Source organism: Bos javanicus, chromosome 10 (genome assembly GCF_032452875.1).
Source record: "Bos javanicus breed banteng chromosome 10, ARS-OSU_banteng_1.0, whole genome shotgun sequence".
NCBI classification, from domain to species: Eukaryota; Metazoa; Chordata; class Mammalia; order Artiodactyla; family Bovidae; genus Bos; species Bos javanicus.
Window position 1 is genome coordinate 69,123,169 of NC_083877.1, and position 116,777 is coordinate 69,239,945.

A 116,777-nucleotide genomic window follows, 5' to 3' on the forward strand; every position below is an offset into this window, starting at 1 on the left:
GCTTCATTTTCCTAGGTTTGCACAAATCAGGCCTGGGCCACACATCCCATCAGCCCCTGTGGTCTCTGCTTGTGCTGCTCTTCACATTCGGTCCTCAGTGGCCACTGGTGTCAAAGGTACATATGTGGACCCCACCCAAAGGTGTGCGGTCAGTCACCTCTCCGGCTACTTCCCTTTGACCTTGCTGACAGCCACGGTTATCCCAACAAGTAACCACACAGAGCAGTTTGCTCTCACGGCTTTGTCTTATCCACGTCTCTGAGATTCACTGATCCCTGTGTTTTTCCCCTGAAAGGGATTATTTATCCAATTCCAATTGGTCTGACGGAGAAGGCAATGGCACCCCACTCCAGTACTCTTGCCTGGAGGATCCCATGGACGGAGGAGCCTGGTGGGCTGCAGTCCATGGGGTCGCTAAGAGTCAGACACGACTGAGCGACTTCCCTTTCACTTTTCACTTTCATGCATTGGAGAAGGCAATGGCACCCCACTCCAGTGTTCTTGCCTGGAGGATCCAATGGACGGAGGAGCCTGGTGGGCTGCTGTCTCTGGGGTCGCAGAGTCGGACACGACTGAAGCGACTTAGCAGCCGCAGCAGCAATGGGTCTAAATGAGAATAATAAACTTGTAAACAAAGGATGGCCAGAAATACAACATGCCAGGGAACAAAAGACTATTTTGTTCCTAGTTGTGTGTTTTTCCAGAACTTTCTCCCTTCTCCCATGATTTTAAGTCAAAAGACAAAAGGCTATTTTTTAATATGAAAAAGATGTCCCTTGCATTGAAACTGCTGTTTCCCCAGAAAAGTCCTAGGAATAAATTAAAATAGAATTTAAATTTAAATAAATTAGAAATGTGCTGACCCTATATAGAAAACATCTATATAATATCACCAAAGCACATTAGAACAGATAGAAAAGCACACCATTTGCTTTAATTGGAAGAACTTAATAATCTAAAAATGCCAATTTCCCCCAAATTAATATACCAATGTAATGCAGTCTCAATTGGAATCTCAACAGACATGGCAGGCATGCACATTGTACATACAGTATCTCCTCTTATACACATATTCCATTGTCCCATCAAACTTCACTTAAAAAAAGTTAAGAGCAAAGATAAAATTATTAAGAATTTCAAGATGATGTGAATAGAACCTCAAACCTTCTGAGCCTGGGCCTTGCATAACTGCACAGATGGCACACATATAAACCTGACCCTGCCATATTTAAAAGAGAAACTCTTCCCTACCAACTCTTCTTTCTCTTTGTACTCTATTTTTCCCCCAAAGCACTTATCACCTTCTAATGTACAGTAGAATTTACTTATTAATTGTATTGATTGGTTTCTGCTGCTAGAAGCTCAACATCTGGGACTTTGTTCACTGATAAATCCCATGTACCTAGACCAATGCCTAGCACATAGGTGTTCAGTAAATATTGAATTGAGTGAATGAAAAATAAACCGTTGAGTGAAGATAGAGTCTTTATCCTAGGCTAGTAAGACTCTATGAAGTAGAGCTGTGTGGTGATTCATTACTGGAAATATGTCACGTTGACTTCTGAACATTGGGCATCCTTCCATGAAGACCAAAGGAGACACTAAGGCCTCTCCATTCACATCTCATATTGCTGCTCTTTTGCAGGTTTGTCAATTGGGTTAGAACCTTAAAATTAGTTCAAGTCATCTTTATTGACCATATTTAAACCTGCAGCAGGCTTTGGGTCTGGCCTAGCCAAACACTGGACATGAACTTGGGCAAACTCTGGGAGATAGGGAGGGATAGGGAGGCCTTGCATGCTGCAGTCCATGGGATCACAAACAGTCAGACATGACTTAGTGACTGAACAACAATTACCAACTGGCCTATGAATTCTTACTCACTGGCTCTAAATAGCAAAGGAAAGGCTCACTCCTTAAACTCTTCAGGGTGGTTCAGGTATTTTCATCCTCTGCCCATGTTCTGTTCAGGGTCACATCAATGCTTAACTTGCATATTTAAGGTGAAAAGTATAGATTTCTTTAAGAAAGAACAATAAGCTCTCGAACTACCTCCTCAGATACTACCTATCTAGTGTGAGAAGCTACCCCAGTCAAAACTCATGACATGACTACTAACAGAGTTGAGTGCTGAGCAGGATTCTTAGAATTTTTCACTTTTTCAATGTACTAGTTTTGTGACATGATATGGGCTTTGGGGGTTGCTGGATAGTTTGGGTTTCTGATAGTAGATAAATCCATTATATTCTGAGATGTACTCTATGTTTGGGGGAAATTATCCAGGGTAGTCTGTTACAAGAAAGTAACAGTTTTTCAGGTGATCTTGGAGAAACACATGAAGCCCTCAGAAGTCCAAATCCAGATGATATTATCTGAGCAGCTTATTTTCCAAGAAACGAAACACAGTGGTTAGGAATACATATACCAATGGCTGATTACCCATGTTCAATCCTGGTTCTACCTTCCCCTACCTGAGTGAATTTGCTTTGGGTTTCTCCACATCTCTTTTATCCATAAGATAATAATGACAATATTAGTATCTACCTCATGGAGCTTTTATGTAGACTTAAATTCACTAAAACAACATCTGGCATAAAGTAAATGTTCCATGAGCAGTAGCTATTATGAGGAGTTCTGTCTGGCAACCAGATACAGTGTTGCTGGTGCTGAGCACTTGAAGCACTGGAGAGATGCTTTCCTATATGTATATTTAGATAAGACTCTCAGTGTTCCTCTGTAGTGTTATTAAAATGAACCTACTTGGGCTTTGAGAAATCCACTCTACTGTGACTGACCATCTAGTCCCTCTGTCAATCATTTTAAAGCAGAAAAATGAATGGGCCTCGGACCAGGAGTGTGGGGGTAGGGCAGAGAGAGATTCTTTGAATCTGGATTTGGAGCCTGAAAGCTCTTGGGTTTTGTTGATGGGCGTTAAATTAGCCTCAACATCTGGGAGCCAGAGAGAAACTCCACAGGGTCCCTGATACTGAATTACGGGCACATGAACCTGAGAAAAATCACTGCCAATGGCAGAGTAAAATCACTTTTGGGGCTGTTCTTTGGTTACCCCCCAAGCATGCAGTGAAGCTTTATTAACCACTACAACCTTAGGTTTGAGGGAATTCAAGGTGTTGGATTTACATCTTCAAATTTTAGCACTTTTAAAAAATTGACCTTTTGCAATCCAAGTCAATAAAGCAAGGGTACACCACCTGTATATTTCTGGTTATATTACACTGTGTATTTCTGTAATGTCTGGGGTATTTGTAATGTGTATATATTACTTTATTAAAGAGGAAAGAGAAAAAATATTGTATATATATGCATGTGTTTTAATCCACTTACACAGGTGGATTGAATCCATCTACTGGTATTAGTAGATTAATCTACTACTAGATGTAGCAGATTAATCCATCTACTACTCTAGTAAGTCTTATCCTCTGAGGTCATATAAATTATTCAACAAACAGCACAAGCAAGGAGCTGTATAATATCCAGGAAGTTCTAGAAAATGTGCCTCTAGATTTTATATTATTTTTAATAGCACCATTAATGGCTATTAATATAAAACCAGAGTAGTTCTGTTTCAATTATTTAAGCAACCTCTTAAATAGAATGTAACTTAAATTCAGAAAAGTGTACGCTCTGTAAATGTACTTCTCTGTGAATTATTTAAAAAGTGAACACACTCATGTAACTGTGCCCTGGATCAAGAAATAAAACACTCTAGAACCTAAGCTCTTGAACTACCTCCTCAGATACTACCTATCCTTCCCCTCAAAGGAAACAGTGGAGTTGCTGGGTATGTACATTCAGTAGAACATAGCAAATAGCCACCCAAAGAGCAATACATCTGTTCCTACCAGAAACAAATACTAATCCCTCTTGCTTCGCATTTGCCAATACTTGGAATTCTCAAGTCCTCTTAATTCGTACCATTCTGGGGAATGCATTAATAGTACTTCAATGTGGTTTTAATTTACAATTTCCTGATAACCAATGAGGCTGAGTATCTTTTTATCTATCTGTTGGGCACTGAATATCCGACTTTCTAGACTGTGGTTCAAAATCTTTTGCCAATTTTTCTACTGAAATATCCTTAATGATTTATAGAAGTTTATTCCTGTTTTGGATACTAGTCTTTTTTCAATTATGTATACTTCAAATATTTTCCTTACTCTTAAGAGTTCCTAATTTAAATGTAATTAATTTAAATGTAATTTAAAGATAACATAGAGCTAATTCTTTTTGTTACCTGCAAAGATTTTTTTTCCTATACCATCACATAGATACTTGCCTGGTATCTTCTAGAAGATTTATTGTTTTATCTTTCATATTTGGGTACATAAATCACCAAGAATTCCTTTTTGTGTATGGTATTAAGCAGGGAAGAGGGATCAAAATTCATAAATATACTACTCCTCAGCACCAACTTCATCGTAAATGGAAGTATCCATGTATGTATCAGTCCAATCTATTTCTGTGCCCTTTATTCTGCTCTGCTGCTCTATTTTTCATCAATATCACACTGTCTTAACTACTGTAACTTTTAGTGCTGAAAGTTCTCTAAGTTTTTCTTCTCTAAGAAATTTTGGCTATTGTTGGACCTTTGTACTTTCATATGAATTTTGTTGTTCAGTCACTAGGTTGTGTCCAACTCTTTGTGAGTCCATGAACTGCAGCACACCAGGCTTCCCTGTCCTTCACTATCTCCCAGAATTTGCTCAAACCTAAGTCAATTGAATGGGTGATGTCATCCAACCATTTTATCCTCTGTCGCCCCTTCTCATGCCATCAATCTTTCCCAGCATCAGGGTCTTTTCCAATGAGTTAGCAGCTTGCATCAGATGGCCAAAATATTGGAGCTTCAGCTTCAGTTCTTCCAATGAATGTTCAGGGTTGATTTCCTTTAGGATTGATTGGTTTGATCTTCATGCTGTCCAAGGAACTCTCAAGAGTCTTTTCCAGCACCACAATTCGAAAGCATCAGTTCTTCAGTGCTTAGCCTTCTTTATAGTCTAACTCTCACATCCAAACATGACTACTGCAAAAATCATAGTTTTGACTATATTGACCTTTAGCAGCAAAGGTCTCTGCTTTTCTTTAAGGTGGTCCCATCTCTTCAAGAATGTTCCATAGTTTGCTGTGATTAGAGTCAGTCAATTTTTACAACAGATAAGCTGAAATTTTGATTAAGTCTACAGATCACTTTGTGGAGGACTGATTTATAATGCTGAGTCTCCTGAGCTATAAATATGGCTTTCCACCTCCTTTAAATTCTGTTTTATAATGCTATGCATAGAGGTCTTACATGTCTTTCACTAGTTTCATTCTAAGATATTTGATGTTTTTGTAATTTATTTTAAAATTGTTTTAAAATTTTTATCTTAAAATTGTTTATTGGTATAAAGAATAATTTCTGATCTGTAGTATACAGAGTTTGTAACCTTGCTAATTTCACTTATAACTTATTTGTAGACCTTCTATGTACATAATCACAATATTTGCAAATAATAAGTTTTATTTCTTCCTGCTTTTTTTCTTTTTTTGCATTATTGTGTTGGCTAGGATCTCCATTACAATATTAAATGTAAGCAGTGGTAGCAAGAATTTACTGATCTCAGGAAGACAGTTTCCATTCCTACCATTACTAACCAAGGAAGTCATCCGAGCCTGTTTCCTTCACAGCAAAGTCTTTAACGAAGTAACTATTTTTAATAGATATAGAATTAGTATTTGCTAATTTATATCAGCATAAAGTTTTTAAAAAGTTTTTGAAGCATAACCTTTATCTATTTTTTAAAGTTTATTGGCAAAGAGTTAGTAATATTAATCTTTGGTTTACTTTATATTATCTGCAGAATATGTACAGAACTAGAACTTCATTCTTCTTTCCTCAGATAAATTTGTGCTTTTTCACTTGTTCAATCTTGCAGAGGTTTATCAGTTTCATTAATCTTTACAAAACACCAGATTTTGTTTTTACTGATCCTCTCTTCTATATGTTTTAATATTTTGTTATTTTCTTTCCTTCTTTCCTATGTGTTTAATCTGATGCTTTATTCTAACTTTTTGAAATAGATTTAAATGTTCTCTTCTTCTCTAATATATTCACATTAAAGGCTTCAAATGTTTCTCTATGCACTGCTTTAGCTGCATCCCCCAAGTTTTGGTAAGTTGCATTTTTACCACTCAGTTCAAATATTTTTTAATTTCCAGTGTAATTTTTCTGACTCCTGAGTTATTCAGAAATTTTATTTTTTTCCAAATCAATTCATTTCTAACTTTATCCCACCAAAGTCACAGAACATACTCTGAATGTAACATTTTTGAAATTGTTAGGACATTATAGCCCTCAGTTCAGTTCAGTTCAGTTCAGTCACTCAGTTGTGTCCGACTCTTTGCGACCCCATGAACTGCAGCACACCAGGCCTCCCTGTCCATCACCAATTCCCGGAGTTCACTCAAACTCACGTCCATCGAGTCGGTGATGCCATCTCATCATGTCGTCCTCTTCTCCTCCTGCCCCCAATCCCTCCCAGCATCAGAGTCTTTTCCAATGAGTCAACTCTTCGCACGAGGTGGCCAAAGTATTGGAGTTTCAGCTTTAGCATCATTCCTTCCAAAGAAATCCCAGAACTGATCTCCTTTAGAATGGACTGGCTGGATCTCCTTGCAGTCCAAGGGACTCTCAAGAGTCTTCTCCAACACCACAGTTCAAAAGCATCAATTCTTTGGTGCTCAGCTTTCTTTACAGTCCAACTCTCACATCCATACATGACCACTGGAAAAACAATAGCCTTGACTAGATGGACCTCTGTTGGCAAACTAATGTTTTTACTTTTGAATATGCTACCTAGGTTGGTCATAACTTTCCTTCTAAGGAGTGTCTTTTAATTTCATGGCTGCAATCACCATCTGCAGTGATTTTGGAGCCCCCAAAAATAAAGTCTGACACTGTTTCCCATCTATTTCCCATGAAGTGATGGGACCAGATGCCATGATCTTAAGTTTTCTGAATATTGAGCTTTAAGCCAACATTTTCACTCTCCTCTTTCACTTTCATCAAGAGGCTTTTTAGTTCCTCTTCACTTTCTGCCATAAGGGTGGTGCCATCTGCTTATCTGAGGTTATTGATATTTCTCCCAGCAATCTTGATTCCAGCTTGTGCTTCTTCCAGCCCAGCGTTTCTCATGATTTACTCTGCATATAAGTTAAATAAGCAGGGTGACAATATGCAGCCTTGATGTACTCCTTTTCCTATTTGGAACCAGTCTGTTGTTCCATGTCCAGTTCTAACTGTTACTTCCTGACCTGCATATAGATAGGTTTCTCAAGAGGCAGGTCAGGTGGTCTGGTATTCCCATCTCTTTCAAAACTTTCCACAGTTTATTGTGATCCACAAGGCTTTGGCATAGTCAATAAAGCAGAAATAGATATTTTTCTGGAACTCTCTTGATTTTTCCATGATCCAGCTGATGTTGGCAATTTGATCTCTGGTTCCTCTGCCTTTTCTAAAACCAGCTTGAACATCTGGAAGTTCACGGTTCATGTACTGCTGAAGCTTGGCTTGGAGAATTTTGAGCATTACTTTACTAGCGTGTGAAGTGAGTGCAATTGTGCGGTAGTTTGAGCATTCTTTGGCATTGCCTTTCTTTGGGATTGGAATGAAAACTGACCTTTTCCAGTCCTGTGGCCACTGCTGAGTTTTCCAAATTTGCTGGCATACTGAGTGCAGCACTTTCACAGCATCATCTTTCAGGATTTGGAATAGCTCAACTGGAATTCCATCACCTCCACTAGCACTGTTCGTAGTGATGCTTTCTAAGGCCCACTTGACTTTACATTCCAGGATGTTTGGCTCTAGGTGAGTGATCACCCTAGCACAGTCAATTCTGTAAATTTCCATGTGCACTTAAAATGAATATGTATTCTGTAGTTATATGTGATTATCATTTACTTTATAATCAATCTCCTTTACAGAAAAATCAAAATATTAAAATCTACTTTAAAAACGCCTTTCTCTTTACTAATGAAAGTTAAATATGTATATTAAAATATTTACAAAATTACAAAATTTTAAAGTGGATCCATAATTTTCTTAGGTAGTAAAAGTAATCAATATTCTGTATATCTCTTCTGATCAAATCCATTAGTAATCACAATGAAAATAATTTTATTTCATTGTGTTAATAAAATTGCTAAAGCAGACATAAAGGCATCTCAAGGGACTTTCTAAGCAGTCCAGTGGTTAAGACTTCACCTTGCAATGCTGAGGGGTGTGGGTTTGGTCCCTGGACAGGGAGCTAAGATCTTACATGTCTCATGGCCAAAAAACCAAAACATTAAACAGAAACAATATTGTAAAAAATTTAGTCAGGACTTTAAAAATGATCATCAAAAAAAAAATAAATAAACTTTAAAAAAGAAAGGCATCTGTAGTATAAGAATGACAATGTGTGTTTTTTTTAATCAAATTCAGAAATAAATTACTTCTAGAAGATTTTGCTAATCCTTTGGTTAACTAGTAGCCTGCTTCAGACAACTCAGTTATGTAAAATTTCCAAAAGATCCAAAATTATACCTTCAAAATGTGTCTAAAATCCATCAAATACAATTAATTTGTAATATATCCATAATTTGTATTCATGCTTTGCACACTGTTTCTAAGGAGTATTGTTAACCTTATTGAGATAAACATGCATCTTTGGGATTACAGTTAAATATGATGGCTGAGAACTGTTACAGATCTGCAGTGTCTTCCCAGAAGACACTTGATATCCCCCAGGTTAAAGATTAAAATTCTGGTTCAGAATTAGGAAGTCGGTCCTGAATATTCATTGGAAGGACTGATGCTAAAGCTGAAACTTCAATATTTTGGCCACCTGATGCAAAGAACTGACTCATTGGAAAAGAACCTGATGCTGGTAAAGATTGAAGGCAGGAGGAGAAGGGGACGACAAAGGATGAGATGGTTGGACGGCATCACCGACTCGACAGACGTGAGTTTGAGTAGGCTCCAGGGGTTGGTGATGGACATGGAAGCCTGGCATGCTGCAGTCCATGGGGTCACAAAGAGTCGGACATGACTGAGCAACTGAACCGAACTTACAGTTCAACTATAGGAAGTCATACTTCCCAACTTAAATTTTCTAGGACTGGTGTCATTTCAGTCTACCCATTATATCCATATACTGAAATGCTATAAAGCTTTTTTTAAAAAAACAAAAATACAACAACTATACATTTATCAAATAAAATATTATTCAAATTTCAAAATCATTCGTGTTTCAAAGCCATAAAAAAATAGATGTTTTTCTTTTGCCACAATAATTTCTAGTATTTTTGAAAAAATGATTAAAAAAGTGTACTTTTGCTAATGTATATAATGTAAGTCAGTAATGTTAATCTTCAACAAGTTATTTAAGAATCTTGGAATCATTTTGATTCCTTCTTCCTTGCCCTCCATATTCAATAATCAATAATATATGTCCCCCTGGTTTAATCTTCCAACTGTTTCCTGAATCCACCACTTCCTCTGCATTCCTGTTCTACTCCCCTAGTTCAGGCCTTCACCATCCAGATTAAGGCAGTAGCCTAGCTTCAGCTCTCTTTTGCCCCTTCAATCATGTTACATATTCCTATCAGCCATCTTTTCAGAGTGTTCATGTTCTTCACCTACTTAATCATTAATGGTTGGTTCTTTATTATTTTTATGTAAAGCCTACACAATTTGCATAGCACTTAAGATTCTTAAGAAACTAACCTTGATCCAAATATTCCAGCTTTACTTGCTTTTTTGATAGACCACGTACCCTAAGATCTGCTCACAGTGAATACACCAGGGACTCATGCACCACACTTTTGCAAGTATGAGTCACCTCTACATGGAATGCCCTCTACCTGTTTCATTTTCTGAAATACTGTCTTTTAAAAGCCTAGCTGAAATCTAACCTTCCTTTGTGAAATCTTTTTGGAGGTAGAGGTAATAGAACAAAGTGGTTAAAGCACTGGCTCTGGCAACCCATGGTTATAGTTTGAATTTTGACTCTGTTACTTTTAAGAAATGTAACTTCAGTCAAGTTAGCTATCTTCACTATGCCTCATTTACTTCATTTGTAAAATGGGGGTAACAACAGTACTTAGCCCCCATTGTATTTAAGTGCAGTAACAAATGTATTATTAGTAAGGTGTCTCACATATAATAGTGACTCACTCAGTTGAGTCTGACTCTTTGTGACCCCAAGGACTGTAGACCGCCAGATCCTCTGTCCATGGAATTCTCCAGACCAGAATATTGGAATGGGTAGCCATTTCCTTCTGCAGGGGATCTTTCCAACCCAGGGATCCAACTCAGGTCTCCTGGATTACAGGCAGATTCTCTACCGTCTGAGCCACCAAGGGAAGTCAGCCTGACACATAATAGGTGTTTAATAAAAGGCATTCTGTTAAGCACTTATAGTGATGTCAGAAATAAATTAGCTTAAGACGTCATGTCTTAACCCAAATAAGGATATCTGAGAGTATCTTACAGTACTACCAGCTTGCAGTGACCATATACCACTTTGATTAAGAGCTAAGGCTTTTAAATCAGCCCAACGACAGATGTGCATCGTGACTTTGTCACTATGTGACCTTGTGCAAATGTTACAAAGTGCAGAGAAAAGACACTTGTGATTGTTTTTCATCATCTCTTCTGTCAGCTTTTTAAAGGTATTTCTAGTCCTATGTGGGATCATCTCATTCACTTATTTTTCATCTAACAAACATTTATTGAAATGCTGTCTTTTGTTCAGTACAGTATTAGAAGTTAGGGATATTAAGTAAAAAGATACTACCCTCAAAAGTCTAGCCTACTGAGAAAGTTAAAGTATGCAGCTAATAATAAGCCAGTAATAAGTGTTAATAATGGGAGCATGAAACTAAGTGCTGTAGAAGCCCACAGCAAGCTGTTATTACATTTGTTAGCTGGTGGGGATGGTACGTAATTAAAACTATTAAAGTTGCCTTTTATTAAACACCTGTAATAGGTTACAAGTGTCTTTTCTCCACACTTTATAACACTTGCACAAGGTCACACAATTAGTGACAAGGTCACAATGCACATCTGCCATTGGGCTGATTTAAGCCTTAGCTCTTAATCAAAGTGGTATATGGTCACTGCAAGTGGTAGTATTGTAGGAGGATCTAGTTCTCAGATATCATCTGGGTTCAGACATGACTTCTTAAGCTAATCTATTTCTGATATCACTATAGGTTCTTAACAGTATGCCTACATTTGGAATTACAGAATTTTAGCTTGCTATAGCAGTGATCACAGAGCACTAACAAGGAAACTGAGGGCTGAACAATTTGCCCCGATATAGACTATTTCAAATGAAATTTAACATGTATTAAATCCAGTCTAGATACAGACTTTCTCATATAAAATTGATCTTACTTAAATGTATTTTTATCAGCCTACACAATAATTTTATGATTATTTTCTTTTGAATTTTATTAGTAAAAATATCCTATTGGTATTTAGTCCTTAATGGTCAGATTTCCATTCTCAGAATTGGTTTCACTGATGTACTTTATCATTAATTAACAACTACTCACAATAGCAAGGACATGTATTATAGAAAAACATATGACATGATTTCAGTTCAATTCCTTCGAAATAAATACAAGTCTCATGTTTTTGGCATAAACACTTTACCCTTCTCAATTCAGTGTTACTAATTTGATCACTACAATAAAAGACAACACACCAAAAATTTGTTGTTTCTGAATAAAGCGATTATGAGTAATTTTTATTTAGAATTTTTAAATCTTTACATGTTTTCTGTAATAACTGTTTTCATCCCCCCTACCTGGTTCTACGGCTAAAGCCTCAGAGGCTGAGTGAAGTGAGGAAGCCCCCCTCTTGCATGGGGGAGAAAACACAACATGGGTACTGGAGCTCAAATGAGGTAAAAAGGGTATCACATAGGAGAGTGTATGTGTATGTAAATTTAAAACATACATGTATATACACACACAAAGCCCCACAGCACCATCCACTGAAGAGTGGTGGCACAGACATCTCAATTATAAGCATATCTCATGTACAAACTGTAGTTTCTAAATACCAATTTCCACTAAAAAGATGAAGAAACAGCTGATTCAAACTATAGGGCAGGCAAATACAAGATGAGTTTGGAGAAAGCTGTGTGCCCAATGTAAGAAAGCACTTAAAAAATGATGACAACATGTCTAAAGGACATAGGAGCCAACTTGAAGGGGATCCCATTAACCAAATGTGAGACAATTTGAGATTCAAAATAAGCAACAGGTTATAATCCTTTGACCAGAAAACCATTAATTCAAACTGAAATTTTGATTAGGAGCAGGCTATATACATAGTTTCAAACTACCTTCTCACAAAATTATTACAAAGGGAAAAAGTAACTTTATAGTAGAGAACCCTGATAGGTAGCAACGTAAGCAAGTGATTAAAATGAGTATTATCAGAAATGGTGCACTGAAATTGTGCACTACCTTATAGGCTGCAATGAGAACACAGACTTGCTTTTGTAATATCCCTGCCAAAAAAGCACAACTGGAATCGATTCACGAGGAAATAAATTCAAATTTAGGAACATTTTACATAACTGGCTTATAATCTACAAAAGTGTCAAGGGTAGCAAAAGTCAAGGAAAGACTAAGAAACCATTCCAGAGTGAAAGAAAGTAGAGATACTACAACCTAAAACACCACGTGATTTTAAAGTGGATCCTTATAAATCATTATTGGGACATTCAGTGAAACTCGAAAGGGGTCTCAGGATTAGATGGGAGTAATATATCAGTGTTAATTTCCTGATTTTGATAATTGTATTATGACTATATAGGAGAATTTCTTCTTGTTGGAAATACAAAAGTATTACAGGGTAATGGGGCATCATGACAGTAACTTACTCTCAAAGTGGAAAATTTTTATTTGTACAATATTTAAAACCTTTCTGTAAGTCAGAGATTGTTTCAAAAATTTTTTTTACTTAAAAACCAAAAAACTAATCAATAGATTCCTATTAAAGAGTTGATAAAGGAATTCTATGAGATATGTAGCCCTATAAAACAATTTTAATTATGATGAACTCTTCTGTCCAGCTCCTGGGTCCACTGTGAACATACATGTTCTTCAAAACTGTTTTAGTTTTATGTCATTAATTCACTCAGATAATTCTTTTCACACAGGATTTTCAGAATCTTAAAGACACACACATACTCACACCCTCTTCCTGTTAGGATAGTGACATGTTCATAGGTGCTGTGAGAGAGAGAAGCTAGGTGAGCTCTATTTTTTAATGGAACAAAATGTTTGTATTACTATAAAAATAACTCCTCCCCCTTGTGGCAAAAACTGAAAATACATTCTACTGAAGAATCCTAATATAGAGGCACTTAGTATTATTCCTTATAAAGTATTTTCACATATTTTTATGTGAATCCTCTAAATAGCACACAGCATTTGCAAACAATATACTTAAGAGGTAGTGTCACAGTTTTCTTTAGTTCAGCACTGCCCAGATTCTACCTGGATAATTAAAGCAAAAAGCTGAAGGTTTGATAGATTGCCACACAAAATGCCAGAGTTCAAACAAACCAAATTTTTATCCACAGTATAAAGATTAAAATAACACGTAGGTAAAAAGGGGTGGCCCCATTCCAAGGCACCTGTCTATTTAAGATTACAAGGGAATCAAGAAGGCTTCCTACCTCTCAAAATTTAAAAAATCTGAAAGTCCACCACTGAAGATTAATTCCTTGGAGTTGGTTCCATCCAATCTTCAGAGTTAGTTTATTAACGTGAGGATGCTCTGGGAAAAAGACATTTTCCTTCATTTAATATTGCCAATGGTGAAAACAAAAGGAGGTAACTCATCTGAGCTATAAATGAAATTTAACTTATTCCAGATTCTTATCCCTATTCTTAACTTGCTATACTTCTTCCTATTAAGTGACCAGTCACTGATAATTCTATGTTTTATTGACCTTCCAGTGACTATAAAGTAATTTAAGTGGTTTTTGAAAGTAAACTTAATTACAGTTTTAGACTTTTAAATTAAAAGTAGCTCAGTTGGATACTGTCTCTTCAACACAGTAATATAAATATTAGTATCTCAGCTAAAATGAATTATTGACAATTTTAATACATGTTGCACAGTACATATTAATATAGAAAAATACATGTTATCAGCAGCATAATGTTGACCATGTTCTAATCCATTCCACCTGCTCAAATATTAGTGAAAATAATTATATATTTGTAATGCATCACTGCTGTCTAGCACAAATCTATGCCTTCTGAATAAATGACTTTCCTCTGAGCTTGTTTGCTGTTTGAAGTATGACTGTGATATATTCATATTTCAATTGGCTTCGTATGTACGGTGAGGCAGATAGCAACCTTCTAAACCACTTAGGAAATGAGCAAGTATGGTTAATTACTTGTCTCTCCCCCACAAAAGTGTTATTAATTATAAGAACTGAAGTTTAGCATTACCTCCCAGATAACAATGTTCAAGTATACAGAGAAAAAAGTGTTCGTCGCTTAGTCATGTCTGACTCTTTGAGACCCCATCGACTGCTACCTGTCAGGGCCCTCTGTCCTTGGGATTCTCTAGGCAAGAATACTGGAGTAAGTTGCCATTTCCTTCTCCAGGGGATCTTTCTAAACCAGGGATCAAACCCAGGTCTTCTACATTACAGGCAGTTTCTTCACTGTCTGAGCCACCAGGGTAAGCCCAAAAATATAGTGAAAGTGCCAATCACTCAATCAAGTCTGACTCTTTGCAACCCCATGGACTACACAGTCCATGTAATTCTCCAGGCCAGAATACTGGAGTGGGTAACCTTTCCCTTCTCCAGGGGATATTCTCAACCCAGGGATCGAACCCAGGTCTCCTGCATTGCAGGCAGATTCTTTACCAGATGAGCCACAAGGGAAGCCCCAAAAGTGTACAGGGCCTCGTTTAAAAATATCAGTCTTTTTAAGCCCAGGGTTACCAACCTAGCTGCTTCAAATCACCAATTAAAATTCTTATTTTCTAATGTGTCAGATTTCTCTTCTACATACACTTGAGGGTTGTTTCTCCCATTAAATTAGAAAAGAGAAAGACGGATCAGTAGTGAGAATAAAAGTTAAGAGTTAAGGCAATTTTAAAAAGATTAAATATGCAATATTTGATTACATGAAAATGATAGCCTATTGCTAATACACTGCTAGTACATTTTTCTCTTATGTTTTCACTCTAGCATTAGCTATTTTAAGACTACCAGTGCACTAAATGATCAACAGAACTGGCAAACTTACGACATTAAAATAGTTTGTTTCTGAAGGCAGAAATACTGATTTCTTCATATCTTTAAAGGTGGAATTGTCGTTCACCCCTGTTACAAAATATGGCACAAAATATCTGAATTCTATTGCAAAAATTATAACTCAAGTAGCACTATGATTATACAAAATAATACTAAAGAACTTTTTGAAGAAAAGATTTCTAGTAGGCACAAACTTAATATTCAATTAAATTGCATGACCACTTATAAAATTTTAAAACCAAATTTTAAAAGTATGACCACACAATGGACACATTAAAAACAAGTCTCACAGTAAATTAGTTATTAGCTCTGTATCTCAATTTCATAATCTAAACACTATAATGAGAACCAAATATTGGATGAAAGGAAAGATTAAGCAAAACTAATGAGCCCATCAAACTAAAGGACCCAGGGTCGCATAGAGTCAGACACGACTGAAGTGACTCAGCAGTAGCAAGGAGAAAAGTGTACAGAACACAAAGAGCGAGAATGATTCGGGTTTCAATCTGAGCCTTTTACTTAGCTACAGACCTTGAGCAGATCTACTTAAAACTTTCTGGGGAATGGGTAACTTCAAATGGAGATAACAGTACTCTGCTCTTAGGGCTGCTTTGAAACCAAATGAAATAACGTATGCAAAGGGCTTAGCACAATGCACAGGACTTGAGTCAATAAATATAGCTATAATTACCTTTATTATGCATCAAAATTTTTTAAAGGCTGTTTTTAGTTTATGTAGAATTACTTAAAGTAACAATATGGACTGGTTCTTTTCCTCCAAAGTACACAATGTATTTCAGGACAGACTTTCTCAAGCAAAGAGAAGTACCAGAGAACTGAATACAGCTAAACTAATTGGATGAAAACACACAATGCTTTGTATGTCAAATTCTCCACTAGAAATTATGCTTCTAGAAAACATCTCACACTTCTGAGTCAAAGGGCAAATAAGAGTAATACACAGAATATCTCTGCATTAAAAAAAAAAAAAGCATTTCAAACTCCAAGATGTGAGTTTTTGAAGTCACTAACAAATCACACACCCAGGAAACCTGACTCTCACATGCAGTTCAAGCATGCCTTAGGAAATATATAAACATGACCACCTTAACAGGTTTTCTGGCATTTCAGGAACAAAAATCTCTTTATCTTGCTAGATGTAAATACTCATCATCATAGATGAGCAAAAGGCATTTTAAGGAAGCAGCAAATTCTCCACTTTGAATCTATCTACTGGGTGATAATTAAATTATTTTATGATGTGAAATATTTCAAGTGAAAGAGAAAAGAGATAGTCTAAACTATACCATAAATTAACTTACTTAGAAGCTCTCTTTAAAAGAAGAAAGGTGCTAGGGATTTGCAACAATGGTGGTACTCAAAATGAGGCTACTAATAATTGTCTTAGAATAGCCAGATAGCCAACTGTCTAAGGATGCATCCAGCCATTATGTAATAATTCCTCATAAGAAGTATTCATCTACTTTGGTTAGCTGTCATTTTCAATATCACCTGCATTCTGTATTTCACTTTCTGTATCATTTTATGAAAACATAATACACGCAAGCTTTTTCTTGAGTGTTTCTGCATATTCTAAAAATGCAGTGTTTAAGAGCATATTTTTAACTTCAAAATATTATATAAACATTGCATGTTAGCTCATGTGAAACTGGAAAATTATGAAGATTCTCCTTATTCAAATGCTGGCTAAAGTTACTAATGTACAAAGCTCCTTTATCACTACCTAAAATTTTACCATATGCATATGAAGACATTTTACTTATCTATCATCTCTTTTGAGTCATATATATTTGGGGCAAAATTTCATACTGTCCACTAATATGAAAACTACTTTAAAAATCAAATATAACAAATCCAAAGAATGCACACTGTTTTATACAATCAATTTTTTTCTTAGAGAAATTTTTTGTTCCTAATTTTGATTATATAGTCAAGTATTTTTCTGCTTAAAAAGGAAATGAGAAAACCAATGCCATGAAAAATAAGGAACATCTTAAAAATTCAATAAAAAATAATTTATAAAATTCAGTATGATGTCTTCAAAATGTAAAAATGGAGTGAAATAAAAAAACAACTACAGGGAATTTGTTTATTGAGCAATAATGTTAACACTTCTAAATTAAGTATTCACTTATGAGTTTTCTTTGTTAGTGTCCTGTCAATGGTCATAATGGAAAATACTGCACAGAACTCAAATATAAAAATAAAAATTAACAAAAGAGCTAAGCAACAAATATATGCTTTACATTTAAAAAATTAATCCAAACGAAATAATTTGAAACACTTCTCTGATGTGGAAGTCTTATAATGTTCTCTCATGTTTTATTTGATATTTTTTCCCTTTTTTTTAAAAACAAATTGACACTGTACAAAGAGTTCAAATGGCCAGTAAAACTACTGCTTTAAAACTGTTGGCTTTAAGTAACAGAGGTATAATCTGAATTCACATCAGAGCTTTCTAAAATGGCAACAGTACAGCACATGACTTTCTCTAACATCCAAACCTGTTCTGGCTTTCCTTTGGCTAAGGAATAGAAAACTAGACAGCCTTCCAAAGCTGCCACAATTTCCTAAAATGCTTTGATAAATGTTGGCATACTTTATTTCTCTTGCTTACCTTGATAACACTGGGCTAAACAGAAAATGAGGAAAATTCAGTTAAAAGTAACTTAAACAGTAGCTAGCTCACTCTGGACCTGGAAGTTTCAGTAAAGTTGAACATTCAGAAACATATTCTTAAATGTAGTTTTCCAAAATTAGGCCAAAAAGCCTATATTAGAGGAAAAAGAAAAGCCAAAAATGAGTCAAACATTGAAGTTTATCTGTTCCTGGAAGACTATGAATAATACAATGGAAGCTGAAACACTACATACAGCTAAGAACGCATTCTTGCAGAGAAAGTTTATAGTTAACAATTTTTTAAAATTTCCACTTGATATTTAAAATTTTATAAGTGATGTATTATGTCACCATATTAAGCCAATTCAATTAACTACACTCAGTAGGAATCACTTCAGAAATGCCTTGAAAAAGATAATGACAGACACTATATATTTAAAAACTACTAGTCCTTACAAAGTTCATCTCTGGACTAGAATATAATGCTGACTATCAATTTCCAATTCCTCTTAGAATAGAAGACTACCTGCATGTTTAGCCATTCCATCTTATTTCAGTTTAGCATAAGGATAAAAATCTTAAAGGATTGCATTGCTGCTAAACACTGCCAATAATTCTCATATGCACCATTTAGTCTATACCTCACTTTTTTACTTCCCTTATAATATTAAAATAATGAATAAATATGGTCCTTTAGTTAACTCCCTCTACTTTATCTTAAGTGAAATATAAAATAAGGTAGCTTTATTAATTTCTTGCTAGCACTGGCTTAAATCCTGTTTACCAAATAAGAAACTGTAAACTTTTATTTTTCCTTTTACCCAGAAAGCAGATGTATTTCGATCCACCACTAATACCTACATAAAATGTATTTCATTTTAGTTTTATTTATAACATTTTTTTTGGAATAGTATTACTGTTGTACCTCAGAAAAAATTCAATGAACCAACTACAGAAATTATGCCCAATTTTCAACCTTTGAAATAGGTAAAAAGTTCTCCAGGAAAACTTAAAAATAATCTGATTAACAATTACCAGTGCTGAAAAGGTCATTGAAAATTGATAAATAATAAATGAGTCTTGCTGTATTTTACCCAACATTAGTGCAAAACAGGAAGCTGAAATTTCCCAATGGACTATGTTAAAGAACATGAACTAGAATACTGGTAACAATCTCATTTACCTTCTGACATCAACATTTTCCAGGATGAAAACAATGACATACAGCTTTACAGAGTTTGAAATTTATATAAGTTCAGAAATGGAAGTAAAACTTAAGGAAAAAGCAAAATATTCTTAGTATTGTCCAAATTTCAAATAAAACCTCAAGGGTAAGTATGGCTGCTGTTTTTCCAAACAGTCATTTTTCAATAAAATGTTGGCTGTGTCATAAGAAACCTTCTGTGCTTTCTATCAACCAAGGCTTGCTGGAGTACAACACATTTCCCTTGTAAATTCAACCTCAGCTGAAATGTCGAGCAAGGCGGGCAGATCTATAGTCAGCACGAAGTTGTACGAAGGAGTGAAGAATGTTCTTGTCCAGATTAGCAAGTTGTTCTCCTGAGCAGACTTGCTTTAAATTATCTGGGTTTACTACCAGAAGATTGCAAAGTGCATGCAGAGTATCAAAAAGCTGTAATACCAGAGGAATCTGAATTGAGGTAAGAGAAGGAAAAAAATATTTCTAGTTTTATAATCAGTTTGTAAATTCTTCTCACTTATGTACTATCAGGACTTAACTAATGTTAAAGAGTTCAATGTTAGAATTTTTAAAAGCTACCGAAGTGTTAAAAAACTCAAATATTTCAGACATTATATAAACTCAACATAATCTTTTTGAAAAGATTCATACTGTGCCTATTTACTCAAATAGTAATAATCATTTATACTTTTGTAAAGCAGAACTAATTATCATTAATTTACAGCTTTTTTAAATAATTTAAACATTGGGTGGACTAATTTCAGAGAGATATACATGAAGAAAGAACATATTTTCTTGATATATGATATACAGCATTAGTTATGGGCATTAATAAGGTCATCTGGACTATGGAACTAAAATACAGCATTTTCTAAAAGCTCAAAGCAAAAATGTGTTAATACTGACTGGAATAATACTTTTTCACTTAGGAAATATCAGATCTGTCTCGTTACAGTATCGACAAAAGTTATAAACTTTCCGCTAATGATTATGTCAGTATACATTTTTATGATCTGACTTATGTTCTTGAACTTATTTACAAGTTTGATATTTGTGAATACATACCTTGAAGTCTTTGGCACACTTCCTATACTCAGCTACATCACAAATTGCTAACATGCCACCCATACAGCTATAGGAATATTGTTGAAGATGCTCAAAAATAAGTCGATGAAAACGTACTCCAAGTTCCATCAAAACTGTATCCACATTCTTCCCATCCATGGAATTTTTAATCTTCTCCACTTGTTTTCTTACGTAAGCACAGACTTTAACACAGGCCTGTAAAATTTTTTCTACACTTATTACACAGAAATATGTATCAGCTTAGCTAAGGAGAAAATACATATAATTTCTCATTAATCTCTAAGAATTAAAAAAAAAAACACTTGGAGCATAATAAGATACATCAATGAAATGTTAATAAGAGTACAAATAAGGCAGATATTCTTACTAGCATATTAAATCATTTTACTCACATTAGTATACTGAATCAAAACATTGTTTTCATCTTCTGGCTTAAAATCTGTTTTCTTTTGTTCTGCAGCCAAGATATGCTTCATTTGTCCAATCATACAATTTAATGTCCTAGAGAATTGAGAATACCATGTATTTGATCCATTTAATTTACTTTAATTTATATTATTTATTCTAAATTAAATTTAAATTATTTAATTTCATGTCACCATAAAACTATTTTACTATTGGTATACTTCAGATTTTAAAACAAGTAAATTCTAGATCTTGATAGCAAAGAAATCTTAGTTTTATTAGCTTCCTGCTCAAAACACAGGGCAAAGATTCATTTGTCCATTACTTTATTTAAAGAAATCTTAAAGATCTTAGAAGACTGTCACTAATTCATTTCCTTCACAAGTATATTTGGAGAATGCTTAGGAAGGGAGTAAGATAGAACAACTTATAAGGAATGGCCAAAGTTTGGAAGAACAGGTGAGAAGAACCCAAGTTTCACAGTCTAAGGATAAGCAGGAGGCTGAGTAAGTGGTACTGAAGGCCCAGTTGAGAAATGAAGTATGAGTTTGTAATGCAACGAACAATGTCTGAGTTTTGTGACATTTTCCAACAGCAATAAGCCATCCAGTTATCAGAATAACAGAATCTGCATTAATCCAGAGTTTAGGATCTGTAAGATAGTTATGATCAAAGGAAATAAATTTTAGGGTAATTATGAGGGAGTAATTAAAGATACAGAACAAGCAATCTAAGCATTAACAGTGAATAAAACAAAGCTGGGAAAGGACAGATTGGCAAGAATAAACAAAGCTGTAAAGGATAGATTGGCAAAAGGCAAAGATATTTAGAGCTAGAGTTCCTATAAGTAACTTATATTCGTTTATGTCTTCTTGAATGGAAGAGAAAAGACAATTACAGGAAGTAAAAATATGCCCAAACCTGGTAGCATGGGCTTTAGAATTTGAGTTCCAGTTCTACCAGCATTAACTGTATGATCTCTAGCAAACTACTTCATTTCTTTAAGCCTTCACTTCCTCATCTGTAAAATGGAAATGGTATTTCTTACTTAAATGAAATTATACAAGTAAAGATCCTTGTACTGTGCCAGTGAAAGAAAGTGAAAGTAATAATCACCCAGTCGTGTCCAACTCTTTGCAAACCATGGACTGCAGCTCTCCAGGCTCCTAGTCCATAGGATTTCTCAGGCAAGTATACTGGAGTGGTTTGCCATTTCCTTCTCCAGGGGATCTTCCTAAACCAGGGACCAAACCTGGGTTTCCTGCATTGCAGGCTAATGAAATTATACAGGTAAAGATCCTTGTATTGTGCCAAGCATATAGCAAATGCCTGATAAATGCTTGATAAATAGATGACTATCATCAGCAACATATGTCCACTATCATCTCAAAAGACAGAATCCACCACTCCATATTATGAACAGGTAATTAACTAAAATAAACATCAAAAAAATTTTCAAATGTACAGTTTTCACTCAATGGAAGTTACTTTTAAAAACTGGTATATTAATTCAATGCATTTCAGATATAAGCCTGAAATCTTCTGGCTTACATACTATTTTTAAGGAGTCTGGAGAGAGGAAGAGGAAGAGGGAAAGGGAAGGGAGGGAGGCAGGGAGAGATGGGGAGAGAGAGGGAGGATGGGGACAGAGAGAGACAGTGTCTACAGCAGCATTTACAAAAAAAAAAAAAAAAGATTTTCAAATTGAATTGGTCTAAAGTTAATCTAAACCTGCTGACTTCCATAAATAATAAATCTGGAATCCAATAAAATGACATTATTAGGATGAAATAAATATGTAAAAATAAAATCAAACATTATAGCAGGATAGTGGAATTCAAATAGACTTTTTTCTTGTCTGAAAATATTTTTCATGTTGTTATAATGGTGTTTTTACAAATAAAAGCAAGAGAAGTAGTAAAACTAAAAACTTGCCTATCAATGCCAGTATCCAATTTCATCTCCATCTGTTCAATTATTTCTTTTTTTTTCTGAAGGCATTCAGATAATTTAGGAGAAGAGCTATTGAATGTTTAAAGGGGGAATAAAAATCATATTAGTAACCTTAGAATTCTAAAAGTTTTCACAATTCCTGCTTATTGTTACATACCTAGACACACATACACACACTTAATTTTAATTTGCTTCCAAATCCAAGCAGCATATGAACAGTAATTATTTAGTATTCACTACACTCAATTCATTACAATAGTCATGATAGGAAAAATTTATCATTTAAAACAGGAGGATTTAGATTTATTATTTTCATCTCTGAGGAGCTATCCCTTTAGAATATAAACATGATTTTGGAATTATTTGGTTTCCTTTTTAATTACATTTCTGGTGTACTAGTAAGAAAAATAACAGGCTCTTGAAACTATAGTAAATTACATTAATTAAAATTTGTAGACTAACACTCAATCCAGTTGTATTTAGCTTTCCTATATTAAAAACCAACCCCATGAATCGCAGCACACCAGACCTCCCTGTCCATCACCAACTCCCGGAGTTCACTCAAACTCACGTCCATTGAGTCAGTGATGCCATCCAGCCATTTCATCCTCTGTCATCCCCTTCTCCTCTTGCCCCCAATCCCTCCCAGCATCAGAGTCTTTTCCAATGAGTCAACTCTTCGCATGAGGTAGCCAAAGTATTGGAGTTTCAGCTTTAGCATCATTCCTTTCAAAGAACACCCAGGACTGATGTCCTTTAGAATGGACTGGTTGGGTCTCCTTGCAGTCCAAGGGACTCTCAAGAGTCTTCTTCAACACCACAGTTCAAAAGCACCAATTCTTTGGCGCTCAGCTTTCTTCACAGTCCAACTCTCACATCCAAACATGACCACTGGAAAAACCATAGCCTAGTGACTAGATGGACCTCTGTTGGCAAAGTAATGTCTCTGCTTTTGAATATGCTATCTAGGTTGGTCATAACTTTCCTTCCAAGGAGTAAGCGTCTTTTAATTTCATGGTTGCAATCACCATCTGCAGTGATTTTGGAGCCCCAAAAAATAATGTCTGACACTGCTTCCACTGTTTCCCCATCTATTTCCCATGAAGTGATGGGACCGGATGCCATAATCTTCGTTTTCTGAATATTGAGCTTTAAGCCAGCTTTTTCACTCTCCACTTACACTTTCATCAAGAGGCTCTTTAGCTCCTCTTCACTTTCTGCCATAAGGGTGGTGTCATCTGCTTATCTGAGGTTATTGATATTTCTCCTGGCAATCTTGATTCCAGCTTGTGCTTCATCCAGTCCAGCGTTTCTCATGATGTACTCTGCATATAAGTTAAATAAGCAGGGTGACAACATACAGCCTTGATGTACTCCTTTTCCTATTTGGAACCAGTCTGTTGTTCCATGTCCAGTTCTAACTGTTGCTTCCTGACCTGCATACAGATTTCTCAAGAGGCAGGTCAGGTGGTCTGGTATTCCCATCTCTTTCAGAATTTTCCAGTTTATTGTGATCCACACAGTCAAAGGCTTTGGCATAGTCAATAAAGCAGAAATAGAGTTTTTCTGGAACTCTCTTGCTTTTTTGATGATCCAGCAGATGTTGGCATTAGACCTCGTTAAAAAGTAAATTTCCTTTCAAAATGTGATTCAGAGATCACAAGTAATCTTTATCTTTGAGATCAATTCTAGACTAATAATTACTTGGTATATCAATGTTTATAAAAAATGTCTAGAATTTTATCTTTTATATGAATATTTTTCCTCTTATGACAGTACTACACATACAATTTTATAAAGCATGCTCACATACACACTACTTCACATAATTCTCATATGCTTCAAAAGTTCACATAAATTGACAGGAAGATATAAACCAAATCTTATTTAATATCTCATCAAAACTTGTCCTACTGATGGCATAAAATTGTTACTGCACGTCTTCATTATAACAAGTGGGAACAAGCTAGAAGTCACCTTTCATACAGATTTAGGTTTATGACACAGTGTTTTCAAATAAAACAAAATTAATACCACAGAAGGAAGAGAATACAGAAGGCAAGGAAGAGTTTATGTTACTTTTTAAAATTTTTCTTTAAACTTCACATCTTTGAGATAGATATTATTATTTCCATACAAATTACCACACTACATTATTTGCAAATGGTAAATGTTAAATACTTGATGTCAAATTTCTGCTGTCAGAGATGAAGGGGAGGAAAGAAGCAGGTTACAAATGCTTACATACACCCTGAGGGCAACTAGGTTGCTTATTTCACACCCTCCTGCCCTGTTTGATGTTTCAGTGAACAGATATTACCTTTAAAATTTAACATAAAGTAGAATATTATAGTATTCTTTGAAATACCAATGAAAATCAGACAATTTGACTAACCTTATTAGTGGCATAAGGTGATCATTAAACTGCTTGTCAAAAAGATGAAAAATAGTATTGGCCTGGTGCACAACATCCAAAAAATAGAGATTTGCATTCTTAGAATCTGAAGAAGGAATTCCTAAAGTTGGAAGGCATGTATATGTTAGAATCATATTAAAGAAATTCATCTAGGCAACAGAAAAAAGAATGTGGATAACATGCATAAAAAAGAACTGCTGTTTCAATAAGTCAGCAATAATTTTTGTGGACAAAAAATAAAATTAAGCTCGTTAATACCAAAGTTTTAATGCCAAATTTTCACCATATACTCAAGTCTTCATTGTTTGCTGAGATAAATCAAAGACTAAACTTGTAAGTGAATCATCTTGGACTATACCTTCTCCTTCCCCACCTTCTTGTGCCTAAAGATTCACATGAACCATGAACACACTTCTATTAATACCATTTTTCTTATAACCAGGCCTCATTGTTGGAGAAGGAAATGGCAACCCACTCCAGTATTCTTGCCTGGAGAATCCCAGGGATGGGGGAGCCTGGTGGGCTACCGTCTATGGGGTCGCACAGAGTCGGACACGACTGAAGTGACTTAGCAGCAGGCCTCATTACCTCTGATAACAGGTAAAATAATTTTCTTATTAGTTCAAATTTCCTAATCTTTTATGCTGTATCTTGTGGCCAGAGTAAGGTACTTAACATATTTCACTATGTTCTCTATCTATCATTTCCTCAAAAATATTCAAAGACTCCTCACTGTCAACAAAATAAATTCCTGATTTTCACCATTGTATTCAAGCCACTTCACATTCTGACCGCAAAACAAACAGCTGACCTCTTCAGATTTCAGTTTCCTCTTTTGCAAAAGAGTAATAGTTAAATTCCAAGGTGCCTACTAACCATAGACATTTATGTTCCTAGCTAAAATTAAAAGGCATAAAGGACCAGGAGAAATATTGAGAGAAAATGAGAATTAAAAGTTTAATACCTAGAGTTCTTTACAGAAGGATGATTTTTTTCCCCAAAGTTTTAAAACAATGTTTTTATTTTCCCACAAATGACAAAATCACAACTGGCAAGAAAACTAAAGTCTCCAACACAAACTTACAAGAGAAAAAAGTAGTCAATATACCCGTATGTATTAAATACTAATCCCAGCTATTAATGAAAGACATGATAAGGCAATAGTTATGTATGTCTTTAAATTACTAAATTATTAAAGTTCTTATAGAAAATTCAGTGAGGGTAGAAAAATGGGTATAAGCATATACACCAGTAACAGTATAGATTAGTGGGGAAAAAAATCCTTAGGAAAACAGTTTGTTTATATGCACCGAAATTTTTAAAATTTGCAATACACTTTGATCCGGTAATTTTAGTTCCAGAATTTTATCCAGAGAAAATAATTCAAAAGAAAGAAAACACGGTAAGTTCTACAGAGTTCACTACAGCCGCATAGAAAATGCATAGGAACAGAAGGCATATTCTCATCCTACCAGAAAATTTCCTAATCCCTTCCAAATTATGAATACTGCTATTAAAATGAAGATGCTAGGCTTCCATACAAAAGAACAAATCCTTCATACCATATGGAATCAAATTTGTTACTTTTTTATTATCTTCATTAATCTTCATATCTTTGAGGGAGATATTATCTCAATATAAATGACCACATTAGGTTATTTGCAAACTGCAAATGTTAAATACTTGATGTCAAGTTTCTGCTATAAGGGGGAAGGGGAGGCAAGCAGGCTACAAACGTTTATGCACATCCTGAGAGCAACTAGGTTAAAATAATAATAATAATAAAGCAGGGGAGGGGGAATATAAACCACAAGGTTATTGGATTATAGGTAATTTTGCTTCAACCTTAGAAACTTTAAAGAAAGATGTTACACACAAACATTTTTGAGCATGTGCTATGTGCTTTCTAGTAGCTTCAGTTCAATTTAATTCAGTTGCCCAGTCATGTCCAACTCTTTGTGACCCCATGGACTGCAGCACACCAGGATTCCCTGTCCATCACGAACTCCCGGAGCTTGCTCAAACTCATGTCCATCAAGTTGGTGTTGCCATCCAACCATCTCATCCTGTCATCCCCTTCTCCTCCTGGCTTCAATCCTTCCCACCATCAAGGACATTTTCAATGAGTCAGTTCTTTGCATCTGGTGGTCAAGTATTGGAGCTTCAGCTACAGCATCGTCCTTCCAATGAATACTCAGAACTGATTTTCTTTAGGATTGACTGGTTGGATCTCCTTGCAGTCCAAGGGACCCTCAAGAGTCTTCTCCAACACCACGGTTCAAAAGCATCAATTCTTCGGCGCTCAGCTTTCTTTATAGTCCAACTCTCACCTTCATACATGACTACTGAAAAAACCATAGTTTTGACTAGATGGCTCTTTGTCGGTAAAGCAATGTCTCTGCTTTTTAATATGCTGTCTAGGTTGGTCATAGCTTTTCTTCCAAGGAACAAGTGTCCTTTAATTTCATAGCTGCAGTCACCATCTGCAGTGATTTTGGAGCCCAAGAAAATAAAGTCTGTCACTGTTTTCATTGTTTCCCTATCTATGACCCATGAAGTGATGGGACCGGATGCCATGATCTTGGTTTTTTGAATGTTGAGTTTTAAGCCAGCTTTTTCACTCTTTCACTTTCATCATGAGGCTCTTTAGTTTCTCTTCGTTTTCTGCCATAAAGGTGGTGTCATCTGTATATCTGAGGTTATTGATATTTCTCTTTGCAATCTTGATTTCAGCTTCTGTTTCATCCAGCCCGTCATTTCGCATAATGTACTCTGTATGTAAGTTAAATAAGCAAGGTGACAACATACAGCCTTGACACACTCCTTTCCCAATTTTGAACCAGTCCACTGTTCCATGTTCAGTTCTAACTGTTGCTTCTTGACCTGCATACAGATTCCTCAGGAGGCAGGTAAGGTGGTCCTGTATTCCGACTTAAGAATTTTCCAGTTTGTTGTGGAACAAACACAGTCAAAGGCTTTAATGTAGTCAATGAAGCAGAAGTAGATGTTTTTCTGGAATTCTCTTGCTTTTTCTATGATCCAACAGATGTTGGCAATTTGATCTCTGGTTCCTCTGCCTTTTCTAAATCCAGCTTGTACACCTGGAATTTCTTGGTTCACGTACTGCTAATGCCTCCCTTGGAGAATTTTTTAGCATTACTTTGCTAGCGTGTGAGATGAGTGCAATTGTGTAGTAGTTTACATTCTTTGGCATTGCCTTTCTTTGGGATTGGGATGAAAACTGACCTGAATTTTCAAAAATTGCTGAATTTTCCAAATTTGCTGCCATATTGAGTACAGCACTTTATCAGCATCATCTTTTAGGATCTGAACTAGCTCAGCTGGAATTCCATTACCTCCACTAGCTTTCTAGGTGCTAGACTATAATGCAATTAAGACAAATAAGATTCCTAACCACGAGAACTTACATGCTATTCTCTCTGCTTAACATACTCTTTCTCCAAATATTCAATTTATTCCTTCGCTTCATTCAGCTGATTCATGTCTCCTCAGAGGCCTTCTTTGACCATCCTTTTTAAAAAAGCCCTCTTCCCCCTGAATTCCCCATTCTACCTCCCATTACTATTCTCTATTTCTTACTCAATTTTATTTTTATTCACTGTACTTACTAGTCATTTGTCAATCTTTTCCATAAGAATGTAAGTTCATAAGAATAAGCACTTAAGTATATGTTCAATGAGTGAGGCGAATACCAATGCATGAAAATTTTATTGTAACAAGTGCTATGAAAAAAGTTAATTCAATGATGAAATAATGAGTAACTAGGCTGGGAGAAGTGGGTCACTTTAGCTAGGTCCATCACCAAAAGACTCTCTAAAAATGTGGTACCTTAGTTAAGATCAGAAGCCTGAAAAGCCAGACATGAAAAGAGCTGAAGAAAAAGAAATGGGGGTTGGGAGGGGGGGACACCAAGTGCAAAGAACCTGAGTGAGGAAAAAGAATAAAGGCCAGAGTGGCTGGGGTAGTGAAGGGAAATGCAGATGAGATGAGGATGAATATATAAGAGGAGGCCAGATCAAAACTATGCTTTTGTAAAGAGTTTGTTGCTGTTTTCCCCCTAAGTGTAATAGGAAACCACTAAAATGTCTTAAACAAAAAAAATTTAAGACCCTTAAATTTATACCATGACTGTTACATGGAGTCAGTTATTTGGAAAGGTAAGAACATACAGAGAGATCAGTTAGGAGCAGATGGAGATCATGATGTTTAAATCAGTTGGTATCAATGGAGATGGAGAAAAGTAGGAGAATTTGAGTTATGTTTGACAGTATATAGACAGGATTTGCTGACAGACTGGTTTTCAGGTTTGATGAAAAGAACAATTATGGCAACTCCTGGGTTTGGGGCTTCAGTAAATAGTAAATAGCAATGCCTTTTAAAGACATGAGAAATCATGGGAAAGGAAGAAGTTTAGATGGAAGATAAAGAGTTTCATTTTGAATACATTAAATTTGAGATGTACACAGAACAGATGAGAGAAGTCAAGGAGGCAACTGAACTAATGGGACTAGAATTTAGGGAAGAGGTCATTATTATCTTATTAATATCAGTAAACTCAAAAGGCCAAAAACAAAAGAAAAAATTTCATATGAATCTATTCCTTTCCAGGCTTACTGATAAGGCTTATTTTCCTTTCCAAACTTTACATTACTCAACTGTCTCAAGCAGAATTGCTATCATTTCCATTTCTGCCCCCTTGGCATTTAATAACTTACAGCATTGTATTACAGTCTGCCACACACTGCTGTGACTTATATAGTTTATCCTGCCCTGCTCAATGTAAGCAACATGAGAACTGTGTCTTTGTATAGCTTTTAGCATCTGACAAATCCTTGCACTACAGGAAGTTCAAAAAGCATTTTGCTGCATTGACTGAGATGAATATATATAAAATAACAGTATGCATACAGTTTAACCAAACAGGATCAAAGGAATTTAAGATGAAGTATAATATAAATAAATTTTCTTACCAGCAAGTCCTGTTTCCAAGGCATAATCAATATGTTCAATACATAAAAATTCCACAAGAATGGTAAAAATTCTAAAGGCATTCCTTGGTAAATCAGAAGGATCAGAGAGCTTTAAAAAGAAAAACCAAATACATCAATCCTCAGGTTTACCTTTAAAAAAAAAAAGGCAACTTTTTTTTTTTTTTTAAAGCAATCTACTTTGTATAAGATATAGTGCTCTGGTGTCAAATGGTAACTTAAATCTCTTCCACCCACCCAAAACGCCTTTCTTATATACATATAGTTACAGTGCTCCATATTTGTCTACAATTCTCCCAGCTTAAATAAGATTACTGTTTTCTGACCTGGATTGCAATCCATGTTAACCGTGACAGGAAAGAAAGAAAAGGAGAGAGAACCAATAGAAAAGAAAATCTAAGGTACACATTAAAGCCAAGTATGTTTTAAAGAAATACACACTAACATAACATACACATAAGTACATATAATAAAGTACACTCAACTGCCATGTAAAATGCCTTTCTTAATGTCATAGTAAAAGAAGTCTGAGAGTCACCTATTGAATAAAAGCTATTCTGGTAAAACTCAGAACCAGAAAGGATTCTTCATTTTATTGGAGGGTGGGGACAGGAAAATCAATAACAGACACTATAAAATAGGTCAGGTTCAATCCCACCTTCCTCACTTCCCATTGAGTGAACCCTTGAGATGTTATTTAACCCCACCAAATCTCAATTTCTTCATCTGTAAGGTAGGAATAGTACTAATGGTACTTATATCCTAGCCTTGAGATGAAAATAAAGTATGAAAATACATGTAAGATATTTTGAGCTTAGTGTCTGGCACATAAGTTCACAACAATAAATGTTCATTTTGATGTTGATGTTGCTGCTGATTAACTACTTAGTAAAAGAATCATTAGTAGTTATGCTGAGAAAATTAAATCCCTCTTAAAATGTTGGAAAATAACCTCTCAACTTCTTGTAACTGCTGCCTACATTATTAATCAATTGATTGTTGCCTATTTGTTGTCTCTATTCACGCTCCCTCTGAGAGTAATGCTTGTTATCTGATATATACAGCTGGGTGTTTAAAAGTGCATAACCCACTTTAAATTCTCTAAATCTCTACTGCTTATAGTTATGAGTTTGGTATTACTTGATTCCCTTGTTGGTCTTAATACTACCCCAACTTTTACCCTTCTCTACCACAACTCTCACCTCCCTTCTTTGTTCAATGCTTTACAAATGTCTTTAGCAAGCCATTTTCCACATTCCTCCTCTCTACATCCATATATTCACGCATAATTGAAAGAAGAAGTAGACTGAAAAAGTTGTAAGGATATACAAGACAAAAATAACTGTTAACCAATTGGACCTAAATGACATTCATAGAACATGCTATCCAACATTAGGATATACATTTTCTTTAGGTATTCAGAAAACATTTACCAAGATGGATCATATTCTGGGCTAAAAAACAAGTCTCAATAAATTTAAAATGGATTCACATCACACAAAATACATCCTCTATCCACAACAGAATCAAACTGAAATCATTAACAGAAGATATCTAAAAAATCCTCTAATATCTGGAAATGATATAACATACTTCTAAGCCACTCTTCAGTCAACAGAAATCAAAAAGGAAATTTAAAAGTATTTTGAACTGAATGAAAATAAACACAACAAATAAAAATTTATTGTATGAAGCTAAAGCAGTATCTTAAAGAGAAAGTTAGAAGATTAAATCCTTATATCAGAAAATAAGAAGGGTCTCTAATCACTGATCTCACCTTCCACCTTAAAAACTAGATAAAGAAGATCAAATGAAGCCCAGGTAAGCAGAAGGAAAAGAAATAATAAAGAGTGGACATCCATGAAATACAAAACAGGAAAATCAATGATACCAAAGCTGATTCCCCAGGGAAACTAATAAACTGATAAACCTATATCACACACACAAGACACAAATCATCAAAAATGAATAGGTGACATCACTATAGATTCAACAGGTTTTAAAAAGATAATAAGCTACTATATATGTAATAAACAAGAAAGTCATAGTGTAAAGTACAGCAAACTATATTCAATACCTTATAATGACCTATAATGAAAAAGAATACACATATTATATATAATATATACATAATTGGATCACTTTGCTATACACCAGAAATTAACACAAAACTTTAAACAATTTTTTTCAATTAAAAAACACATACACACACACAAAAATCAACTGAACATTAAAAAAAAGGATAAGACAATAACATGAACAACTTAATCCCCCAAAATTCAACAATCTGTGTGAAATATACAAATCTTAAAGGACACAAACTACCAAAGCTCACTTTAAAAGAAATAGGTAACTAAAATAGTTCCATATCTACTAAAGAAGTTGAATTTGTAGCTAAAAATACTCACAAATTTAAAAACTACAGGCACAAAAGACTTCACTAAGTTCTACCAAATATTTAAGGAAGATATAACACTAATTTTACACAAACTCTTCTAGAAAATTAAAGAGGAAGGAATATTTCCAACTCATTCTATGAGGCCAACATTACCTTGATACCAAAGCTACAAAGACATTATGAGAAAAAAATATGTATAAATCAATATCCTTTGTGAACACAAACACAAAAACAGAAACAAAAGTTTAGTAAACCTAATCCAACAATACATAAATAGGACAATACATGATGACCAAGGGGAGTTTATTAAAAGAATGCAAGGTTAACATTTGGAAATGTATCAACGTAATTCACATTAACAGAATAACAACAACAAAAAAGCATTTGACAAAGCCTAATATCCATCCCTATAAAAACACCTAGAAAATTATGAATAAAAGAATTTCCTTAATCTGATAAAGAGCATCTATGAAAAACAAATGGGTCCTAATCAAACAGGGTTTCTCTGGTGGCTAAGTGGTAAAGACTCCGCCTGCAATGCAAGAGACTCAGGTTCCATCTCTGGTCAGGAAGATCCCCTGGAGTAGGAAATGGCAACCCACTCCAGTATTCTTGCGGAGGAGCCTGGTAGGCTACAGTTCGTGGAACTGCAAAGAATCGGACCCAACTAAGCACACGCACACACATATATGTATACGAGTGTATGTATATGTATGTGTGTGTGTATGGAACTAGAGGTTATCATACTAAGTGAAGTAAGTCAGATAAAGACAAACATCACACAATATAGCTTATTTGCAGAATCTAAAAGAAAAAGAAGACACAAATGAACTTATTTTCAAAACAGAAAGAGACTCACAGACACAGAAAACAAACATATGGTTACCAAAGGGAAAAAGGGGATGGGGAGGGATAAATTGTGAGGCTGGGATTAACATATACACACAACTATGTATAAAACAGACAACCAACAATGACCTACTATATAGCACAGGGAACTATACTCAATATTGTATAACAATCTATAAAGGAAAATATATATACACACACATATATATACACACATAAATATACGTATAGCTGAACTGCTATGCTGTACACCTAAAACTTAGGCTTCTCTGGTGGCTCAGTCAGTCAAGTCTGCCTGCAGTGCAGGGGACCTGGGTTCAATTCCTAGGTTGGGAAGATACCCGAGAAGGTAATGGCTAGCCACTCCAGTATTTGTGCCTGGAAAATCCCATGGACAGAGGAGTCTGGTGGACGACAGTCCATGGGGTTACAAAGAGTCAGATGTGACAGAGCTACTAACACACACACACACACGCGCACACACATTCTTAAACTTACATGATATTATAAATCAACTATATTTCAATAAAAAATTATTTAAAAAAGGAAAACCTACAGTTGGAATCATATTAATGATAAAAGACAATACTTTGAGAATAATGCAAGGTGTATGCTCTTGCCATTTATATTCAGCATTATAGTAGAAGCTCTGACCAGTGCAACAAAGCAAGAGAACAAAGCAGGCATCTATATTGAAAAGAATAAGTTAAAACTGACTTTATTGGCAGAAAACATAATACTCTATACAGAAAATCCTATTGAATCTACAAGAAACATTATTAGAATAAGTGAGTTAGGTCAGGTTGAAGGTATAAAATCAACATATAAAAATCAACTGTATCTGAAAACTCAGTTTTGCTAAAATGTCACTTCTCCATAAATAGAACTATAGATTCAAAGTAACTTCAGTCAAAATACCAAACTTCTTTCCCCCCAGAAACTGACAAATTGATCATGTGAATTATATGAAAATGCCTCCTATGGAAATGTTAGAGGATTTTCACTACCTGATGCAAGATTTATAGTTATAGTGATCAAAAATGTGTAGTATTAAATTCTCAGAAGAAAACACAGGCAGCATGCTCTTTGACATAAGTCTTAGCGATATTTTTCCAATCTGTCTCCTAAAGCAAGAGAAGAGAAACAAAAGCAAAAATAAAATGGCACACAATCAAACTTAAAAGCTTAGCACAGCAAAGGAAACCATCAGCAAAACAAAAAGGCAACACACTGAATGGGAAAAGATATTTGCAAATGATATGCAAGGTAAGAGGTTATTAATATCCAGAAATATTAAAAAGTCATATAATTCAATATTTTTTTTAAAAACTGATTAAAACTTGGGCAGAGAATCTGAATAGACATTTTTCCAAAGGTGACACACAGATGGCCAGCAGGCAGATGAAAAGATCCTCAACATCATTAATCATCAGAGAAATGCAAATCAAACACACACCTCATACAGAATGGCTGTCAAGTCTACAAACAACAAGTGTTGGCAAGGATGTGGAGAAAAGGGAACCCTAGTAAAATGTTAGTAGGAACGTAAATTGGTATAGCCACTATGAAAAACAGTATGGAGGTTCCTCAAACAACTGACAGTAGAATTATCATAAGATCCAACAATTCCACACCTGGGTACACAGCAAAAAACAAAAACACTAACCCAAAAAGATACATTCATCCCAATGTTCACAGCAGCATTATTTACAATTTCCAAGATAGGGAAGCAACCTAAGTGCCATTACCAGATGAATGGATAAGAATATGTGGTAATATATACAGAATGGAATACTACTCAGCCATAAAAAATTGAAATTTTGCCATTTACAGCAACATGGAAGGACCTGCACAGCACTATGCTAAGTGAAATAAATCAGAGGAATAGTGTATGATATCACATATGTGGAATCTAAAAAATACAACAAACTAGTGAATTTAACAAAGAAGAAGCAGACTCATAGAGACAAAGAACAAACTAGTGGTTACCACTGTAGGGGGATATATGGATATGGTGTAGGAGACACAAACTATTGGGCATAAGACAGGCTCAAGGTATTGTACGACGTGGAGAATATAGCCAATATTTTGTAGTAACTGTAAATAGAGAGTAACCTTTCAAAATCATATAAAAATTAAAAAAAAAAATTTTTTTAAAGAAAGAAAACTTAAAGGAAACAAATACAATAAAAGAAAATATAAAAGGAAATCTTTGTGACCTTAGGTTAGGCAAGGATTCCTTATATATGATATCAAAAATACCTCCCATAACAGAAAAGTGTCAAAATTAATAACTTCTATTCTTTGAAATACTGTTTAGATATGAAAAAGACAAACCACAGACTGAAAAAAAAAATCTGCACATTAGGTATTTGATAAATGAGTTTTTCCCTGGTGGCTCAGACAGTAAAGCGTCTGCCTGCAGTGCAGGAGACCCAGGTTCGATCCCTGGATTGGGAAGATCCCCTGAAGAAGGCAATGGCAACCCACTCCAGTACTCTTGCCTGGAAAATTCCATGGATGGAGGAGCCTGGTAGGCTACAGTCCATTGGGTTGCAAAGAGTTGGACACGACTGAGCAACTTCACTTTAAATTTTTTAAAAAAATGAGTCTTAACTACATATACAACTGTCAAGAAATAAGAACCCAATTTTTAAAAATGTTACTAAGGAGAAATGAAAGCATATGTCTGCATAAAGATACATAATGAATGTTCAAAGCAGCTTCATTTTTAACCAAACACTGGAGCCAATCTAAACTGCCATCAATAGGTAAGTGGATAAGCAAAACAGTGAAGAATCTGCCTTTAATGCAGGAGACCACGGTTCAATCCCTGGGTCGAGAAGATCCCCGAGTGAAGAAAACAGCTACCCACTCTAGTATTCTTGCCTGGAGAATTCCATGGATGGAGAAGCCCATGGGTCACAAAGAGTCAGACATGACTGAGCAACTAACACTTTCACTTCTTTTCCATGCAATAAAATACTATTCAGCAATAAAAGAACGTACTAATACACACAACATGAATGAATTTCAAAACATTTATGCTGGGTTAAAGAATCCAGAAACACATGTATATACTACATTATAATCCCATTTATTAAAAATTCTAGAAAATTAATCAACTTCTTGAAAAATCCTATTTAGTTTTCAAGACTCAGTCCTGAATCTTGACAACTTCTTTTTGACAACTAATCTACAGTGAAGGAGGTCACGGTTGACTGAGGACAGAAACAAGGGAGGAGAAAAGGAGAATTTACAAGTAGAAAAGGAAACTTTGGGGGTGATGATCTGTTCATTACTTTGATTGCACTATAGCTTCATAAATGTACACATAATTTACCAAAGTTACCAAACTGTATAGTTCAAATACATGCAGTCTACTGAATGTCAATTATATCTCGACATTACTAAGCTTTTTAAAAAAGAAAAATACACCCAATCTTCTCATTACACTGCCCTGTTTTATATCCTTTAATATTTCCATCAACATCTACCAGGGTCAAGGCCAAATTTCTAAGTATGGTATAGAAAGAATTTTTGTCTACATTTTCAAATTCCCGTCTCATTATTCTCCCCATATCCTTTTACAGTTCAAGCATTTCATGCTGCATGATTGTTCTCTGTATATGTCTTTGTGCATGTAATATTCTCTTTTCCTGAAACCGCCTGCCAGAATCTTGAAGATTCTCCCCATATCCTTTTACAGTTCAAGCATTTCATGCTGCATGATTGTTCTCTGTATATGTCTTTGTGCATGTAATATTCTCTTTTCCTGAAACCGCCTGCCAGAATCTTGAAGATACCCTATTTATCTTTCAAGACCCAGACCTCAAATGTCTTCTCCTTTTTGAAATCTTCCCTGAAAAATACTCGTCCTTAATTCCTTAACCAGTCAGAGCCAGCTGCTTCCTCTTTAAGTCTCAACAGTGTGTATCTGTTGTTGTGCTGTTCAGTCACCCAGTCCTGTTCAACTCTGCAACCCCATGGACTGCAGCACGCCAGGCCTCCCTGTCCCTCACCATCTCCAGTTTGCCCAAGTTCATGTCCATCACATCGGTGATGCCATCCAGCCATTTCATCCTCTGATGCTCTCTTTTCCTTCTGCCCTCAATCTTTTCCAGTAACAGGGACTTTTCCAATGAGTCAGCTGTTCACATCAGATGACCAAAATACTGGAGCTTTAGCTTTAGCATCAGTCTTTCCAAAGAGTATTCGGGGTTGATTTCCTTTAAGATTGACTGGTTTGATCTCTTTGCTGTCCAAGGTATTCTCAGGAGTCTTCTCCAGCACCACAGTTCGAAGGCATAAATTCTTGGTGCTCTGCCTTCTTTACAGTCCAGCTCTCCCAACGGTACATGACCAATGGGAAGACCACAGCCTTGACTTTACGGACCTTTGTCAGGAGAGTATATACTGTCTAGGTCTGTTCACAGCTTTCCTGCCAAGAAGCAATTGTCTTCTGATTTCATGGCTACAGTCACCATCCGCAGTGATTTTAGAGCCCAAGAAGAGGAAATCTGTCACTATATACATAGTGTATATCTACTTGCACTAATTCTTTATATATCTACCTCTTTTCTCACTATTCAAAAGTAATGTGTATGTTTTGTACTTATAACCTTAATGCCTAACATGTCAGGTGGTACAAAGTAAACAGAAAATAATGTTTTGTTAGATCAGACTGCAATGAATTAAACTGATTTTCAATTTTGTCTTTATCCAGACAGAAGGTTGTGATTTAGATCTAGTTACTGAGTGTGACTCAAGAGCTTCCCAGGTGGTGCTAGTGGTAAAGAACTTGCCTGCCAATGCCGGAGATACAAGAGACCTAGCTTCAATCCCTGGGTTGGAAAGATCCCCTGGAGAAGGGCATGGCAACCCACTCCAGTATTCTTGCCTAGAGAATCCCTTGGACAGAGGAGACTGGTGGGCTACACCCCACAGGGTTGCACAGAGTTGGACATGACTAAAGTGACTAAGCACACACTGTGACTCAAAACAATAAATATGTTGACAGCTTCAGGTTTGATGATCTGATGGTATAGAAATATTTTAACATATTTCCAGTATTCAGAAGAGTAGAGCTATTACTGTATCAAATACAGCCATCACATACCCTGAGGTGTCATATCTTAACATTTTCCAAATGTACTTCCGATTTTCTTCTTCTGTGGTGGCAGGGGCAGTCCAACATTATAAAGTGCCTTACGTATTCCTCCCAAGACAACCACTACTCTCAAACTGTTTATCACACCCATGTTGTGCATGCTCCTGAACAAACTATTTTTACTTTTTAGAACTTTATATTGTGGTATAATACATATATCTTTCCCCATCGTGCTCTTTCCACTAAACATTATATTTTTGAGATTTACTCATGCTGACACATGTAACTCTAGTTTAGTCATTTAAATTGGTATATTAGCTTTCCAGTATATGAACAATGTCACTTTATCAATTCTTTCTACAGCACACTTAGTTTGGTTCTAATTTTTCACCATGACAAACAATGTAGCTTATGATGTTAGACATGTCCTGTGAACTTACAAATTCTTTAATTAACAAATTACTCTCCAAAGTATACCGATTATTACTTCCATTGGCAGTGTATAAGAACTTCTATTGCTCCATATCCTTACCAAGAGTATCAACAAAATTTTTGCCAACCTATTGATAATTAGTATTTTCCCTGTCTTAAGTTTCATTTCCCACCACTGAGACTAAATATCTTATTGATAACTCACATTTTCTGTATTTATGCATAGCCTTTGACTTGTTTTCTATCGATTTATATTTATATTTAGTCTATACTGATCCATCAATATAAATATATAGACCACATACATCATACAAATAAAAAATTATGACTACCTCAACTCTCAATTTCATACTTAAGAAATATGTAGTTCAGCTTCTTCCTCTGTAAAACAGAGATAACAACCTCACAGAAATGTTACAATGACTAAATGAGTTAATGCATACTTAAAGTGCTTGGAATAGTGCCTGGAACATAGTATGTGCTATACAATTACTAACAAGTATTATTTGTTTTATAAATCTTCTGCTAGTAAAACTGGTTAAAGCCTTCTTTTCACACCCTGGCTTAATTGTTTACTTTGTTGAAGTGTGTTTGTTGAAGGCAATCTAAATTTTTAATGGAGTCAGTTTTTCCTTTCCTTTGATATCTGTTCTTAAAACATCTTTCTCTCCCTAATGCTGTATTTCTTTATGATATGGTTCTAACCCTCACTTTCATATTTTGATTTAATATCTCACTGAAGAAAATTTGGAATCTTCGTTTAAAATCATATTAAAATATACTTCTAAACAATTTAAAAATAATTCTGTTCCCTAAACAAAAATCCTACTTTTTTATTACGATAAACAGGTGTTCATAACCATCTTAGTATAAACAAGCAAAACTTAAAATACATAGCTATATATAAATTAAATACATGTACAATTCTTACCCTATGACATCTTTCAAAGGCTTGTTTGGTTTCTTGCAAAAGATTAACCACCACTTCCTGGGACAGGAAAGTCTCTCCATGAGTATCAATACTCGGCCCCAGTGGTAAGTTAGTGCGTTGTCTAATTCTCTCTTTCAGATCTTGAATACTAGTGCATAATAGAAACAAATGAAAAAAGAAAACTAATATACATAGATTTCAATGTCAAGTACTCTCAAACTTAGTATACATGAACTAATAAAAAGAAAAATGGACCAATAGCAGGAGACCTAAAACTTCTAATTTCAATAAGTAATTCTGTAAAGTGAAGCAAGCATTAATCTCTAAATAGAAGACTATCATATGAAAAGTGAGTAGATTTGCAGTTATTATCTCTAAAGTCTCTTTTAGGTCTACAATTCTGACTCAATATTTAGCTCTATAATTCTGACTCATTAGCCAAAAACTTCTTGTTTAGTTTCCTTAGGAAGTAGGCTTTTCGAAGTAAGCTAATGTTTCAGATAATTAAATGGCCCTGCTTAAAACAAACTTTAAAATTTTAAAGCTTTTTAAATATACTACTTAAGCATATTGTACACTTCTTTATTACTATTAAACATAATTTAGCTTTTCTAAATGACTGAGGGTTATTAAGAACATTTATTATAGTTATAGAAGGCTAGATTACTTTTGTTCCTGTTTATAGAATATATAGCTCCAGATTGTGAACTTTAAAAAAAAATTCTTATGGTTGTTTTTTAGCTTTTCTCTTTTACTTTCTGCCTTTCAGATGTCACTTCTTATTCCTAGTTATAATCTCTCCATGATCATTATTTAATATATAACAAGCTGGGAAATAAGAAGCTGATTTAGCTATGAATATTATATGAACCATCAACTCTGATGGTTCACAAAAGTCATTTTGATTCATCCTAGAATCAACTAAATTCCAGATAGGTAAGATCTAGATTACTGAGCTGCCAACGAATTCTTATAGCAAATCATTTTATTTTCTCCTAGGATACGAGTAAATTCAAGTTTTAATGTATTAAACAAGTTCATGCCCAAGTCATTTAAAAAGCTCAGGGTATCAATTTGCAGGGGTTTTTATTCTTTTTAACCACACCTGCAACAGCAGCAATAAAACAATTTACTTCCTAATAGCCTGGAATAATTAACTCAGTCTGAAAAAAGGAAAGGGGGGAGGATGGGAGGAACTCTTTATGGCACTGGTATTCTGTTTTACATTTTAATAATGTTAAAATATTTCAACATGTGGCTAAAAAGATAGGATTTGATGAATGGTATAAAAAAACTGATAATTCTTCAAAGAAAATTCTAATGACTATCAATATTTCACAAGTTGCCCAAATATAAAAATGTTTTTAATATCTTTAGTTTTAACTATAACATTTAACAAAAACACTTACCCTCCTGTGCCAATGGATCTCTTTTGATGGTTTTTTGAATCATAATAGCGCTGTAGGATCATAGCACTTCTGCTTTTCAAATAGCCAGTCTCTATTTCAATGTAGCTCTCCAAATAGGAAATGAAAATGGACTTGATAAGCTTAGACAAGAAAGTCTGTTTATCAGTGCCTAAGTTAAACTCCATCAACTTGCTGGAAAGATTTGTGGTTCTTTTCATGGAAAAGAGGGGGAAAAGATAAATGTATATTTTAGGTATGGTAATAATATTAAAAAATACATATTTTTACAATGTGACTTTTGAAAAACTTACATTAAACCACCATTTCTTAAACCCTGGGAAATTACTTAGAATGGAGAGAGCAATTGCATAAGGTTATATAAATATATTAAGTAGAATGTATATTACAAATATCATGGTTTTGAAAACTGCCATAAACTCCTAGAGATAACTCAACAAGAGGAAACTGAGGCAACCAACCAGTCTAGAAATGGCAACAATGCCAGAATGGCTTCAAGTATGCCATTCATGACATGGTACCAAGTCAAAATACTTCCTCTGTTCATTCTCTTCTCTGGACTTGCCTCTAATTTTCTGTTTCTCACTGCTGAAGATAGACTCACAACAGTGCTGCTGTTGAAACAGACTTCCTGATTATAGCTACTTTCGAAAACCCTCTTCTCAAAATGACAATGAAGAAAAGCAACAGGACTGGAAAAAAACTCCACATGAAGCTTCTACACAGTGTAACATTGCCATTTACAAAAGACAAGACAAATTTTCACATCAGACTTAAGTCTGAAACCATCATTGGTTAAGAATTTGTTACTCCTTTTCTCAACTTCTAAAGCGTTAATGAAAATAAATGTAATTATTACTCATTCTTAAAAAAATTAAACAATAATGAACTAGTTTACAATTAAGATCAAAAACATAATTCTCAGGTCTTAGTTTAAACAAGACTTAGTCATAGTCAGGTCTTAGTTTATACTTCATTAAAGTATATTAACATAAAGCGTAATATCTAATAGTTAACATGCTAAGAAAGATACTCATACAATACTAGTCTATACAGCCAAGTATTTAATGCTAAAAGCTACATTGCTATCTGACAAACTGTTATTCAAAAACACCTGAATATTTCCCAATTTTCTATTTGAAGAAAAGTAAAGGTGAGATATTACTATTTTCTAATAATTAAAAATATACCTTGTGTATAAATCATAGAGACTTTTGAGATACTGCTCTGCATCAGACTTCCAACATTCTTGTAACTGGTCTTTCACAAAGCTCTAAAAAGACAAGTCAACATTCTGTTAATTAAATAAATATTAAATTATATAGTCAACATTTTTTTCCTCTAGAATTACTCCATTTTCTTGATCTGTTCTGACTTAAAATCCAGCGGCAAAGGCAATGCATAGGAAATAGACCAATATAAAAAAAATTAAAAAACAGGTTTTTAGTTTACTGCTTCTCATATTTACTTGTACATTTATATCAGTGTTGGGACTAAACATTAAGAATCTCAAATATCTTGTCTTTTGAAAAAAATACCAAAAAACAACACTTTAAGCTATATCAATATGGTCAATTCTTTAAAGTAGCATTTCCCAAACTGTAAATAACACTACTGTCCTTTGAGACACTAAGAGACATTACTATAAAATTGGGAAAGGCAGTACATTACATTTCCACTTCTAGAGGATCACAATATATATTAGTACCTCTAAAGGATATTAAAAGTTGTGTTTTTAAAACAATATTTATTTAACACTGCTGAATCTATTGGTAAACAGTTTAGGAAATGTTGCCTTAAAGTACAGAGCTATGGAAGTAAAGGCTGTAAATGAAACATTCAGAGTTTTTTCTTTTCATGTCAGTGCCATATGACAAAAAATTCTACAGATCTTGTAATTCTTGTTCAAATTTACTTTACTAAGGTAAAATAAGGTAAGCAATGTCAATGCTAAGTATCATTCTTAGCATTTCAAAATGCTATCGATTGGTCAAGGTGAGAGCCCAGTGAATATTAAAATCTGAGGCTAATCTTTCACACCTGTTAACACTACTACTGATACACATGTAATTTCAAACACATGCTCTAATGACTGTGAGTGGCACCTTTTAACACTTTGTTTTAAAGCTCAACACTGTCACTCCTTTCCCCTATACTTAATAAGTGAATTGCTGTTCCTAAGGATATTACACAAATAAACTCAATTTTTAAAAACTTTTAAAACAGAGGGAAAAAAACACATACAGTCTTAAGAACTACTTAGTCACTGTTTAAAATTACCTGTAGTTTGATTTCAAATACATTTTGAATAAGTTTAGCCAGTACTGTTTCTGGATTACTAAAGATATCTCCAACTTGTTTGTTTACCCGTTGACAGAGTATTGCTGCATCTTCAAATATATCGTTTCTCAAGTAAGCACCCTAAAGAGCAGAGGAATTTTATATAATGAATATATAATTTAAAATGCTTTTTAAAACACAAACTAGCATAAAATAAAATCAAATGAAGTGTACTGTTATGTTACCTCCTGGCACTGCTTTATATAAACATCAACACAATGAGAATAACCCTAAGAAGAAGAGAGAAATACACATCACTTTTTTGGTTAAGTTATAACAACAATAACAACGTCAATAAAAGAGGTATTATATATAATAAAGCTATCTCTATGCCTCAATAAATGGTCAGCAGTAACAGCTACTCTCTGGTTTCTGTATTCCAGTGGACACTTAAGGTCAAGCCTTCTTGCTTTTGAATTATTTCATAAAATGTTTGACTAAAAAAAATAATAAACAGCCAGAAGGGAGACAATTTTCTACATCAAACTATATAAAAATTCAGTGATAGTTTTATTATTAATAGTATTAATATTAATTAATAATAAGTATTAATAGTACTGAATATAAGATCTTTAAGACCTAGGATTTAGTATCATTTCTGGAGAAACATAAAAAATATACATTCAAATTATTCCAAACAATGAAAATTAACACTGTGATACACTAAAACAACAGGGCAAAATCACAGACCGTAAAACACCCTGGTGGTTCAGTGGTAAAAATGTGCCTGCCAATGCAGGAGACACGGGTTCAATCCCTGGGTGGGGAAGATCCTCCAGAGAAAGAAACAGCAACCCACTCTAATATTATTGGCCTGGGAAATTCCATGGATAGAGGAGTCTGGCGGGTTACAGTCCATGGGGTCACAAAGAATCACAACTTAGTGACAAAACAACAACATACAGAATTCACATTATCTCTACATTCTTTAAGACTAATCTGCACTTTAAATTTTTTCTATGTACCTTAAAATGAAGTAAAACAGCTGCTACTTCTCTCATTCTGGAGATTTCACCTCTTCTTTGAGCACCAGTAAACTCCTGAATCAACTGGCATTCTAAATCATGGTATTTACCTAAAAATAGAAAGTCATTCAGCTACAATGAGACAAAGTACACAGGTTATTTGTAAGTATATGGTTTCTTTATAAATATAATGACTATGAACCTAGCTTTCTTTTAAAAGAATTGTGAAAACCATTAGATTATAGGTAGTAGACCAAAACTCTTATTATAATATACTAAGGTATATAAATCTATATTTTCAACACACACACAAAATCTTCCCAATTGGCAAAATACATCAGCTCCTATAGTCTGACTTCCATTTACGACTATGGGAAAAACCTGGATGTCATTTCTGAAAGCAAGAGATAGGAAAAGTCTTAAACCTGACTTTAGAGAAAGAATAAAGAGAACTATCAAACTCTTTACTAGAGTTCAAGTATCTTTACCATGAACAAAGGCAGATTCAATACCAGATTATAAGACAACATGTGGTATTTGATTCACTACATTCTTGGGGCTATTACGGTACACTTTTGGCAAAACAGATGATTTTTGAACTTCAGCGAGTTCCTGAATAGTGACTTAGAGCCTAGAAATATAGTGACTATTAAAGAAATCTGGAATGATCTGCCTAAAATACAATCTAAAGAACAAGTTTCAGGCTACCATGTACGGAGTTAAATAGGTACTAAAATGGTCATATGAGCTTTTTTTTAAAAAAAAAAAGAGAGAGACAGGTATGTATGGATACAAAAACAATGTCTAAGATATGCTGTTAAAAACACAAGGTATCAAGCTATTTGTATAGGATGCCACCAATTTTAAAATACATGGGGACCATATAAAAAAATTCTACATATTATATACATCATTTATGTTCTATGCTTATATCAAGATATCCATAGAGTACTATGGAAGAATACACAAGAAACAGATAATATTTAGTAGCTGTTTCAAGGAAGAGGAATCAAATTCACGGATTGGGTGGGAGGATGACATTGTTCCCACTCTCTTCCTTTACGATTTTCTTTCTTTTATAAAAGTAGTTTGATCACCTATCCAAAACAATTAAATAAATAGAACCCCACTTACTTGCAATTTTAGATTTAACTTCTGAAAATCTGAAAGACAGAAACCAATGATGAAGTTCATTATTTGTGACAAATGTACCATAGTAATGTAAGGTATTAATAAAAGGGAGAATGGGGATACATTGGAATTCTCCATACTAAATGTCTTCATAAAGGATAGGAGGGAGGGGAGGGAGGAAGGGAGGGAGAGGGAGGGTGTGGCCGAGGAAGGAGGCCAAAGACAAGGCCAGAGGGGAGAGAGTGCTGACAGGAAGCATACCATTTAACAAAGCTGAAACCGGGCAATTCAGATGAGTATCTTGTTCTCACTGAGGCAATTCACACAGAATAACCAAATCCCTTTTAAAGAGGGAGGAATTCTGAACCAGACATTAATTAACTGAGCCAGTCCTAACAACTGATTTATTGTCCCTACTCATATTCATTGGCATTTTAAATTCACTTGATATTTGTCTCTTTTCCCTTCTGTTGGGATTTTCTCATATGAAGTTTCATTACTGTCACTTAAAAGAAAATAAACAATAAGTATATATAAATGAAGCTGAAGCTGAAACTCCAGTACTTTGGCCACCTCATGCGAAGAGTTGACTCACTGGAAAAGACTGATGCTGGGAGGGATTGGGGGCAGGAGGAGAAGGGGACGACAGAGGATGAGATGGCTGGATGGCATCACTGACTCGATGGACGTGAGTTTGAATGAACTCCGGGAGTTGGTGATGGACAGAGAGGCCTGGCGTGCTGTGATTCATGGGGTTGCAAAGAGTTGGACACGACTGAGCGACTGAACTGAACTGATATATAAACGAGTTATTTTAAAACTGGAAAAATAAAATAGAAGCCATAAAAAGGACCCCATGTGTGTGCCTAGCATTCAACCTCTGCAAATTCAGAAACTAAAATATCAATTAAAATACACTAGAACTTTTTCAAATCATAAATATCAAAGGGGAATGCTGCTGCTGCTAAGTCATTTCAGTCGTGTCCGACTCTGTGTAACTCCATAGACGGCAGCCCACCAGGCTCCCCCGTCCCTGAGATTCTCCAGGCAAGAACACTGGAGTGGGTTGCCATTTCCTTCTCCAATTCAAGAAAGTGAAAAGTAAAAGTGAAGTCGCTCAGTCGTGTCCGACTCTTAGCGACCCCATGGACTGCAGCCTACCAGGCTCCTCCATCCATGGGATTTTCCAGGCAAGAGTACTGGAGTGGGGTGCCATTGCCTTCACCGAGGGGAATGCACAACATGGAAAATTAAGGCTGAAAGATCTCACATAATTAAAGTGATAGGTGAGGGGATGGCAAAAAAGATGCCAAAGATAGATAAAGAGGCTAATAATTCAAAGAACTATACAAAATTGATATGGGCTTCCCAGGTGGCTCAGTGGTAAAGAATCTGCCTGTCAAGCAGGAGACGTGGGTTTGAATGAACCCTGGGTTGGTAAAACCCCTGGAGATGAAAATGGTAACTCGCTCCAGTATTTGTGCCTGGGAAATCCCATGGACAGAGGAGCCTGGCAGGCTATAGTCCTCGGAGTCACAGAGAGTCAAACACAACTTAGCAACTGAGCACACAGACAACAAAATTGATATATCAAAGTTATGGTGGATCACAGAGTACAGAATACATTAGGTTATATTGATCTCTGTGAGAAAATTAAATTTGATTAGGATGTAAATTCAATTCTAAGGCTTGGGAGAGAGGTTAAAACAAAACTGTAAGAGAAGTATGTAACTGAGAAGTGGGAGAAGATGAGTATATACGTCTGATGTTTGTATGGGTGGGAGAAAATTATCATATACCCATTGTGAGCCATACATTTTATCCATTTAAGTAAATGGTTTAACTCTGAAATAAAAGCTTTTTTGTGGGTGACATTAAAAATCATTGCTTATAATGTTGGACAAGCATAAGAGTATCAATAATAGCTAAATGATTATTACTGCTAACTCTTTATGATGACACAAAGTTCAAAGTAAAATAAAATATATTTATGGGTAGGGAATATTGGGACATAATGGGCAAACTTTAAGTACAGTAATACATTTACATTCTACTTATACCCCAGGATCTTCAAGTACCACAAAAGGATACATTATCTGTTTTAAGAGAAGATATGTTTTTCCAGATATTTAAATGGGAGAACCACTATTAATAAAATTAGAGTCTGACATTCCATGGACTAAAGGAAACCATGAAAGAATTTTCTTCTCAGTGAAGCTTCTTTAAGATTGAAACCATTAATACCTGACTTAGCAATGGTCCTAAGGCCTGGCATCTAAAACAGGACTTTGTAACCTTAAGGTCCCTAGGAAGGAGCCTTCAGATAGGTTAAATGGTCTAAAACACCAAGAAATTGTATACAACAGTCTGTTTATCTGAACTTTTTAAAGGCAATTTCATAGCTTTCACCAGCTTTTCAGAGGTGTCCAACACTCCCAAAAGCTTAAGAACTCTCATCTAGAGGAAAAAGCAGCTCAAGAAACCATGTTTAATCTTTCTCTGCCCTTCTACACTGTTATCACAGTCCAAAAAAAAAAAGAAAATTCAAAATGTCACTTGTCAATTTCAAAATTCTCCATCAATTTTTTTTTCAAAAGAAAAAGGATTGAGATTATTTCAACATATATCATTAAATTTAGTTGCTAAGAGACCATATTTTTTCAATCAACTATTGCATACCGTATCTTTTAAAGGCAGTCCTCAGTAAGTTCTTGTTGAATTAATGAGTAACACAGGTAAAAGTACAATTTTATTCCATACATTACACACCATAAAGACAAATTAACTCTTGAGAAATAAACTTGCCTATCAAAAGGTAACTCTTGGGCGATTAGGTGCAACTTCTGAATGATGTCTGCTGCCTCCTTTATCTATTAAAAAATAAAAGCAATAATTAAAAAAAAAAAACCTTTATATGTATCAAAAAATAATTTTGTATTTAAAAATAGTAATATTCTCATATGTATGTCCACAGACTCTCACCCAAACAATTTTCTTTTAAAATACACAATAAAATCTTGTGAGCAACAGGAATACATCTGGGGTATCACCAATAATGAGTCATTGAAACATAAACATTTGTCATTATGGTATCGAAATCTTGTGATTTTATAATGCCACAATCCCTTCCCAATGAAACCTGCAGTTCAAATCTACTCTGAAAAAATTCAAATAATTGACTGCTGAAAGCGAGTTTAAGTATCTTGTGAGTTTATGAACAGAGAAACAAGATTTATGAAAATAATTCAGACCATACTGGTGCATATAGCCCACTTTAGGTGAAGAAAATAATAAAATGCTTGTCATTTAATGAACATATAAAGTTTTAAAAATTGTTAACATGAAGTCTTCTGAATAGAATATGACAAAAATGTTTGTACTTATTCAAACTGTGTAACTAAAGGATTTAGACAAGGAGTCTAAAATTTTTTAAATGTAGAAATTTGTGCTTATTCATATTAATGTATAGAGAGTTATATATGCTAACTTTTGAAAACAAATTTCAAATAAGCATTGAGTTTAATTTTGGCACACTTTTAGTAACTGATTTTATCATTCACTTTCTTTAACACTAAGAAAAAAAAAAGAAAAAAAGAAAGAGACTCCTATAAACGTTGACAGAAGAGCTGAGAACCTTCAAACAGAGCTTTCTAAGTGAGTACTCATGTGAAGTCTGGCAAACAACAGTGGGAAAAAAGAGCAAGGCCAAATGATACTGCTGATGCCAAACAAGAATGAATATAGACAGCATTTCTGCTTCAGCTACTTCTCTCCTAGTCAGCATGTCACTGCCATTTTCAGTTACCAGACGCTCAGTTTAATTCTGCTGCACAGGAGCATAAATTAACACTGCAAGGTCACTTTTCAACATGCCATTTAGTGGCACTAGCAAGGTCCACCATTTTCTCCTTACCAATACTCCCTTCAGAAGGAACCTGCCAGGTACATGCTTTATGTTTCCATCAGGAGTTTGTTCTTGTTAGGAGATGGAAGTCCCCATTATGCAGTGTTTGCAAACTTCACTTAATATAGGAAGAAGTACAGCAGAGTAAATAACATATGATTTTATCGAATTACCAAATTATTTTACAAAAACTATTTTCAGCGCAGTAGTTCTTAAAGTCATCTGTCAGTTAAAATACACTCTAGGCACAGAAGTTTTCAAAACCACAATCTAATAACCTGCTTACATCTGCTACTGATGTCAGCGTGAGGTGACAGACCACCCAAAGCTAACATGTTAAAGATAATCAGGGCCACCAGGCATTATCTACATGGAAAACATTAAGTCGTGATTCTAAAAAGAAAAACAACTAACATACTTTGTAAAGATGAAGCTAAAAGGGAATACATACTATGGACATAAAATTGTTTTTTTTCCCCGAGAAGAACATTAGAAGATTTTGAAAAGCAAAGATTAAAAAAAAAACAGCAAAAACGACTATGGAGCAGGAAGAAAAAGGACTAAGATGTGTTATCTTTTCCCATTCTAATTCCTTCCACAATCACACACTGACATGGGTGATTTTCCTTTTCTTTCCACTGGCAAGGTGGCTGGTACACAGTGCAGAAACTGAAACAGCCAGAAGTTTACCTAATAATTAGCAATCTAGTACCATATATGAGGTTCCTGAGTGTAGTTAACTGTGACAGCACCAGGCCAAAAATAATGACTCAACAGTAACCCAAAATCTATGGGAGACATGAGAGAAAAACAAGACAATTGTGAAAAGAGGACTAAAGTATAAGAAAAAAAGAAACAAGATGAAACAAAATGAGATATGGGAGAGAGTGACATAAAAGAAAGAAAATAAGAGGACTTAGCTTAAACGCTGTTAAGTCTGTACTTATTCCTCAAAAATTAGACAGCTAGTGACCAAGTGACGGAGCAGGCAATGGCACCCCATTCTAGTACTCTTGCCTGGAAAATCCCATGGACGGAGGAGCCTGGTAGGCTCCAGTCCATGGGGTCGCTAGAAGTCGGACATGACTGAGCGACTTCACTTTCACTTTTCACTTCCATGCATTGGAGAAGGAAATGGCAACCCACTCCAGTGTTCTTGCCTGGAGAATCTCATGGATAGAGCAGTCTGGTGGGCTACAGTCCATAGCAGAAGAGTAGGATACAACTGAGCATACACACACACAAACACACACACACGTAATCATTCAATTTTAAAATATTTACTTTTCTCTAGATTCTAAATGGCTGCCTTCAGCAGCATGAAATAAACAGACCAACTCGCACTGGGTAAAATATCTGCATTTTGTTTATAACAAAGCACAAATATACTTTACAATCCAACAGGTATAATCCAAGGTAACCCAAGGTATAAGACTTGAATTACATACAATTTTATATATATATATATATATAAAACAATTAAAAATATATATATATAAGTATTAATATATACTTGTATAATACATTAGAAATATGTATGTTTCATGTAGGAAACAAAACAAAAACATTCAAACAAAACAAAACTGTACCCTGAAAAACAGTTTGGTGTTCAAGCCCTATGTGTATGTGTGCGTGTGAGAATCACATGAATGTATAAAAGCTATATATTGCCAGCGTTTTACAAGAGTTTAGGTATGATTATGTTCTTGATATTAATCTTATCAGCTCTACTTTATATTATAAATATAATTCCTGGAACTCATTATTTAAAATACTGTCTTTCTATAGAGGAATTTTCTCTACACATATAAACATTTCTTTCAAAGATCTCTAAAAATTATAAACTCCATAAATCCACATATTTCCTACTCACAAAACAATGTGTTGCTTAATTCAAAGTGAACTTCAAAACAACTTAGCTTTTAACATTCCACTACCTGAGATATCCCGTAGAGTAAGCCTGGAAAATATTCTGGAAGACTGTATTCAACATATTAATAGACAATGTTATTACTATGTGCATATACTATCCATAAGAATGTCTATTTTTTCATGCACTCTTAATTTTTCCCCCCCTGAGGGGAAGAAAATGAGCTGAATAACCTTCTCCCAAGATTGTAGAGTAACCAATACCATACAACCTTAGACCAGGATTAAGTGACTAGTGCTATAAAAAAGATTAACATGAATAATTTGGATTTTTCAATTCTTTTTGATCCAAACTATGCTTTAATTTTTATAAAAGAACTTTATTCAAGTAACAAAAACTAGAAGCTCTGAATTTCTTTCACAGAAATATAGTTCAGTTTGTAAATGATTTAGGGTCATACCACCCCCTCACCCAGGGGAATATGACTATTAAATTCTTTTAATATTAAAAGTCAATTATGAAAAAGAAATACTTATTAACATAATTAAATATTTCTAAACCATACACATTTCATAAACAAAATACCAGGCAATCCAACTAAAAATTTGAATATAAATTTTGTTGGCAAGTGTATTTTTCAGAATAAAGACTTTTAATAAGTCAGCTACTCAGTGACTGGAAGTCTGACTCTGGAAAGCAGCAATTGTAGTTCATAATTAGAGCATTATTAGTAATGTTATTACATGCTTTTATCCTTCTGACAGTGCTCACCTTTTCAGAATTTGTAAAAACATCAGATTTCAGTTCTCCATCTAGAAACTCATTGAAGTATTTCATCAACTTCTGAGCCTCTACTGCCCGTTGTCTGGGTGTGTTTACCCCCTCCAACTGGTCTCCAAGGTGACAGACTTTGGTTGCTACATAGCTGATGTGCTCATCTAGTTCTTGGAAATGTTGGAAGGCAACCTAGGAGAAACATGCACAAGCATAAAATACAATCAGAGAACCCAGATTAACTATTAATACTATTGTTATTACCAAGGGAAATTTGCATTAGAAGTATTTTGAATCTATTACTTTAACTACTTAAAAATACATTATCTTACGTATTGTTTTATTTTATTAAATATTAATAAATATTTATTAATTTATTAATAAATGTTTATTAAATATTTTCTAACAGTTATACAGGCTTAAGTGAAGGAATCTAAACATATGAAAACTGAGTAGAAATCAGCTAGCTAATCCTTAATACTAAAGAACAAACAACCCCTACAAGGCAGCAATGCTAAACATGCTCTTCTAACTACACTTCTAACTAAAGGTCAATCAAGTTCCACATCAGGCTCAGGATGTGAAAGAGGTTCAGAGGTTCCTGATTAAGTCTAGGGCCTAAGAAGTAAGAATGGCTAAGAAGCTTGGCCTATGTACCCTAGAGTCACCCTAATGCTAATGGTCTAGTTTTTCTCCAAAATAGACTGAGGAAGAGTTCTGCATCTGCTTTTCCCAGTTACACTAGCATTCTCATTAGGGTATCTGCCTCACAACTTCTGTGAAACTTCCCAGACTAGGTTTCCTCTAGGGAAAAATGTGATCCAGGCAATAGTTGGTCTGGTGTTATTATTTCGCTTTATGATTAAATGAGAATGCAAATAAATACCTAAATATCCAAGCTAGTCATGACTCCCTAAAAATACAGGTCTGCTGAGGTATCATTCTTAAAAATTTGCATTGTTAAGAGAGGAAGCAAGGACCACACTGTACTGAATACCATCCCATCCTAAGAAGGGAGTACTCTAACCCCAAACCATCACTCAGTAGCAAACAAGTGCACCAAGAGTGCCTGGTAACAATTAATTAACATTTTATGACATGAGATGGGAGCAGTATAAAGAAACCTCAACAATTACTATTTGACTAGACTTTTTTAAAAAAAAACTTAAAACTGAAAGGATATAAACATATTAAAGTCTGTATATTCATTATTCAATTAACAGTTTACCTGATTGCTTTTCTGGAGTTCTTGTACCTTCCTGGCAAATTCCTTAGCTTCTTTCTGACACTGTTGCTCTAGTTTCTCTACTTTCCTTTGAATCCTTTCATCCATTATCTGGAGCTCCTGAATATGATTTACAAATTCTTCTAATAATCTAACAAAAGAAAATTAGAATATGTATCAATCCATCTATAATTGATCACTAGGAACTGATCAGTTCACTTATAATTGTAAATAAAGTATTAGTGAGCATTCCTTGAGTTAGGGATGAACATGTTAATTTTCTCTCTAGCATTATGTTAGGGATTATCTCTGATATAAATGAAAACCTCATAGGAAATCTCCAGATTAACCCCCAGAAATGAAACCAATTTTACAGAAATAGTCAAAAGGGTAAAATGTACTATATAAACATAATACTGTGTATTCGAGGTATGGTGAATTTTGTTCCCCCAATTTACAACAATACTTAAAACGGCATACTCAACATGTTTTATTTTAGAGGTATAACCAGTAATTTCTAATTTATTATTAATTGGAGAAAAGATTAAATTCTCATAATGCAATAAAATCCTTTCCCCCATGTCACTTAAAGTCCTTTTCTAAAATAAAAGAAACATAAAAGGAAAAAAAATAAAGCTCAAGCTTCTAATGCTTCTTCCTTTTATTGGCCAGTTGTTAACTCCCTTTTCATGAATATTGAAAGGAATTCCAACAGTCACCTCTGTTCCAGACACAAACTTGTACTAGATTGGGTCTATGAAAAAAAAATTTTACTTCACCTTTTAGGATCAAAAGCTTCAGGTCCCCCTCTAGAGCCTCCTCCTGGGGTTCTCCATACAAGACGTTCAATATACTCATCTGCCACAAAAGGCTCCTAGTTTACAAAATAAATGTTCTTTTAAAAGTTTCATACATAACTTACTACTACTTACAAAAATGAAATAGGTAATACTATGTGAGAACTGAAATTAAACTACTAATTAAATATATCTAATTATTAAAATATACAAGCTTCTTCTATTTAAAAAGTCTTCAATAAACAAATCATTTAATGAAAATTAGGGTATTAAAGAGTTTGATAAGCAGGAACAAACTAATGGAAAAGTGAGCAAAGAAAACAATTTATAGAAGAAATAAAAATGGCCAAGAAACATGAAACCTATAAAGCTTCACTAGAAATCAAATAAGGTCAAGTTATTACTTTTTGGGGGGCCTCACTGACAACGTTTTTTCTTTTTCCTTAATTACAGTATTTAAATACAATATTTCCTTAATTACAATATGCAATACAGGAGCAGGTAGGCTGAAATTCACACTCTCTTTATTGCTAAGTCACTTCAGTCGTGTCCGACTCTGTGTCCGACCCCATAGGCGGCAGCCCACCAGGCTCCCCGTCCCTGGGATTCTCCAAGGCAATAACACTGGAGTGGGCTCATTATTGTTACAAAAGTTAAAATGTACAATATTTTTAGAGGGCAATAAGCAACATTTTGGTAACATCAACAGGTCTACAAATGCTCACACCATTTAACCCAGTAATTCTACTTTTAAACTCTAAGGGAAAAAGTAGGTATGAATGCAAAATTTCTGTAATATGTATAATGCTGAAAAGTTACTTACAGAAATATCAACAGAATCATTATTGAAAAATTATACTCAATTTACAGGATAAAAAATTATGTTCCTATTAAAATCATGTTGTAAAAAAATTTAATGAAATGATAAAAAATGCTCACATATAATATCTAATATTAAAATAGCAAGACAAAATTTTCTAAACTTGATAGAAAAAAAGAATTAAAAAAAAATCAGAATAGAAGGCCCAATTAAGAAAATTATCATTCAAATGTTCACCATCAGCTGATAATGTGTTTTTTAAACATAATATTAACACATGAATTTACATAGTTTCCATATTACCCTATTTCATATAAACAGGTATCATATATATTGCCTCACACTTAGCATGTAACTTAAACTGATAGCATTTGTTGGTGATTTCAGTTTGAATTCTTGTATCTGTAAAACTTTCCATTCTTAATCATACTTTAAAAACATATTTTCATTGATGAACATTCACTGAATAATAAAATTTCCACTGCCAAGCAGTCTGTTAGGCTTTGGAATAAAAAGATGTATATAACACAAATGGCACCCTTCAGAAACTTACAACATGAACAGGGAAAAAGTATAAAGAATACAGTAATAGTACGTGACAAGTAAAATTTAAAATTTGTGCACAAACTTCAGTACTAACATTGCTGAGTGAGTTGTTAACTCAATAGGTAGTTGAGTGATGGAAAAAGGATATTTCTTAATTCAGCAAATGTTTAGTAAACAGCTACTCTTGTGTTGAGCACTGTCGCAGGCACTAAGAATACAGATGTGAATTCAATACACAAGTCTCTGCAAGTTCTCACAGAAATGATCTTCTACAAAGGATACAAACCTTAAACAGTAATTACAGAAATAACTAATCACAATTGTGATAAATGTGGGGGAAAGAAATTCCTGAATGCTCTAAAAACAGCAACAGAGATGCAGGGAAGATGGAAATGAAAGAAGACTGGTATAAAAAGTGAGTATTGCAACAGTCTTACTTTCTGAGAGCATGACACTTTAGCTGAGACCAGAGGAAAGAAGAAAAGTCAGCCAGAAAAAAAATGGAACAGTTTTCCAGACCATTAGGAAAAGAGAAGATAGAGCTTAACCCATTAAAGGAAAATGGACTAGATCACAAATACCACATACGGAAGGATGTAGAGAGAACTGACAGTTAAAACCCATAGATGATAACCTGTCTTTTTATCATCATCACATCACATTGGAATTTGAGAGAATGGCTTACCAGTCTGATATGTGAGGAGGACTGAGAGGATAAGCTTCAGTCAGAACAATAACCATCAGAAAAAGAGGAGAAACACCAACGAGAATAACGGCTCACATAATCATTTAACATTCACTGTGTGCAGTTAAGACCAGAGGTCCTATTTTATTCCCAGTTTATAATGAGGAAGCTGAGACTTAGAGAGGACACTTACTTGCCCAAGATAACGCAAGCTGTATACTGCAGAGTTGAGATTTAAATTGCTGTTTCCACTGCTTTGGGAAACTACAAATAGCTCCTTGTGCCTAAAGTTTAGGTGGTGAGAATAAGAGGTGAAGCTAAAAAGGTGAAAACTGCCACATGAAGGCACATGCACATCACTGATTCTGTCTTTTAACATTAAAATACAAGCCAATAATTTTATTGATAAATTGATAAACTGTCACATGCCTTGTATACATAAAATCCATGATCAACTTTCAAACTGTACATATTTTAAAAGAAAACCATAATTTTTATTAGTGTTAATATCAGTTATTGCTAAAAAATAAACATCAAGTAGCAAGAACACCGGAGAAGGCAATGGCACCCCACTCCAGTACTCTTGCCTGGAAAATCCCATGGACAGAGGAGCCTGGTAGGCTGCAGTCCATGAGGTCGCTAAGAGTCGGACACGACTGAGCGACTTCGCTTTCACTTTTCACTTTTATGCATTGGAGAAGGAAATGGCAACCCACTCCAGTGTTCTTGCCTGGAGAATCCCAGAGACAGACGAGCCTGGTAGGAGGCCATCTATGAGGTTGCACAGAGTCGGACACGACTGAAGCGACTTAGCAGCAGCAGCAGCAAGAATACATAACAATATAAATAGGTTTTTAAAAAATTTTAAAGACTCTTTTTAAAAGGTTCTTTCATAGTGGTCAAAATAACTGAAAAATAGCAGCCAGAGTAATACAGTTCTAGGAAATATAAACATACGATATGATCAAGGCATTAAAAGCAAACAAAACTGCTAGCTACTTTTAAAAAATTCAGTTCAAACTAGATTTTAAAATGGGCAGAAGAAATGAATAGCCATTTTCCCAAAGAAGACATATAGATGGCCAAAAGGCACATGAAAAGATGCTCAACATGGCTACTGCTACTGCTAAGTCACTTCAGTCGTGTCCGACTCCATGCGACCCCATAGACGGCAGCCCACCAAGCTCCCCCATCCCTGGGATTCTCCAGGCAAGAACACTGGAGTGGGTTGCCATTTCCTTCTCCAATGCGTGAAAGTGAAAAGTGAAAGTGAAGTCGCTCAGTCGTGTCTGACCCCCAGCGACCCCATGGACTGCAGCCTACCAGGCTCCTCCATCCATGGGATTTTCCAGGCAAGAGTACTGGAGTGGGTTGCCATTGCCTTCTCCTCTATCATCAAAAAGAACACAAGTAACAAATGATGGCCAGGATGTGGAGAAAGGGAACCCTTGTTACACTGTTGGTGGGAATAAAAATTGGTGCAGCCACTGTGGAAAACAGTATGGAGATTTCTCAAAAAAACAAAAAATAGAACTACCAAGTATGTTAGCTGTTCAGTCATGTCCTGACTTTGCAACCCCATGGACTGTAGCCCACCAGGCTCCTCTGTCCATGGAATTCTCCAGGCAAGAATAATGGAGTGGGTTGCCATTTCCTTCTCCACCAAGGGAACTTCCCGACCCAGGGATCGAACCCAAGTCTCCCTCACTGCAGGCAGATTCTTTACCATTTGAGCCACCAGGGAAGCCCAGGACTACCATATGACCCAGAAATTCCATACTTGGGTATATATCTGAAAAGACAGTAACAACAACAGCAATTTGTGAAGATACATGCACCTCAATGTTCATAGCAGCATTATTTACAATTGCCAAGATATGAAAGCAATATAAGTATCCATCAACAGGTGAATTGATAAAGAAGGTGCAGTATATAGATACAATGAAACACTACTCAGCACATAAGAAAGGATGAAATTTTGCCATTTGCAGCACACAGATGGACTTGAAGGGCATTATGCTGAAAGTGAAATATATCAGACAGAGAAAGACAAATACTGTACAAAATCATTTATAATGGGGAATCTAAAAAATACAACAAACTAGTGAATATAACAAAAAAGAAGCGGACTCACAGATATAGAGAACAAACTAGTGGTTACCAATGGTAGGGAAGAGGACAGTATCAGGGTGGGGTAATGGGAAGTACAAACTATTGGATGTAAGATATGTTACAAGGATGTATTATATAACATGGGGAATATGCCAATATTTTGGAATAACTGCAAATAAATAAATAAATTCAGTTTACCCAGGTGCTGACATGATTGATGATTAAATCATAAGGATGAGTTAGATATTCTGCAAAGTAAATATTCTGATCCTCTAAAATACAATTTACTCATTTAGCTGCTGCTGCTGCTGCTAAGTCACTTCAGTCCTGTCCGACTCTTCACGACCCCATAGGCGGCAGCCTACCAGACTCCTCCACCCATGGGATTCTCCAGGCAAGAACACTGGAGTGGGTTGCCATTGCCTTCTCCAATGCATGAAAGGGAAAAGGGAAAGTGAAGTCGCTCAGTCATGTCCGACTCTTAGCGACCCATGGACTGCAGCCTACCAGGCTCCTCCATCCATGGGATTTTCCAGGCAAGAGTACTGGAGTGGGGTGCCATTGCCTTCTCCAACTCTTAGCAAACATATTTATATAATCATACCTGAGTCTACCTCACTTGCGACAAAAGAGTTGACATGTTTAACAAATCTTAATTTACAAGCACAAATTGAGAAACAATGACTCAAAGGAATTTATGCTTAGAGCTACTCAGAACTTTAGAAAGTCTGACAAACACATGAAAGACTTCTAAATAAGACGGTAATGACCAATTTTTAAAAGTGTTTACTATGTGCCAAATATGTGCCTAGCACTTACAATCTTATTTAACACATACTTAACAAGTCTATGAGGTAGGTTCTATTAATATAGCCTAGTTTTATACCTGAGAAATTGTAATACGAGGGGGTATTTAATCCAAGGCCACATTGGTGAGGTATAATCCATGGGGTCATAAGATTTCGTTGGAGGTCTAGGTTCCAATGGACTCAAGAAATCATGATGTTAAGTAGATCCAGAAACTATTCATCATTAAGATGGAAGTAGTAACCCCAGAATCAAACAAGAACAGAGCCAGAAAGCAAACGCATAAGCAGGTAGCCCATGTTTTTCACTACTATTGCACTAGCATGCTTCCCTTAATTCATATGTATGGCCTTATGGGAATCACTTGAAACCAGATGACAGAGAAGGAAAAGCATGAGCTTAATTCATCAAGAGTTGGCTAAGCATGTTGGTGTCAAATAAAAATGAACAGCAGCTGCAATCACAACTTCCCTCAGCAGTGGCCTTGAAACTCGGTGACAAGAAAAATATCCTCCCAAAAGGCAATGACTGTTCATCCTCATGGGTGGTCAGAAAACTGACCTAGTTAGAATATACATGGACTCATGGATAGTGGCCAAGGACCTAGCTATCAGAGGAGAAAGACTGGAAGAAAGAGAACAGGGAAATCTGGGGTTGACACACATGAATGGACACATGAGACTGGGCATGAAGTATGAAGATCTTAGTATCACATGTTAACATCCACAAGGAGACATTTACTATGGAAGAAGAATAAATAACCAGGTAGACAAGATGACTCTGCCACTCATTCCACTTCTAATTTTCCTCCAGGGTAAGAACCCCAAATGGAGTGCTAGAAGAGCTACCTGTCTCCTCCCCCCACCAATGTATATGAAAACATGGAGCTTAGTGGCACAGGAGTGTTCTGCAGGGAACACAGATGTGTAGTCCAGATATTCCTTCAAGAAGGGTCTTGCTCTAGCTGCCAGCAGTGCTGCCAGCAGAGCATTCACCTGGCAGTATTTTCAGGGATCCTTCAGCTGCACAGAGCTCCTTCACTCAATGCCATACTTTTCCCAATGTTGTCTGTGTCTGCTCAGTTGCGTCCAACTCTTTGCGACCCCATGAACTGTCTCCTCTCTCCATGGAATTTCCCAGGCAAGAATACTGGGGCAGATTGTCATTTCCCACTCCAGGGGATCTTTCCGACAAAGGGATCAAACAAGGTCTCTTGCGTCTCCTGCACTGGCAAGCAGATTCTTTACCAATGCACCACCTGGGAAAGCCAATGTGGTCTCTATCTAATTACTAAGACAAGGATATAAAGGCCTGACCACTTGAGTAAAAATCAGGGCAACTCTGACAGGTAATTTTAGTTTCAGAACTTCCCATAGGAATCATCACCACTGTTGCTGGGTCAGCACTGTACTGCTATTTCTCCTAAGACCCAATTTTGCTTATCTACCCTGTCCTTTCACATATACTCACCCCAAGGGTACTTTCTAATAAATATTCTGCACACGGCTACTGCTGCTGCTGCTAAGTCGTTTCAGTCGTGTTTGACTCTGTGCGACCCCACAGACGGCAGCCCACCAGGCTCCCCCGTCCCTGGGATTCTCCAGGCAAGAACACTGGAGTGGGTTGCCATTGCCTTCTCCAATGCATGAAAGTGAAAAGTGAAAGGGAAGTCGCTCAGTCGTGTCTGACTCTTAGCGACCCCATGGACTGCAGCCCACCAGGCTCCTCCGTCCATGGGACTAAACTGTCTTAAAGTCAGCTTCTCTGAGAAAACCTACAACACTGTAGTAGTCTAGTCAAGAGATGCTAATGACTCAGATCAAAGTAGCAATGTAAGGGATACTGTCAAATCGCCAGGTTCATGACCTTTTAAAGGATCTGTTCATATCGATGTGAGAGTTGGACTGTAAAGAAAGCTGAGTGCCAAAGAACTGATGCTTTCAAACTGTGGTGTTGGAGAAGACTCTTGAGAGTTCCTTGGAATACAAGGAGATCAAACCAGTCTATCCTAAAGCAAATCAGTCCTGAATATTCATTGGAAGGACTGATTCTGAAGTTGAAACTCCAATACTTTGGCCACCTGATGTGAATAACTGACTCAATGGAAAAGACCCTGATGCTGGGAAAAATTGAAGGCAGGAGGAGAAGGGGACAACAGAGGATGAGATGGTTGGATGGCATCACTGACTCAATGGATATGAGTTTGAGCAACCTCCAGGAGTTGGTGATGGACAGGGAAGCCTGGCGTCCTGCAGTCCATGGGGTCGCAAAGAGTCAGACACAACTGAGCGACTGAACTGAACTGATACAGTGAGTGAACTGAATGCTGATAAACTGGATATGGCAAGAAATTTTAAAAGGGAATCATGATTGCAACCAGAACAACTGTATGAACAGTGAGTGGTACCATTTACTGAGACTGGGAAGGAGATGGAAAAGGGAGTGGGGAAACAAGAGCTCTATTCTGCATATTATATGCGGAAGATGCCAATCTGATATACATGTGAAAATGTAAAGCACATAGTCAGAAAAATAAGCTGTATGACAGGGAAGAAACTGGTGCTATATATAATTTTTAAAGTTATTTAAAACCTCAGAACTGGATTAGATCACCCAGGAAGAAGGGCATGCCAACATGTGGAAATAGGAAGAGGAAAGGAAACCATCAAGAGACAAAATAAGAGGGACCAGTAAAGGAGGAGGAACTACTAGGAGAGAACAGTATCCTGGAAGTGAAGTGCAGGTTTTATCTTGAGGCAATCAAATTATCACAAGAGTTAAAGATAAATCAGTTGCTGATTTTAAGAAAATGGAAGTTTTGAAAAAACAAAAAACAAAAAATCTTTTCTGCTTATAAAACTAAATAAATCCCAGTAACTTATTAATACTTAGCACTGCAAAGGCATTTACAATGAGAAAAAGATAGGCAAATTAACAAATTCTTCAAGACCTCTAAATGACCAATTCCTCCTGAGGATTCTCAAAGATACCTGTAAACAATTCCCCCCAAAATCTTCTACAATTTCATGAATCTAACAAAAGTATATCTTAATCTCTATTTTTCTATAGTAATTAAAAGCAAAATCAGCCAAAACGATCTAAGTATGTACTACAAAGATACTATCATGTTAAATTCAACTTTGCATGCATGCTCAGTCACTTAAATTGTGACTGATTCTTTGCCACCCCATACATTGTAGCTCGCTAGGCTCCTCTGTCCATGGGATTTCCCAGGCAAGAAAAAAGGAGTGGGTTGCCATTTCCTCTCCAAAGGACCTTCAGATCCAGGGATCAAACCAGCATCTCCTGCACTGGCAGGTAGGTTCTTTACCACTAAGCCACCAGGGAAGACAAACTTCACATAATTTATTAGTATGTTTATCTGTTAAACTGATTTCATATTCTTATAAGTTTCATATTCTTTATTACCAATTGTAATAAAAATATGGGGTTTGTAGTCATTTCTATTAAAAATTAAGACCTCAAGCCCTTGAACAGGAACATAAATCCCTAATTTAACACTTTCTCCTTGAGAAAATCCAACTAAACTTTCTCAAAAATATTCAATAAAATATGTTACAGTTCAGTTCAGTCGCTCAGTCGTGTCTGACTTTTTGCGACCCCATGAACCGCAGTACGCCAAGCCTCCCTGTCCATCACCAACTGCTGGAGTCTACCCAAACCCGTGTCCATTGTTACAGCCACCTACAAACTCAAAGAACCTATAATATTTTCACTTACCAAGGTAAAAAAAAAAAAAAAGGCTCAGAGGATTTCAGGAAGAAGTATTTCTGGGTCCTATTAAAGCAACTAACAAGTAGGTTCAGGTACTTCTGTAGAAAGTACTTTTCTTAAATTCACTATGTAACAGACCACTGTCAAACTAATCTTTAAAACACTATTCACTTTTAGTCAGAAACTTCCCCATGCAATTTCAAAACTATGATGTTCACGCTCTTAAATCTACCCTTTTAAGTTCTTATTTTACTGAAGCTAAGTCACTCTGTGTCCGACTCTATGCAACCCCATAGACGGCAGCCCACCAGGCTCCCCCGTCCTTGGGATTCTCCAGGCAAGAACACTGGAGTGGGTTGCCATTTCCTTATCCAGAACTACCTAACCTGATTTCTTTGCACCCCAAAATGAACAGGCACACTACCACGAGCCTACTCTCATCTTTCTCTTCAAACTCATGTTACGTCTGCTTCCTTACCTGTGACCAAGTTACTCAATCCACAAGGATACTTGTGGGAAAAGGATTTTTTCCCTAGATTATCTCAACTGATGTCTTCACTCTTAAACAATCCCCATGAAACTGATAGGGCTCCCCTGGTGGCCCACTTCATAAAGAATCTGCCTGCAATGCAGGAGACCAGGGTTCAATTCCTGGGTCAGGAAAATCCCCTGGAGAAGGAAATGGCAACTCACTCCAGTATTCTTGCCTGGAAACCCATGGACCGCAAGAGCCTGGCAGGGTACAGTCCATGGGGTTGCAAAGAGTGGGCTACAACTAAGCACACGTGCACACGAGGCTTAAAAATTCAAATCCCAACACAGAATAATATTTGATACCAGTAACACTTCCATTTTGTCATTTATTGCTTTATACTAACATCTGTGGGAGAAGGCAATGGCAACCCACTCGAGTACTCTTGCCTGGAAAATCCCATGGACAGAGGAGCCTGGTAGGATGCAGTCCAAGGGGTCGCTAAGAGTCGGACACGACTGAGCGACTTCACTTTCACTTTTCACTTTCAGGCATTGGAGAAGGAAATGGCAACCCACTCCAGTGTTCTTGCCTGGAGAATCCCAGGGACAGGGGAGCCCGGTGGGCTGCTGTCTGTGGGGTAGCACAGAGTCGGACACGACTGAAGTGACTTTAGCAGCAGAAGCAGTAACATCTGTAAGTTTCTCTCTTCTTACACTTAAATTGAAAGCAAGGGCAGGTTTTGTCATCTATTTCTCTTACTTTCCAGCTGTGGTCAACAGAATAACGTTGAGCACATCGCAGATGCACAATAATTCAAGATACTTGCTTGCCCATAGCTAAATCCACTGCTGAGGACCTTGAAAATCAAGATTTGCCCCTTATATCCAAGACCAAAAAAAGACAGGACCACCATGCTCCACTCTAGAAATAAAAAATAGGCATTCTAATGGTGCTGTAAATCCAAGACTCTACTAGAAACCAAACAGGAGCTTTATGCGATTCCAGCACTGGAACTCAATGAATTGTACCCACTTGGCTTCTCCTTTTAACCACATTTGATTTTATTTTCATGAGACTGTGTTTTGCGGTGGATTTAATTACATTTATTGAATACTAATTCTTTTGAAAAGCACTACAAATGTTTTGTTTCAGGCTAGCAAAATGGGATTCATCCTACCCAAGGAAATGCTAAAAGAAAGCACACACAAGACAACTAAGAGGCTAAGTGATAAGCGTGCCAGGAGAGCTTTTGTTCCAGCGGTCTTTGGTCCTGGTTCCTGACACAGTCCTCCCAAAACTCTTCTAATCTGCTGAGTGACAAAGTTGATGGGAGTGGTTTACACAGAACTCCTAAATCTCTTGGAATCTCCTGGGAGCACCTTTGGCTCTACTGAAGCAACTCTTGATGGGTTCCTGGATGGTGGCTGGTCACCAGAAAGACAGAGCATGATTAGAAGCCCAGAACTTTCAGCCTCATCCTCTATACTCTGTGAAGAGGAGAAGGGTTAGAGATTGAGTGAATAATTGATTCTCTACATGATGAAATCTCCATAAAAATCCCTAAAGTGTGGGGTAACCAGGGAAATTCCTGGTTGTGGAGCATATCACGTTGCTCGAAGGGTGGCACACCCAAGGAGAGAATGGCAGCGTGGTACTCCTCCATACTCTGCCTTATGCGCCTATTCCCTCTGGTTGTTCCTGAGCTTTTTAATAAACCAGTAATCTAGTCACTAAATTGTTCTCCTGAGTTCTGTGAGCCATTCTAGCAAACTACTGAACCCAAAGAGGAGGTCATGAGAACCTCCAATTTATGGCTGGCCAATCAGAAAGAGATGACAACACTGATATCCAGAGTAGGGTCATTTTTGTGAGATTGAGCCCTTAACTTCGAGCCCTTTGTGGGACTTAAGCTAACTCCAGGTAAACAGTATCAGAATTAGAGTGAATTGTAGAAAACCCAGTCAGTGTCTGTTGGAAAACTAAATTGTTGTGGGAAAAAAATCTCCATCCCCATACATCTGGTGTCAGAAGTAAAGCAATACTGAGAGTACTGGTAAAGTGTTGAGAGAAGAAATGTTTTTGTTTTTGTTTTTCTTTCACTCCCTCAACTAGATTTTTAACTCAAACCATCTTTTAATTTCAGTACCTGGAAGGATTTCTGGCCTAGGGTAGGTGAGGTAAGGAAAGCTAAATGTTTACTGAATGAATCCATTTTATACACATGATACTATAATCGATGGCCAAGTTCCATAAATATGTATTTAACAGCTAATATGACTCGATGGACATGAGTCTGAGTGAACTTCGGGAGTTGATGGACAGGGAGGCCTGGCGTGCTTCGATTCATGGGGTCGCAAAGAGTCCGGCACGACTGAGGGACTGATCTGATCTGATCTGATGGCTAAAACAAGTAGCATATCAACATCTTGAAAGTAAAGGAGTGGTCCTTACTTGTATATTTCATGTTCATTACTAACTAGTTAATTGAACAACAGAATCTTTTTGAATAAGTCTTCAGTCTGTGTAACTTATTTTGAAATCTAAGAGACATAAATATGTTTTTATACAAAGATGTTCTTCACTGTTCAAATTCTAATCTGGAAGTCAAAGAGTCATTGTCACCACAGTCCAATTACCTGACTTCAAGCACTATTGTTAATGCATCCACGTTTACAAAAAAGAAAAAAAAATCAAATTCTTAATTCTCAGTGATTAAAAACTCTTACCTTACATGCCACTCCTCATCTTCATGCATGCTATACTTCATGAACTAAGATGAACTCTTCCCTTGTTTTGGGGATCTACACTTGTATGGTCTGCTTTATTGGAATGTCCCTCCACCCAGTTTCACAAACTCAAATTTAATTTATCCTTTGTATTTCATTCAAATGCCACTTTCTAATCCTTTCCCACTTCTAGAGGTAATCTTCCTATCCTTTCCACTTATATAGCACTTTACCTAGACCCCTGACACCATTTATAACTTTATTTCAAAAGTATGTAGCTATGTATCTATCTTCTCTCCCCCTATTTAACATTAAGGGCAAGTTCTATTTATAATTCAACATTTTCCAATGTTCCATGGAATTCACAAAATTAATAGTAGAAAATAAAACATTCTCATGGTCAAAGAAGTTTGGGAAATGAACTTCTTAAAATCTTTAACATACCAAGGAATATTGTAAATCTATAATGAAATAAAGCATGCCCAGATCCAAAACTTTTTTGGGCTCTAAACCAGTTGTGTTTTTTCTTCACATCTCATAGGATGAATACGTCTATAGCAAATTCTTTGAGACATGAAGCCTCATTAACTTAGTAGGTACTCAACAGACTCTGCTTAACAAAGAATCCTCCTGTAAAGGTAACTTGCCCAAGCAGAAGAATGACAGGAGAGAAAAACAGCAAGTGAGAAGGGAGTACAGAGTTCTCAGCAGTGCAGTGAAAAGAGAATACTTATGACAACAGAGAAAAAATTTACTATCCCAGCCACTTTTTATATGTAGAAGACATAACACAAACCACATATGAACTCTTTTTAGAATGTCCATCCTGAGGTGATCATTTAGAAACACTGCAGACAGAACTTTTAAATCTTTTCTGTCAACTGAGGAAATATCGTGTAGTTCACTTTTGTTGTATGGAAGTGTTTATGTTAAAAAGGAAGTCTCACAGGATCAACAAGATTTTAAAAGAAACAGGGTTAACACTTAAGACATTTCACAGATGCAAAGCATAATTTTGCTTTAACTTCTTTTTCAGTGTGAAAAAATTAAGGCACAATCCAATTTATTGGTACATTAAAGCCAGGATGCATAAAAACTAAATATCCTTGACTACATCCTAACCTGTTTTCCATAGTTCTCCAGCTGTGACTAAGGAAGGAAAATAAGAGAAAAAAAGGCACTCCCTGACTTGTCCTACAAGCTATCTTCTAAAGGCAATAGCAACAGGAAATGGCAGTGATAGCTAAAGTTTGGTTCTTTTCTTTTTTCCTTCTCCCTGTAAAGCAAACAGACCAACTTTTCACTTGGCAGTGAAAACTTATTCAAGGGTAGAATCCACTGTAGGGCTGAAAAGATAAATACACTTATCATTCCTATTAACATTTAATTGTAACTATTAATGTAATACACTTTTAATTTTGATGAAGCAACAAGTTACACATGGTCAGCAAAGAGAAAGTCACATGTGTTAAGATCCACAAGCATGTTCAATCAAGGGCACTCTATAAACCCTGTGGACACAGGACTAGTTGTTTGTATTATCACTGTTAAGTATTACGTGCTCTCATAACTGATGTCATTGCATTAACTCAGACCCCAATTTAGTTTAACTACCTTAGTAAATGGCAAGACATGAGAAAGCAAAATAAACTACACGTATTTCTCTATTTCCTCTCCTTCCCCCATGCAGAACAGAAATCAAATACATTTTCAAGGAAGTATATGCGGACTCATATGATCAAACATTTAAAGAAAAAAAGACAACTGGGAATTCATAAGCCCAAAGGTTAATATCTTATGAATGGTATGACAAAGTTAACAGTTTTCTGTATATTAACAGCTGGCTGGTTCCCTATTTCATGAAAGATTTCAACTTCATAAATTAGTATCTGGCTCAGGAACACACAGTAAAAGCTTTTAGCAAGAAGGTCTCCCTGCTCCTGTCAATCAATAAACAAATGGCACAATTTTGGAGTTAGAGAAATTAATGCAATAAATATATGTCCCTACACTTAAATCTGAGGAAATATAATTAATATTTCCCAATTCTTTCTAATAATTATACTCCTTCACTCACAAATTACTATTTTATTACAATTTATTATAACAATAGCATACACTATTCCTCAACAAATGCATTATCTATCCAAAAGCTGACAGAATTCCAAAACATAGTTAAATTAACAGTAACAAATGAAAAGTTCCCAGTTGTTACAAAAGCTGTGGCATTCAAATTTTAAGCCAAAAAAAAAAAAAAAAAAAAAACACCACCCAAAATAACAAAACAAAGCCTGCTGAATCTTACACAGAAAAAAGAATCCAATTTTCACCTATGGAGAAATTATCTACTGTCAACTTATTGTCTTCTTAATTATTACCTACACTTTTGTTACTCAGTATGAAACATAAGCACACACAAAAAGGGTCCATCCTTCTCTCTCCTTCACATCTCAGCTTTCATTTCTTTCACAAAAGGAGATACCCTGTTGTTAGGTGGTCCAATTAAAATTTTCCTCTTCTATTATCTCAAGCATCACAGCTTCTCACACTGGATTCCCCTTAGCTCAGTTTTAAGTTTTAGAGACTGAAAACGGTCCAGGAAACACATTAGAATGTCAATGTCTCACGCGTTAAGGAGGGGGGTTATGTTACACTTCAACTCCTCAAGACCCGAACACAAATGTTAGTTTTAGTTTTGACTTTCTTCAGTGGGAAGGGTTTAGTAGGCCTCTATTGTCCTAAAAAGAGACTACAGCCTTCTCAAATGAAAGGGTAAACTGGTAAAGCGGCGCTTCCAACACTGGCTAACGGAGTCATTACTCGATCACGAGAAGCCCCCTGTCGTCCCAATCTCAAGGGCCGCCCCCCCCCCCGAATACCAGCGGGGATCCAGGCGAGAAGACGGAACTCGCCAGACCTGGGTCAGCCTCCTCTTTCCGCGCCCTAAGTCAGCCCGTCCCATCCCGAGCTCATCTTCCAAAGCCCAAACCCCGAGGCTCCCTTCCAGCCGACGCTGCTCTGCTAGGACTCCTGGCTCGCACCCCTGCCCACCTCCCGACCCGGGGCCCCAAGCTACCCCTCCCCCCTTTCACGCTCCGCCTGCGCCGACACCCGAGCCACCACCCCACTCCTTCGCCGTCGCACCTTCCTTCCGTCGGGCTGCTCTCGGGCAGCGGCGAACGCCCACTCCTCTGCCCGCAGCCCGGGCCTGCCACTCCCTGAAGAGCCGCGGGGACCCACCTCGAACAGCTCGGCCGTCGTGGCCATCCCGGCCGGCTGAGAGGCACGCCTCGCACTGGATGCCGTCTCCGCTTCACATGCTGCGCCTCAGCGGCGCGGTACACAGGTCCCCGCTCGGCTCGCCAGCTCCGGCTCCCGGCCGCTGCGGGCCGCCCCGCTCCCCACAGAGCCCAGGCGGGGCGGGAGAACGGCCATGAAGCGAAGCTGCAGACGCCTGTCAGCTGCCTCCCAGCGCCGCCCGCGCCGCTCCCATTGTCACCGCCTCGTACGCCGGAAATGGAGCTGCGCGCGCCCGGGTAGCTGTTGGGAGGGGCCGGCGAGGAGGCGAGCAGCGGGCGAACTGCAGAAAAGCTCCCCGCGCGAGCGAGTGAGGAATTATGATCCTTGCGGGCCACCGTCCCGGAAGTGGACTCGGGAGAAAGAAGGTAGTTGGGCTGATGGAGATAAGTTTATGAGGACTTAAAGTGGGGATTCACGGAACTTTTTGTGGCGTGCGTTGTCCCGGACAGACCAAAGGTTTTAGTCACTTCACCTGAAGGAGTTAGCTTCTCTGCTGAGCCCAATCTGTTTGCGGTGGAGCAGAAGGTGGCTCTGAAGACGCCTGAGAAAGCCAGTCTGCGCTCTGCCTCCGTGGCCACCTTAGTGATAAGCTGATGCCTTAGTGGCTTATCATGGCCCAGCGGGCAGTGTGGCTTATAAGCCACGAATCAGGAACTCCACTTTGTGGCATTGTCAAATTCTCCAGGTAAATGCAAATCTGTATCCTTAGGCGTGATGGATAGGATGGATGGATAGTGTAGCATAATTTTGTGATGCTGTGCATCCCTGGTCCAACACCTGGGCAAGTTACTTAACCCTTATAACACCTGTTATTAATAAGTGGAGACTGTGATAATTAAATGAGAAATGAGTTGATGCCTGGCACATTTTCTCCTGAATAAAGTGAAGTGAAAATAGCTCAGTCGTGTCCGAGTCTTTGCGAGCCCATGGACTGTAGCCCGCCAGGCCCCTCTGTCCATGGGATTCTCCAGGCAAGAATACTGGAGTGGGTAGCCCGTTCCCTTGTCCAGGGGATCTTCCCAACCCAGGGGTCAAACCCAGGTCTCCGTCTTGCGGGCGGATTCTTTACCAGCTGAGCTACCAGCTAAGCCCTACCATCTTACCAGCCTTACCACCTGCGTAAGATTGGTACCGAGGTGACAAAAGGAAAGGAAACTTTCTGAGCAGTAAATGTTTCAGATTTTTCTACTTTTGTTAATAAAAATCATGTAAGGACATTTTAATTCATTCTTCTGGAAAGTCCCTGCTGAGCAGTATCAGACTGTTACTTTCAGCTTCTTATGTTTAATTCCTAGAAATTCTGTTTACTTCTAAAGTTCCTAATTGTTGAAAATTGAAAAAATACCAAAAAAAAAATTAAACTGAATTACTTTTTAAAAATGGTGTGAGCCGATCTAGTGCCACTTATATAAAATTTGCCACGTTTTATCAAAATAACTCTGTGAAGAGAGTTACACATACAGTAACTCATTGTAAAGTATGGGCGGCAATTGAGTAACTTGTTTCACCTTTTATTCTTGTAAACATTCATTCTTCTCTGAGACAAGCTCTATAGTGAAGTATTCATAGCTAGCTCTGAATCTAGATTGAGGCTGATAAAGATGAGTGTATTTTAAGTGAAAAGTAGTAGGCAACGTGAATATGAATAATTCCCTTTCCTTCCTAAACAATTTCTGTTATTGGAGACATAGAGACTTGAAGTTTACCATTTTCTCAGGGACACTGGCTTACATTTGTTGTTGTAGTACCTCAGGAGGTTATTTATAATCTTTAATATGGTTCATCAGCCTTTTTGGTCCATCCTTCCCAGATACTCCTGCTTTAGTTATTTATATATTCCCCTTGGTATCTTTATTTCTGCCATTTGCCTACCTCATATGATTGGTGTTATGCTTTTGTGTGTTCATATATATATATTTTTTTAAATGATATAATTTAACAATACAGGTGTCATTCCCATTTCTTAACATTTGTCAGATTTCTCAGCATGTTTTTTTTTTTTTTTTTTTTGGCTGCACTGCATCTTCCTTGCTGTGTGGGCTTTCTTTAGTCACAGTGACTGGTAACTACTCTCTAGTTGTGGTGCGCGGGCTTCTCGTTCCGGTAGCTTCTCTTGTTACAGAGCATAGGCTTTAGTAGTTGTGGCTTGCAGGTTCTAGGGCACAGAAGTTGTGGCCCACGGGCTTACTCACTCCACCGCATATGGGATCTTCCCAGACCAGGAACTGAACCTGTGTCCCCTGCGTTGGCAGGCAGATTCTTAACCACTGGACCAGCAGGGAAGTCCTCTCTGCCCTATTTTTAAGAAATATCCAGGTTACTTTGTGTTCATCTCAAGCATCACTGTCCACCATTTCAGTGATGGAAATGGGATGATTTGGGAGAATGGCATTGAAATATGTATAATATCATATATGAAACGGGTCACCAGTCCAGGTTCGATGCACGATACTGGATGCTTGGGGCTGGTACGCTGGGAGGACCCAGAGGGATGGTATGGGGAGGGAGGAGGGAGGAGGGTTCAGGATGGGGAACACATGTATACCTGTGGCGGATTCATTTCGATATATGGCAAAACCAATACAATATTGTAAAGTTAAAAAATAAAATAAAGTTTAAAAAAAAAAGTGTTGAACATAAAAAAAAAAAAAATGTTCTAAACTGTCTAAATTGTAGCCACTGGCCACAGGTAGTTGTTGAATTTTTGAAATGTGGTTATTCTAACTAAGGAACTCAGTTTTTAATTTTGTTTCATTTTAAGTTTAAAAAGCCATGTAAGGCTGGCAGCTACTATACTGGATAGTGCAGATCTAGGCCATTGTTTCTACTTGCTCTGTAGTACTCCATGGTTTCCATCTGCCACATTTTACATATCCCCTTCTCCTGCTGCTGATCTCCCAAATTGCCTCCAACTCAGCTATCAAAACCATGCTGCAGTAAATAACCTCAAACAGTTACATGAGACATACCTATACTGGTTTTGACTACTACCAAATAATTAGCTCCTCAGAATACTTTGACCAGTCTACACTCTCACCATCACTCTCTTTTCTTTTCTAACACTTACTGCACTTTTTGCCAGTATTGGTGTAAAGAATATCTTACTTTCATTTGCATTTCTCTATGGTAGCAATGTGGAGAAGGCAGTGGCACCCCACTCCAGTACTCTTGCCTGGAAAATCCCATGGACGGAGGAGCCTGGTAGGCTGCAGTCCATGGGGTCGCTAGAGTCAGACAGACTGAGCGACTCTCACTTTCACTTTTCACTTTCATGCATTGGAGAAGGAAATGGCAACCCACTCCAGTGTTCTTGCCTGGAGAATCCCAGGGACGGGAAGCCTGGTGGGCTGCTGTCTATGGGGTCACACAGAGTCAGACACGACTGAAGCGACTTAGCAGCAGCAGCAGCAGCATGGTAGCAATGACGATAGTCCTTGGGCTTTCCTTTTCTGTGAATTGCCTATACATATTCTTTGTTTTTTCTTTGAGATTTGCTGGCTTTTTCCTGGTAACTTGTGGGAGTTTTTTGTGTAATCTTGATATTAGTCCTGTCATTTTTAGCTATTACAGACACTTGATCTTAACTTATTATCATTGTGAATGAACTTTTCATTACTTTGGTTAAACAGAAACCCTTAGTTTTGTTACATAGTAGTTAGCCCTTTAGGGGATTTGTTGTAGTCTTTCCCTACCCTTATTGCCCAAATATGTCTTTCTACATTATTTTCTCTTGACTTTGTCATTTTATTTATTATATTTAGGCCTTTAATCCATCTATATAGTCCATCTTTGGATGTGACATTAAGTAGGAATCTTATTTTGTTTTTCTCTGTACTATGGGCCAGTTTTTCTGAATCATCTTCCAAACAATATGTATTTTCTTCGTTGATTTGTGTGCTGTTTTGAGTTTTTTATGTCTTCCATTGGTTTGTCTCAGTTCTATTACTTTCTCTGTTCTTCTGCCAGCACCATACTGTTTTTATATCTGTGGCTTTGTAGCTTATTTTTATATCTTATAGAGATAAGATTTTTGTACTGCATACAATAACTAGTTTCTTGAAGAAGTTGTGCTTGTTTCAGAGTTTTTTCCCACCATTCTCAGAATATTTCAGAACAAAACTTAAGATACGTTTGGGTGGACTTTTCAGCATCTCTATGAAGGCAGCAAGTTCAGTTCAGATAATTCATCTGTCACTTGTTTATCTTGTATCACTGAACAAATTAATTAGGTTTTATTTTTTTCTGTTTTCTGACCTCTTGGGCCTAGAGTTAGAGTGAAACAGGTATGTGTATTATCCACATATTTGCCAAAGGATAAAGGCCATCACTTAAGATTTGAGAATCCAAATGATTTTTCCTCTAACTACTATTTTCCCCGCAACAAAACTTGATTTAGATTCTGGTTTAGAGATTTGCTGTCTGGATAGACAGTAACAGCACCAACTCAAGGCTAGCTTAGGTTGGTATTTTTCCCTATAGTTGTGGGGCCATTTAAAGTTCAAGTCCTACTTTACAAAAACCCTAGAATAAATCTGAAAAGACAGATTGAGTCATCCAACAAAGTATTTATTGAGCACATATTGAGGTATCATATAAGGACCCAGAGTCCCTTGGACTGCAAGGAGATCCAACCAGTCCATTCTGAAGGAGATCAGCCCTGGGATTTCTTTGGAAGGAATGATACTGAAGCTGAAACTCCAGTACTTTGGCCACCTCATGCGAAGAGTTGACTCATTAGAAAAACTCTGATGCTGGGAGGGATTGGGGGCAGGAGGAGAAGGGGACGACAGAGGATGAGATGGCTGGATGGCATCACTGTCTCGATGGACGTGAGTCTCAGTGAACTCCGGGAGTTGGTGATGGACAGGGAGGCCTGGTATGCTGCAGCTCATGGGGTCGCAAAGAGTCAGATACGACTGAGCGACTGATCTGATCTGATCTGATCTGATAAGGACCCAGGGGGCTTCCCAGGAAGCACTAGTGGTAAAAGAAACCACCTGCCAATGCAGGAGACCTGGGTTCAGTCCCTGGGTGGGTAAGATCCCCTGGAAGAGGGTATGGCAGTCCACTCCAGTATTCTTGCCTGGAGAATCCCATGGACAAAGGAACCTGGTGGCGGCAGTCGGTAGGGTCGCAAAGAGTCGGACACAACTGAAGCGATTTAGCACTACGCATAAGGTCCCAGATTGACTTATTTTTACAATTTCAGTCATGAAATTCTTGCACTTTGAATTTTAAGAGAACACTTAAGAGCTAAAATTACCCTTTCCTCAATCAAGATAGCACATCAAAATGTAAATGAATGAGGTTCACTAATACATGAATAACTTTAAATACATTCTCATTTTTCTTTTTTAAAATTATTTAAACAGCAATTTGTCTCAGTTCTGTTACTTTATCTGTTCTTATGCCAACAACATATTGTATTTATATCTGTGGCTTTGTAGCTTATTTTACTATCTTGAAGAGGTAAGGTTTTTATACTGTGTAGAATAATTAGTTTCTTGAAGAAGTTGTTCTTGTTTTCTTGTTTTCAGAGTTTTTTCCCACCATGCTCAGAATATTTCAAAACTTCAGATATGTTTGGGTGGACATTTCAACATCTCTATGAAGGCCATAAGCTGGATCCAGATAATTCATCTGTCACTTATTTATCCTATACTAATAAAATATTAGTAGTATTAGAGAATTAGTAGAAAAACATTTTGGCTAGGTGTGTTCTTGATCCTTGATCAGAATTGCCTGTATGTTCTTTAGCCATACCTTATTTTACAAATAAGAAAATAGACTTTGGGAAGTTAGGCAATTTATACAAAAGCTGTGCTGTGCTTAGTCTCTCAGTCATGTCCGACTCTGCAACCCCATGGACTGTAGCCTGCTTCTCTCTTCATGGGGATTCTCCAGGCAAGAACACGAGTGGGTTGCCATGCCTCCTCCAGGGGATCTTTCCAACTCAGAGATTTAACCAGGTCTCTCACATTGCAGCCAGAGTCTTTACCATCTAAGCCACCAAGGAAGCCCTATACAGAAACCAATAGCAAATAATTGATTTTGTTGTGGACTTTGGAGTGGAGAAATAAGGAATAGGGAAAGTACTTTTTTTTTTAATTAAGAAAATGTGATCTAACATTTTTGTAAATAAGCAAAAAGTATCTCCTGTTTCTCCCAAAAAGGGATGAATTAGTAACTTATTGTTCAGCATAGAGCTTGCAAACCATAAAAGGTTATTCTTATTTTATTCTTTTTGTTACCTCATAGTATCTTCCAAGGCCATATAGATAAACCACTATTACTGAAATGCCCTTACATATTTTTGTACAGCTTGGCAAGAAGACTCAGGGTACTAGTGAATTCCTAATGTGGAGGATTAAATTAAACCACTTTTTTCGATCCTGCTCTACTAAGATGGAATCAGAAAAAATATCCTGTGGTGGGGTGGGAAAAATTTATGAAGGGAATCAAAAGGTACAAACATGGCTATAAAATAAGTAAGTCATAGGGTTGTAATGTACAGCATGGTGACTATAGTTGAATTATACTGCATTGCATATTTGGAAGTTGCTAAGACAGAAAGTCTTAAAAGTTTTCATTATAAGAAAAAAATATGTGTAACTATATAAGGTGACAGATGTTAACTAGACTTACTGCAGTGATTATTTTGCAACATATACAAATATCAAATCATTATGTTGCTTCCCTGAAACTAATATAATATCATATGTAAATTATACCTCAATTGGAAAAAGAAGGACGGAGGAAGGAAAGATAAAGGGAAGGAAAAACAAGACAAGAAAATCTTCTTTGCAGTCTTATCTGTAACAACAGAAGTGATGTTTCTACCAATGGGAATCCAGATAGATTGTAGTTCCTTAACCCAAGGGAATACTATGCAGCTGTAGCTTCATGAATACTAACTTGGAAAAAAGTAAGTTTCACTGCAAAATGTATCATTGTTTTTTAAAAATGGCAGTGTGTTTATGTTTTAAACATACACATGCCTTGCTTACCAAGTGGGAATCTGAATAGCCAAGAGTCTAGGATTTTGAATTAGAAACAGATATCCTACCTATTTAAAAAGTGAACTAAATTCAATTTTTAAAAATAAAATAGCATTTATCATTTGAGATATATCAAGTACATAAGAGTTTAACATTAATATAATATTTTTTTATTGTGATTTTCATGTGTCAGCGTATGTATTTGTTTATTATTGTGTGTTTTGTTAATATTTTCCTTGTATTGGTTTTGGACTTCCAGTTTTTGCAGGAATTAATTATGTTTTTATTTCCATTGAGGCAGACGGTATCCAACTGTTGAAAAAAGAGCTAAAGTCTTCAATGGAGCAAGTTATGTGCCTGTTCCTGAAGATGGTCCCTTCCTGAAAGCACTGCTTTTTGAACTGAGATTGTTGGATGACGAGAAGGACTTTTTGGAGAGTCGTGATAGCTGCTCACACATCAATAAAACATCCATTTACGGGGTCCCAGTAGGAGGTGAAGAACTCTGGCCAGTTGTTGCTTTTCTGAAGAATGGCATGATATATGCTTGTGTTCCACTGGTTGAACAAACTTTATCCCCTCGTCCACCATTAATTAGCATTAGTGGAATTTCACAAGGCTTTGAACTTCTTTTTGGGGTTCAGGATTTTCTTTCCTCAGGTCAAAAAACTGACAGTGAGCTAAATACCAAATTGAGCCAGTTGTCTGACTTGCTTTTACAAACGTGTCCCTTTGGCACTTTGTTAGATGCCAACTTACAGAATTCATTGGACAGTATTAATTTTGCTTCTGTTACTCACCTACAAAAACAGCCAGCCTGGAAAACTGGAACATACAAAGGAAAACCACAAGTTTCTATTTCTATCACTGAAAAGGTAAACTCCATGCAATATGATAAACAGGAGATAGCAGATACATGGCAGGTCGTTGGAGTTGTCACTTGCAAGGTGAGATTTTCTCTGATACTTGTTTTATCATACCACTTAATATTTATGGAGAAAAGTAAATTTTGCTGACTTTATTTTACATCATAATGTGACATTCTTGATTCTTACCATAAACAACAGTCATTAGATATTATATTCAAGTGAAATTTTCTAATGTTATCTTTTTGCATTCTTTACTAAATATACTATCCATATGCAGTTGACCCTTGAACAGTATGAGATTGAACTGCATGGGTCCACTTATATACAGATTTTTTTCTTTGAATACGTACTACATTCAGTCCCATACTATCTGCGATTGGCTGAATGTACAGTTAAATCCAGAGATGCAGAACCTGGGATACAGACTGCTGACTGTAAAGTTATACATGGATTTTTGACTGCACAGAGGGTCAGCTGCATTGCTGTGTGATGAATTAACCTGTCATCACAACCAATAAACATCTACTATACTTGTAGTTTTTGTAGGTCAGGACTTTAGGGGCAACTTAGCTGGGAACTTCTAATGTGGATGTCTGTCACAGTCAGTATTTCAGCTGGGGCTGCAGTCACCTGAAGGTTTGAGTGGGACTGGAAGTTCTACTTGTGAGGTGACTCAGTCACATGGCTAGCAAGTTGGCCCTTATTGGTAGGAAACCTCAGTTCGTTTCCACATGGACGTCTCAACAGGCTGCTTAAGATTCTCACAACTTAGTGACTTCCCTTTGACCAAACAGACAATTGAGCAGGCAGCCAGCCAGCCACCTGAGGCACAAGTGAAAGCTATTCTTCTTATTACCTAGACTGAAAGGTCACGTAGCATCACCTCTACCACTTTCTGTTCACCAGAAGCAGATCACTTTGTCAGCCCACATTCAAGGGAAGTGGAATTAGGCTCCATCTTTTGAAACAGTAATATCAAAGAACTTGTGAAAATATTTTAAAGTCACTATACTTATTTTCCATTTTTTTTAGAGAGAGTGAAATTGATAAATCTTTGACTTAATATCTGAAATCATTTTCAGGGACTCATTTTATTTTTTTTAACCTTTTTATTTAAACAAGTCACTAGGTAAATATAGGGTTCTCTTGTTTAAGGTTAAGTAATAGGAAAAGACGATGAAAATAACAATACAGTTAGCACTGATAATTGCCACATTCAATAATGATCAAAAATAGAAACCCTCCAAAAAATGCATATACATGTATATTAATATTCTGAGGTGTCTTTCTGTTTTCTCCCTTTATTTTCTGCACTAATAAACTTTTTATATATCATATTAATGTTGAGTGAGTGAAAGTCACTCAGTTGTATCTGACTCTTTGCGACCCTATGGACTATACAGTCCATGAAATTTTCCAGGCCAGAATACTGGAGTGGGTAGCCTTTTCCTTCTCCAGGGTATCTTCCCAACCCAGGGAGTGAACCCAGGTCTCCTGCATTGCAAGCAGGTTCTTTACCAGCTGAATCACAAGGGAAGCCAAAGAATACTGGAGTGGGTAGCCTTTTCCTTCTCCAGTGGCTCTTCCCAACCCAGGAATCTAACCAGGGACTCCTGCATTGCAGGCAGATTCTCTACCAACTAACTGTCCGGGAAGCCCGTATTAATGTTGAGTAGCTATGTAAAAATCTAATAGATTAAAAGTAGATTTCAGGAACAGAGAATTAAAATGGTCCTGGCAGACAAATTGAGTCTTTATTTTTCTTTTTAACCTTGTGTGCAAGCAAAGTCATTTCAGTTGTGTCCAACTCTGACTCTTTGAGATCCTATGGACCGTAGCCCACCAGGCTCCTCTGTCCATGGGATTCTCCAAACAAGAATACTAGGATGGGTTTCCATGCCCTCTTTCAGGGGATCTTCCCGACCCAGGGATTGAACCTGTGTCTCTTACTTTCCCTGCATTGACAAATGAGTTCTTTACCACTAGCACCCATGTTGGAAGCCCCTTTTAACCTTAAAGTGATCTAAAAATGTATGTGTTTCCTTTACACTGTCTTCTATTATGGTCAAAAATACATTCCAGTTACTACTTTTAATGGAAATAATTACCGTAAATGTCTCCAACTTAAGGTGTTTGCAGATTATGTCATTCACACCTCTTAAAGTTGTTGAATGCACTTTTCTCTTAAGTTCTGTAAAATAAAAATAGGGAAATTCACTATGTGTTTTTTCATTCTGTGGTAATGAACAGGGAATATGTTATATATAATTTAATATTAATTCATATCATGGTATTTAAATAGGTCTTTGGTAGACTGACCCTAGTTTTTTGCTTCTGGGAATTTTGAACTGGCTTCTATTCTTGGTCTAATACAGATAGATGATCATGATGTTTAGTGTAGGAATGAAGGTTTGTTTACTCAAGTATAAGAGGAACTGAGAGAGTAAGTCTCTGATCCTCTGACAGTCACTAATGACTCTAGCCTAGAGACTAGGAAACACAGAGAAGCCAGAGTTAACAGAAAAGCAGCCACATCTGTGTTACAACCCCAAAGCAGGAGTTCATGGAAAAGTCTGAGAAAGTGCTGTGTCTGGCCACCAGTGCCTTAAAACAGAGCTCAGAGTGAGGTCTGTGAAGCTATCATATCTGGTTTCTATGACTTTCCTACTATAATGACTTCCCTTTCCCTTCTATCTCCTAAATCTCTCATGAGTACCTCTCACTAGCAAACTAACCCAGACCACATAGGGAAGAAGATCCTGGGCTTCTCTGCATAACAAAGGTAGGCCACGGAGGTGACAATACAGAATATAAGGCTTCACACAACACATGTAATGAATTGACTAAGAAGAAAAGAGCATTGTTGCTGGCGGGAATAGCACATACAAAAGCGTAGATATAAGATATGGTTTATTCAGGTAAATTCAAGAATCCAGTAAGTCTAGAGCATTACTTGTGGGGTAGAAAATGGTTAAAGAAATAGGTGGGAACCAAACAGCAAAGGCTTTAAAAGTAATATAAAACTGAGGGACAACTATTGAGAGGTTTTGGCATGGGTACAATAGAATTAGAATTATTTTATTAAGATAGCTCTGGCATTGATGGAGAATCTATTGATTAGAGGAAAGTGAGTCTAGATACACTTAGAGGGCTGTGACAGAAATATTTTTTGTAACAGGAATAGAGAAAAGTAGTTTTTTAAGGATTTTAAATGTAAGCAGAGCGTTCTAGGAAGGCTCTCCTGGTCTCTGGCTTGGGTTTCTGAGAGCCGTAATAGAATCATTATCCAGAACACAGAAAGCAATGAGAATAATTCCTTGAAAGAAAAGTGAGTTAAGCTGTGAAAAGTGCCTCAGATAAATTAAGAAAAGCCTCATCCAGAAGAAGACTTCTTCAAAGCTCTTGGTGATATCTGTTTGTGTTGCAGTGTGATCTAGAGGGAAGCATGCCAAATGTTACCATTAGCTTGAGTCTCCCTACCAATGGATCTCCACTTCAGGATATTCTGGTTCATCCTTGTGTGACATCTCTTGACTCTGCCATTCTGACCTCTAGTAGCATTGATGCAATGGATGATTCTGCATTTAGTGGACCGTACAAATTTCCGCTCACTCCACCGTTAGAGTCATTCAACTTATGCTACTACACTTCCCAGGTAAGCAACCTTGGAGAAGTTGGTACTTTGCTAATCTTTACATCTATGAATTGTGTTGTTAGGAAATCACCATACTTTTGGTCGAAACAAAACCTTTTCATGAGTTACTTACCAGAAGATTCAGATTGTTTCCCCTTAATCAGCTTTTTCATGACTAATTTAAGTGACTGCTGACCTGGGAGGGTGGGGGAGTGAAGATACAAGCAGAGCAGCAGGAACTGTGGGTGTGTGTCAGGGATCAGTATGGCTAGTGCATGTTCTGTGTTGTACGTCATAGAGAACCTGGAGGAGGAGAATCTGGACAAGCAAGAGGAGGAAGAAGAATGTATTACACACCTTTGTAAGGTACCTTTCTGGAAATGGAAAGAGATGGAAGAATCCCTGTCCTTAGAAGGACTGTAGCTCCATCATCTGTTGTCAGAATGACTTAGAGTAACCTAATAGTCATTAAAGACATACGTGTATATAATGACTATATTACTGCACAGCTCTTTCCTCAGTCACTATTGGCATTTTAGACCCATTAACTTGAGAATCATGTAGAAAATGTGTTTGTTTTGTTTCCAGGTCCCTGTTCCACCAATTTTGGGTTTTTATCAAGTGAAAGAGGAAGAAGTACAACTAAAAATAACAGTTAATTTAAAACTTCATGAAAGTGTGAAAAATAGTTTTGAATTCTGTGAAGCTCATATACCTTTTTACAACAGGTAGGAATAAAATTACATGATGCCATGATTTCTGCCTTCCTCAGTACATTGGCACTGCCCTATAATAAAGTTGTCTTGGTTTTTACCTTATTTTTAAGATCTAAAAATTTTGTGTTATTCAAATGTATGTTGATTCTGAACCAAAACAGTTGTAAAAATAATCTCTTTGTTTTTAAATGTCACCATTTTTCTGGTTAAATTTGCTAGTAAATTATAAGCTCCAGCCAGTATAGCTTCCTCGGGGATTATTTTTCTACTGGCTTTATTTCTAGCAATTTCTCTGCACTGTACCTATATTAATAAGTTAAGCCAATGATAAAACCTGGTGAATTAAGTCAATTATAAGATTTTTCCTTACCAGTTCTACTTTTAAATTTGTTCTACAGCATAGTTCTTTTCAAAGGCTACATACTATATAGTAAAAATCATAGTTTTAATGTTATGTAATTCATGTGCCTGTATTAATACATTCTGTATGACTTTGTGGTCATCTTTAGAATTAATAATGAAATGTGTAGCATCACCAAAAAGGTTTATTGTGTTTCCGTGTTTTTTGAGATATGATATTCATTATTTATTCTGCTCTATTCTGCAAACTTAAATGCAGGTCTGCTTTATGTTGTCTATTAAGTGACAGTAGCAAGATTTGACGTATATCTCTTCAAACTTAAATCTGTGATTTTTTGTTTCTATTATCTCCATTTTTTTTTTAAAGAGGTCCCATCACGCATGTGGAGTACAAAGCTAGTTTTGGCCAGCTTGAAGTATTTCGAGAGAAAAGCTTATTGGTCTGGATTATTGGTAAACTAGGTTTTGTTTTTTTTTCTTTCATTCATTTGCAGTAGAACCTATTTAATTAAAAATAGTTGATTGGTATATTTCTGTTTCTAGGACAGAAGTTTCCCAAATCAATGGAAATTAGTCTTTCTGGAACTATAACTTTTGGAGCCAAGAACCATGAAAAGCAGCCATTTGACCAGATTTGCATCGGAGGTACAGCATATTTAAAGGTAAATATATTTATATGGCTCACTACATTAGAGATCTTGCCTTTGTTTCTGAAATACATGTATCTAATTGATTTTTTTTCGGAGAAGGCAATGGCAACCCACTCCAGTACTCTTGCCTGGAAAATCCCATGGACGGAGGGGCCTGGTGAGCTGCAGTCCATGGGGTCGCTAGGAGTCGGACACGACTGAGTGACTTCACTTTCACTTTTCACTTTCATGCATTGGAGAAGGAAATGGCAACCCACTCCAGTGTTCTTGCCTGGAGAATCCCAGGGACTGGGGAGCCTGGTGGGCTGCCGTCTATGGGATCGCACAGAGTCAGACATGACTGAAGCGACTTAGCAGTAGCAGCAATTGATTTTTAATGTTTTGTAATCCTTTTGGGGGATAGAAATTCTTTTTGTCTAAGTCCTCTTCTAGATTTTAGTAAAATTCTATTTATTAGTCACTTTCTATTTCATGTAATACTTAAATATTTTAAGAGGAAAGAATTATATAAAATTTAGTACACTTCAATTTAACCTCTTTCTACTCAGCTCTTAAGATACCGCACTTGAGATTTGTATACAAAGAATATAAGATACAGTCTTTGTGCTCTATGGATTTTTCAGTAATGCTTGTCAGTAATTAATCAGGACTACCTGCTTTTGGACTTTCAAAAAAAGACTAAGCTCTTCCAACCAAAGTGGTCAAGGAAAGCTTTGTAGTAGTGATGAACTGTAAGGAAAACGCTGAGGCCCAGATAAGCATGAATATGAAGCCTTGAAGATGGAACTAACATTTGTATAGGTAAAGACATGGTTTAATCATGGGAATGAAGGCTAACTAGGCATATTTAGGAACCCGCGCTAGAAACAGTAGTTACACAGAAGGCTAGGTAAGTGATTTAGGTCTGGACTGTAGAGGGTTTGAATCTGGCTTTCACTGTTTGTTAGAAAATGTTATACTTTTTTTGAGTATGGGAGTGCTCCTTCAGAAAGTGGTACTTTATGAGGATCAGCCTGAAATGGATGTGAAGAAGATGAGAGAGGATAAAAGCTAGAGACAAAGAAACTTTTTTAGTATTTCAGATGAAAGTTGATAAATAAATGATGCTGAGCTAGTATAGTGTCACAGAAAGAGAAAAAAAGGGAAAAAAAAGAATAGAGCTGTGATAAGGGTAAATCCTTTAATCTCACTAATTAAGTAGAAAGATAAGAAATAGTTTTAAGTCAAAGATGGTGTCATTAAAAACAATTATGACTTAAACTAGGGGCTTCCCAAGTGGCTCAAAGGTAAAGGATCTGTCTGACTAGTGCAGGAGACACAAGAGACATGTGTTTGATCCCTGGGTCGAGAAGCACCCCTGGAAGAGGAAATGGCAACATACTCCAGTATTCTTGCCTGGGAAATCCCATGGACAAAGGAACCTGGCAGGCTACAGTCCATGAGGTCACAAAAGAGTCGGACACAACTGAGTGACTAAACAAAAACAAACCAGACTTGAAGCTCCCAGAAAGCAGAGACCATGTGAATCTCATGCATTATTTTATTCTGAGCATCTAGTTCAGTACCTCACACATAAATATTTGAAGAATGGATAAACGTACTTAGAAGAAAGCTCTATTTCTTAGAAGAAATACAGAGAAAGTTGAGAGGGAGTGGGCTTCATATCACATTGTTGCAGGTAATAGCAATTTATACCAAGGTGGGTGTCTAATAGGGGCTAAAAAATCTGAAGTTGATTCTTAAAAGAAAGCTCAGCTGTTCATAGGATCTAGGAGTTATCCACGGAAAAGAAATAGTTGAGGCAGTAGAAATGAATAAGGTCAGAAAAAGATAAGAGAAAATAGGAAGATTCAGGAGAATTAGTGAAGGAAAGTGAAAAGGTGATCAGAAAGGTAGCGGGAAAATCTAAATAGAATAGTATCAAAGAAGATAGACTGGAATCTATACATAAAAGTGACTAGGGGAAATAGTAGTGAAATCAGAAGTACACTGATGGTATTTCTTCTGTATTGACTTCAACTGTATCCACAAGGTTTGTTTCAATGATTATTTTAAAAATTCCCACTTCTGTATGTTTTTCAGAAAAAAGTGGGATGTTAACTATGTTATATGTTTTTTCAAAGGTAGGGACTATAACTTTTCTATTCATTTTCATCACCTAACCAGTTACAGTGTCATAGAAAGCATGTAATAGATATTTGTGTTCACTGAATAGATTTATTTTTTATAATATCTAGTTTTGTGGAAATCTGCCTTGTCATAACTTCCAGCATCCAGAATTTTGCCAAACAAGGAAGCCATAGCTCTTTACTGTTAGATAATTTAAGTGGCAATAGGGAAAAAAATTGCTGAGGAGACCTGAAAATTACATCTCTGCATGTGATCAGTTAGTTTGACAATCAAAAGAAGAAAGACAGGAAATGAGAGAAATATTCAGGAAAAGAAGAAGAAAGAAAAAAGTATAGAAAAACTATCAGGCTATTGCAAATTCAAAAGCTTTTAGCAGCAAAGATGAGGAGAATCACAACAAAAGGAGGCTGGTCTGTGATAGACCTTTCGTAGTTTATGTGGCTATGACTATGCCTTCAGCGAAGGTACTAATGGCCCTCTCTGTTATAGCACAATATATTAACTGGCATTTATACTAATGACACTACATGATCAATTAAATTCAGGAATTTACATTCATTCATTACATTCATTGATTACATTTTAGAAAAGTTCTACATAAGTTAAATCTTAGTTTTCTGAAAAATTAAGTAGAGCATTTTATTCCCTCCAAAACCAGATAAACTGGTGTTCCCTTTTTAGTAATTACATGCTTGTGTTTTGCTAAAAGGTGTGTAAAAGTATTATGGTCTGAACTATATCACAATCACCTAGTCTTAGAGACAGAAGAGAACGTACAGAACAGCAGACCGCAGGGAGGGGCCAGCAACATCTGTAATCAGTCAGCTCTGAGCACAAATGTCCGTTCTACTACCTGTTTCCACCTCTGAACCTCGGTTCCCTTGTTTGCAGAATACAGATAACTTGCCGTGTAGATTAGACTGTACATTAGTGACGGGCCTGGTATGTGTTAAGCACTTTGTAACGGCAGCCTTACAAAGAAATGACTCTAATGCTAAAGGGAAAGATTAGTGCATATGTGTCCATGTGTACACTTGTGTACACATGCACACATTAACAATATTATTTGTGATTTTTGTGAATTGTGTGAAATAAATTCCTAAAATTGTGTCAAGGGAAAAAAATGTGACCATCATTTTTACCAAATAATCACCTTAACTTGGTACATTTCTCTTCTGGTTCTAGCTTCATTTTAGGATCTTAGATTACACACTCACTGGATGTTATGTGGATCAGCATTCAGTTCAAGTTTTTGCATCAGGAAAACCAAAAATAAGTACATGTAAGTTGCACAGCTTCAAGCCAACTTGAGGGAATTAAAATGGTGTTATGTTATTATTAACTAAGATAAAATTAAAATGTGAAAGAAAAAGATAAAATAATCCCAATTTATAAGAATTCTGGCCTAATCCATCCTGTGTTAATCGGTTATGTACATTGCCCTCTGCCTTCTCCTATTTATAAAGTGGTCTGAATGAGCAAGGATTGACATAGAGGTGGGCTCTAGTCTAAAGTTGAATTTGCTTTGCTCAGTTTATAATATACTCTTTGACTCTTCGGCAAGTTAGTGAACTTCTTCAAGTTATAATTTCCTCATGTATAAATTGGAATTAGTAGTAGTATTTATTTCAGGATTGTTATGAGATGTAAATAAAATTTATTTATATTGATCAAGCACTCAACATAATATTTAGCATGTAGCATGGATTCAATAAATGTTAAGTGTGAATATTAAAATTTAAAATATTTTTAGCCAGTGCCACAGTCAGTGACCATTACTTAGTACCCTGCTTTACCAAAAGGAGACCAATAGAAAGTTTCCTGCCTTTAGTGAGTTTGTTAGTGTTTCATATATATATGTATGTGTTTCATATGTATACAGTGTTTTATGTATATAAACACATATGTGAAAATATAGGTAGAGGAAACAGCAATTTAATTAAAATTATTGAATTAAAACTTTAATTCGGATCAAATACAGACATATGGCATAAAACAAACAAGTAGTTAGAATGAGGGTAGAGTTAGCTGAACATAAGTAGAAACCTTTTTGCCTCATATGTTAAGAATAAAACTATCATATTTAGATACTGCTAAGTCACTTCAGTCGTGTCCGACTCTGTGCGACCCCATAGACGGCAGCCCACCAAGCTCCCCTGTCCCTGGGATTCTCCAGGCAAGAACACTGGAGTGGTTTGCCATTTCCTTCTCCGATGCATGAAAGTGAAAAGTGAAAGTGAAGTCACTCAGTCGTGTCCAACTCCTAGGGACCCCATGGACTGCAGCCTACCAGGCTCCTCCATCCATGGGATTTTCCGGGCAAGAGTCCTGGAGTGGGGTGCCATTGCCTTCTCCAATATTTAGATAAGTATATCTAAATCATCAGGGCTTCTCTGGTGATTCAGTGGTAAATAGTCTACCTGCCAATGCAGGAGATGCGGGTTCAATCCCTGGGTTCAAATGATAGTCTGGAGAAGGGAATGGCATCCCACTCTAGTATTCTTGTCTGGAAAACCACATGGACAGAGGAACCTGGCGGGCTACAGTCCATGGGGTCACAAAGAGTTGGACCCAACTTAGCAGCTGAAAAACAACAATCTTAAACTAAGGGTTAGGGTCCTTAAAGTAGGAAAGATAGGACAAGATTTGTAATTTGAAAGTTTCAAAAGATTATAGAACTCAGAACTACTGAATTCTAGGAAATTACTTTTGAATGGCAGTAATAGATTCTATGAGGTATAACCAGAATAAGCCATATTCTTTACTGCCATAGGTTTTCCCTATGCTTTCTCCTATATCATTTTTTTTTTAAGAAATTCATACATATGAAAGAATCTTCATAATGCTTTTTAAAAAACTTTTTATGAAGGCACAGTATAGTTGTTAGCTTGGACAAACCAGAAGTATTGTATAAATGTAAATAGATGAGTGTTTCTGTGGGAAATATGTTGTCTCTCTAGATAAAATCTAAAATATTGTAAGTATATTGTTAATATTACTAAACATTGTAGTAATTTTCAGAGAGCATAATACAGAATGGAATGTTTCAGTAATATACCTGCTTCTTAATATATGAATGAAAGAGGTCATTTTAAATGGATAATTATAACCAATCTCTTATTTCCTTCTTCTTTTAGTTTCAAAATATAGCTATCACTTTGTGCAACTATGTGGAAAACTTTATTTTGCCATCATCTTGACAAGAAAATCTATATTCATAATATACAACTTAGTTCTGATAATAGTTTAATAATGGTAATGATGGCAATTTAAATAATAATAACTAATCTTTATTGCTTACTATGTGCCAGGCACAGTTCTGAATACAGGCTGACTCATTAAATCCTTAGAATGCCCTATGTAAGTGTTATCTCCATTTGATAGATGAGGATGCTGATGGAACAGAGAGATTAGGATCACATAGCTAGTAAGTGGCGGAACTGGAACTCAAATCCAAGCAGTCGGTCATTGGAGCCTGACCACCTAACCAATATGCTGTTGCCTCTCAGTGTTACTAGATTCTCAAACTGAAGTAACAGTGAAAAAAGGCAACAAGGTAATGATCGTTGTTGTTGTTCGGTCACCCAGTTGTATCCAACTCTTTGTGACCCCATGGACAGCAGCATGCCAGTATTATACACCTATCCTTTTCATTATGAAGAAGATGCATGAAGAGGTATTGTAGAAAAGGCAGGATTGGATAAATAGAGATGTATGGAATAAGAATTTACATGTGTCTAGCTCCAAACGAGCATTATCTCAGTTTTATGTGTCAAAAAACTTTAATTCAGAGTTGTCATTTGTTCAAAACTATTAAAACAGAAACCTTAAATCTGATTAGAACTATAAGAAACCACTAAAGCAACCTTTTTAAAACATTACTAGAAAGTTGAGTATGTATTTCTATCTATGAAACTTTGAATGCATAAAGAATAGCAAGAATAGAATCAGAACTGTGATGAAGAGGTGACAGAAGGGAAACCAATGAACATATTTTTAATGTTTTTGTAGCTGAAGTAATGGTCTATGAGAAACAGAATTTAGGGAAGATGTGAGAAAAAAATTAGCAGGTTTAGCATGAAGGATATTGGCATAAATTTGGCATATATAGGCTAAAAGATGGATTATTCATGTATTTAATAAACCCATACTTTTAAAGTGGTAGAAGTTATAATAATGCCTTGATGAAAATTGAATTGAAATGACTGTCTCAAAGAATTTCCTCCCTTGAAATAATTGTGTTCCAAAATTTTAAATACCATGACTTTGCTTTCTCATTGAATTTTTGTTAATATAATCTTATCTTTTTTTTTTAGACCGGAAGCTAATTTCTTCTGACTATTACATCTGGAATTCCAAAGCTCCTGCTCCAGTAACATATGGATCATTATTACTGTAATTGTCTCATGTTTAAATGGGATTTATACACTAGTAACAATTTAAATCATAGTCTTTTATTTTTAATGTATATACACATAACCTGTAATTGAAAATCATTTATTTAATGATAAAATATTCTTGTTCAATGTTTTTAGTTTGATTTAGTTTGAAAGAACATTTTAAAAACTAATGTATCCAGTTTTTTTACCCTTGATTTTACTTAAGTATGATTCAGAACATAAAATCTAGTGATTGACTTTCAGCTTATTTTAGACTAGTCTTGACTTTCCTTGCTATACATGCTTCTTCCTGCCACGTGTGTCTTCCTGTGGCAGACATGGCTAATCAATCACAGCCATCTTTCTCCATTGGGATTCCTGGATTTGGAATCAGGCTCCTTCACAATCCAGAGCTGCAGGCTGCCACTCCCAATGGATTGTAGATGACATGTAAAATAAAACTATTTGCTCTTGCAAACCTGAGTACTAAGTGCTAGTACAATGCTTTGTTACAGAATACCAGAGACCAATTAGAAACAACTGTAAATCTCTTGAGAAAATAGCCAGTGAAAATGAAGGAAAATCGTTTAAATAGTAACATGTTTTTTAATAAGAACTATCCTACTGACTAATAAAGAATCTGCATAATTCTATTTACAGTGCTTATCTCTGTTCTAGAGTTACTTTTCAAGCAAACTTATTAAGCTGCAACAGTAACATTTTGTTTAGGATGTCAGTAAACACATTAAGAGGGGTGGGATACCTTCTGAAGATGAGCATAGTATTTTGTGATTACTGAATATCTGCAGCCAAATTTGTAAAGATAAATTTAGATATAGTATTGGTTTTTTTCTGTTTTATTATAATTCATTAATGGATGCATTCAGGTTAAAATTCAAAAGCTATTTTATGGGTGTAGAGTATCACTTAATCTTATTTCAGTTTCATGTAGCACATTTTCTTTACATTTGTCACTCTTGTTTCCTTATTGGCATGCTCTGGGTTTCTTTAGGAGCCATCCAGTCATACTCTATTCTCTACCTATTTTTACAATTCTATATCACATTCTGTTTTCATAGTAGCTCATTGTCAAGTTGGACTTTAAAGGAAAGATGAAATGCAAGAAAAGATGAAATCTCAAGTTCCTCAAAACTTATTCCATGTCAAGTTTCTTTTTACAGAAAAGTTATAAAAAATATGCATCACAAATTAATATTCAGTTAAATTGTATCTTGGTTTCTTTTTTATGAGTCTCTTAAAGAAAAGCTTAGAAAAAGCGGCGAACTTCGTGAAAGAAAGCTATGATACTTTGAAATGAGATTGCATATTAATTTGGGATTTTAAATATGATTTTTAAAATTAAGGTCAGTCCTACTCATTATAAATTCCTTTTCTGCAAAGCATTATGGCATAATGTTCTATGTTCAGAATTATCCCAAGTAATGAAAATGGAGTAAATTCCAGACCAGGACTTTAGCTTGTTATTCTAGGCTCATCACAGATAATCAGTAGTAAAAAAACTTTCCTTTTGAAAGAAGAAATCATTCTCCTTAAGTTTTTTTTACTCTCTTAAACTCAAGAGAAGTTTAACATTTCACTTATATTAATGGAGCTATTTGTACATCTTGATTGTATAAATATTTATCCAAGTACACTAAAACAGGGAAGAGGCATTTCTCTAGTGAGTGGGCTGGGATTCCATATAATAAACCCCTAGGTAAGCAGTCAGAAAAACCAGTGAATCTTTGCTCTGACATTTCTAGAAACCTGAGGAAAATCTAAGAAGTACTGGAGAAGTATAGGGACGATGGGGAACCTGATGCCATCTGTTGCCATTCCATTCTAACATACCGCTACAGAACTTAAACTAACTCATGTTTTCATCCTGTTGAGATCAGCTGGGCACACTGTGATGCTTTTGATTTTGTCTAGAAACCTGTCACTTCAGGATAATTTCTGAAGACAAAGTCTGTTTCCCGTTTGGTAGGTGACCTGTTTAATGTTTTCTCTGTGTCTGGGAACTCCTTAGTGTAATTAGCGACCTTTGAACTCCACAACTAATCCTGAGCTATTTTGTATTCCTTACTCATCTTTAAGGCTGGACCTTTCTTTTCTTCAGAGTCCGCTGCCACAATTAAAGAAGAAACAGCTGCATTTCAAAGGGATTCCGATTCCAGAAGCTTAATCGTGATTGACATGTTCTTATTCTAAGCTATAAGACACTCTTAAGAGTCCTTTCTTGGGTTAAAACTTCAATCATTTTCTAAAAAATTATCCCACTATGGATTTTATTCATTTTCTTTGATAACTATTCTTTGCATTTTTTAACTTGAAAGATGCTGTGCATTTGCACTGAATATGAGCACCTACTTCCAGTTAAAGATTTGGATGGTGTCAGACCTACTCCAGAGGCAGAATTGCTAAATTCCCTTTTAGTGCCAAAATATGATTATGAAATCTGATGTCTATCATATGGGTGATTATTCTTCAGTAGACCCAAAATGTACAAAAAGTGTTAAATTTCTGAAAATGTATTCCGGAAAAGATAGTTCATGATTTTGATAAAACTCTTTATTTCTTTATTTTTTATAAACAGTATTTTTTAAACTTTTTAAAGTCAGCAGCACCCTTACAGTGTCAGTCCCCTTACAGTGGTGGGCAATTTTTACCTTTTACTTTTTAAATACTTAATTCAAATGTCAGGTTTGAAGAAAATAACCTGTCAGGAATTCTTAAATTATTTGTTTAAAAAAATTTTAATAAAACAGTCTTATAAAATTAATTTATTCACACTAACAGTATTTCTAGTGAGTTTAAACTAGTTTTATACATCATATGGTTTAAGGTGTTTCAAAGCACAATTTTATACATAGAACAACTGCTAGTATTTTTCTTCTAGTTTTTATTGTAGTATTTCAGAGTTCTTTATAGACATTCATGGACTCTGCACCACCCCTGGGAGGTAGGTAGGTCGAGTTATCATCCAGAGTCTCTGCTGGGACCGCTGCCACAGCACAATGGTTGTTTCTAAGACAAAGGTCAGAAAAGGGATGTTAATAAACAGTCCTCAGGTTTAAGGGACTTTTTTAGGATTACATCTTAAATTCCAACAAATCAGATTTAGGAGTTACTGAAAGTGAAATTGATCCATCCCTCATCCAAACTTTGCAATACTTTCCTGTTCTGACATCATTTAGATAGTTAGCTGTATTATCAGATTAGAAACCATTGTACCAGCCTGCTGAAAGGAAAAGGAGGCAAAAAGCTAAACATGGGATGAATTCTGAACCTTTTAACCTGGCTGAAGTACGTTGGTCCCTGTTATGCAAATACCTTCAATCCTCTGCTAAGTTCAGTGGAAATAATTTTCTTGAATGACAGGTTTATTCAGCAAGGATTCAGTTGGTGATTAATCCCCCTTTGATCTAGGGTATTTCACTTAACTACCAGTTACCTCGTTCTGACAAAGTGCAACTGAGATTAGGGAGATCACTAGAACACTACCAGGGTGTGCATTTATTCTCCATAACCTTTTAAAGCAAGGGCCAAGAATGCAATTTATTTTCAGTATTTGAAGATGTAAAAGTCCTGCCTGCTAAGTTAGAAAGTCAATTGAATACCAAATGAAGTTTATTTCTTACGTAATAGAACAAACGTTTCTTTTTACTTTGCCCAACAATGATTTTAGGAAACTTAGGCTTTGAAGTAACAAAGACTACATTCTAAGTATATCTTCTAGTTTTGTTTCATATACTAGAGTGTATATATATTGGCCCTGAGATAACCCAAAAATCAAAGCTGCAGCTTAGGCTGAGAGAAATGCTTCTATTTTATGAAACTGCACAGTTTCTCCCCATCCGCCCCCATTAAAAACTGTCATGGAATGTGGTAAATCCAACTGGGGAAAACACGTCACAATATACAATTACTCATCTTAAGACTTCTGATTTCAGAGCTTTATTTAACTTTGTCCTTTCTTGAGGAAAAAGATTATTATGTTCCCATCATGAATCAGATCTTTTTCATTAAGATACCATTACAAAAATACTTCAAACTCATTATTTTAAATTTATCAAAATAACTATTTTCCACAGTATTATTTACTATTTTACTAATTTTTCTGCCTTTTTCTTGCTTAACTGGGTACCCTTCTTCCGTAACTCTAATCTTTGAAATATTCTGTGAAAATGTGTACAATATTTGAAGCATAAACTTGTAAGATGTTTCATGCTAGATTTCTCAAGGAATTCACTTTGTAAAACTATTATCAATATCGGTGTCAATGTTTACCTTGCCAGATGTCAAATTTGGAGATTTATTTCTCGAGTATATTTTGAGAACCTTAAAAGTAGAAACACTGATGTGTAACAAAATTTGTTTTTAAATAGTAAATTCTTAATGACTAGTGTTATTACTATAGACAAAGCTTTTTTAAATGCTTTATAGTTGTTCATTATTCTAGTATCAATTTGTAGGTTATATATTTGGATAATTTTCTTATACATCTTTTTGGCTCAGACTTTTATGATCCAATTTCTTTTTTTTTTTTTTTTTTATTTTAATTGGAAGCTAATTACTTTACACTGTTGTAGTGGTTTTGCCATACATTGACATGAATCAGCCATGGGTGTACATGTGTTCCCCATCCTGAACCCCCTTCCCACCTCCCTCCCTATCCCATCCCTCAGGGTCATCCCAGTGCACCAGCCCTGAGCACCCTGTCTCATGCATCGAACCTGGACTGGCAATCTGTTTCACATATGATAATATACATGTTTTAATGATATTCTCTCAAATATAAGCAATATTGAAATGCTCTTTTCTATTTAAAATGAAAAATGTACCCAAAGACTGAATAAGGTGATAGATAGAATCAGAAAATTGAAACTATATATCAGACAAGGGTGATCCAATTTCTAAATAGAAACAGTGACTCAAATAAGGGCATATCTAACTTATGTTGGTGCCAAATGAGCATCTCTAATTTGAATTTAATAACTAAACTTTTGGAATATCTTTTAATAGCAAGTTACTTAATCATGGTAAAACTGAGGATCATAAAAAATATAAGATAGAAGGTGGGATCCCTGACCATGTTGCTAAGAAACTACAATAGTATTTTTAATAATTATACAGTAAATTTTTAGTTAACATTGTAGTATATTTTGAAATATGCTATCAGAAAAAAAAAATAAAACATAGATGTTTATGTGCATGTGTTTATATAATTATATGTTAGTGTGTCCAACTTGGGAGGTTTCCCTATGAAATATTTCATTAACATGTCAGGAAGAAGAATATTCGAAGTCAGATATTCAAATATCTTGATCTAACCACACTTAGTAGTAATGAAGAGAAGCAGAAAATGAGTATTGCCAAAGAAACTCGTGAGGTTACTTTTATAAAATGGTTAAAACTAGTATGAGTTGAAAGTTTCTCAACCATTATTATCAACAGCTGTTTTATGGATATGATAACATTATTGTCTATATATAGCTTGGAGCAGTGGAATGCCTTATCTGTATTACTAGTTTACTGCTTTGAAAGCAGATTATTCTGAGGTCCAGATTGACTTTTCTCAGGCCTTGGCCAATCTGTGTAATTGATGGCAGTATAGTGTTTAATATTTGATGCACAGCATTTATAGATGGACAGATGCTCTGGAATGGAAACCACCTGCTAAATTGTTTTTCCGGTAGGACATGTGAAAATTTGTATATCTTAATATTCCATTAAACATTTAAAATGAAGCTATGTTTTGTTTAAATGTCTTCTTTTTAAATGATGGTTTCTGGAGGAAAAAAACATTGTTTAGTTAACACACTACTAATAAATAAAAATGAAAACTCTTAAATTTTTTAGTTTTTCTTTGAAGGGACTTGAGTGCCCTCTACAGGTTATAGAGATAACCAATGACTGTAATTAAAAAAAAAAAAAAAAAAAAAAAGCTCCAACCAGTTTTACTAAAGGAAAACTGTTGATTTACTTTTCACCAATTTGTTCCAGTCTTCTAATGATATCAGAATCACCTAGAAAATAAAGCACAATAATTTTTCAATTCATTTAATGGTAACTGCTAATCATCAAAACTAGCAATGGTTATCTTCAAAAGCTATCACACTAGCTGTGCTGCCATTTCTCAATGTTGATCAGATACCTAGAGTCACAGACACTTCTCATACAAGATGCAACATATAAATTGGACTTGGTTTATCACCAGCATTTATAAAACGAGACCTAGGTAAAGAACTAGATCTGGGGACACATGCACGGTCCTAACATAGTGAACATTTGGCCTGCCCTAATTATCGCAAAATCAGAACAGTGAGAATATTTGCAGTGACTGTATTTTTAAACTCTGTGGTTTTTCCCTCTTAGAAGCAAAGCCTATGTGATCTATTTTATTCATATTGTTAACTTTGTTAATTTGCCAGTGATTGAAGTAAGGGGTTTTTTTTGCCAGTTTTATAGTTCAGTGTGAAGAATATAATGTTAATACCATTGAATTTCCAAATCACTTAGCTGGCTTTTTTTTTTTTTTTGGTGGAACTCTTTAAATGTTAGAACTATAGTAATACACTTTCTCTTATAGAAAGCAGATTGGGGAAATATTCAGCTATTTTGAAATTTATTGAAAATGTGGAGAAAAACTTGATTATTTCCAGTTACATTTTTAGAATATTATACATTGAAATAAATAAACCTTTTTGAATATACATCATGTAAATTTATTAAATTACGTGAGTTTTATTTCTTAATCTTGTTGGTGAGTGGTGATTGTGTTCAAGCTCAAAACATAAGGCCAAGTTAGAATTTCTTGATTTAAAAAAAGTTACGATTGAACAGATAATGCTTTGGTATTATTGTTGCATAGATCTACTAACTAGAAAGAGTATTTTTACTTAAAATGCAAAGATTTCATATCTGAGTCACTCATTTCAAAGTACACATACTTTCTCAACAAGTGTAACAGATTTATTTCAAAAGGATATAGGAATTCATTTTTTATATGAAACTATAGGACTGGAGCACTGGTGGCACTTCTGATTCACTTAAAACTGCCAGGGAAACTAAATATGATGAGAACTAGAGGAATGACTGGATCAAGTTAACAGAAATAGATCCTTTTGCAAGCCACATAATGATCCTGATCATCAACCTTGAAAAGTAAATTAGAACAAGCAAATTGCTGTTGAAAAATTCTTTCAGCACTGTGCTGTTGCTACTCAGCTAGTCATGGTTCAGCCAGAGGCAAGGAAAAAATGCACTCGGTTTTACATTAACAAAGGAAACATTATTAAAGTGAATGTTTACATTCTGTTTATTGAAGTGTTCAAAGAATGTTTGTTGCATCTTCAAGCAACCTGCTGTTCTCTATTACAGTGCATGAGTGATAATAAAAATGAGTCACTTGTACATTTTAGAAAAATAAGTAACATTTAACTGAAGTGTTCCTGACCCATCTTACTTCAAAATACTCAAGTATCAAAAAAAAAATATCGATACTTTCTCTTTTAAAGATTTTTTTGTCACTAGGAAAAGTATCCTATTTAAAAAAAAAAATCATTCACTGGAATACGAATACACATTCAAATTATTTCCAAATGCTTTACGTAACTTTCCTCCCAGACTCTGCAATGCATGAGACATAATAAAATAACAAATAAAAACAGTTATGAAATTACTTAAGTGAGTCTGTTACTGGATATATATGTATTGGAGAAATAGCTTGATAATTGTAAGAGCTTTTTTGAACTACCTCATAAAGACTAAGTTGAGAATTAAACAAGACATCAGTGAAAAGCAGGAATGCCAATCTCACATTAAAAAAGTTAGTATTATATGTATTGGTAAAATTGAGGAAAGCAATAATTAAAAATTCAAAATTTTAGCTTTCATTTATGGGAAATGAACAATGTGAATCACTTTTAGAAGTAGAAGTGTAGTATTTAATAGGGATCTAAGTACCATATTTTACTTGGTATCTTAGCAGATGTTATGGAATACAATTCAGTATTCTGTAGTCTGATGGATTGACTAATTTTTGAGGAACAATTTTCTTAGATTCACCAAGATAACAAGTTGTCAGTCTTCTGTATTTCAGCCTAAAAATCTTTCTGTTATACTTAGCAAAGATTATTAACATATGCTATAGGCTCTTGAGAACCTCTTTGCCAGATATTTTATTATTTACCATTTTCTATGGTATTTGCAGAACAGCATATATTTTTTAAAGTCTAGAAATGATTAAAATTACTTGAGTTAAACTGGATATTTTATATTTAAAATATCCTAAATATTTAAAATATTCTACGGAACTTCAATCTTTGACCATAATCTTAAAAAAAAAAAAAGTTTTGGATCTAAAATAAAGCAAATGTCAAGCTCCTAACTCTGCTTTTGCTAAAGAAATCACCAGGAGAAGTGGTTAGTAAATGCTTTCAGTTTCCTAACTGGTAGCAGCAAGAGGACTTTTTAATATAAGTTGGCTTCAGGCCCATAATGAACATATTTCCCTTAAAATAGTCATATAATTTAATGTCAAATTTAATAAACATTTAATTTTATAATTTAATGTTAAAGGCCTAAACAACACCAAAAAAAGTTGCTGAGTAGGCTTCCCTGTTAGTCTAGTGGTTAAGAATCCTGCCAGTGCAGGGGACACAAATGCAATCTGTGGTCTGGGAAAATCCCACATACTGTGGAGCAACTAAGCTCATGAGCCACAGCTATTGAGCCCGCACGCCCTATTACTCCGAATCTACGAGAGTAACCACTGCAACTAGAGTAGCCCCTGCTCACCACAACTAGAGAAAGCCCATGCACAGCAACAAAGACCTAGCACAGCCAAAAGTAAAATAAATTAAAAAAAAAAAACTACCAAGTAATCCAGTTGAAATTGAGACATTAGTCAAGGAAAATGCATAATTAATATTAAACTTTTACTGTGCTCCTGTTATATGCCACTCCAGAACTAGACAGACAACAACTAGTACCTGATTTTGAATGGTACATGATAACTCCTGCAATTTAGCACTGTAATATGGAAGACTATACATTGTACATTGAAATTAAAAGACGCTTACTCCTTGGGAGAAAAGTTATGACCAACCTAGATAGCATATTGAAAAGCAGAGATGTTACTTTGCCAACAAAGGTCCGTCTAGTCAAGGCTATGGTTTTTCCAGTGGTCATGTATGGATGTGAGAGTTGGACTGTGAAGAAGGCTGAGCATCGAAGAATTGATGCTTTTGAACTGTGGTGTTGGAGAAGACTCTTGAGAGTCCCTTGGACTGCAAGGAGGTCCAATGAGTCCATTCTGAAGGAGATCAGCCCTGGGATTTCTTTGGAAGGAATGATGCTAAAGCTGAAACTCCAGTACTTTGGCCACCTCATGCAAAGAGTTGACTCATTGGAAAAGACTCTGATGCTGGGAGGGATTGGGGGCAGGAGGAGAAGGGGGCGACAGAGGATGAGATGGCTGGATGGCATCACTGACTCGATGGACGTGAGTCTGAGTGAACTCCGGGAGTTGGTGATAGACAGGGAGGCCTGGCGTGCTGTGATTCATGGGGTCGCAAAGAGTCGGACACGACTGAGCGACTGAACTGATTGATACATTGTACGGAAATTATTCAAAGAGGTGGGATGGTTGAAGTTCACCAGGCATACAAAGGAAAGAAGGGCATCCCAGGGACAAGGTCATAAACCTGGATGTCTAGTTCTCTGAAAAGAACATCCCAGAAACCTGAGCGTCTACTACAGTAAGTATGTACATGTGCATACAAGGGAATATTTTTTCCTTCCAGATGTTCAATATTTTAATATTTAGATAGATATAAATTTCTAAGGAAAGCAATTACTATATTTAGTTTCCACCTGAATATTCAGGCATATGAACACATTCCTAAAGACAAATATACACTTCCACACTCTGTCTCCCCTCTCTGCCTTCCTTGCTAATTATTGAATGCATGTTCACATGTGCTCATATGAGACTTAGCTCTGCATTATCAATGAAGAAAATATAAATGTATAAATAGGACTATAGAGAAAATATATGTGAAGAACTGTTATATAATCTGATACGTTAATATACAGCATACTCAGTCAATTGATAAGCTAAATTTTTTAGTTCACATCCCGTAGAACTACCATGGAACACATTCTTAACCATGTTTCATTTGGATATATACACATGCATATACACACGAATGTGCATATGTGTGTAAGTAAAACAAAAATGCAGGCTCCAGAGCACTGCTCTTACATACTAGTTTGCAAATTTTACCCCACCTCTCATGCTAACATTTTGAACTTCTTGAGGACAATGACATTCATCTCTTTACATCTTTGTATTCCTAGTGCTACTAGAAACACAAAACAAGCTTAATATTGGTTCATTAAGTGAAATGTTAAAAATGAAGTAAAGCAGGTTGTTCTCCCACTTCACACAAATCAGTAATGTCTAGTGATTATGGTTTTGCATGTGTGTATTAAAAGTCCATTGTGTAAACTGTGATTCCATCCACATTCAGCACAGGTGATTTCTGCCCTGTGATCGTCATCTCTAACACTGGAAGATTTATTGCTGTCCATGACACTACCCTTCAGACACTGCAGAGTTTTGGCTCAACCTGTTAAACTTGCAACAGCTGAGGTCTGCATTTACTGCCCATCCTAGGACACATTCTTTGCAATTATGCTTCAGTGAACCCTAAAGCATTTGGCACTCTCATCTTAGGAATTCCCTTCTGGAGCTCACTCTCCAATGGCTTTGTGAGCTCCCCACTCTTTACCAGAGTTGATCCTGATTTTGTTCAGTATAATATGACCTGATATGCTAAGATTCCCCTCACCCCATAAAGCCACAGCTTTCAGTGAGTCCTGTGTACTGATGAAACAGAGTTGCCTGCATCCAAGAATTCCAAGTGATTATTTTGAAAATTTCCATTTATCATAAAGGCAGAATGGTAGAGAGGAAATATACAGTCTTTGAAGTCAAACGGGCCTGATTTCAAATCCCAGGCTCTGTCATTTACAAGCTGGGTGGTCCTGGATAAATTAACGTCTGAGGTCTTCACTTTTATCCAAGCTGCATAGGGCTATTGTAAGCATTGAATGATGCAAATTTCTAACTACATAGGTATTCAGTTAGTGTTCATTCCCTTCCATATCAAAGGTTAAAAATGGCCTTTTCATGAAACTAGTTATTAGATAGTTATGCCTTCAGACTATCAAAATTATATGTATTGTCCATTTGCCCTTGGTTTAAATGTTCAGCTGTATATTACATTGCAGGAATGCCTACTCCATTGCTTGAATGGGTCTTTGGGATTTAATAAAATGGCTATAGAACTGAGTAGGTGTAAGTGTTTAAGTTTGCTAAAGTTTAACAATTTATCATTATTCATGGAAAGACATTTACTCAAAATTCACATATTAAAGATGACTGAACAGCCATATTCTGCCAAAAGTGGGATTGAACAAAAATAAAATTAATCCACAGGAACATTAAACAAATGCAGTAATAACCCACAAAATATTAATGGAGCTCAATTAACTTCTGGAAGGCTTTTCTTTATGTTGTCCAAGATACAGTCTGTACCATTCATAACTAATTGCTACATGTGGAAGTCATTTCTTAAATTTTCTTGAGATTTTTTTCCTAAAAGTAGAAAAGTTATTTGACAGTATAATTATTTTTTTAAATGTCAGATTGATTGATTTATTGATTTAATGAAACATTTAAATTGTCAAATTTAGCTTCCTAGAAATCTGAAGTTTTAGATCATGGCACTTAAATCTTAGTAATGCTAAAAAGAGTTGAAAATAATTTGTTCTCTTCTCACAGGATAGTAACATTTTGCTTTGTGTTATTGCACTAGCCCTTTTCGCCCAAATTAGCTCTATGAATAAAGTACTGAGTTGCAGCTGCAGATTTCTAATGCCAGTGGGCATACTCCTTCATCTTCCCTAGGCCTGAGTCTCTACCACCACGCCAGGCCTATCTTGATGTCTGAAAGTAGAAAAGTGAGTGACGTGATAACATTCTCCAGGCCTGGATGTGAGCCCCAGGAAACTCCTTCTGAAGACACTGCCCACAGCCAAGGGGAGAGGAGCTTCCTAACTCCCTAGTCCTGCAAGGAGGACACCCTTTGGATTCTCTGTCAGCAGTGCCTGAGAGCTTGCTAGAGGCATCTAAACTCATCTCTTAATAGTTATTTCTCTATGTTTTTGTTTGTAGCAAACATACTGGTTTTACATTTTTAATGGTAATAGAAAGTTTCTTCCTTAAAGCTAAATTTAAAATGAATATGTATAAAGAAAAATATTGTGTAAATAAGAGTTTAGGTGTTAAATGACAACAGAAAGGTTGAAACTCAAATGAATGCACAAAAGTTATCTTAGGGGGCTTTCTGAAAATGAAAGATTAGACGCTCAGAGAATCTAAAACTAGGAAGATTCTTCATTGTGCTGCTGCTACTGCTGCTGCTGCTGCTGCTGCTGCGTCGCTTCAGTCGTGTCTGACTCTGCGACCCCATAGCCGGCAGCCCACCAGGCTCCCTTGTCCCCAGGATTCTCCAGGCAAGAACACTGGAGTGGGTTGCCATTTCCTTCTCCAATGCAAGAAAGTGAAAAGTGAAAGTGAAGTCACTCAGTCATGTCCAACTCTTAGCGACCCCATGGACTGCAGCCTACCAGGCCTCCATCCATGGAATTTTCCAGGCAAGAGTACTGGAGTGGGGTGCCATTGCCTTCTCTGTTCATTGTGCTGCTGAGCATGAAAAAAAAAGTGAAAGTATTGTTCAGTCCTGTCTGACTCGTGAGACCCCCTGAACTGTAGCCCACCAGGCTACTCTGTCCATGGAATTCTCCAGGCAAGAATACTAGTGTGTATGTACTTAGTTACTCAGTCATGTCCAACTCTGCAACCCAATGGACTGTAGCCCGCCAGGCTCCTTTGTGCATGGGGATTCTCCAGGCAAGAATATTGAAGTGGGTTGCCATGCCTTCCTCCAGGGGATCTTCCCAACCCAGGGATCAAACCAGGGACTCCTACATAGCAGGCAGATTTTTTACCATCTGAGCCATCAGCATAGTTTCCTAGGAAAGCCCTTGGAGGGGTTAGTAAACAGCGTGGTCAGTGGAATATATAGTGTGGCTTTCAGGTTAGGCAGACACAGTTCAAAAGCCATCTCTTTTTTAAGGAAACCTTGGCTCCAGCTTCCTCATTTGTGAAATAGGAATCTTCATAAGAATTTTATATCAATAAAATGACACAGCTCCTATAAAGTGAATGGTACATAGGTGATGGCATACATTCCCTTGACTCTCCCTCCAATAAAGATATCAACTGTTTTTTTTTTTTAATTTTATTTTTTAACTTTACAATATTGTATTGGTTTTGCCATATATCAACATGAATCCACCACAGGTATACACGTGTTCCCCATCCTGAACCATCCTCCCTCCTCCCTCCCCGTATCATCCCTCTGGGTCGTCCCAGTGCACCAGCCCCAAGCATCCAGTATCGTGCATCAAATCAACTGTTTTATTAATGACTTAGGAACTGGAAGTAGGTCACTATTATTTACAACCCAAGTATTTTTTTTTGTAATGTGATAGCACAATAGGGGAGAAGGCAATGGCACCCCACTCCAGTACTCTTGCCTGGAAAGTCCCATGGAGGGAGGAGCCTGGTAGGCTGCAGTCCAAGGGGTCACTAAGAGTCGGACACGACTGAGCAACTTCACTTTCATTTTCATGCATTGGAGAAGGAAATGGCAACCCACTCCAGTGTTCTTGCCTGGAGAATCCCAAGGACGGCGGAGCCTGGTGGGCTGCCATCTATGGGGTCACACAGAGTCGGACATGACTGATGCGACTTAGCAGCAGCAGCACAATAGGGAAAAGTAAAATATTAAATTCCCACATTTACTATAGGACAGAGAAATTTAAAGTTTGTGTTAATAGCAAAGTTAGATTTAGATTTCCATGTAGTTAGACAACCAACCCCACTGCTTCTTCTTAAACACACACACACACACATGGCGTCAGGGAGAGGGGGAAGTGGGAGGAGAAAGAATGAATTCATACACACACATATATGTTATTGTTCTTGTAACAGATCATTTTTCTCTGGTAACTAGGAAGCTGAGAGCTGAAATCTTGACCTTTTTTAAAGAGGTGCAGAATTTTTCATATATATTTTTGTCATCTTTGTATTGAATCATTTTACTACTCTAACTTTACTTTCCCTTTGCCTCAATTTCTCTATCTTTTTATCCTACTATATCATATTGTACTACCCTAGCCTTTATATCAGAGAAGGAAATGGCAACCCACTCCAGTGTTCTTGCCTGGAGAATCCCAGGAACGGGGAAGCCTGGTGGGCTGCCGTCTATGGGGTCACACAGAGTCAGACACGACTGAAGTGACTTAGCATAGTATAGCATAGCCTTTATATTGGTCTTTACTAATTATACTGTTATATCCTTTATATTTAATTTCTTCAAATCATTTTTGGAATGAGGCCGAGAATAATTATATACGCAAAAGTGTGTCATTGATCCACCACTGATAATGTTCCTGGCAAAATTTAAGAGAAAAGGATTGGAGAAAATTTAATGTGATCCTGAAACTGATTGTGTCAGACAGTTTCCTGGTGACTTCTAACATGAAGTGTTTCACTTGCTCAAACACAGCTAACTTAGTTATGTCACTGTCTTTGTTTTACATCAAAAGCCATTAGAATCCATTCAGCCATCTTTTAAAAATGGGACTTGCTTGCATCATCAACACCACCACCAGTTCCAAGTATTCAAATATATACATGTTGTCTTTTAGATTAGTCTTCTCTATAAGTGATTCTAGTGAAGCTATCAGAAAGAAAAATATTTGGAGGAATTTCTTTGCAAAAGCCTTCAAAGCTAATTTAAACGCTGCAGACAGAAAATGGACCTTATGATTGCTGCTTTGTATTAAATACAGAAACCATTTTATCTGGCTTAATCAACCATCTTATAGTCATGGGGCTTAAATTTAAGAAATCAAATATTTGGAAGAATATGCCACATGGTTTAAAGGCTGTTCATGAAAAAAAAGGAATTCTCAGGAAAATTTGGCACAAAGACAGAATCGTGGAGTAAGTGTGTAGTTAACCAAAGACTGCTTTGAAGCTCAATTGCAAATTCTGGTGTGTTTGTTTTTAAATGAGTCTCAATAATAAGCATACCCTGTACAGCATAATCCTGTGTACTTCTAGCAAGCCAAAATATTTTCAGTATCAGGGTTTATTTGGGTTCTGTTTGTATAAAGCATAAAGATAAATTTTTTAAATAAAAATAATAATTTGGGGGTCTTTTATGGCAAAGTTCTATTTTGACAGGAAAATTACAGCAATTGTACCTGTAGTGTAAGGGACTGGGACTGCTTAAAATGAAAGAAAAATTTAAAAAGAGTATTTGTGCATGTGTTTTCATATTCTAATGTGGCTACTCTATCAAGAGAAACTAAAAATTATGTTTGATAGGTCATTCTCATTTTTTATGACAACGTTTTGATTACTTGTATTTAAGGTTAAATATTTCCTGACATTTTTACTTCAATTATTTTTAGCTATTCACCCACAAATGCAGGAAGGCTGACATAATTACCCCTTTTAATTCACAAAAGACGTGTATTTACCTATTTGCTATAAGGCTTTTCAAGCTACCACGCTGTTACTGTGACAAGACTACTTTGAACACACAGTAGGTAAAATCATATCGTATATTGCACAGCAACCTCAATAGCTGAATGTTAATTTAACCAGTAAAGACAAAGTAATTACAATAATAAGAATTCTTGTCTTTTGATGGGGTTAAAAATGGAACTCAATTTGTTATATAGCCCATTGGCTTAGTAATCACTAGAAAAATTAATGAAAGGACAAAGTATTATTTGCAAAGTTACTGTTTGTTACTAGAGATGCCAGTAGAAGATCTCAGTGTAATGTCAGGTGTGAATATTTGTGGCATATCTGGAATATTTAATATATGGAGTGGATCATTTTTTAATACTTCTCACTACCAAATGACAAAATTATTTTCTGCAAGACCAAAGGGACAAGAATGATGGCCAAAAAAGGGGTGCAGATAGTAAAAATTGTCTTTCATTGAATATATATGTACGTATGTGTGTATCTCGTATATGTATCTATATGCCATGTATATAAAAATAATCATAAAAATACAAAATGAAATATTTATTACAGAACAAATTAAAATGTCCTTACTTTTAGATTTCATTAATGTATTTTTAAAGGGGGTTGAAATTATACATACATATCAGTCTGATACACAAATAATAACATTACAGTAATTGATAAGTGAATTTTAATAAAACCAAAATACATTAAAAAAGGTACAGCTGAGACAACTAAATCATACCACAGATGTAACATTCTATTTTCTTGGTATTCTTATTTAAAACAAATATTAACATGAAAATATTATTCTAATTAATAAAAGATTTGATGTTTGAAACAAAATTTACACTTCTCGAACATTATACCATACCTCAGAGTTAGCATGCTGTTTTACTATTGTAATAGAAGCTGCCCAGAAAGACTGAATCGAAGCAACCTCAGGTTCTATTTCTTCATCTTTCCAGTCATTGTGTAAACTGTTAATTTCAAAAAAAATTACTGCTTAAACACAGGATTATGTAGTGCTGCAAAGTTTAGACAGAGAACTGCTTTTGAAGGAAGCCTCAGCAATTTTCAATTGTTATTACTCTGGAAAGGAATGGCTGCAGCCAGCCCCACATGTGGAGCCAACAGCGTAATCGAGAATTGTCCAAATTAATCTACATGCAGGGTACAATGTTTATTAAAAGATAAGTTATCAAAATGTGTTCATTTAAAACTTTAATATATTCTATTTCAACTCAACAATAACCACGGCAATTTTTTGGTTTGAGTTGACTAATTCAGCCTTGACCTGAGAATGCCAAAGCAGTCCACCTGAGGACCTTATTAAGACACGCCCTGGGTCCTGACACACTCTCTCTACCCACACCCTGACTCGACTTCTCCTCATGGACCCTTCCAGGGGGTCATATACCTCCCCCAGGACCTATGAGTAATAAGCTTCTCTATTTCACTGGTGGTTTTCACTGAACCCCTCATGGCTCATCATCTGACACCCCGGGGCCCTGCTTAATAAATGTTAGCTAAGTCATAACAATAGGTAAAATATGGAGTCTGTTAGTAGTGATAAATTCTTTGAAATCAAAACAAGGCGGGTAGGGGGACTTCTTTGGTGGTCCAGTGGCTAAGACTTTGCACTCCCACTGCAGAGGGCCTGAGTTCAAGCCCTGGTCAGGGGACTAGATCCTTCATGTTGCAACCAAGAGTTCACATGCCGCAACTAAAGATGCCCCAACGAAGATCAAAGATCCCTATGTGCTGCAACTAAGACCCGGTGCATTCAAAGAAATTAATTAAAATAAATATATATTCTTTTTAAAAAAAGGGAAGGAAGAAGGATGCAGAGGTCCAGGGCTATAATTTTACAACATAATGCACAATGGCCACAGAAACTGAGGGTGCTGGTGGCGGGGACAAGAGTGAGCCCTCTGGTAATTAGGAAAAGAGCAGCAGATGTTGTGAAAAGCAGTAGCCACACGATTCAGGAAAGGACGTGATCACGCTGGTCACAAGGGCTGCTGAGGTGTCATTGAGCAGTACTTTTTCTCGAACTCAGTACCTTGTTACAACCTAAATGATTTGAAAACAATTGCAATAACTTCACCAAACATCTTAAGCCTAATTGCAGTCACAAACTACCTTCTGAAACAGGAGCAAAGTCCACAGACACTAAGGAGAGTAATGTTGAAACACTCTCCTAGGCAATATTGTTTTTCAATAAGGTACAGTCTGCTACAGGACTTGCCCTGTTTCTTTTCAACTTTCTCTCAGTAACTATTATTGAAAGTCAGAGGTTGGAAATTTATAATCCAGGAGGCTACTCTGAGGGTATTTCAAGGGTTTAAACTGAGAAGTTGCCCAATTCCTGGATGTGTTAAATCCAGGGAAGGGTGGGGGAAAAGGGTTATGGGTTGAACCAGTCCTGACCCCCTGCTGAGGCTGACCAGTACTCTGCAGGACTCAGGGTGTAAAACAGAAATAGGCATACCCTGGTCAAAGCCAGCTGCAAGGAAGAGGAGTTAGCCTTCATCTAAGATGGGCTTTGTCCTACTCAGAGACGCCTCCTTGCAACTCGGATGTGTGGACATTTTTCAACAGCGACTCTGAGGGGCAGTAAGAAGCACAGCAGCTGTGGACCGGTGTGATCAAGGTCCGTATTCTGCTTCTTTGGGTGGAGCGGGTGAACCATGCAAAAGTCCCTTGTACTCTGAATAATTGGGCTTGGTAAACAACAAATAATCGGGCTATTTGCCTCTACTTATCCACGTTTTGGGGGGCTTCCCAGGTGGCGCAGTGGTAAAGAATCCACCTGCCAATGAAGGAGATGCAGGTTCAATCCCTGGGTCTGGAAGATCCCCTGCAGCAGGAAATGGAAACCCACTCCAGTGTTCTTGCCTGGAAAACTCCATGGATAGAGGAGCCTGGCAGGCTACAGTACATGGGGTTGCAAAGAGTCGAACACAACTGAAGACATCCATATTTTTATGATTAGCTTATAGAGCAGTTCAGTCACAACTCCAGATCGCAAAAATATCCTTTTCTTTTCCTTAAACTGAGATGAAACCAAGTGAACTGTTCACTCTCTACCACCCAAGTTAAACTTTGATCTCTAGTAGGAAATTTTCAGTATTCATTATCACACAAATATTTACTCTTACCATACCCAAATGCATAATGTTTAGGCTGATTTTGAACGTGTGTGTGTGTGTTAGTCACTCAGTCGTGTCCAACTCTCTGTGACGCCATGGACTGCAGCCTGCCAGGCTCCCCAGTCCATGGAATTCTCCAGGCAGGAACATTGGAGTGGGTTGCCATTTCCTTCTCCAATGTAAATTTTAGTAATAGTAGTCGCTAAGTCATGTATGACTCTTTCGACCCCACAGACGGTACCCTGCCAGGTTCCTCTGTCCATGGGATTCTCCAGGCAAGAATACTGAAGTGGGTTGCCATTTCCTTCTCCAGATTTTGAACATAGATGATAACAAATAACATTTGTTAAGCACTTGAAAGAGAGTGAAAGTCTCTCAGTCTTGTCCGACTCTTTGGGACCCCAGGTACTTACTATACAGTCCATGGAATTCTCCAGGCCACAAACTGGAGTGGGGCGCCTTTCCATTCCCCTGGGGATCTCCTCAACACAGGGATCGAACCCAGGTCTCCCGCATTGCAGGGGGATTTTTTACCAGCTGAGTCACAAGGGAAGCCCAAGAATATTGGAGTGGGTAGCCTATTCCTTCTCCAGGGGATCGTCCTGACCCAGGAATCAAACCAGGGTCTCCTGCATTGCAGGCGGATTCTTTATCAACTGAGCTATCAGGGAAGCCTCTGTTAAGCACTTACTGTTGATTAATTCCTAGGCGTTTTCTCTCTTAATCCTCCCAATAACCAATGGAGCTTTGATAGCTCCATCTTGCAGAGCAGGGAAACTGGTGAGGTTAAGTGTGGACCAGAGTCAGAGCATAGGGCAGCCAGTCTTGGAAGCACTCTTCTCTGTTCATACAAGGCCTTCTAGGAGGCAGATCTGATTTCTTTGGCAGTTGCAATCAAAGACTTCATATCTCTTCCCTCCCCCCACCACCCTCCACTGTTGTGGTCTTCTAGCAGAGATAACAAGGAAGCTAAATTATTCACATTGAATGAATCCATCTTTTTTCTAATTTGGTTGGTGTGAATGAATGTTTCCCTGCTCTGATCTCTCCTAACCTCCCCTTTTACAGAGGGCGCCTTTCAGTTGACGTGTATTCTCCAGCAAGCCTGCCAATAATACTTGGTAGTCATCTCTGAACTAAACTTTCATTCTGACTCCCTCTGTTTCCACATGCAAAATGACTCACTCAGACTTCATAGGCAAGAGGTGAGAAAAAATGTAAATATGATTCTTTAAATATCTCCTTTGGGTTCAGGGAATGCACTTTGTAGGGGCTAATTGTCAGAAAGTTTAATTGTTACCCTGAATCTCCAGCTTCCCTTGTGGAACACCACAGGTACTAATAGTGAGAAAATTTGCACCGTGCCTCCGCTGTGCTCTCTTCATTAAGCTAATGGAACATTTTCCTCCCATTTTCTCCCTAGGATAGCTGTAGGAGTACAACCTTACAATTGTTGCTCTTAACTGTAATTGGGGGTAGTAGGAGTCTATATAATCATATTGTCTTTCCTATGTGGTGGTAGTTTATTTATGACCTATTGATAATAGGTCCTAGCCAGCAGCAGAAAACTGTATTACATTAGCATTCCCTCATAGAAGAGTGACTGCTAAACAAGACTATTATTAACCAGAAAGAGCACATACTAGGGATGGTCCATCGTACCAAATAGAAACTTCATTACTGCAAAGATTGGCTCCTCTGGATGTCATTGGTGTTTTGTTTTGTTTTGTTTTTTTACTAAAATTAGTGGAGAGCTCACTTTACTTCTTTTTAGATATGTGACTAAGCTTCATTAGTCTTTCAGAGAGGTTCCCGAAGCCTACTGCCAACCTTCTTCAAAGTGATGGGGAGTTTTGTTTGGTCACTGAAGTCCTTGGAGTATCATGCACCTGGAGAAAAACTCAACATTTAGCAACCATGAACCCAATACAGTATTCTTGCCTGGAGAATCCCATGGATAGAGGAGCCTGGTGGGGTCACAAAGAGCCAGACACAACTAAAGTGACTTAGCATGCACCCACCCACCCTGATTCAGTAGTGCACTACACTGAGTATAGTTTGGGGCCAGCAGGACCCTCCCCAAAAGAGGGATGCCAAAATACCTTGGGAACTTGTTGATCCAAATACAAATGAGGAGTTCTGCTGCGGCACCAACTCTGTATTGCTACATCATGACCTCTTACAACATACTTTGATGAAATAGCCTTTTGACTATCTTTTCCAAGTTGTAGCATTCTTCAGGACATTAGGTATTCTTTGAAAGTTCTCCACAATTTGTGTGCTGCATTTGGTCTTCCTTAAAGAGTAACTAAAGAGAACTTGAATGTTTACCATTTGTTGTTTAAAATAGTTCCATTCAAGGACTGCCCTTTACTTTTGAATAGAAAGTATTTTGTAAGGTCAGTACATAGAGCTCATAAGTGTATAAAATTAGGTTGGCAACCATGAGAACATGGCATTGTGTATTATGCCTCTACAAAGATACCGAACATCTAAGAATTTATTGCTGGACAGAATACATAGTCAAATACCTGAATTATTAAAATTTACAAACTTCCAATAGGCATTGGTCAAATATCTGTTACGTGGAAACACAAGGCTAAGAATCATCACAGATATTGTTTCATTCTATACTGCTATAGCAGGCAGAATAGTTACCTCCAAAGATGTCTTTATTCTAATCCCTGAATTCTGTAAGTGTGTTACCTTATATGGCAAAAGTGAAAGTGTTAGTCACTCAGTCATGTCTCTTTTCATTCCTATTGACTGTAGTCTGCTAGGCCCCTCTGTCCATGGAATTCTCTAGGCAAGAATCCTGGAGTGGGTAGTTATTCCCTCCTCCAGGGGATCTTCTTGACCCAGGAATCGAATCTGGCAGGCATTGCCGGCAGATTCTTTATTTACCATCTGAGCCACCAGCGAAGCCTTATATGGCAAAAGGGAACTTACAGATGTAATTGAGTTAAGGATCATGATACAGGAAGATTATCCTGGATTATCCAGTGGGCCACTGTAATCACAAGGATCATTGTAAGAGGGAGGCAGGAGGGTCAGCATCAGAAAGCAAAATACGAGCACAGAAGCAGAAGCTGGAGGGATGTGGCCATGAGCTAAGGAATGTGGGTAGCCTGCAGAAGTCAGAAAAAGCAGGAAAATGGATTATCCCTCTAGAGACTCCAGAAAGAATACAGTCCTGTTGACTCATTTTGAACTCTGACTGCCAGAACTGTAGATAATAAGTTTCTGTTGTTTTAAGCCACTAAGTTTGTAGTAATTTGTTATAGCAGCAACAGGGCACAAATACAACCCCAATAGCTTTGCAAAAGAAACTAATCTCCATTTAGTTTGTTTTAGTTTTAGTCAGATGAGGAAACTGACATTTAAAGGGCTTCAAGAGGCTTAGTTCACCCTGCTTCCTCTCACAAAGCAGAGTGTGTAGATATTTTTGAGTGTACCAGCTTTCTCTCTTAAAGCAATTAAATCTCCTAATGAGCTGCAAAAGCTGCAAGATTCATGAGTCAGGTGACTCACTAACTGAACACCCACCCTTTTGTCATCAATCATCAGGTTAGATGACTTCTTAATGAGCTTAGCTGAGTTTTTTATTCTCTAAAATTATGGCAGTTATGAAGATTAATTCAGCAGTTATGGAGTCAGAGCTTCTTGCATTACTGCTTCCTTTGGCAAACATCTTCCTTTGTCTCATCATTTAAGTTTGGACTTGGAAAACTATTTATATCAGGAATGAATAAACAGCGAGTGAAGGGAAGGGACCTGATGTGTTTTCTAGTTTTGTTACAGCACCTTTAATCAAGGTCTCAGAGAAGGATATCATGTTATAGTTTAAAGTTCATAACCCACAGAAATGTAGAGCAAACTTTTATATGATTAATTGTCATTTTCCAAGTCCCTAGCATCTTGTGGCGGAAAAGGCAATGGCACCCCACTCCAGTACTCTTGCCTGGAAAATCCCATGGATGGAGGAGCCTGGTGGGCTAGAGTCCATGGGGTCACTAAGAGTCGGACACGACTGAGTGACTTCACTTTCACTTTTCACTTTCATGCATTGGAGAAGGAAATGGCAACCCACTCCAGTGTTCCTGCCTGGAGAATCCCAGGGACGGGGAGCCTAGTGGGCTGCCGCCCATGGGGTCACACAGAGTCGGACACGACTGAAGCGACTTAGCAGCAGCAGCAGCAGCTTGTGGATCCCTAAGTTCTGCAGTAAGTCTAGACAGGAAGGCTTGAGTCACAGGGATTTGGATTTATTTTGGTTTTAAGCATATTTGGCTCTTTAGTAAAGAATTTACCTGCAATGCAGAAGACACAGGAGACATGGTTCGAATCCTGGGTCAGGAAGATCTCCTGGAGAAGGAAATGGCAACCCACTCCAGTATTCTTGCTTGAAAAATCCCAAGGACAGAGGCACCTGGCAGGCTTCAGTCCAAAGGATTGCAAAATCCTTTGCAATCAGACACAACTGAGCATACACACTCTGGCTTTGACCATTATTACAACATTGGGTGAATATTCCTCCCCTTCCCATGTGGTACAAGTGAGAGCATCCTCACCTTCCCATGTGACCTGGGCCTGGGCAGTTGGAGTATTTTATCTCCTGACCATAAGGACTGGTTCAGGGATCAAGAAGGATATGTAACCCAAGATGGTCTAGACTTCTCTGTCAGAGAAGGAAAGATGTTTTCTCTTCCTCTTTGGCAAGCTCTCAGAATAATATAAGCTTATGACTCATGCATCTTGTGGCCATTTTTCCTGAACCTTGAGAGTCAGATATCTACTGGAAGGGAGAATACAGCCAACACCCAGGATCTGAGACCTGAAAGAGAACAAAAATAAGAAAGTTCTGATTCCTCCAGCCATGTCTTACCCCTGTCCTCGGAGTCTTCCAGTACATGAGCCGACAAAACACATTTTTTTAAAATTAAGTTAGTAGAATATGGATTTGTGATTAAAACAGAGTATATTTTAACTTTCATTTGTCAGAAAGGTGATAGTCTACCTGAGGAAAAAGGTATATAACAAAAGCCTCCTTTTCAGATTGTCCCATCTGCCCCGTTTCCACTCTATACGTTCACAGTCGTTCTTAATTTTTTATGTAAACTTACAGATTTATTTCATGCTTATACAAGCAACTGTAAACATATATCTCTGTTTTCCTCTATTTTAACACAAAAAGTATTATATTAGACATTGTTCTCTACTTTGCATTTCACCTAACAATGTATCTTGTCAGTCTTTTCCTATCAAAGGTGAGGGACTTTCTCCACTCCTTTATGAGCCTAGATAGGATCCATTTTGATCAGAAGGACCTTAGAAAAGCAGGTTGGTTTTGAGGAGTGGGATCAACTCTATATGAGAAAATAGTGTAGCTCCTTGGCAAGGAGTGTACAGGATTTCTATGTCCATTTTTCTTATCTCCTTTTTTTCACATCTTAACAAGCTTACTATTCCCCAAAGATTAACATCAAACTTCAGGGTTACCCTGGTGGCTCAGCTGGTAAAGAATCTGCCCACAATGTGGGAGACCTGGGTTCAATCCCTGGATTGGGAAGATCCCCTGGAGAAGGGAACAGCTACCCACTCCAGTATTCTGGCCTGAGAATTCCTGTATAGTCCATGGGGTTGCAAAGAGTCGGACATGACTGAGTGACTTTCACTCAGGTTTACAGTTGCCATGAAAATTTTGCATGACCCTATATATTCTTGAAAAATGAACCCAAAGCAAATAGAAGACTGCAACTCAGTTTGGTTCACAAATATATTTTCTTTGAACAGTATTTCAAAAAGATTTTTAACTACCTAGTAATGTTTATAAGTTTTTAATCGTGCTATTTCATAGTAATATTTTAATATTTCATTTTTTATATTTTATTGTTCAATTGTGGATTCATGACTATTTTACACTGTGGGTCATACATCTAATACTACCTTATTTATTTGGTTGCCCACATTGTTCCAGGTTTGTCTGATAGTAAGTTCTTCCAGGTTGGCTTTTATTTCTCTTTAACTTGCCTCATTTGTTTTGTTTGTTTGTTTCTTTTTGTTTTTTGAGCACTTCCTCACTAGCTGGCACTACAGGATATTCCTGGTTCATCTTGAATATTTTCTGCCTCAGTCCTATAATTAGCCATTTTTCCAAGGAACCTGATTCCTTTTACTAGAGAATGTCACATACCCCTAATTTATTGCTGTGCTCCACCCCACTGTCAACTTAAGAGCTATTTGAATACCAGGGAAAGAGAAAGATACTGATAATTTTCCTCAGGATTAATGTAAACTTTACTTTAACATCTGACTCTAGCTTCTTACAAGATGAAGACTATATTAGTTGTCCCTTATCTTAGAAAAACAGTACTAGAAATTGGAATTTTCACTCTTAACCTTGTACCCTTAGAAATATTATTTAACTAACATTTTAGAATCCATCTGAAGAATGCTAAACAGGTATTCCAAGAATTAGATCCAGTGATATTAAGTATTTTAAGAGCAGGAGGCCCACAAATATATAAGATAGTTAACATTCTTAGTCTTTGCATTTTTATTAGGGATAGCTAACAGATTTTCTAAATCCCATACTCTGAGTTATTCAGTGTGTGCACAGCTAGTGTCATTTTTTTCAACTTAAAGGGGGGAAAAAAAGATGTTTTTACCCTACACATAAAATGAATAACCAACACTACAACTAAAAAAATTACTTCAGAAAGGGGCAGCTAAATTAGTCTGAAAGCTATACTATATAAATGTGAATGCAAAGTTAATTATATTTTTTTCCAGAAAACTACATTTGTATTTACAGATACAAGGCTCAACTCAAATGACATAATCTGGTTATTAGACTTATGATGGGATTTAAACATTTTAAAAAGGGGGAAAAAATATTCTTTTGTTTAAGTTAAGTTTTGCAATTCAAAGGATTTGTTCCTTTGGGTCTCCAAGTTCCTCTTTTCAACATTAGAGAGCCTTGAAGGTAGTATCTTGGCTTCAAAGGCTTTTGCTTTTGAATCTAACTTTTACTTTGAAACTAACCAAAAAGAAACTAAGTATATCAGAGCCATACTTAATCCCCTAGGAGTCAGCATTGCATCAAGTTTATTAAAATTAAAGACTTTTTTTTTTTCTCCTCCTGAAATAGGCATCTGGTAATAAAAGGCAAATCAGCTGGGTTAGGATAAAACAGGCAATGTTTTTCCTTCACTAGTTCATTTGGAAAAGTCGCTTTGCTAATTGAGAAAAATTTAATGAATTTTACTTGTATTAAAATAGAGGTGATTGCTTCATGGCAATAGTGTGCTCATTTGAGAAAGTCATTACATTTATGTATTGTGTTTTCATGTAAATACTTTTGCCAAAATGTATTAGCAAGGAATATAATATTATGGTTCATGGTTCGTGTAGTATCTGAAAAGAATAATTGTATAACTAATCAGTGAAAACAAAGTAAATGTTCCTCTTGGGTTTGTATAATAAAAATGGAATTAAAATTATTCAGGCTCAAAAATGCAAATATAATGCATCTCTACTAGCAGGGAAATAAAAATTTAAAGGCAAAACCTGTATGTTAAGACCAGTGTTTCCATTCCTCTGAAAGTCTTAGTTTGATTCTAGAACTGATCTCATCAAAATTCACTTTATGCAAAGTAATCAAATACTTCACTGTTTTAAAAACAATAAAATTATCATTCCTTCTCCCGAACAAGCTCACTGCTATTCAGAACACATTCTGGGGAAAATTAATGCTAATCAGTGCAGTGGCAGCAACCAAAATACCACTTTAATGTATTAAACAGTAATATAAGATTAAATTCACAGTAAACTCAAGAGCAAATAACCAATATCAATTTAAACAGATTAAATCCTGGGAAAGGGCAAAGGTTAGCAATGATTTGAAGAGATAACCAAATTCTATTGAGAACAATAGGTCTTGTATTAGACAACAGCAACCCCTACCGGAAGCTTGAGGCTGCCTGGGCAGGCGTTCATAGGGGCTACAAGAAAACATGTACAAGAAGAATGGATTTGTGAAGATGCTTAGACCTCTACTTGGCAGGTGGAGCTGCCATGGAATTCATGTGCGTTAGTCCCCAGATCAATCATTGCTTTCTAATATTGTGTAATCACAATCGTAATTTCATCACCTAGAATTTATAATGAGGAAGAAATTGACTCAGAATGTCTTACTTTAGAGTACCTTTTTTTTTTTTTAAAGAAAGCTAAATTTCTGTGATAAATACTCTACATGAAAAATCAATATCTGCTTCGGCAAATATTTTTAATTAGGTTTCCTTGAATTCCCCCACTGTGCTCAGAATTGGTCCTGCCCTTGGTAGAGAATTTTAGAGGGTGCTTTGATTTGACAACCCAACAAGCATGCACTGTGTATATATCTGTATACAAAACATACATACACACTCTCGCACACACATACTCTCTCTCTTACACACACACCCACCCATATATACAAACAGTGTGTTATTTATGGTTCAAAGTGGAACCGAAAGAAGCCTGCCTAAGATGGAAAGTCTGATGGAAAGTCTTCACCATCAGCCTGACCTGTTTGGTTCAGGTTTATGACTTTTTAATGTTATTCTCTGGGTGAGTAAGCATTCTTAACAATCACTTAAAAGAAGGAATATGGGACTTCTCTGGTGGTCTAGTGGTTAGGAATCCGCCTGCCAACACAGTGGACATAGGTTCCATCCCTAGTCTGGAAAGATCCCACATGCTGCGGAGCAGCTAAGCCCATGCCCCACAGCTACTGAGCCCA

The 116,777-nt window shown here is 36.5% G+C and overlaps 2 protein-coding genes and 1 non-coding gene across 4 annotated transcripts; 1 reads left to right on the forward strand and 2 right to left on the reverse strand.

Annotated features, from left to right (window-relative positions):
* Positions 1–16,023: 16,023 nt before the first annotated feature.
* EXOC5 (exocyst complex component 5) lies at positions 16,024–69,627 on the reverse strand. Its single transcript, XM_061428991.1, has 18 exons — positions 69,357–69,627; positions 54,193–54,287; positions 53,417–53,564; positions 52,186–52,380; positions 48,446–48,510; positions 45,644–45,672; positions 44,510–44,619; positions 43,730–43,774; positions 43,485–43,625; positions 42,395–42,477; positions 41,187–41,396; positions 39,778–39,925; positions 30,040–30,148; positions 25,028–25,148; positions 22,615–22,701; positions 20,667–20,775; positions 20,254–20,469; positions 16,024–19,638 (listed from the first exon to the last, which is right to left on the reverse strand). Exons 1-18 carry the CDS (start codon positions 69,381–69,383, stop codon positions 19,450–19,452), a joined length of 2,127 nt encoding a protein of 708 aa, XP_061284975.1. The 5' UTR covers positions 69,384–69,627; the 3' UTR covers positions 16,024–19,449.
* Positions 69,628–69,720: 93 nt separating this feature from the next.
* On the forward strand, positions 69,721–94,902 carry AP5M1 (adaptor related protein complex 5 subunit mu 1). Of its 2 annotated transcripts, XM_061428992.1 has the most exons (8): positions 69,721–70,101; positions 76,716–77,361; positions 80,711–80,938; positions 81,506–81,645; positions 82,361–82,446; positions 82,537–82,655; positions 85,959–86,055; positions 89,090–94,902. In XM_061428992.1, the coding sequence occupies exons 1-8, from the start codon at positions 70,028–70,030 to the stop codon at positions 89,170–89,172; spliced, it is 1,473 nt and encodes a 490-aa protein (XP_061284976.1). In that variant the 5' UTR covers positions 69,721–70,027; the 3' UTR covers positions 89,173–94,902. The 2 variants fall into 2 exon arrangements, with proteins under 2 accessions (XP_061284976.1, XP_061284977.1); XM_061428993.1 differs by lacking the exon at positions 85,959–86,055.
* A 458-nt stretch (positions 94,903–95,360) lies between these two features.
* On the reverse strand, positions 95,361–95,492 carry LOC133256292 (small nucleolar RNA SNORA72). The gene has a single exon (XR_009739166.1). It is a non-coding gene; the product is annotated as a small nucleolar RNA SNORA72 (small nucleolar RNA).
* Between the last annotated feature and the right edge of the window lie 21,285 nt (positions 95,493–116,777).

What these genes read in the sequence shown, in the direction of transcription:
- AP5M1 (XM_061428992.1), top strand. Translation starts at nt 70,028, where the DNA reads ATGGCCCAGCGGGCAGTGTGGCTTATAAGCCACGAATCAGGAACTCCA. An exon ending in TTGGAGTTGTCACTTGCAAG is followed by an intron (nt 77,362 to 80,710) that starts GTGAGATTTTCT and finishes TTTGTGTTGCAG; the next exon opens with TGTGATCTAGAGGGAAGCAT. An exon ending in GAGGTACAGCATATTTAAAG is followed by an intron (nt 82,656 to 85,958) that starts GTAAATATATTT and finishes TTCTGGTTCTAG; the next exon opens with CTTCATTTTAGGATCTTAGA.
- EXOC5 (XM_061428991.1), bottom strand. Translation starts at nt 69,383, where the DNA reads ATGGCCACGACGGCCGAGCTGTTCGAG. An exon ending in CTTGGAAACAGGACTTGCTG is followed by an intron (nt 25,149 to 30,039) that starts GTAAGAAAATTT and finishes TTCCAACTTTAG; the next exon opens with GAATTCCTTCTTCAGATTCT. An exon ending in AGTGTGCCAAAGACTTCAAG is followed by an intron (nt 19,639 to 20,253) that starts GTATGTATTCAC and finishes ACCTCAATTCAG; the next exon opens with ATTCCTCTGGTATTACAGCT.